General features: G+C 40.8%; 8 protein-coding genes and 1 long non-coding RNA gene across 12 annotated transcripts; 4 read left to right on the top strand and 5 right to left on the bottom strand.

Annotated features, from left to right (window-relative positions):
• Positions 1-6,306: 6,306 nt before the first annotated feature.
• On the bottom strand, positions 6,307-8,196 carry rxfp3 (relaxin family peptide receptor 3). The gene has a single exon (XM_026176909.2). It carries the CDS (start codon positions 7,964-7,966, stop codon positions 6,728-6,730), a length of 1,239 nt encoding a protein of 412 aa, XP_026032694.1. The 5' UTR covers positions 7,967-8,196; the 3' UTR covers positions 6,307-6,727.
• Positions 8,197-21,244: 13,048 nt separating this feature from the next.
• On the bottom strand, positions 21,245-28,724 carry btc (betacellulin, epidermal growth factor family member). Of its 2 annotated transcripts, none has more exons than XM_026173514.2 (5): positions 28,222-28,724; positions 27,489-27,596; positions 23,288-23,442; positions 22,845-22,991; positions 21,245-22,698 (listed from the first exon to the last, which is right to left on the bottom strand). In XM_026173514.2, the coding sequence occupies exons 2-5, from the start codon at positions 27,558-27,560 to the stop codon at positions 22,554-22,556; spliced, it is 519 nt and encodes a 172-aa protein (XP_026029299.2). In that variant the 5' UTR covers positions 27,561-27,596; positions 28,222-28,724; the 3' UTR covers positions 21,245-22,553. The 2 variants fall into 2 exon arrangements, with proteins under 2 accessions (XP_026029299.2, XP_026029298.2); XM_026173513.2 differs by having other exon boundaries at positions 23,288-23,408; positions 28,222-28,668.
• A 2,503-nt stretch (positions 28,725-31,227) lies between these two features.
• On the bottom strand, positions 31,228-32,805 carry gng10 (guanine nucleotide binding protein (G protein), gamma 10). Its single transcript, XM_026176906.2, has 3 exons — positions 32,429-32,805; positions 31,495-31,622; positions 31,228-31,397 (listed from the first exon to the last, which is right to left on the bottom strand). The coding sequence occupies exons 1-2, from the start codon at positions 32,507-32,509 to the stop codon at positions 31,497-31,499; spliced, it is 207 nt and encodes a 68-aa protein (XP_026032691.1). The 5' UTR covers positions 32,510-32,805; the 3' UTR covers positions 31,228-31,397; positions 31,495-31,496.
• Positions 32,806-33,497: 692 nt separating this feature from the next.
• Positions 33,498-35,968, top strand: nxnl2 (nucleoredoxin like 2). Its single transcript, XM_026173512.2, has 2 exons — positions 33,498-34,120; positions 34,959-35,968. The coding sequence occupies exons 1-2, from the start codon at positions 33,819-33,821 to the stop codon at positions 35,125-35,127; spliced, it is 471 nt and encodes a 156-aa protein (XP_026029297.1). The 5' UTR covers positions 33,498-33,818; the 3' UTR covers positions 35,128-35,968.
• A 2,500-nt stretch (positions 35,969-38,468) lies between these two features.
• csgalnact1a (chondroitin sulfate N-acetylgalactosaminyltransferase 1a) lies at positions 38,469-74,343 on the top strand. 2 transcript variants are annotated; one of them, XR_013910357.1, is made up of 9 exons: positions 38,469-38,979; positions 50,524-51,851; positions 56,086-56,302; positions 58,306-58,407; positions 68,326-68,504; positions 68,758-68,852; positions 69,072-69,153; positions 70,224-70,550; positions 71,472-71,611. XR_013910357.1 is itself a non-coding variant. In XM_026173510.2 (8 exons), exons 2-8 carry the CDS (start codon positions 51,041-51,043, stop codon positions 71,765-71,767), a joined length of 1,782 nt encoding a protein of 593 aa, XP_026029295.2. In that variant the 5' UTR covers positions 38,486-38,979; positions 50,524-51,040; the 3' UTR covers positions 71,768-74,343. The 2 variants fall into 2 exon arrangements, 1 of the variants encoding a protein (XP_026029295.2); XM_026173510.2 differs by lacking the exon at positions 70,224-70,550 and having other exon boundaries at positions 38,486-38,979; positions 71,472-74,343.
• Positions 74,344-78,464: 4,121 nt separating this feature from the next.
• plpp1a (phospholipid phosphatase 1a) lies at positions 78,465-90,321 on the top strand. 2 transcript variants are annotated; one of them, XM_026173508.2, is made up of 6 exons: positions 78,465-79,440; positions 83,211-83,362; positions 84,681-84,961; positions 87,504-87,561; positions 88,937-89,113; positions 89,281-90,321. In XM_026173508.2, the coding sequence occupies exons 1-6, from the start codon at positions 79,383-79,385 to the stop codon at positions 89,398-89,400; spliced, it is 846 nt and encodes a 281-aa protein (XP_026029293.1). In that variant the 5' UTR covers positions 78,465-79,382; the 3' UTR covers positions 89,401-90,321. The 2 variants fall into 2 exon arrangements, with proteins under 2 accessions (XP_026029293.1, XP_026029292.1); XM_026173507.2 differs by lacking the exon at positions 83,211-83,362 and adding an exon at positions 81,771-81,925.
• Positions 78,851-80,380, bottom strand: LOC145429988 (uncharacterized). The gene is made up of 2 exons (XR_013910356.1): positions 80,031-80,380; positions 78,851-79,986 (listed from the first exon to the last, which is right to left on the bottom strand). It is a non-coding gene; the product is annotated as an uncharacterized LOC145429988 (long non-coding RNA).
• Positions 90,322-105,232: 14,911 nt separating the features above from the next.
• On the bottom strand, positions 105,233-121,442 carry mtrex (Mtr4 exosome RNA helicase). Its single transcript, XM_026173506.2, has 27 exons — positions 121,286-121,442; positions 120,854-120,994; positions 118,950-119,016; positions 118,772-118,834; positions 118,569-118,681; positions 117,990-118,164; positions 117,771-117,861; positions 116,935-117,059; positions 116,701-116,799; positions 116,359-116,479; positions 116,144-116,275; positions 114,343-114,422; positions 113,883-113,993; positions 112,993-113,094; positions 112,104-112,229; positions 111,780-111,930; positions 111,393-111,565; positions 111,245-111,313; positions 111,050-111,175; positions 110,855-110,965; positions 110,580-110,768; positions 108,993-109,156; positions 108,344-108,449; positions 106,735-106,791; positions 106,485-106,647; positions 106,139-106,243; positions 105,233-105,775 (listed from the first exon to the last, which is right to left on the bottom strand). Exons 1-27 carry the CDS (start codon positions 121,384-121,386, stop codon positions 105,723-105,725), a joined length of 3,114 nt encoding a protein of 1,037 aa, XP_026029291.1. The 5' UTR covers positions 121,387-121,442; the 3' UTR covers positions 105,233-105,722.
• On the top strand, positions 121,421-134,179 carry dhx29 (DEAH (Asp-Glu-Ala-His) box polypeptide 29). Its single transcript, XM_026173505.2, has 28 exons — positions 121,421-121,725; positions 123,771-123,844; positions 123,947-124,060; positions 124,153-124,282; positions 124,389-124,531; positions 124,612-124,743; positions 124,955-125,081; positions 126,079-126,237; positions 126,880-127,048; positions 127,129-127,249; positions 127,371-127,760; positions 127,834-128,100; positions 128,186-128,329; positions 128,414-128,590; positions 129,426-129,566; positions 129,701-129,845; positions 129,968-130,088; positions 130,176-130,260; positions 130,392-130,480; positions 130,995-131,123; positions 131,316-131,391; positions 131,475-131,699; positions 131,969-132,105; positions 132,368-132,458; positions 132,562-132,864; positions 132,963-133,094; positions 133,532-133,628; positions 133,899-134,179. The coding sequence occupies exons 1-28, from the start codon at positions 121,599-121,601 to the stop codon at positions 133,952-133,954; spliced, it is 4,101 nt and encodes a 1,366-aa protein (XP_026029290.1). The 5' UTR covers positions 121,421-121,598; the 3' UTR covers positions 133,955-134,179.
• Positions 134,180-135,069: the final 890 nt, after the last annotated feature.

The raw sequence follows: 135,069 nt of genomic DNA, 5'->3' as shown, positions 1-135,069 counted from the left end.
GTTTTGTGGGTGTACTGATCAACAGTATAAAGCATTGCCAATAAGAGCAGAGGATCCTGCAAACTGATGCACGACATGGTTGTAAATACTATCACTAGGAGTTTTTACGGCAATGACGGATCTTGGAGCCTCTCTCCTGGAAGTTAGCATATGCTAGCAAAGACATGGCAGCAAAAGGTTAAGACATTAGCAAGCAAGGCTTTATATTATCAGCACACATAAATTACAATAATTTGTGCCTGAAAACATGTTAGTTGATCAATCACCAATGACGTACAATAGATCTGGGACTTACAGATGAATTGCAGTTAGCAATACTAAACAATACTACCCAGTAAAACTATCCAATAACATCTATTTAATTTTAATCTACCTACAAATACCTGTAATTCACCATAGTTGATTTTAATTAGAGATCTTGTCTTTATCCCTTTTTTCTAGTGTTCATGTTCAGCTAAGCCGAACAACTGGTGACTTTAGCCCTTTCAGTGTTGTACAATTGAGAAAGAGAGTGTTAACAAGTTTCATGACAAACTATTCATTTATGGACTGCTGTTTTTTTCTTCTATTCGGGTTGCAAGGAGTGTTAAATTTGCAGCTGCATCATTAGAAATCATGTCAAATTTTGACATATTTTCGATTTACTGTCCAAAGCTATGTCCCATTTAGGTAATTGGTAACACAACGACCGAGACTGCCCCGGCTTGGACAGTCTCGGTCGTTGTGTCCTTGGGCAAGACACTTCACCCGTAGCCTACTGGTGGTGGTCAGAGGGCCCGGTGGCGCCAGTGTCCGGCAGCCTCGCCTCTGTCAGTGCGCCCCAGGGTGGCTGTGGCTACAATGTGGCTTGCCATCACCAGTGTGTGAATGTGTGTGTGAATGGGTGGATGACTGGATATGTAAAGCGCTTTGGGGTCCTTAGGTACTAGTAAAGCGCTATATAAATACAGGCCATTTACCATTTAAAATATTTCTCAAAGGCTCTCAGGTTAATTTTTTGAATCTAACAGACAATTTTTTTGACTCAAGGATGAACTGATTACAGTTAGTTAGTTATCAAGGTGACTCCCACACAGAACACAGTGAAAATTTTTAACAACAAATATGGACATTAGGACAAAATATCACACCACTGTCTAAAATGATCAAATAAAGAAGTAACAGCATTTTGAATCAAACCAACTCGTGTTTATGTTATTGTTTTTATTATTTATTTAGTGCACACCCAAGAAGGGTAGAGACAAATGCTCTGTTATATTGTGGTTCACCAATTACATGATAAATAAAACAGAAAATCTAAACTCAAGAGAATGCAATTTGACCCGCGTATGTTTGCCCATTTACAGAAAACATATTTCTAAAGGTGCTGCTGAGATTAAATTTTCACCTGATGTCGGTAACAACTCGATCCAAGCATTCAAAGAAATCAAACTATAAATGTCACTAAAATTGAACTCGTTAGATGCCATAATACACCACGTTTGGAGGTCAAGAGGCACTGCAAATCACCCCCAAAACACCATACCAACAGTCAGGGGCGATTTTAGCCCATTTTTGGGGTGCTTCAGCACCCCAAAAATGAATGAAAGCACCCCAAAGATTTCTTACTTTTTTTGACAATATTTGCTGTTTGTGAAACACACTACTAAAAATATAAAAAGCATACAGTACTTAATTGAGATGGAACACTTTAACAACAAAAGTATAGATAACCCAGTGTATAGATAACAGTGTTTCAATATTTATATCTTTTATTAGATGTGCATGTGGTTTGGTTATTTGCCTTTTGGTTGAAAGTACACTGAGAGAGGACTTTTTTATTAGTGATTTTAAAAATATATTTTTTTAATCTAATTGAATACAATCTATTTGTGTATGATTGTCAGTCCAAAGAGGGAGAGAGGAAAGAGGAGAACATGAGGAGAAAGTACAAGGTCAGGACGAACCAGGTAAGAAAACAGACAGGGAACAGTGACAGGCACAACAGAAACTGTTAAACTGGCAAAGAAAAAAACACACAACTAATTTTACTCGTACAATCTGGAAGTTGTGTTCTCCCTATATTAAAGCTGCTATACAGAGTCTGCAAAACAAACTGGGTTGTCAGCCCTAGCACTGCATTACCATGTTGAACTTCAGTCAGAGGAAGTCACGGTTGCCAAAAACTTTTTGAATCTCAAGAGTGAGGCTGGTGCCATCCCAGATATGTTAACATTGTACAATCTTCTGGATAATCAGATCTTCCCCACACTGAAAACTGTTATTCAGGTTGCCCTAACAAACCCAGTTAGCAGCTGTAGCTGTGAGAGGTCTTTTAGTGTCTTGAGTCAGCTCCATACCTGGCTGAGAAGGACCATGGGTCAAAGCAGACTCCAGCACCTGGCTGTGATGTCAGTTGAGAAAGAGATGCTTGAGAGACTTGACCACCAAAATGTGATAGACAGATTTGCCAACCTCAAGGTGAGGCGACATAGGATAAAAGAAAAGAAAAAAATCTGCAGAGCCATAGTAGCATCTGCACTAAACATCTTTTCATACATTGTATACATTGTACCAAAGGCCAAGGTGTCTCATTTTATTTTAATCTTTTAATAATATTTTGTATATTTCAAGGACTCTTCTATTTTTGGAGTGTATTTTTTATATATCTGTATTATATCATACATACACTTTAAAAGTGAATCTCTGTCCAAAAAATGCACTCAGTTTACTTTTTACTCACTATGAGAATCATTGTCATCATCAGTTTTTGTTTTTTTGTTTTTAAATTCCAATCCATTCTTCTTTAGCAGCATTTAAATAACCTTTATCAGATTTGATGGTTTTGTTACAGACTGGTCAAAAAAGTGTTTAGCTTTTCTTGCACAAATGTGGGATTAAATTGTGTTAAAATGTACAAAACAGTGATGTCATGTTTTGTGACGAGGACCCAGGCACAGAGAGACTTGATGAATTTAAGAATCTTATGATTTAATAAAGAAATTTGCAGACTTGCACAGAGATGGTAAAATTATGATGACTGATAATGGAGATGAAGACAACAGACGATGAGGACAGGGAGGAACGGGGGTTTAAATGCACTAAGGAGACAGTCAGAGGGAACTCAGGAAACTGGAGACATTTAAGGATGCAGGGACTGACAGAGACAGGGAAGAAGGCTCATCATGACGAGTAAAGTTTTTCTTGCCTGGATGGGCAGCTCTCTGGGTGCTCAGCACCCCCAAAAGCTCTGATCCTAGCCAACAGTGTAGTTTGGAGGTGGGAACATCCCCGGTGTGGGGCTGATTTTCAGCATACGTGAATGAACTGGACGAATGAACGGAAAACGCACTGAGACGTTCTTGATAAAAATATGCTGCCATCTAGCAGGATGATGAAGATGAAACGAAGGTGGACGTCTCCCGTTTCAAGACAGTAATCCCAAAAGCACAGCCAAGGAAATTCTCAAATGGTTTCCGAGAAAGAAAATTAAGTTGTCATCTAGAAAGTATTAAATACATTTCATCAAGCTTGCTCAGTACTTTTTCTCTGTGTCATTTCTCATTATCAAACATAATTTATCGACATCTATGGTTTAATTTCATTGCATGTGTGGATTGGATTGTCACCAACATCTGGGGAGAATCTTTAGAAATATATTTACTTGGCAAATTGGTGACATATTAAATACTTATTTTACCCACTTCCTATGTATTTGGAGATTATGTATTGGAATTTCAGGAGCGGGGCCACGCCTCCAAACCCGCATCTTCCGGTTGTCATCTATATAGGTTACCCCCTTCGGGGCCTTCCCCAGACCGCAGCTCAATTCATGTCCAAGCGTTCACCTTTACCTACTAAAACCTAAAAATGAGGACGTGAGCCCAGCTAGTGAAATATAATAACTGGAAAGTTGCTACATCTGAAACCTACACAAACGCAGTATTTCACAGATTTGAGGTAATTCCAAAAAAGTTGGGAAGAATGTAAATAAAAAAGGATCTGCAAATCCCATAAATCCAGATTTTATTCACAATAGAACATAGAAAACATGTCAAGTGTTTGAACTGAGAAAACATTCAAGCGAAACATTAGTTCATCTTGGGATTTGATAACAACAGCATGTCTCAAAAAAGCTGGGCAATAAAAATAAAACGCTTGAAAAACATTTGGTGCTAAAAAGAAACGGTTGGAGAAACATAATAAACTAACTAGGTTCATTTGCAACAGGTCTGTAGCCTGAGTGGGTATAAAATGAGCGTCTTAGGAAAAGTTCCACATGGACAAAAACTGGTGAAATTGCACTTCTTTTTCTTATACTAAAATTTACTGGTTTCACTGGTCTGGCCGTACATGGCCTTGAATGCAAAATGAGTTTGACATTCCTGGTCTATAATATCATCAAAAAGATTCATAAAATCAGAAAAGTTGATTTGAATTAGACTGAGGCAAAGTGGAAAACTGTTCAGTGCTCCCATCAGTGCTCATTTAAAAAGTCTGCATCTCTGATGGAATTAAGGTGCATTAGTACCTATGAAATTGGCGGATCTGAAAAGACACCATCATTGATGAAAGCTTTTAGAGTTCCATCCAGGTGACATCTTTTTCAGCGAGGTTCTCATGTATTTCAGCGAGACAGTGTAAAATCACACCCTGCATGTATTACAACAGAATTGATCATAGTAGAGTCCAGACACTGAACTGAGCTGTCTGCAGTCAGACCTTTCACCGGTTGAGAACATTTAATGCAACATGAAATGGAAAATATGACAAAGAAGAGCCAGGAATGGAGCAGCATCCCTCTCCCAACTACTCTCCTCAGTTCCCAGCTGTTTATAGACTGATGTGAAAAGAAGAGAGGATGCCACACTGTGGCAACTTTTTAGACATGTGTTTGATGCAGACAAGTTTTCCTCAGTTTATTATGTCTTCTGCGTTCTACTGCGAATAAAATATGGCTCTACAAATTACTGCATTCTGCTGTTATTTACATTTTGCACAATGTCCCAACTTTTGAAATTGGTGTTGCACATTTATAGCCAATTGAGTGAATAAGATAAATAGAGTTCACAACAAAAAAGCCTTTGCAGATTATCTAATCATATTTGCATCAATGTCCTTTACATCCAGACCCATGTGAGGAGGAGATATTAGATCGCCTTCTGAGCAATGAATATTACATTAAAATTTCTAATCATGATTTTAATTCAAGTCATTTTTTATTACTTCCATCAAAGGGGATTTTACTTACTTTCCACAGGTCCCATGATATGTGTGCGTGCACTGTGGGTTTCAGATTGAACACCCACATGAATCATTTCTCTGGTGTACTAATTTAAAACCGAGGTCCTGGAGCTGTTTGGCATTCACTTCACTAGATTAGCCTGTTGCCATGTGTATATATATTCTCTTCATTCCATAATGTTGGTTATTTTTGTGGGTTTGCAAGACACCTGTTAGTATTTCGGTGTTTTTGTTTCTTTTTCTGTCACTGTTTTCTGTCATGGGCTCACAGCTTGAACAGACGACGAACTGAAGGCTCTGGAGGCATATTAACCAAATGAGTCTTTAAATGGTCTTAAGCACTTAATTGACTGTATTATTATTTTTTTGGGGGGGGGGGGGGGGGGGGGTTCAATGTGGACACATAAATAGCTTTTCAGGGAGGATTTTATTCTGCTCACACTGCATCATTAACACGTGAGAAAGGGAGGAGAGGGAGGAGACTGAAGCTGTCAGTGAAATGCCATTTTTGACTGCTTTTAAATTCGATTTATATTTACTGAGAACTTTGCTCTCTGTTTATTGAAAGTCATCGCTGCCCTCTCAGCGAATGGATGTGAGTAAATGAGATCTGATTATGTGCTCCCATCTAGCAGTCACAAGTGGTGGGGTTGAGTGGGGTGGTGTTTTTAGAGGAATTATTACTCATTCTGTGATAGGTTGTGGTCACTCTCATTTTGGCATGTAAAGGTATACGTTTGTATTTTGATTTCTAAATAATGGAGCTTGAAATGAAAACACTTTTAAAAGCACGTTTTTCTAAATTCATCAAATTGCAAAAAAGAAAATCAAAACAAAAAGCAGCTAAATAAAAATGAATCTCCCATTTAATTTATTTTTAAAATTCAGTAAATTCTGCAGTCGCAACAAATATATGCAGTGTCCGTCATACTTAATTATAACACCTCTTCTCCATATGCATCAATCAAACTTTGCCTCCCACAGTTCAAAACATCAGTCTATGCAGCCCTCCGTGGACCCCCCCCCCCCCCCCCAACACACACACACACACACACACACACACACACACACAATCAGCACACACACACACACACACACACACACACACACACACACACAATCAGCACAGGTCTGTGAAACATTCTCTGTAACATTATAGTGGCATTTAACAACTAAATGTCATTCAAGATAAGGACGGGGCGAAGATGAGTAAATGTCTCACATTTTGTTGATGCACCTTACCTGCACATTTAATATATGTTTTGACACCTTATTAAAATATGCGTATTTTCTTATAGGTAAGAACGCCAGTAAGTTGGCTTTTTAAAATCTCAACCAGGGTGAAGCCAAAGTAGCATTTCTGTGGACAAACATGAGTCATAAGCGCTTCTGTTTGACGTTTTTCCTCCTCCAACTTGGACAGCTGTGAGGCAAACAAAACTGACCCGATTGATGTAAATGTGTATGAATACAACATCACAGAGGATTTAAAACGTGCCTTAGATTAAGCGCTGTTCTGGGGTAGGTCTCGCCTGTCATTGTAAATCACTTCCCCGGGAGGATAAAACACCACTGCGGGCTCCTCGGGTGCGCACACGGGGACCAGGACCTGCCCTTGCTCGTCCGCCTCCGGCTTTGTGGTGGCTGTGATCGGTCTTAAGGTGGTCAGAGTCGGCGAGGTCATCCGCCAGAAGAGTTTTTTCAGCGCTTTTCTGAACTCCCGCCTCATAAGACAGTACAGGATGGGATTCAGGCAGCTGTTGGAGTGCGCAAGGCACACGGACACGGGGAACACGTACACTTGCATGCTGTAGTACTCGTAACTGAAGTGAACCACGTTGAGTTTCACGAGGATGCCCCAGGCTGTGAGAGCCTGGTTGGGCAGCCAGCACAGAAAGAAGGATAAGACCACTATGGTGACGGACTTTGTGACTTTGGCGCGTCGCTTGGCGCTCGAGGTGTTGATGTTTTTGGAGGTGATGAAGCGCAAAAGGAGCAGGTAGCAGGCTGAGATGATGCCCAGAGGCACCACGAAGCCAAGCAACACTTTTTGAGAGTGATAGAGCGCGAGCCAAAACTGCGCCGATCCGTTGGTTTCCGGGAATTTGACGAGGCACAGGTCCTCGTTGGAAACTGTCACCGTCGTGGAGAAAACCGCGTGCGGCAGAGCGGCGGAGACGGCGAAAACCCAGATGATAACGGTGATGGACCGCGCGGAACAGCAGTGAGCCCGCCTCCGCCTGCCTTTCAGGGCAGACGCGAGTGACCAGTACCTCGCCACGCTCATGGCGGTCAGGAAAAAAACGCTGGCGTACATGTTCATTGCCGTCACATAGGACACTATCTTGCACATCGCTTTGCCGAAAAGCCAAGTGAAGTCCAAAGCGTTTTCCACAGCCCAGAAGGGCAGAGTCAGGACGAACTGGAAGTCAGTCACCGCCAAACTAGTTACGAAAAGGTTGATGGAGGATTTTTTCCACACATGTTTAGACTTCATTAAGTACAAGACCAGCAAGTTTCCAACCAGACCCAGCGCGCAAACCAGAGAGTAAATGATCGAGATGATAATCCTTACAACAGCGGCTCCATCTCCCACAGAGTCAGCTTTCTCAGAGTCTGGCAGGTGGAGGTAGTCCTCGTACGAGCTGTTGGTCGTGTTGAAAACATAGCTCAAGTTAAAGGAAGCAGCATAGACAATCCCTGGCGAGCCTTCATAAGCAGTGTCGCTAAATTCTCCAGACATTTTTTAATTAACTTTTATCCACGAGAGTGTTTAAGTCATGATCAAATCCAAATGACTCGCACCACTGAAATAATCTTTGTATTTGGCTCTATGTGCGAGTTTTCTGCGAAACAAAAACAAATAAAATGTTTCTGTGCGCACAGGCGACACAGTTCTTCACGAGCTTGTTGTGTTGCTTTGAGATTTTGTCAGTGCGCCTCATCTCTCCAAGAAGCTTCCTGACGCAGCTCACGTATAAACGTGGCGCTGTCTTTGGTTCTGGTCCTTGGTGCAGATACCACGAAGAGGGTGGGGGTGGAGGGGTGTTCCACGGACAAGAAAATTCAGAGCATGGAAATAAATTGTTAAAAAAAATTGAAGTGTCTTTATTTTATGCATGAATGTATTTATTTCTTCAGATCATCTGGAACATTTTCTTCCTCACATCGCACTCTCTGTATCATGCACAAACCCTACACACAAACATAAACACCGATTGTCAGACACAATAAAAGACGATTTCTTGAAGGCAGTGTTTTATTATGAATCTTTTTTCTCTTATACTGATTCCACTTCAGAACAACCTTGTGCGCAAGTAACCTGAAAGTCAGAGAGTCACCTGCCTTAATGCCGCATGCATGTGACACGACAATGTCGTTCATCATACAGTCGCACAACCTTCAAAGACACACTATCGTGTGGAGTTTCGAGGACACGCGCTTGGCAACATAAACTTTAAATATCACTGGAACCTGCTATTATTCCTGCACTACATTAAGAGTCACAAGAGTGGTCCTCACAGCTATTCAACATGCAGCTGAACGAGAAAAAGAGTAGTTACGATATAATTGCCAGTTTTTTGGATCAACTTGTGTCAAATTCACCTCTTCTTTTCCCGTTCATCAAAAAGTAGCCACTGAGGGGATAAACAACCAATTCTGTACCCGTTTCTACAAAATAGATTACTCAAAATGTGAGCTATTACTCCAAAAGACAAATGGAAAAAAGGATCTTCTATGAGTTCACCTTGTAGTCTCAATTTTGACTCATTTTTTGCACATTTTTGAAGTTCCCACATCAGCTCATCAAAGCTTCAAAGAAAACAAAAATTAACCTTCAGAAAGTTGCACAAAAATCTTTCGAAATGAATTTTTTCTAGGAATGAACAAGCCAGTGTCACTTGCATGCCACGTTTCCTCAGTTGTGTAATCCACAGTGGTAAAGAATCTTTAGATCTTTTGTCAGAACGCAGCAGACTCTTTCTTACTGCTGACAGTCTCGTCCTACATGTTTCAGTAACTAATTACTGATTACTTCCCCCCAAAAGTAATCCCGTTACTTTACTGATTACTTATTTTCAAAAGTAATTAATTACTTAGTTACTTTTTTAAAACACGATTTACAACCTGAAGAGGTGATAAAGTGATAGATCTTTCAGCCCAATTCTACTTTTTCTATATAATCCATCATACAAAATGTAATCAAATGGAAAAGTCTCTTTTAAAAACTTGTTTTATCAGTTTTAATCTTTTAACTTTATGCATCAAGCAAAAATTTAATTATATGCAACATTCTCTGACTTGAATAAATTAGTTTAAGATTTAAACCTATTTTCTACACATTCCAGCACATAAAATAAAATATTTTTTGTGTTTACACTCACTCTTTCAAATAGATGCAAGTAAAACACAGCAGAAAATAAATAAAGTCAAAGACTAGCAGTCCTGTTGCTCTATTTTCACCAGTAAAGCAGGACTGTGGTAGGCGGAGGTTTACCCTGGTGCAGGTGTGCCGCGGTCAGTTGAAGAATCCGCGAGTTTCTCTGTGAATTTCCCATTACACCATTTTGCACTCCGTGCTTGCTCGGAAGTTTAGGGGTTTTTTCGCTGTAAAAATAAGTTTTCTTCCCACGCACGATGGACGCTAATGTTTTTGTCACATTTTATGGAATCAAACTCAAAGTAAGGTCAGTACTTCCACGCTTTAAACGCTGCACGCTCATACTCTCTCCCACAATCGATATGTGATCCATTGTTGATCTGCACACAGCTGTTGTCACTAAAGGCGTGTCACTAACGGCGCACTCGCTTACGTCACTGTCGTGAGACATTCTCGCAAAAAATCACGGTTTTAGTAACGCAGTGTTCCTACGGGAAAGTAACGGTAATCTAATTACCGTTTTTGCAATAGTAATCCCTTACTTTACTCGTTACTTGAAAAAAGTAATCAGATTACAGTAACGCGTTACAAGTAACGCGTTACTGCCCATCTCTGGTTTTCACTAACAGTAAATTCCTGCTGTATCTGACTATTATGTGTATTATGAGTAGAAGTGACTGCTATTGTGCATCGGAGTGCAGAGCTGAACCAATCACAGCCGCAGCGTCACGTCACGTGACTTGTTACGTACAGCACAAGTGCCAAGCCGCACATGTTTATTTGTTTGGGAAGCAGCCAGCCACCCTACCGCCCGGGTAATGGAGGAAATGAGTGTGCCGACTAGAAAAATCAACCGAGCGTGACCGAAGGTTACCGAAGAGAAAACAGATGATGGTTCCAATGCCGGAGAGATTGTCGAACGGAAGAGCCATAGAAGTTCCGTAGTGTGAAGGTATTTCGGCTATTTCAAGTCTGACAAAAAACAGAGTAGCGTGCACTGTAAATTGTGAAAATGAAAATAAATAAATAAATTACATAGCACTGGACACAATCCAGGCACAGCAGAAAGAGCATTAATAAATGCCTAAGTATGCAAATATTTAGTATATTATTTGGCGAACTTCATCAAACAAAGCAGCTGAGAAAAAATCTATATATACTTGAGAAGTTTCTACCAGCAAGTTTGCGTTTCAATACCAAGACTGTATATAAAAGATGGGCGTAGCTTCAGCGTCTCAAAAGAGAAGCTAATGCAGAAGTGCCTGTAAGCCTGAATTCCTTTTAAAGGCCACCAGGGGGCAATAGCAACAGAATTCTCTCACAAATTCATGGCTTCAGTGACTCATTTTTGGTCATACTGATTAAGAAATTATCCATTTTGTATATTTTGATCACCCTAATTGTCAGTGATATGCTCACTGACTCTTAACTGACAAGTTATTAACCAATGAGCATATGGTTTCTGCAGATCCCTCGCTCCACCATGTCTGTTTTTAAAACATCAAAACGGTAATGAAAAAATGTTCATCTTAAGGTTTAATAATAGGAGTTCACGGACCGACGGCTGTGTTACATTAGTAGTAGTAACTATCTGGTTCATTTAAATCTACCTCTGGTTTGTCTTCCACCTTGGTGTGATTCACGTGGGCAGGTGTGAAGACGGTAATTGGACTTAAGTGTGCACCAAAACCACAGGGCCAAGAAGACCTTTAGAGAAGGTGGCCTCAGTCCAATTCCAAAAGACTAAATGCCTTCCCAATGCCAGGTATGCTTTGCATTCTGGGATGTAGCAGGTTGCCACAGATGTGCAGCGTACACAAACAGTCAGCCATAAAATTAATGTAAATTGTAATCCAGTATGCCAGAACACAGCAACTTCTTCCTGCATTTACTTGTTTGTTCTCGGTGTGAAACACCTGCAGATTGCTAATCTGGTTTAGGATTTATTCCTTTTTTCTTTATTCGTTTAACTTTTGTTTCATAAAGGTAAGATTTGAATTAACCAAACTAAGATTGTTCCATGAATCAAATTCACTGCCAGCATTTTCCATTATGTTGGACACATTCCCATTTAGCTTGATGGGCACCACCTGATAAAATTGGTTTTAATGTGATCTAACAGCAACTTACCCGCTGCTAATGCAGAAAACCCAATGCAACCCAAGTTTAATCTCTTATTCCAAGAAAACAAAATCTGAAGGCAATTCAGCTTTTAGTTCTTAACCTCATGTGGAGTTTAGGAGCACTAGGACTGCTTGACATTAGTGCTCTACATTTTTAAGCTAACTTTATGTCGCGGCTGAGGCAGCAGTCATGTGGTAGAATAAATGAGGACCCAAAATGCAGACGGCGGTGGAGATGCGAGGGGAAGTTTATTTACACTGAAAATAACAGAGGTGAGGGCAGAACTGAACATAAACCTAAACTGGGTGAAACTAACAAACAAACCTGGGACATAAGGTCAGCGGGAGAAACTCAGAGGTGGCAGATGAGGACGGCTAGACAGAGAGCGAGAGAGAGAGCGAGAGAGAGAGCGAGAGAGAGAGAGAGAGCGAGAGAGAGAGCGAGAGAGAGAGAGAGCGAGAGAGAGCGAGAGAGAGAGAGACAGAGAGAGAGCGAGAGAGAGCGAGAGAGAGAGAGACAGAGAGAGAGATGCAGAGGACCATGGAGAATAAACACAGACAATCTGACAACAAGCAGAAGCCAACACACACTATAAATACACACCAGGTAATGAGGAGATGACACACAGGGGTTGACACAGCTGACACTAATGGACATAATGAGAAGCAGACCTACAAAGTAAAACCGGAAACACACAGACTGTTTTACAACACCAAATGCAGGGACCCGAACGGAGCACAGAGGGAAGACACGGGTAGGGATAATAAACACAACAACCAAACCCAAAGAACTAATACAAATTCAGAATAAACACCAAACACAAGATGAAACCAAAATGAAACACAAAATGCTGGGTCAACGACCCAGGACCATGACACTTTAATTACAGTCTTCACACCACTGGGACTGTGAACATAAATAAGACATTAAGTCCAGGCCTTGATAGTGAACATAATCTTCACATTCTTTGGTTTTTACAGAAAGTCCAGTCCAGGTATAAATTGTCCCTTTGGCTGTTACATTTAAGAGAAAGGTCAGGAAAGGTCTCCATTTGCCAAATCACACAACAGTCTGTCGGCTCAAGGCCAGAAAAAAAACCAAACATTTAATACATGGAAACTACATCACATTGTTACACAGTGTTTACTTGAGCCAACACTAATGTGGATATACAAATCAATACAGCTGTATCAAATGATAGCAAGAGGAATAACAAAGACCATTATACAGACTTTCTGTTATACAGATTCTATTGGCCTGTTTTTGAGAACAATACATGCTCAAGGGAAGGCTGTAAACTCTCAAGAGCCTCAGGAGAAAGAAGGCAAGAGAAACTTTGAGCAAGAGCGTAATGGTGTAGAAAATCTCAAAAGAGACAGTCGGTGCATCAGGAATGTGGAGAATATGTGAGGGTCATGCTGTAAGCACTTAATAAAACAATGTAGTTTTCTGAGATTTGGTTCGAAAACATTTTGCTATTTTTTTTTTTTTTTTGTGTGTGTGTGCTTTAATGTTATTGCCAGTGAGTAACTGACTACTTGAGGCACGTAGGCCAAGTCACAGTGTTCTGGCATCAAGTTCTTGATGCCAGGTCTCTCTTGGAAATTAGATTTTTAATCTCAATGATATTTTTTTACCTGGATAAATAAAGGACTAATAAAAAAAAATCTTGATCCTGCAGTACCCACATTTTCTTGTTTTTTTTATTTGTTAGCAGTGTGGGGCCTCAGTGTGGGGCCTCAGATAAAACTGGAATGGCTGATTAGTAATTTACATATGGCTTATCAATTCTAGCAGTAAGTTAACCAGTTCAAGCAGCAGTTTCATTGGATAAGACACACAGGATCAAGGGGGTGAAATGAGCTATCATCAACAACGATGAAGGAATTTTATTCACATTATCCATAAAGCCAGGTGGACAGGGTTCATTTTCTGTTTATGGAACTCTAAATGAAAGATGAGATTGTCTAAACCCCAGAGGTACTCTGCTTTCAGTGAACATTTGCTCTTTGTCTTGATCTGATAAGCCAAAAATCTTCCGAGGAAACCAATGTATAGGACACACCTCCACGGCACTGAGGATAAAATACAAATAAAGGCTGTGTGAGAGGGAAAATCTGGATGACATGTGGAGGGTTGGCGTGACAGAGGAGGAGGCTAGGTACACAGTGAGATGAAAGCAGATGAGCTGCTGTGGCGACCACTAAAGGGAACAGCTGAAAGAAGAAGAATTGAATTTAAAAGGATTCAAAGTTCTGATTTACCTACTGGCTCTATGTTAAGTATCACTGGTGAAAAACAAAAAGTAAAATATTTTCTTCTCAAATATAGCAGATCAAATATGAACCAGCGTTAAACAGGAATAAAGTTAAGGACATACAGGCCTAGTACTGTAAAAATCATGTATTTAATGTAAAGATTTAGAACTGCCTTCCAGATCACATACTTTTCTACTGCAGCCCTTACAAAGTGTGTATGTGTGCACACATTTAGAATAGTCACATCTTTGCACCTTCAATTTTAAGTCTCTTGCTGAGTATGCAGAGGTCTGTGAACATGTGACTTACTGAATTATGTTTATTAATTTAAATGTGGTTGTGCTCTGCTGACCTCCAGTGGCATTATTAGGACCTACAGCAGCTGAACACAAACTGGTTGGAAAAGTGGGAGGATCCAAAGCCCAGCAACTCTTCCTGGACAACTCCCCAAGCTTGCTTCCAATGCTGATTTAAGTGCCATCCGGTGTTTGGGAGTTACAGCACAGCTGTTGGAGCCCCTATAGCTGGCAGAAATACCAGAGAACAGATGGAGCTGATAGCAGTCATGGTGGAGAGTGAATCGAGATAGGCTTGTAGTTACATTTCATCAAAGGTCTAATGTCCACCGGAAATAAACACGCACAGTCATTTAAGGTGTTGTTTATGAAAGAGGTTTTTACTGCCTCTAACAAATTAAACATCTACAACAGTTTGGCAGGTTTCCGTCTCTCTTATCACATTCATTTCTAAGTACAGCAGACACACCCCTCATATAGAAACTCCAGCATACCCTTGCTCTCGCACTTTTGAAGTCAGCTGCGTGCTCTGGCCCAGTGAAATTAGGTCAAAGATACTAAACTTTCACTGTCAACAAAGTCTAGCAGAGATTTACACAGACATTTTTTTTCACAGTGTGATTGGTGTTCAGAGTATTTTTAGTGCTTATTAATCAGTTGGTTTCATTTATGCGGATAAAAATGTGAGAATTAGCCCACTTTAAAGACATCCTAGGCAAAGCATTTCACTGTGGCAGAAGCCAAGAACAAGTCAGTCTTGTCTCCACCTGCAACCAAGACCATTTTTCACATGATCAAATTCAAACTGACTGTGACCAAAACAAATCACTGAAAACAGAGATTCAAGGGGTTTAATCATGGCATTGCATGAAGTCCTGCAAACTACAGCTGCTGAGAGGATTGCACAACCAATCACACCTATACACCAACCAGTCACCTGAGGCTGGCACCACAAAAGTGAGTCAGTCAATAAAAAGTCCCGTGTCAGCTTTACTTTTTACTGCTCTAAAAAGTATGTTTACAGCCTGGTACGAAAAAAACAAAAAATAAAGAATGCCTATGGAGAGCTGGAATGGGGTGGGCTTTTGGATAATGGAGTTTGGTTCATGGCTGCTTTGATTGACAGGTGTCTAGACACTGCAGCTGAAGTCAATAAATGTCTCTAGGCTTCAGCTTTGCTACTTTGAGCCATTAAACTGTACCATACCATCATTTGTTGGTACCTTGGAAAGTTATCAGGCTTTATTTCATTTTCTAAGTCAGACAGATGTTTTTGATAGGATTTAAGGGTTGTTTTCTTTCTTTCCTTCTTTTAGATGATGTAGCAGTTTTACACATTTGCTTAACACGTGAAAGATCCCTGTTTTAAGCCTTGGAGTAGACAGAAATCCCTTGGGGCTAGTGTAAAAATGTGCCAAATCTAATATGTGGAGTTACCTGATGCTTCATCTCCTTGTGAAAATGGCAGCAGCTTTTTTGTTTTTGTTTTTTGAGCAACATTCTGGTCCACACTGCATTCTAACTGGTGGTACTAACATACCATGAGGCACATCAGGGGACCGCACTGGGGTAGGGCAGCCCACTCCTCTAATGTAGGTATACTGTGGACATGCTGCACATTTATAATGGCTCCCTGTCTGCTTAGTGTGAGCAACCGACATTCAGCCCATGCCATGAGCTGCCCCACTGGGGCCAATCTGGACCTAGGCTCTACATTACACAGTGGGTTGCCCACTGTGTAATGTAGGCCTGTTCACAGTAGCTCCACATGGGCCCCAAGGGGGCATCTTTGCTGGGATGGCTGCGTGCAATTTTATGTAATACAGTGTATTACTGCAGTCTACCCTGACTTCACAGTCCAAATCGATACCATGCTATGAGTAGTATGTAAAACATTAGAGCTTGTAATCTGTACTGCCAACGTGGTTTACTTGTGATTTGCTAAAAAAAAAAAAAAAAAGCATCGACCAGGCTCTATCCACGAATGTACTGTTGTGGTGTTTTAAAGTACAAAGCGAAAAAAGGCATTGCATTGTACTCCAGGCAGTGGTAGTGATGAGCTAATAGCCTGTTTTGTTTTTCAACTGCTATTCCTGCAACATGGTTGACTCAGTTGTGACATCCCTCCCATCTCTGATGAAGTGAAAGGAACGTGACATATGCGCACAACACAGAGAAACAAAGCAAGTGCCAGCAGGTATGTTAACAGGAAGTACACAAAAAAGACAAAAAAAGAGCTGGCATTCTAATAGGATTAGTTTTGTAAAAGCTGTTTCATGTCATTGAGATTCTTTGTTTCAATATGACGTGTCAAGTATCGTTAAAGTTTGGTTAGACCAGTTTTTCTTCATACAGAAATGATCTTCCAGAGATGCAGATGTAAAGTAGTAGCGCAACAGTATTTAGCGCGAGTTGTCAGCTGTTCATGGGGTTGGCAATTCCATCTCCCCTTTCTGACCCAAAAACACGACCTGATGCGTCCACCTGGATTTGCATGGATGCATCAGTGTGTGTAAAAATCTGCCTGTGGATGAGGCTGATAGTATAAAAAGTGCTGGATACAGTAAATTACAGTTAATTTACCTTGGAATCAACTATGACAATAGTTACAGCCAATATAACGCATAGCTGTACAATACAGTGGTGTAGACTCCCGATCACGTGAGGACCTTGATAAAGGTATAGTCATTGCATCAACAGGGACCAAGGCCATTTGGCCAAGGTCAGCAGTGGCTTCTCTCTGACTTGTATATCAACAAGACATTAAAAGCCTATTGTTCGGGACTAGAATGAGAGAGCATATTTCTCCCACACTAGCTTGATGATTCAGTAGACAGACACTCACTCTATCTTTAACACCATTAAAAATGACCGTTTTGATAAAGCTAATAATTAGGGCTGGATGAGGCATCCCTGAACCCTCCTGCTGTTATGCTGAAATAGAACTAGCATGCTGGGAGCGTCCCATGATTCACTGAGTGTTTCTTCTTCATCCAACTCTTTTCAATCTGGGTTTATGCATCACTTTGCATTTAATTATTAGTTATTATTATTATTATTAATCTCTGCCTCAGTTCAACTGTGTGTCTTTTGTCCTGTCTCCCTCCCAACCAGTCGCGGTGGATGGTTCGCCCCTCCCTGATCCTGGTTCCACCAGAGGTTTCGTAATGTTTCTTCCCACTGTTGCCAAATGCTTGCTCATAGGTTTTTTCTGACTGTTGGGGTTTTCTTTGTATTATTGTATTTTCTTTATCTTACACTTTAAAGCACCTTGAGGTGAGTGTGGTTGTAATTTGGTACTATATAACTAAAACTGACCTGAACCTGTGCTTGTGTCAGATGCCTCACAGTATGAAGGCTCTACGTTTTAACCTGTCCAAAGACTTGCTTGTCCGGTTAACTGGTGATTATGAAGTGGCTCCTTGATGTGACAATACAGGGAGTGCAGAATTATTAGGCAAGTTGTATTTTTGAGGAATAATGTTATTATTGAACAACAACCATGTTCTCAATGAACCCAAAAAACTCATTAATATCAAAGCTGAATGTTTTTGGAAGTAGTTTTTAGTTTGTTTTTAGTTTTAGCTATTTTAGGGGGATATCTGTGTGTGCAGGTGACTATTACTGTGCATAATTATTAGGCAACTTAACAAAAAACAAATGTATACCCATTTCAATTATTTATTTTTACCAGTGAAACCAATATAACATCTCCACATTCACAAATATACATTTCTGACATTCAAAAACAAAACAAAAACAAATCAGCGACCAATATAGCCACCTTTCTTTGCAAGGACACTCAAAAGCCTGCCATCCATGGATTCTGTCAGTGTTTTGATCTGTTCACCATCAACATTGCGTGCAGCAGCAACCACAGCCTCCCAGACACTGTTCAGAGAGGTGTACTGTTTTCCCTCCTTGTAAATCTCACATTTGATGATGGACCACAGGTTCTCAATGGGGTTCAGATCAGGTGAACAAGGAGGCCATGTCATTAGTTTTTCTTCTTTTATACCCTTTCTTGCCAGCCACGCTGTGGAGTACTTGGACGCGTGTGATGGAGCATTGTCCTGCATGAAAATCATGTTTTTCTTGAAGGATGCAGACTTCTTCCTGTACCACTGCTTGAAGAAGGTGTCTTCCAGAAACTGGCAGTAGGACTGGGAGTTGAGCTTGACTCCATCCTCAACCCGAAAAGGCCCCACAAGCTCATCTTTGATGATACCAGCCCAAACCAGTACTCCACCTCCACCTTGCTGGCGTCTGAGTCGGACTGGAGCTCTCTGCCCTTTACCAATCCAGCCACGGGCCCATCCATCTGGCCCATCAAGACTCACTCTCATTTCATCAGTCCATAAAACCTTAGAAAAACCAGTCTTGAGATATTTCTTGGCCCAGTCTTGACGTTTCAGCTTGTGTGTCTTGTTCAGTGGTGGTCGTCTTTCAGCCTTTCTTACCTTGTCCATGTCTCTGAGTATTGCACACCTTGTGCTTTTGGGCACTCCAGTGATGTTGCAGCTCTGAAATATGGCCAAACTGGTGGCAAGTGGCATATTGGCAGCTGCACGCTTGACTTTTCTCAGTTCATGGGCAGTTATTTTGCGCCTTGGTTTTTCCACACGCTTCTTGCGACCCTGTTGACTATTTTGAATGAAACGCTTGATTGTTCGATGATCACGCTTCAGAAGCTTTGCAATTTTGAGACTGCTGCATCCCTCTGCAAGATATCTCACTGTTTTTGACTTTTCTGAGCCTGTCAAGTCCTTCTTTTGACCCATTTTGCCAAAGGAAAGGACGTTGCCTAATAATTATGCACACCTGATATAGGGTGTTGATGTCATTAGACCACACCCCTTCTCATTACAGAGATGCACATCACCTAATATGCTTAATTGGTAGTAGGCTTTCGAGCCTATACAGCTTGGAGTAAGACAACATACATGAAGAGGATGATGTGGACAAAATACTCATTTGCCTAATAATTCTGCACTCCCTGTACATGTTTGGGGTGACCTCTCATCCAGTGTCTGGTTTAAAGTCTGTAGAACTGGATAGAGTTGAGCGTAAGATAAAGAAGCCTTTATGCATCAAATACATGAAGTCTGTTGAAATAATGTGAATATATTGGCAGCAGATGACTATCTGAACCTAACTGTATGCACCACAGTGCTGTCAGAGGCATAAACAGATCATCAATCTGCACCACACAGTGAAGCCGCAATTATTAGTGGACCACTGGAGCAACACATAACATATGTGTCATCTCAGTTATTTTGTTTTTTGTGAAACAGAGAAGCTCTGAAGAAGTTTTTGCATTATAAATTTTCCATTTCTAGTACATCCACTCCCCTCCTGCAGATAAGGGACCACAGTGAGTTTCTGCACACTTACCTTCCAATCTAGACAATAATCTGCAACATTGCCTTTGAGACCGTCACAGAAGCGAAACAGGAGGCACCACACAAAAGACTGCAGATCATGATTTTCAAAAAGTGCTCCGCTGGGTAGGACAATATCAGACCTCAAAATGGTGAGAACTCACCAATAAGTACACTCTGCTAACACAAAGCTAACCAGACCAGCTGCATTCATTTATATTCATATTCACCAGACGGACATGAGGGTAAATCTTCTTAATATAAAATAAATCTTCTTACTCATCTCTCTGCATTTTCAGACACCCAAATAATTAGTTTGAGTTGACCTCCTTGGTGTAACAGTATGATATCTCTGTCTGCCATATTGTAAACGACGTATAAGAATAGCTTGGACATAATAGCTTAGCATGTCGATACCTAATAGTAATAAAATCTATCTCTCATGTTTCCTTAGCATACTTTTAGGATAATACATGTAATAGATGCTGTGCATGTGCATGACATGTAATACAAAAGTATTTTACTGTGTATTTTACAGTTTTGTACTGTTTTTCTAGAATATCATTCAATTTACATAAATAGACTGTGATTTCACATTTCAAATGCAAATTAATGTAAAATCACTGTAAATGTAATAAAACATAATTTTCTTGTTTGTTAAATGTATTTGTCTGTACACATGCATATTTAGATATATAAAATGATTCTTATAAACTTTTTTTACATCAAATTATTATTATTATTATTGTTATTTGGGGCGATCGTGGCTCAAGAGTTGGCAGTTCACCTTGTAATCAGAAGGTTGCCGGTTCGAGCCCCGGCTCAGACACTCTCGGTCATTGTGTCCTTGGGCATGACGCTTCACCTACTGGTGATGGCCAGACGGGAATTGTAAAGCGCTTTGAAGGTCTCAAAAAGCTCTATATGAATGCAATCCATTATTATTTAAACCAACTGTTAACTGCATATTTCTTTACATTTAAGTATTATTATTCATATTGCCACATTCATTGACCTTGTTTATAGGTAATTTCATTGTTTAATCACATTAAAATGTTCCTAATTTAATGTTGAAGAAGCCAAAATCCCATGTGAAATTAGGGCAACAAACTGTATTGTCATTACTGAAAATAACTGTATTTTCATGGGAAAGTTATTTTTTGGTATTGTTTTGGCATCCCAGCTGCTGGAATATTACTGTTTTTTTAGGATTTTTTTTTTACGGTGTATGCAAAGCTGTGATGGTTTTAAGGATAAAGTCAGTTACAGGATAATTCCCATTTGGGGATGTAATGCTGCAGGTTTGTGCCAGCAGGATTACATCTCTTTATGTCGTAGGATGATGGTGTGTTATGTTCACTGTCAGACTGGTATTTTTTGGCTCACACTGCTGACACAAGTTACAGCACCATAGCAACATAACAACCCCCTGCAATGAAGCATAATTATGATTTAATATGACTGCAGTATGTCTTGCATGTTTGTTTATGTAGTCCAGAGTCTGTGTTGTGGAGGATGAAATAATAGTTTCATATGAAAGGTTACAGAGATACAGTTATCTGCAGGAATTTGCACATCAGCAGCGATCGTGAACATTTATTAGCCTGCAGAGTAAAGGCATGTTCCATTTATTAGAGAGCACCACATAGTGTCAGTTTCATTCGAAAAGACAAATTAGAAAAAAATGGCTGAAGCAAATGCAAATGCACAGTGCACGTAGGAGGCACATTTACTGACAGGTGACATATAAACATGAGAACAAGCTTCTCTGACTTTGTCCTCACTCTCTTCAGACTGCATTTAGAGCTCATACACATACAGATACACATTAAAACCCCAAAGTGAAAGGCTAGCAAGTTTGGAAACTGTCTCATACAGTGGAGCGCTTTTAGTTAAGCCAAGCCTCCACACACAGGCTCAGCTGTTCAGCCTCTGTAGCTCAGAGGCTGCTCGGCTCCAAATATACAGATCAAAACAGCCTTCAGCACAAGTTCTCCTTGTCCTCCTCCAAACCAGGAGAATCCAGAACCTCATTTTATACATACTGTATATATATATGTGTGTGTGTGTGTGTGTGTGTGTGTGTGTGTGTGTGTGTGTGTGTGTGTGTGTGTGTGTGTGTGTGTGTGTGTGTAATTATACATGCTTTTCTTGCATTGCTAATGTTTCTGAGTAACAATATTCGGTGTTAGTTCATTTCTGTGGATTGCTGAATACGTGATAACTGTTGATTTTACTGGTGCCTGTACAATAAACACTCTGATCTTGTGACGTGACACTAAAGCAAAACCAGCCTTAAACAAATAGGAGCAATACAAAAATGACACAAAGCTACTAAAACAGCAGCTGGCAGTACTCTTGAGGATTTCTATACATCTAATGGTTTGTTCACATGACGGGAGTTTATGGAGTGCCGTATCTTCGTGCAGTCCTTTTTCTTCCATGTCTTAGTGTCCATGTGTCGCCCACGAAGGGCACTATCTGGTCAGCCGGATCAACCGTTATCACTGCCTGCCAAATAGTGTCACAGCCTTTTCCAGGATAGCAACAGTTTATTTAGTGCGGTGCAGCCCAGCAGCACTTAGTCAGAGGGTAGATGAGCCTGTTTCTCCACAGAAGTGGAAAAATCACCCGTGCCAGCACACCAGCAGCTAAACACAGCTCTCCGATTGATATTTATCATAAATCCTGGACGGCATCTTCTTTGCTCTCACACTTCTTTGAAGAGTGTTAAAAGGAACTGTATAAACTCCCATAAAGTGCACCGACAGATGCACTTTATCCATAAATGCCTCGGTGCCGTTCACAAACCTCCGACTGCTTAAGCGAAGGTGACAGCTATCATCTTTTATGTATAAAAGATTCCCAGACACGTTCCTCAGCTAGGTTCTCATACAGAATTTGTGAGGGCTTGCTCTGCTGAGTCCGGCTTTAAAGTTGAGCCTGTTGCATTGCTGTCCATCATCATGCCAAGCTTCTCCGTCCCATTCCTTGGTTCCTCCCTTTGTCTGTCCCTTTGCAATCTCCTCCTACGACTGAGAAAGAAACAATCATGGCCAACAATCAAGAGCCAAGAGCTAATCATCAGTATGCAGCAGGCATCCACTCTGATCCTTTACATGCATTCCATACAATGGTGAAAAAACATTTCATTTAGCCCCTCACATGTACACAGACTTACCGTGAACAGATGCAGATGAAAACAACAAGAAGAATTAATAGCACAAGCCCTGCGATGGCACAGGTAATTATGATTCTCTGTTTGGCTTGTATCTGCACCTCCAGATTTAGGTACTCACACCTGGAACCAATGTAACCGATCTGACACCTGTGACAAAGAACATAAAATGTGTTCCTAACTTCATTTTCGTGTGCATTTTTCTTGCAAGGCATCTGTTCGTCTACTTCTTTAACATGCTCGGACGGAACCCTGGAAGCATTGTCGTGCAGGAACATAAATGACAGGGCTTTCTTTTGCACCCTGTTGTTTGTTCAAATAAACATCCTTGTTGTCAGTCTCTTGTCACTGTCTCTGCTCCACAGCTAAATGATTTTGCAGAATGAGTTTTGTTTAAATTACATTTTGCACAACTTGAAAACAGAGTTTGGAAATCTGCGCCTCACCTGCAGGACGGTGCATCCTGGTCCTTTATGTAACGACACTCCCCATGGATGCAGTAATACTCAAGTTCCTCTGGGCATTTTGAGAAGTGCCCATTCGACTGTCCAGTATCTACTGTGTCTTCTGGAGGAGTAAAATGTGTAGAAAGGGGAGGAGTCTAATCATTGTTAGCAAGCACGTATAGAAGCTCATAAATACAGAAATTAAACAGTGAAATTTGTCAGTTGTTCTATATAAAGCATAGTTTTGGTAAAATAGTCTACTCTATGATAATGCCTGTTTCCATCAACAATGACCCTGTCACTATTACTAGGCATAAAATAGTCCCTTATGAAAGCCCTCACAAAACTACAACTTGGGCTGGTAGCTGGAGTTTGTTCCCTTTAACCTGAGATAGATGAACTGTGTTCCCTTGTTACTTGTCTTTTTAAAGCTACTCAAATGCTTATATGTAGCTATGGAGTCCTCCAACTGTACTTATGGGGAAAATGTGTATGTTGCATATCGAAGCTATTTTCTTGATCTTATGCCAAATCAAAAATATACTTTGTTTAGAAAAAGCAAAAAGCCTTTTTTGTTTATGGTTTGAAAAAGTAAAGCACAATTTTTTTTAATTAATATTACTATTTATCAAATTCTAATGTCACTGTCACTGACTGTATACAAAACAGATAGATAGATATATCGAGCATATAGACACTGAGTGAAGTCAGTGTGTTAGTGCCTTAACCCTGCGTTCTTTCTAATGGTCAACAGGGGGAGACTATTGCGACTGCCAAAAGAAATCAGATTGTAGAGAAGTCTTTGAGTAAATTATCCTACGTTTGATTTTGGAAAACATTTTCTTAAAGGACTCAATGTTTTAGAGCCTTCTTCAATACAGCATAATGCTTATTTTGTAAATTATGGTTCCAATAAAATGGTCACCGCTGAGAAGTCCTAGTGCCATGTGCTGTTCTTGATTTCAGGTATCGGTTGCACTAAAACAACTTCTAAGAATAAGCTGTATCATTACCTAATCAGCTCAGTCTCTACTTCAAATAGCAAGACCAAGTTCAAGTTAGAGCCCCCGCTGCTTTTCAGATTTCTGTCTTTCATATCGCCTGCAGTGTATGGCTAACACAAAAAGATTTTCTTTATGTGCCTAGTATATAGGCCTAATGGAGATTCATCAGTCACCTTGTCTAAATGAACAAATGTACCAAAAGCAAATGAGCTCATTTCTCCAAACGTCTATTTCTGTAACTGTGTCATGATCTTCTTTGATGTACTCCCTCACCTTCTGGCATGGCATGATGTGTGTATATATAGACTGTTTGTAACACGATCCACTGAAGAACTGTGCAATGCATGCCAGGAAAGGCCTGGTGTCATCGAGATCTCATTAGACACGTGTCTCTACAACTTGAGCTCCAGAAGAGCTGGGATGCTCTGCAACATCTCAATAATAACTGAATATGATGATTTGCAAATCTCCTTATTCCATATTTTATTCATGATAGGACATAGAAAACATATCAAATATACGAACCGAAAATCCTTTAAGAAAACGTTTGGCTCATGTTGAATTTGATGGCTGCAACATGTCTTTAAAAAGTTGGGACTGGGCCATGTTTAACACCAGTCTGTAAACAATTGCAGGACTTTTGGAAAATTAATGTTTTCCCATTCTTATCTGATATGAAATTATAGCTGCTCAGCAGTCCTGACTCGTCTTATTTTCCATTTCATGATGCATCAAATGTATTCAACTGGTGAAAGATCTGGACTGCAAGCCAGTTTAGCCCCTGAGCTCTTCTACCATGATACTTATTGGCCTTGGGGTTAGGGTTAGGCTTTGCTTTGGAGACTTTTGACCTGAATGCTGATCATAACCAGATTGTCTTTGTCCTCCTTAATCCGGAGCGCACCGTGATCCTGTTTTACAAAAAGAATTTCAAATTTTAGTTTGTCCGATGACAAAACAGTTTTCCACTTGCCCTCATTTTAAATGAACTTTGGCTCAGGCTGCATTTCCGGATCATGTTCATGGCTTTTTCTTTGCACGACAGAGCATTTGTAGTTGGCACGGTGAACTGTGTTCGCAAACATTGATGTCTTGAAGTGCTCCTGAGTCCGTGCCAAAACGTTCCTGCCAGAATCATACCTGCTTTTAATGCAATACTGATTTTTAGCCTTGTCTCTTACCCACAGAGAATTCTCCAGACTCTCTGATTATTTTGATGATATGATAGTATTATTACCGTAGATGATGAGATATTATATTAAAAGTGCTTTGAGAAATATCATTCTAAAATTGTTCCACATTCCACATTTATTTTGCAGATTGGTGAACCTCTGCCCAACTTTACTTCAGAGAAACTCTGCTTCTCTCATAGGCTCTTTTTAAATACGTTATCGTGTTAGTGACCTATTGCCAGTTAACCTAATTAGTTATAAAATGTTCCTCCAGCTGTTTTTTTTACCACTTACTTTTCCGGTCTTGCGTTGCCCTCATGACAACTTTTTTAAAACATGTTGTTGCCATTAAATTCTAAATGAGCTCATATTTTTCACGTAGTAGTAAAATATTCCAGTTAAAAGACCCGACCTATTTTCGAAAATCCTCCTGTTTTTGTTCACATTTTTGAAGCATCTCAGCTGTTTTGGAAATCAAGTCGTTTCATTAAAATTCTTTACAAAATGAAATGGGATTCTGTTTTCATCCTCTCCCTTTTCTCTATCACAGACACACATGATAAAACACACCCTGACAGCTGCTGGTTAGCCATGGAGATGAACTTCTGACCACCGGTTTCATATAACACTTCTTCTGAATACCGCTATCTTTACAAGCGGCTCTCATGACATTATCTTTGAATATTGAGCTTGTAAAACAATAGTGCTGCGACATCAATGAGAGCGCTTCACTTGTTAGCTGAAACACGAGACCCAGTTTGCTGTCATGACCTCAGTGCTGAAAGGAAAAATCTCATGTTACGAAGTTTAAAGAGATAGTCTGGGAAGTAGCTTTATTTGCTGTCTTGCCAAGAATTAGCCGAGATGGGGCAACCGATACCACTGTCACTTCGTGAGCTATAAAGCTAACACTAGCTGCTGGTTTGCTTAGCAAAAACAGTGGAAAACAGGACATAGCTAACCCGAACAAGTCTTTAGACCCTATAAAGCTCACAAACTAAAATACTACATCTTTAAAAAAAAAAAAAAAAAATCACAAATCAAAGTGAAAAGCGGTGCTAAATAGTGTGTTTCAACCTGTTTCTGCGCTTTCTGCACACCTTAGCTAAACAACGGTGATTGTTTTATAGATATACAAACATAAAGTCAGTTTTCGTTTCAAATCTTAAATAGAATCTATTAATTTCAATTCTTTTCAAACTATTAATTTGGACTGATTAGAGCTTTTCTATTATATAGTCAGCTATTATTTTAATTTTATTTTGTGTCTTTGTCTTATATTCATTTTAGTTTCTAGAGTGAAAGTGTAAGTTTTAGTCTTTTTAAATCATTATTGTATAGAGAGCATAATTCAGATGCGAGAATAAGGAAATCAGTAAAGGTATTACAATAAAAACTCTGAACTTTCTGGAAGAAGTTCACATACAGTCTTCTAGATATCCACAGTCTCAGTAAGCATGTCCATCAATGTCTTATCAGCAAAGTCGTAATAAAAACTTTCACCAACAGATACTAAAACTAAGCATAATTCCTCAATATTTTAATTTTATTTTAGTTAGCTTCCTAAGTTCAAAAAATTATCTAAATTAATCTACATTTTTCCAAAAGAATACACACACACACACACACACACACACACACACACACACATATATATATATATATATATATATATATAAATTTGTGCTATTGTACTTAATCCCATATAAAATACAACACCCATGTTATGGGTCTTATCTAGTGGTTTATTTCCCACCAAAATCCATCTAACAATGATGAGATTGTAGTTAAAATTTGCTTAATTACAGAAATTACTCAGCAGAGGTTGTTGACAATACCTCTGTACTAAGGGTTGATACATTTTATATTGTGTATTGTATATTGTGACTCCTCAACAATATACTTTTCCAAGTGCGTCTCATACCAACATCTGTCTTACTACTTCTACTACTGAAAAAGTCAAACCAAAGAAGCAGTTATGACACCGTCACAGAAACGCCCCTTACACCACCTTTCCATATCTACCTGTGCAATTGTCTCTGTTGCCATGGAGATGACAGTCGGACACAGTTCCAGTGGGAGGCGCGTCTGTGGCATTCCACTCTGCCAGGCAGTATTTGCATAAGGTCAGAGCTGCAGCCAGGAGCACAAACAAAAAGCCAATCACACACAACCAACGTACGTACACCTGCACATTTTAACCAGCGTTTAGCCGCATTGTACTTACAGGATCTGGACAAGCGATGACAGGACTTTTACTACTCTATAAACATCCTCTATTACTTTTCCTGGTGACTGTATTGGCAAATAATTGTTTTTTTAATATATAAACCTATAGAAAGGACAACGTCACAAACAGTTTCCAAAACTTATATTAAGGGAAGCCTGATTTGATGATGATTAATGATCACAGAAGATGCACATTCCTTGTGCATGAGCTTTTCATTTAATCATTAACCACAAGTGAAGCTTGTTGTACAAGTACAATTATTCCACAAGTTGCTTAGCAGGGAATTGCCCGTAAACTTGTTTTGGCTCCATTATTTTGATAACACATGGTTTTAATACCAGTCAAAACAACATAGAGCTATTCAAATGACATTTTAAAAACTAGATATGAGAAGAAAACTGGAACCGTACAGGACATGCATTTAAAACAAGAACTATTTACATATCATTTTAATATTATCCTTTTGGGTTTTTAGCCTTCTGCTTATGGACAATGAGAAAGAAAGGTGAACAAGAGAAAAGATCTTACCGATTACTATTCCTACATAGAGTCTGTGCACTTTGGCCATCTCCTCACTTGATAAAAGTTTTCATCCAGTATATTAAAGTTCAGTGTCATTAACAAACAAAAGTCAAACTGGTTCAGTCCTTTTTCAGGGGTCAGCGACCTTTGAAAAAGGTGTGGAAAGGCTGTGGAAGTTCCCCAGTGTCGTGTCGTATTGTGGTTCTTCATTGATGGTGGCTAATTTCATAATCAACCGGGAAAGCTTGAAGCTATAACCAAAGCACGTCAGCTCGCTGACTCTTCTGTGACTGACCTGAGCTGCTGGGTGTGAGAACAGAAAAAGGAGGCGGCACTGAAACTGAACTCCGATCCCCGCCCATACTTTTAAAGCTTTAAAGGAGAAGACAACTCCATTCAAGCTATTCTGTTTATTTTCTCTGTAGAGAACAAGTTTGCCTTTATACCTGAGGTTTGCTTTCTTAAGAATGAAATGACAGGTGGAGCATTCATTGACAATACGTGGCACCGGTTTAGCTTAAAAGGACTTTAGATTCTATTTTTAATTTTCCATTCCACTGTCCTTCCCTCATTCCCTGGAACAGAAAGCAGATAAATGTAGGTGGATGGGTAGGAGATAAAATCTGATAGTAAAATAGATGGCTGGAACAGCTGGATTCCTTGCAGGTCTGCACTGATTCCTGGAGAGTTTAAGGAAAGTGAAATAAAGTTTAATGTGGAAGTTTAAATGGTTGTAGCAACCTTCTTTTACTTACACTTTAAACTTCAGTTACATCATTTCATTTATTCATTTTACTACTTTTAGGTGAAAACTTTCGAAGAAAAACTAGAGTAAAGAGTTTAAAAAGAAAATAGGAGTAGTGGAGAACCACTCGTCATGGGAAGTCCCTCGGCTTATCGAATAGCATAGCTTTAAGGTCACATGATCCAAGCCTAACTATCAGCTTTATGAAAAGGGAAAGTTTTATTTCTAATTTTAAAAAGTGGAAAGGGTGTCTCAAACACAGCTGTTCACAGTAGAGAGGCCCAGTAGCTGAAGGCTCTTCCTTCCATTGTACTTTTGTAAACTCTAAACCTGACCAGAAGATGGTGTAATTTCACACTTTTCCACACAATAAGTGGAGTAGAGCTGGAGAGCCAGAATTCTTGCTGATTGCCAGGTGTTCAAATACTTATGTGCAGCAGTGCTATACAAATAATGTCATAAAAATTATACAATGTGATTTCTTAAATTGTTGTTTAAATGCTGTGTGACACAGTGGGAATGCACCGACAATGTGAATTCCAGACCCCTCCATGATTTCATGATCGCAGAGTGTTCAAATACTTATGTTGCTCACTGTATATGTTTGAGTCTATATGCATAACTATGACCCTGTATGGATGAAAGAAAATCCAAAATCAATTCAAACTTTTGCACCCATTTCTTGTTTTTGTTAAAGTCATTGAAGATGTGTAATGCTGCACAATCATTCGACATTGGAAAAGAAAAAAGAATAGTTCAAAGAAATCATTAAAATCTCAAAGTTATCATGATGCTCGTGCCGTACTTTAACTCCTTTTATCACATACAGTTTAGAATCACCAATTAACCTAACAGGCATGTCTTTGGACATGAGAGGAAGGCGGAGTAGTGCAGGCACAAGGAGAGGATGCTAACTCCATACAGAAAAGCTCCAGCTAAGATTCAAACTAGGAGCCTTCATCCTGTGAAGGCATAGCACTTCACCACCTTGCCACCTTTAAATCAGTTTAAACTGGATGTTTAAGCTGGAGACATGAACTTGCAGTCAGTAGCTACAGTGGCTTGCAAAAGTATCCCCCCCCCCCCCCCCCCCCTTGAACTTTTCCACATTTTGTCACATTACAGCCACAAACATGAATCAATTTTATTGAAATTCCACGTGAAAGACCAACACAAAGTGGTGCACACGTGAGAAGTGGAACGAAAATCATACATGATTCCAAACATTTTTTTACAAATAAATAACTGAAAAGTGGGGTGCGCGTAATTATTCAGCCCCCTGAATCAATACTTTGTAGAACCACCTTTTGCTGCAGTTACAGATGCCAGTCTTTTAGGGTCTGTCTCTACCAGCTTTGCACATCTACAGACTGAAATCCTTGCCCATAAAACAATTACCAGCACTTCTAAAGCTCAGCGCTTAACACCCATTTTATTTTTATTTTCTTTTTTTTATATAAACATATATCTACACACTGACTGTAAATACATGCTTACATATGACAATAGTGTCTTAAATCCTTTTTCTCTGACACTCTGAAATCCAGACTTCTGCCTAAATAAACTGCAAAGATACACGAGAAATGAGAACTAGGAGTTTATTTAAAGCATCTGCAGAAACCGCTAAAGCCTTGTTTGCAGAGCAAAGGTTGCTAGCAAAGGAGGCATCATGACAGGAGAGCTATTGAGACTCGCCCATGCAGCGACAGGAAAAGGAAGTGATAAGGCAGAGCTGTCTCGTGACTGGCTAGACTTGTTTTAGGGAGATTAAACAGTTTCTTGAACAATGTAGACATATAAAAAAATAGAAGTTCTGTTTTAAAATAAAATATACAAATGAACTGACTAAACAGACAACGACTTATGTAAACTGTCGCGCACAAATACAATGAACAACATGGTTTTTATATAGTTTGTAAAGCACCTTCTGCACAGAGTGCATTTATTTTATTTTATCTAAGCATTCTCTTCAGTTGGAACATCCAAAAAGTTTTAAAAGGCTCAAAGGATAAATGAAAAGTGGCATTTTGTCTTTGCAGTTTTGAACAGGAAGACCCAGTTTCCTCTCTCTGGCTGTGTTCCTGACTTAGACTGAACATCAGGAAGCGCAGACGCCACGAGATTCCAAGGCATAATTTAGAGCTCAGCAACAAACATCCGCTTTGAAAGCTTTACAGATAATCACTGTAAGACTGTTTGGTGCAGAAATGGTGTTTTCACAGCACTTTGTAAAAGCAATTTAAAAGAAAAACTGAAAAGACTGTACGTTCACGGGATGTGCTTTAATGTGTTTCACCAAAAAATTGATGATTTACAAAACTGTGTAAAAACATTTTTAGAAAAACATGAAATTAAAATCTATTACACTATTAAAAAAACAAAGCAAAATTAATATCTTCTTTGAGTGGGATGCCACTTGTATCCACTTTGTCTTCCACTGCAAAAGGTGCAAAACCTTTTATTCCACATTTGAAATCGAGACGTAATAACAGGCGTTACAAAGAAACAAAGCTGCACATTTTATGGACCCTGACCTTCACACTATGGCACAAGAGCGTGGTTCTCTGAAAGGGTTGCTGCCTGTGGGGACTCCAACCAGCAAGGCGTCTTTTCCTGCGTTCTGCAGACAATACTGCTGGAGCTCTGCAGCTGCCTGGGACACCTGGAAGCAGAAACATAAAAATACACTCAGATGGTACAACTTTGTAACTCACATAAAAGGATTAAAAAAACACACACACACAAATCAAGTGCAGGCCTTTTGTTTTCTAGGTTGTGCAAAACCAAAAACTGATATGTGTAACTGACACCCAGAGTTTTATTAGCATTTACAAGAGCAGATTTGACAAATTTATAAATTCCTTCATTTAAAAAAACTAAAACATTCATAAGATAATATAATGCTTATAATACAGAATACAGTGATAGTAATACAATACATAATACAAAATTATAAATAGTTAAATACATTTATAGATTATTAGGGTTGTAGTTGAGGTGGCACTATTTTAAATTGAATATACTGATTACCCAGTTTATTTTTTTAAATTAAGTAATACTTAGTAAATAACCCAAATCTTAAAATTATTCACAATAAATTGGAACTTAGTAGTAAAAAAGCTAATGCAGCTTATATTTATAATCAGAAATCTTGAACTTTTTGGAGTTTTTGCATTAAAAATAATTTTTTGACTTAATGATTAATTAATGGTGTGTGTTATATTAATCTAAAGCATGTATGTATTCATTAAACTATACAGAGTGACTTTTCTGTAGTGTAATACCGTACACTGAGTGTTTTAAATAAAATAGATTAAACAATCTTATTCTAAATCTTATTCTAAAATTAATCTAGTTGCACTTTCCCAACATTCATAATGTACATATTAAACAAAATAGTTACATCAATCAACAAAAGCTAGTTTGTAGAAAGCAAGCAGTCGTGTTCTGTAAAGATGCCAGTTTTACCTTGATTCTTTCCACACTGGCCTCAAGCTTCAGTTGTTCTACCAGCCGTCGCATGTTGGATAAATTGGAATTGGAGGTCATGTTGTTTATAATTGTTTTGGGAGAGAAAAAGTCCTTGGGAAGGAAAAAGGGGGAAAAAGATGTCTCTTTAGTCTTTTGCTCTCTGCAGTTGCCTTCACTAATGGGCAGCAAATGCTGGACAGGAACAGAGTGGCCGGGTTTCTTTCCAAATGACCTCAGTGCACTCAGCTGAAGAAATAAGGAGTGATACAAACACACTGACCTCCCTGTGTACTACTAGAGACTTCATAGAAAAGTGTTGTAGAGATGTATTTTAAAAGGGAATTCAAGCTCCATTCACCCAGATTAAAAGTACTAGTATATTCAAAAAAGACTGTAGTCATTTTAATAGTGCGTTTCCTTAGAGATACAATTGAACACCCCCCCCCCAGGAGTAATGATATGGGTTTTATAAAATATAGCTTTTCTCAAATATGGCACAAATACATCTGGAATCTACCATTAAATATCTTTAATGATTTTCCCCCAATGAGGCTTAGTATTAAGTAGCTTTATGTACATAAAGGTTTACATAAAATGTTATCCAGTACATCTCTGTTATAACAGATGATGTCATTAGTGACATTATTAATGAATCCTTTCATTTTTGTTTCGTGTTTTCCTCTGTTGTGTTTTAAATTTCTCTCCCTTCTGTTGTTTTTGATACAGAAGCTCTTTTAATAAATTATTACTATTGTGAAAATGATTTATCCTTTTCTGTCAGCGTTGCTTGTATGCATTAGTACTGAGACTAAAATATACTCTATTTTCGTCGTTTGTTTCGAACATGTAAATAAAAAGTAAAATTAATGAATAGCTTTCAAAACTACACTGAAGACACTGAGAAGTGAGATGAAGTATAAACAAGTTTATAATAATTTACTGATGAGTAATTATACCCCGTTTAATGCTATTTGATCATAATTAACCTCAACACACATACGCACATGTGATTTTTAAACTTCTTTAACGTTGTCTAGTTTATAGCTTTGCGCATGCGTACACCGATACCGGAAAGCGTCACGAGACGTCGTGCTTTACCTATCGCTATGGAGTAGTTACGACAACTATGCTAACTGACTGCTTCTTAATGCAGTGTACGTGCGCGCGCGTGTGTTTTACCCACGTGGCTAATGAATTACGGCGGTTTCTGCGTCCTCATTGGTCCGCAGGTGATTATCGGGATTGGCTGTAAGCTACTTTTGCGGAAAGGTAAACGGAAACTTCCCCGGAGAGTCCACACTTCTGAGCGTTGTGTTCAAAACTCGGCAACAAATATGAGCTAAACGAAACTCTGAACAAAACTCAAAGCAGCCGGACTTCAGCAGACATGGTGGAGGTATTTTCCGGACGCACACTCCTGAACAAGGACGGAGAGTTCGTGGATCCTGAAGAGGCTCTGCGGAACAAGGTGGTGGGGATCTACTTCTCCGCGGGATGGTGCCCGCCGTGTCGGGACTTTACCCCAATCCTGTGTGACTTCTACACGGAGCTGGTGGAGGAGAGGGATCCTCCGGCTCAGTTTGAAATAGTTTTTGTGTCTTCTGACAAGTCAACCGATGACATGGTTGAATATTACCACGACATGCACGGAGACTGGCTCGCTCTGCCTTGGACGGATGATTACAAAAAGTGAGTTTCATAATCTAATATTTCACATTTGAACTTAACGTAACATAATCAGGTGTTTTATTTATCTTATACCTACACAGTGCAGTCTGTACAGTCTACTAGGCAGTGATCCAGCTTATGTAAAACGCTGATGCGCGTCACTGTCGAGGATTAGGTTTAAGCGACATCAAGTCCAGAGTGTTCTCTTCAAAGTGTCCTTTATTTGTTTATTTTGATTTCCAGATCACGTGATTTGAGTTATTGGAGGGTTGCGTGACTAAATCAAAGTCAGATCCGTACACCTGTGAGTGCAAACTTTTCTCTCAAACATTTTTTTCTTAAATAAAAGCAGTTATTTATTTATTACATAGCTACTTTAAAGTCGAGTATCAAGTTGTTCAGTTTCTAATCTTGGATGGAGTTGCAGCTATTCTGTTCATTTCTTTTTCTTCCCAAAGTTAAAACTGGACTCTTTGAATGTTCTGTTTAACCATACCAGTAGTGTGATTTAAATATATTCAGCAAAGCAGATGAGTATTGAAATAAAAACATCAAACATAAAAACATCCATGTGCCATTAAGTTAGCAGCATTTGAATGCTGTATCTAAGCAAAGTGAAGCTGTTTTTCTTACATTGTGTTTAGGTGTGTTGATTAATTGCAGCCAGTAATCATCTTTTATTTGTAACATTTGAATTTGTGAGATATCTGTAGCCACAGTTGCCATCAAACTGCGTTGTTATGTGCAAGAATCTCACATGTATTCATGGAAAACTATCAAGTGTATAATAGATTCTTTACAGTGGAAGAAGTGTCTTTTTCTAATAAAGGCGCTTCTTTGTCTTTTTGTCCTCTCGCAGTGAGTTGAAGCATCGCTACAAGATCACAGCAGTGCCCAAACTGGTGATCGTGAAGGAGAACGGCGACGTGATCACGGACAAGGGCAGGAAACAGATCCGAGACCGGGGCCTGGCCTGCTTCAGGTCCTGGTTGGACGCTGCTGAGATCTTTCAGAACTTCAAGGGTTAGGAAAATAGAGGGTCTAACGAAGCTAATAAAATCTTCCTGCTTTCCATTTCAGTGTAGCCGTCTGACAGGTCGCCAGATCACCGGACAGCTTATGTTTCTGTTAGATGAAGATCTGCTTGTTTTTAATTCATCTTCTGCCCATTTTCCCGTCAGAGGTCGAACACCAGTAGTTAAAAATGCAATTTCAATGAAACATGAGAAAGAATAATCGTATTTAGATTCCAGTAATTCTTAAGAGCTGGTCTAATGATGGTTTTGCAGTTATTACTTGGGCATAAGGAGTCAGTCTTGTAGTGTAGTGGCCATATAGTTGGAATAATGACACCGTCAGTGATTAGACTGGATTCATCCAGTTCTTTTTGCCACTGGATGTGAAATCTGCCTGTAATGTAAAGGCTTGACTGCACAACCAAACCACGACGAGGGCAGCGCTCTTATTTTTACTCCCAATACCTGAAATGGTAAGAAATGGTAGCTGATGAAACACCTCTTTATCTATGGTAAAGAACAATTGTGAAGTAGTGGGAAAGAAACTTCTCAAATCGCAGATCTTCTGTCATCCTATGCATTAACGATAAACCCTCAGGCACGTCCGATAGAGAAATTGACCATTTCATGTGACTAATTCAAGCCAGCTGCTGCCGTTAAAGTACATGTATACAGTTAATGCGCTCTTCAAACATTTAGCCAGACTTTGCCTCTGTTAAATATGTATTTTGTTTCTATATTACTCACCTTTGTACATAAATGTAGTTCTATCTCAAGCTGCCTGTATATTTTTATATTCTGTTTTTAATGAGTTGTTAAGATGGGCTATTATTAAAAATTTAATAGAAGAAAACTATTCTGTTTTAATTATGATTATTATTACTATTTTTTTTCAAGGTTTGATTATGTGTTGTAGTGCTGAAGAGCTGTTTGATGAACAAACAGAGTGATTCCCTTTTGCCTCATTAAACTGTGGAAAGCCCACAGGATCTGTTTCCATCGTGCTGGCACATCTACACGCATGGTCCTAATTACCTGTTTCCCTCGTGTGCGCTGACACAGCTGTTATCACTTTGTGCACGAAGCATCCAACAGACCTGGTGAATAATGATGCGTGTGCGCGGGCCATCTTCTCCAGGTCTTGTCTGCTTCTTAAAAAGAAGACAAGACCAGAATCTCAATTCTGAGATGAATTGAGTCGAGCATCCAGCGTCTCTTCAAGGACCTTCGTCAAATCTCAGAGGACTGTGCAGACCAAAAGATCTGAGTTTATTGATGCAAGTCTTCAAGGTAACATAACTCCAACTGCCACGTTAGATGGATTATTTATTGTTAAAATATACTGCAGTTTGCATCATTATTCCTCTGGGGAAAAGGATGAAGACGGTGCATTTCCACGGTGTGCCATGTGGTGTAGCTGCAACACCATTTATGAGTGTGAAGACTGACGGTTCAGTTTCGTCTTATTAAAGGGTGTTTTCACATTTATCTGCTTATCGCGGTCAATTGATTTTTCATCCGAGTGGGAGAGATCTGAGTAATGTCTGAGTATTTATTGATCGTGTTGAGGAGTTATTAAAAAGAGAGCCACCGGCATGGGACCCTATTTACCGCTGTTCGGTCTATTTATAAGGCAGTGCGGATGAATTTTATTCATTCATATAAAATCCTTATGTCCTTTGCGTGTAAAGGCCACTCATTTCCTGGTCCTCTAATGGCAACGAAAAGTAACTTTTCTTGTAGGCTACCCGTTAAAACATTTTGCAAGTAGCCAAGGATATACATCTAAGTGTGTAATTCCTTCAAGTTCAGAGGCAAACGCTGGACTCTTCTGTTTATTAGATATCTCTAGTTTCTACTTACTTGCTCATCCAAAATTGAATAAATAACTTGTATATTAATGCAGATTATGTTTCTAAAGTGTATCTGAGTACTTCGCCACCGCTGTGTATCGATACTCAACAAGAGAACTACATTTTTACTCCAAAGACAACAGTTTTTGCTCCGTGCCTGTCACATGATTTGGGTCCTCAGAGAGCCCCTCGGGTCACTTGTAGATGAAGATGTGGGCTACACATTTGGACTTCTTGTTGGCCTTACAAATGAAAGGCAGTAGTGTTTCCTGCTGCTGTAACGGTGTCTTGAGTAACAAGGCTGTCTTTATGAGAGGACCTTGAGGGAGGGAGGCGGAGAGCTGGGCGGACCGGCGGACCTGCACGGAGAGAGCGCATCGGGGTCAAGTTGATCACATTAGCTGTCTGACTTCCGCTCATAACCTTCAAAATAAAACTTGTTTAAAAATATATATATAGTCCCCCCCCCCCCCCCCCCTCAAAGGTTGTTGCTAGATTTAACCTGCTGTCATTCAGATTATTCATCAATCAGTAAAGTTGTCGGATTTAAAAACCTGAGGCAAGTCAGTAAGATTAATAATTACATGATAGGGAGAAAGCTTTCTTAAGAGTTATATAATAGGGTGGCCAGAAAGGTATACATGGAAAGATGAATGAAAATGTAGACAAAAAATTTTTTGTATTATCAGAGCTCTTGAGTTTAAAAACAAAAAAACTACAGTAGTGCCAGGAATATACAGATTGTTTTCCTGTTTTGAGCAATATCATAAGAAAAACAAAGCAATACGAACTCTTTTTGGTTTTCCAAACACACAGAACACAGAGAGCAACTAACAATGTCTTTCTCACTGAATGGACGGAATAAAAATAGTAAGGGTAAAGTTAAACAAGTAGACATTGCATGTGGGGGTTAATGTACAGTGAGATTTGATAAATATTTCATAATTTCATCTTTGAAAAAACCTCCAACCTTTCACTGTTAAACTGATTTTTACATGACTTAAGGCACAAAGAAGTAAGTGGACGACTAACAGAGGAGCATGATGAGACTTTTCGCAAACAGAACGCCAGTATTTTGTACTGCAAACAAGACAACTTGAGGGGAAGGAATGGGGAAAGTTACCCTATGTTAAATGCAATTTCCCCAGTTGGCTGGGATACTTTTTTTTTTAAATCACCATTCAATTAAAAAGCAGTAGTTTGGGACACAGTCTTCATTGCTTCATTGCTTTTGTTTGTTTGTTTGTTTTTTGTTAAGTTGTTGCTGGTTTCCAGTTTCCAATCATGATGGCAACAAGCCACATCATCTCTTAATTACTAGCGGATCAGTACTTTGTTTTTAACGCTTAAGTTCAGTATGTAGCCCACTGGACTGTATTAAATAAGTCGTTTTCTTGGAAATGAAAACAACAACAACAACATTACATTGATTTAGTGGTCATTATAATGTGTTCAAAAGTTGCAAAAATAATATCATGATTCATTTCATAAATCATGACACACTGCTCTCCCAGAAGTTTCCTTTATGGGTTAAAAGTATCAGTATCGATCAGCATCGCCAATACTGGCCCTGTATTTACTTGGTATTACTTCTACTCTTAACCACGTTTCATTATCAGAAATTGTTGCTTTTAAGGATTTGTGGTTTAATTGAACAAAAATCGAATAACTAATATGAACTGGGGAGCTTTGAATAAGTGCAGGTAACTATTTTCCATTTTTAGTGCTTTTATTTTTATTTCTCTTTTTAAGCTAATGTAACTGGCTTGGATGAAAAGCTTTAGCAAAGCTTGATACATAATTAGTGCATTTTATTGTGAAGGCAGCAGGCTTCTCGTGTTCCGGTGCTGTTCTCGCTGCTCCGCGGTACAAACGCTCACACCCGCTCCTGGACAACCGAAGAGTCGTCTGTGGACCGGTGGAGGGCTGCAGGACGGTTCCGCAGCACCGGGACTAAACAAACCTCCGCTCCGCTCACAGTGGACCGGACTGACGACTGCTGGGACAAGAGGTAAGTTGTCCGCATGAGAGGACGCTGAAATACAGATGTAGCCTGTCGATAGCCGTACTGTAAAATAACAAAAGCCTAATATTTTAATAGGGAACATGTGCGGAGTTATTCTCACTTATTCTCTATCAGTGCAAATTGTTAGTTTATATTTGGATTGTCTGTAATTACAGGGTTTAGCGATCAACTTTTTGTGCGTAATTACGCCCAACTTATCAGATCATTTCCCCCCATAATGCGCTTTATGGAGATATCAGGAAGAGGCAAAGAAACGTGCAAAAATGTGTCCACAATTTTGAATTTAACTTGTGTTTGTTTTTGCAGCAGCGCCTTTTCTGACATTTAATTCATCCATCCCACACTAATATTTAATACCAATGCAGCACTAATCACTGACGGGGTCCAATCAGTGACTCATGTGTAAGGTCACTCCAGACCAAAACCACATAGAGGATCTGAACAAAACATCACCCACAATGATTTCAGCTGAGCAGACCCAGATAATAAAATTACATGCAATCAGTCAAAGTGTAGGCTTCTTTCTAACAGTATCCCACTGAATCTCACTCACTCTCTCTCTCCTGCTCTCTCTCACTCTCTCTCACACACACACACACACACACATGCATACATCCAGTACACACTGCTGGAGGTTTTTATCACAGAAAAGGCTCTAATCCTGCTTAGTGCGCTTACTAACAAGTACCTAGCACCCTGAAATATTTGGCTTGCATGCTGGCAGAGTAGATTGTTTTTTTCCCTCAGACTTGAAGAGTGAAACTTGAGGGATTACTCAGCGTGTGAGTTTGTTTGGCAGGCAGACCGTGTGTGTGTGTGTGTGTGTGTGTGCTACAGGTCTGTCATGGTGTGCACTTTTTAAAAGCTGATGTGACAATAACATCAGCTTTTATGTGTTAAGTGCACGTCTGTGAATGTTTACAGTTTTGCTCTCCCATGCTGCACCATCGTGTTTCACATTTCAGACAACAGTGTCGTGCGGGATAATTAGCCATTGACATTTCAAATGCTCTGATGTAACATCCCTGCAGCACAGTGACAAATGAGATCTGATGATATTACAGTCACCCTCGCTATGTGTCTTTTGATTCTTTCAGATGGTTCCAGTCTTGAGAAAACTATTGAGTTAAATGCAGATCGCATAAATGGCACTGATTTATCGCCCTGCGTTGGTAGGGCCGGCTGACAGTTAACAGTATAAATTATCAACAGCAGATGGTGGAGCTGGTTTGGTAGCAGTTAAAGAAACCTGTTGTAACCCCTTAAAGCCAAACCACAAGCCTTCACCTTAGCCTTGCTGCGAGGTTAGAGTTGAGAAACGTCTGATGGTAATTTCTGTTCTGCGGTGTGCGGCTTCAGGGAGAACAGGGAAGTCGTGAGTTTGCCTCATAATTGTTTAGTTTTTTTTCCCATTGCACAAGAAAAGCAACGGTGAATGCGCTGCAGGTGTTTCTGGTTGAGATGAGCAGGTGTAAAAAAATGTGGATGCGCCGGATTTCTTCATTTTCTGTCAGCTTCAATTGTTTGCCGTCTTGCCATAATCTGTTGTCATCTATTTATAACTGTCCACCTGCAACCGTCACCGTCAACAGCGGTAAGACCCGTGACACAGGAAGTGTCTCACTGTGTAAACCACGATTTATTATATTACATCGCGATTATGCAGAGGCTTACTGTGCCCTCTATGAATTGGATTGCGGTTTTCATTGTGCTTCTGTGGATGAGTTACTGCTGTCTCAGAAAGGGCAAATTAGCGGGCAATGTATATATGTGTATATAACCATCCATCCCTTTCCTTAACTGCTTATCAGATCCGGTGTTGCACTGGCTGGAGCCTCTCCTGTAATAAGGTGAAAGGCTTGCTGCTGCTGGCCGGCAGGAAGGGGGGGGGGGACAAGTGCGTCAGATATCAGTGTGTTAGTCTGTACCATTAATTCCCCTATTATAAGAGGTCCAATTGCACTAATGGACATTTCACATTCATAAAAAGCAGGAAAAGGTTGAAATTTCTGACATCAGTGAAGCAGAATGTGGGAAGTAATTCGATTTTTTATTTTTATTTTTTTTTAAACTTAAGAAGTGTCTGCTTTATTTTCAGAAGAGTTGCCACTCTTTATTCCCTGCTGCAATGACCCATTTTCCCCATGGGGACCATTAATGTTTAATCTGATCCAATCTAACCTAACCGTGAAGAAATGGAGCACTTGAAGAGAGGGAAAGCAGGGGGCGGGGTTGGACGGTGCATGTTAACACAGACACTTGTAGTGAAGTAGAGGCGTGTAGGCTTTTTCGTTGTTTTCGTTTTTTTTAAAGGGCCTTCCAGATGGCACGCCGACTGGAAGGATCCGGAGAAACCGGCCCCTAATGAATGGGAGGGAGAATCACCTGAGGGGACAAGAAACATCAAAGAAAGCTTTCTCTCACCTTTCTACCCTCAAACAGACTCTTTTAATCCCGACTTTTTCCTCTCTCTGCTTCATTTTCTCCTTGCAGCATGTATCTCATCTACTCGCTTAATAGTTCCCCTCGAGTTATCTGAGGATATAGTTGTCAAACTCACCACCCACTTTCTTTCCCCACTCGTTTTCAAATTTTATCTTAATTAATCTCTCCTCCTCTCCTTTCCTTTCCTCTCCTCTGCTGTCCTTCCCTAGAGGATGTTCCCCAATTTTCCAGTAAGATAGCCAGAGGGCAGGTTCAGACAGCACTGTGTGAAAAGAAGACATTCAGTGAGGCCAACAAGCACACAAACACATTAACATCCCTGCCCTGCACGGTAACAAGTATACCACTCGGCAGAGGCTTCAGAGCTAGGATGAAGGAGAGGCAGACAGTATGGAGCAGAGTTTAAGCATGCATGCTTCTGTGGTTTGTACGGTTGCTTGTAGACATCTCAGGGGTCAGTTACTCACAGACAGTTTATGTGTATGGAAGGAAAGGGCCGAGGTAGGAGGAGAAGGTTGTTTTTAAAGGATTAATATTCTCTCATATGAACGTGCTTTACAGATGAGTATATGAAATGATGGGACTTAGAGGAAGATTTAAAGAACGCAACATTTTTTGCAACCACTCATAATTGTATATGGTCAGTAAAAAGCATAGCAATATACTGAATTTTCTGATTTATTTATTTGCATACAGTAGATAAAGCTATTGCTCCTAGCTGGCCCTGGAAGCCTGCCTGTGTTGTGAGATTCCTGTTTTTTGCCTTCAATATTTAGTTTTGCTCACTGCAGCACCAAATGTGATGGGAGGAGTGGGCACGGCTGCATCTGGGTGGGTTTACTATGAAGGGAGTTGAACACAGCCAGGCTTCCTTTGTATTAGCTGGCTCGAAAAATACCAGTCAGAGATAAAAGTGGCTGCTTTGCAGGTCATGTGGCTCTTCTTCCGCACAAAGTGATTCCTATGAGTGCACCCACTCCAATCGGGGATGACGATGATAATAAAATGGTGATAAAATTCTATAAAGAACAGTAATAACACAAAATTAAAATATGACACGTTTGCAAATAAGGCGAGAAAAAAACTGTTAATTTGGAATTTAAAGCACAGAGCGGTAAACATTTTAATTAATTTATCGCTGAGCGCCCTCTCAGTGCTGCTGTTTATTTCTGAGATGACGACTGCTCATTAGAGCCCTGAAACTTTAAACTGGATCCATTTAAACATTAATGGTTGTGTATCCTGATAACAGAGACGTTAGCTTCCCGGCACAATATAGGGAGATAAATTTTATGACTTGATAGACGTGTTGTGTGTTCCGGTAGCTGCAACTCCAGCAGTGTGAAAGAAGCTTAGAAGCAGATTTTTTAAAAAATATATACATATAAAAACATTTATACATTTTCCCAGTCACCAAATAATACAACACACAGTTTGCACTAGTGTAACTTTCCAGCTTGGTTTAATTTGTGACGTTAGTAAAAGCGGCTTAACAATTTGCACATGTAAATGTACTCGCCCATTAAGGAATCGATATTGGACTCAACAAATGCTGTAAATAAAAGAATGAAATTAATGCAAAGTCTGACCATAGTTTGCTCCCTACCAGCTTATGTGTTCACCATAAGTTACCAGTTGGTGATTTAGGTAAAAAGAGAGCCACATGACACAGGAAACTCTGACTTTAAGCTAAACCATTAATCTTGCTTCTTAGTACACCCCTCTAGGATTCACATGGTATCGTGCTTGTGACTGTTTGTGTAGGTATTTGACTGCACCCACTGAAGGATTCTGGGCATGCAACCTACACAAACTTGCTTGTGTGCAGAGAAAGAAACCAACCGGATGTAGCTCGACATGGATTATATGACGTGAAGAAATGCAATCTATGATATGTTCAAGTTGAACGCTGATTATCTGAAAAGATTTTTTTTTTTTTTATCATTTTATCTTGAAGACGTCAACTTGGATCCACTCTTTGAAGCTTGCCTTTCTTTCTTATTGTGGTTTAGTAACAGTGCAAATAGATAAATGAATCACTTAAAGCACATTTGTTAATGATTAATAGCTGATTAAAAAAAAAAAAAAAGTCCACTAGGTTCACCAGTGTATGAATGTGTGTGGGAATGGGTGGATGACTGGATGTGTAAAGCGCTATACAAATACAGGCCATTTACCATTTTTACAAGAAACAGTCGATCAGTCACAATCCATACAGTTATCTCCAGAGAAGTTGCCGGCTGGGTGGCAAATTTGATTGGCTGACTGGCCAAAAAAACAAAAAAAAAACCAACAAGAGCTCTGCTGGAGGACAGTTTATGCATCAGAAACTGTTCAGTAATCTAAAAAATTGTTTTATAGATTGTTTTGAGAGATATTGCCGTCTGTTAAAATAACAAACCTCGGAAATATTGGAAAGTCTGGCGCTTGACTGTTTTTGTGTACAGCCGGCATTCTCTGTTTTCTCAGATTATACTGTGCTCACCTTTGTTCTAGATTGTATTATTGTTAATTAAAAAAAAAAACCAACAACTTTGCGCACCTTTTCCCGTGCTGCAACACATATTTTGGACACTGCCCTCTAGTGACAATTAATAGCTGAAACATGTAGACAACAGTTGCGTGCAGGCTCTGTGTAGACAATCACATAGGTGTGATTGTAGAGGCAGAGCTGGACTTGACCAGAGGCTCTGTAGCCCCTCCTGATATGTCAAGTCATTACACTCAAGCTGTGACCTCTGAAGTCACGGGAAGTGGCATAATTTGCAGTTCCCTAAAGGTGAGTGGGTTATAATCTTCAGTGTTTAAATGACGGCGTGTTTGGAGCCTGTTACAAAACCAGTTTTGATATGATAAATAGGCATGAAAAAACATGCAAAGACAGAAACCCCCCAGCATTTGATTCAAACCCAGGACCTTTTTACTGTGAGGCAACAGTGGTAACGACTCCACCACTGTGCCTCCCTACGTCTAGCCCGCTTCTTTAAATTGTTTTAAGGTTTAAAATGAATGCATAACTCAGGGCGCGGCCACTTTGAATAATTCACGAGTGCCATTTTTCTTTGTTTGGGGATTTGTTTTTGAGCTGCTTCCTATTTGCCAAAATTAGCATTGCACAGTGAAGGACAGATAAAGGAACTAAGCTAGAAAGCCAGTGCTGTCATGAGCTGAGAGCATGAAAATATGGTCACATCTACTTTCCAAACCCAACATGGCACTAGGCAAAACAGCTGGGCTTAAGATGGGAGTCCACAAACTGTGGGGTGACGTCACTTTGGCGACATCTATCTTTCTCTCATAATCATGCAATCTGTGCTGGCATTCCTTTTATATCTTCAGTCTGGCGCTGCCACCATCCCCACTGATGTCTGTGGGGGAGTATAAACAAGCACATCTTGAAAACAGCTGAATGCGAAGTAGGGTGAGTATTGAAGTCTCTTTTTCAGAGACTAAGATTTATGAACAGTTTGCTTGTTTGTTTGTTTAGTAAAATGTGGTTTTTCAGAGCGTGTTCTGGCATGAGCATGTTAAGATTTCCCCTCATGTGCACTGTAGATCTGAAAACGATCAAAACCCAAAATGCACAAAGTAATGGAAAACAGTGGCTGCCATGAACAGGAGAGAAAAAATCTACAACTTTGAAGTGCAACTATATAATAATTCAATAGGAGATGCAGATATGAGAGATAAAAAGCTTAAATGTGCAAAAGTGCTGATAAAATCCTGAACAGTATAAGTACAGTGTCTTCTGTGTGTTTCTGCTTTACAACCACCCCGCCTGATTTTCCAGGCCATTGCACTCTCTTTCACACAAACACTCACACCCTTTGAAAAGATGCATATACTGTGAATTCCCAGTGCATATGTTTTTATGAAAGAGCGGTCTGATGGAGACAACAAAGACAGTCTGCTCTTTAAAAATGACAGCAGGGATTAAGATGCGTCGTTTGTCGCGATGTTGCGGTCACGAGGTTGCTTCTCAAATGCCTCAGGCACTTAAAGGTTGGCCTGAAGCACAGAGAGGGGCACACAAACAGAGATATGCTGTCACCTGCGTGTGATTTCTGCTTCACAAGTGTGACTGAGACTCACAAAATGGGGCAACGGACAGAGAAGAAATTCATTCTTTCTCTCCCCCCCCCCATTTTTTTTCTAAGTGCAAACTCCTGCAGCTTCGGCTACTCTCTCAATACTCGTTGCTACACTTTGCTCACACGTTATCTCCTCTCTGACTTATTTTCACAAAGATGAGCACAACACTTCTAACAGGTGTCAAGAGGAAGACAATATTTTTGATGCACAGATGCGCCTATTTCAGTAGAAGCACACACAGTGAAACAAACAGGCATAAATCCCCTGGGGACAGGAAACAGCAGCGGGAGGGGAGGAAGTGATTTTAGCGGCTGACCCAGATGCTGCTGCTGGGAATATCTCTGGTCACCAAATACTAAATCATTCTTTTTCTCGGTCCTTACTTTCTTTTCTTTGTGACAGGCAGATTATTTTTCCGCTCTCTACTGGATGTCTCTCTGCATCTGTGTTTCTATTTCCGGCATATCTAATAATGGGGACAGCACATTTATCAGCTGCGACATCTCAAAAAGTGAAGAAATGTAATGTGTTGGTAAACAAACTAGCGTTCGTATTGCCTGTAGATGTATTTGATGCATTCTGCAAAAGAAACGTGGGAAAAAGATTTCTCAAAAGAGTAGCTCAGTGTACTATGAGGACTGAAACAACCATCAGGAAACTGTTATCAGGTGTTGGCCCTGCCAAGCACTGACTTAAAGGTGGAGGTTGAAGAGACACAGTGGCAGAGAGAAAACACAGGAACTATTGTGGTAAACTTCACGGCAGGTTTGTTTTTTGGGCTGTTGAAATTGATTTATACTGAGAATCTGATCAGTTTATATGATTTCCTTTCTGAGAAACAGTATGTTTGGATTTACGGTAGATGCAGACATCTGTGGTTTTCAGGTCTCTGAAGGATCTCCACAACAAAGTTTTCTGCTAGCACAGACGAAAACTTTAAATCAAGTTAGAAATGTTTTTGAATCTATAGCCACACCTGCACTCAAGAGTACTTGAGGCTTTACTTGGCTAAGGGATTTGAAGCTTGAAGTGCTAACACAAGAATCCTAACAGCATCAGTGGTGATATGCTCCTTTTAAACACATGCAGTCATGTCAATTCACTTCAGTTTTATTTACGTAGCGCCAAATCACGGCAACAGTCATCTCAAGGAACTTTATATTGTAAGGTAAAGACCTTACAATAGCACAAAGAATACCCCAGCATTCAGATGACCACCTATTAGCAAGCATTGAGTGACATTGGGAAGGAAAAACTCTCCTTTTAACTGGAAGAAACCTCCAGCAGAACCAGGCTCAAGGAGGGGCAGGCATCTGCCGCACCAGCTGAGGGTGAGGGGAGTAAAACGGGACAAAAGACATACTGTGGAAGAGAGGTGGAGATCATAATGCCTAATGATAACTAATGGCAAAGTGAAGAAGAAAGTTTTTCAGAGGACTCTGTGCAGTCCTGTCAAACTTTCAATTTATCCTTAACTGCTTTCATAGAAATTAAGAGGATGAGTAGCAGCCAAGTGCTGCTACTACTTGATTAAATGAACATCATTAGATAGACTCACAGATACAGTGTGAGTCTATCTCTGCAAAAACATTTGGTGGTTTTTTGCTGGTGTGATATTGTGACATTGTGTTAACACAATGTCACAATATCACAGTGGACCTGACCCTGCAATACTCGGAGAAACTGCAGAAAGTCCAAGAGCTGCATGCCAAACTCTGCATGCCTCAGTTAGCATGTTACATGTTTAAGTTCAGGACAGTACAATTAGAAAAAGACTGAACAAGTATGGCTTGTTTGGACGGATTACCAGAGGACAGCGTCTTTTGTCTAAAAAGAGGATCGCAGCACAGCTTAGCTTTGCAAAGCTGCAAAAGAACAAACCACAAAACCTAAGAGATCTATGCATAAACGGATGTCCACAAACCTCAATGGACTGAAGCAACGCTTTAAAGAAGAGCAGGCTAAATTTCCTCCAGAGCCTTAAGAGAGACTGATAAAGTCGCACAGAAAATGATAAATGATTGCATTAAGTAAGTAAAGGTGCTTCTACTTTCTTTTTCACAGGCCTGAATAATGTCTCTCACTATTTTACCATAGCTTGTTAGCACAGATGTAGCACATGTCAGACACATTGTGAGAATAAACATTTTATGAGCATGCGTTTACTTTAGTGCTAGATGGTAACAGGAAACTATATGCCTGTAATTATTTCTCTGCGGTGTTTTTGAGTTGAGGCCACGGCTATCCCCGTGGGGAGTCAAATAACCAGGGCTGAATCAATTCATTCATTCCGGTGGGACTCGGCGGTTTGACTGCAGGACTCTGCTTATAAATCAAAGTTACACCAGCCTTCTTTGCAGTGATGAATCTTTCTCACATACCTTTATGACTTGGAATGACCACATTGCCATAGACAACATATACTTTTGTTCTGTCAGGGGTACATTTGCAAAGGTTTCAAGAAGCCGAACCAAACTAAAATAGCGCAGGGAGAGAACAATCACCCCAGCCTTAGTCAGCTGATGGCTCAGTTGACGATAATCAATCTGCATGCTAACCTAATCACCTGCTGGCTGTAGCTTCATACTCTCCTCCCACCACGAGCTTGCATTTGACAATGCAAAGCAGCGCATTTGTTCCTCAGTAAAAACGGGAAATTGACCATCACAATGCCAGACCCAGGCACACGCTGTAATTCGTGTGAATGGCTTGTGATCACATTTACTGGCATTAGTTCGAGCGCAACTGTGCTACAGGAAGTCAAAATCATCTGGAAAAACCAATGTAATTATTTAGAGGAGGTTCCCTGCAACTCTCAGCTAATGAGAAGCTTTTGTGAACGAGCCAAAATGAACTGATTAAACTGCCATTAATGTCATGCCACATGTTTTGAAGATCCATGGCTCCATATAATGATATCATGAGGACTTTTTCTGTAATTCAAAGGACGATACTCGATGTGAGGAGCCGCAGCACGCTCTCCAGCACTAACTCAGCCACTTTTCCCCGAGCGTCCTCTCCTCAAACATTTTTTTAAGTCAGCAGCGGAGGTCCTGCTGGAGAGACGCCCTGTCTGTCCTGATTCAGCCAGCTGTTAGAGCACAGTCCAGTATTCACTTCTGCCATATACTAATCCTTTCATTACGCTCAGCTTCAGGCTGTCCTGTCAAAGAGCTGACTGTGTGGGGAGTCAAGAGAGACCGGGACTGATACACAGAGATACATTTACAGATACATACAGGAACACTGAAACACCTTCCCACAAGAACATATATATGCATAGACACGCACACAAAACGTCTATTTATGCTCAAGACTTGCATTCAGACATCCAGATACACCATACTGCTGCTCACCTTTCCCACGCAGAAGACATAAAGTACAGAGTTATCGCTTAAACTTTACAGCTTGTTGTTCACCACTTAGTTTTACTTTGTGACGTTTGACGTTTTTGGATTACCACAAAACACAAAGCACGTCTGGTGCTGATCATGTCAGTGGTTGTATCTGCATTTGGCTGGTAGCGGTGAATGTTTGTCTGTTGTGTAAGATCAATTTTGTGCTGACTAAATGTTCTAACATGGCTAGATCAAGTCTTTTTGGGATGACGGTTCCTTTTTTGGGACAAGTTGTTATTTTACCATCTGTGCCAGACAAAAAGTCATAAGATCATCACTTTTATTACAGTTTTTCTTTCGTAACATAAATCGATGGGATATTCTAACCAAGCCCACAAAATTTGTTCTAAAACGGTGGTCCAAACAACTAACGTTGCTATCCACAAAGCCATCCCAGTAAAAATGCTGCTCAAGAGCTTTTGTGAGGAAAGTTTAAATATAGTCCTCGAAAAAAACAACAATGCATAACCCATCATTCAGAAGCATGTCGAGGCAATAACATGGACTAATGGTTTTCTATATGGCTATCAGTCTCTCACATTGCTATAAAGGAAATTTGAACCACTTTTCTTTACAATGTTGCTTGTTGAGTTTTGCAAGCATTCATTAAATACATTTATTTGTCTTTGAAGGGCCTACTGCGGCACCTCAGTCCAGGTGAGGTCTGGACTTTGACTGTGTCATTGCAACACCTTGATTCTTTTCTTTTTTCAGCCATTCTGTTTTAGATTTGCTGCTGTTCTTTGTCCTATTGCATGACAATTTTGTGCCAGTTGACAAATTGTCACATGGATGGCCTCACATTTGTCTCCAGATCTCCAGATCCACATTTGCCAAATGGTGGACAAACCAGACATCTTGTGGTTAACTTTAACATGAACATGTTAAATGAGGACTGCAGAGTCGGAGATGTAGCTTTTTGATTTTTTGCAGTTTGTCTGAGCATTGCATAATCTGAGCTTTATGCCAATAAGTTCATCAATTGCATCAACAGCACCGGGCTGATAATAACTCTTTTAATTCATATGGAGAAAGTAAGGGTGTATTTACTTTACTGTCTTTATTGCATGACTGTGGAAACATAAAGAGCAATAATATGACACTACAGTCCACTTCATGTGCACATACCAATACACACACTGCAGGTACAAATAGCTGCATAGGTGTATGCATATTTTCCTCTCTATTCCCTGATCTCTCTCTCTCACTCACACACACACACACACACACACACACACACACACACACACACACACACACACACACACACACACACACACACACACACACACCTTAGCACATATGAACTATAACTTCTGGAGTTTCAAGCTCACGCTCCCTTACTTACTGCGTCATATCTTCAGTGACAACATTGTTTTCCAGGAGCTTTAGTCCTGAGGCAATGCTTGGTTTGGCAACTTCTTGCCACCCTAAAACTAATATGTCAGAGTAGCCTGGTCTATTTCTGATTCAGTGCATATTTAAAGACACACCCTCCAGTGTTTAGAGAAAGCTGGTGCACGTCAAAATGTTAAAAAGAATTGTTTCCAATAACTGTCCTTTCTGTCTCTCTCCTTTCTGTTTCCTTTGTCAGGAAAACAGCTTTGGAAAAAAAACAAACAGATGACTACTGAGGATTAGAGTTCTATGAATTTTTTTTCTTCTTTCTTTCTGCATCAGTCGCATTTGTATAGGAGACTATTTGGCTGAGCATTCGGATACTGGAAGGAGGACAGGAAGAGGACAACATGGACTTAGTGGGAGAGTCAGAGCAAACAGATGAGTCACTTATGAGTGACAGATGATGCAACAGTGTCTGGAACAGTTTCTTCTCACAGACCATGGAGCTAATTGGACCAAGAGAAAGGAAGAAAGTGTTTTTTCACAAGTGTCTGCCTTTTTTCTTTTTTTTCCTTTATTTTACCAGTGACACAACAGTCTCAGGCAGTTGGGAACCAATGACCTAATTCAAATTAAATGACCTCACACTGATATGTAGCCCGCCTCCTCACCGGGTGATGGAACATAAACACAAGTCAGACATCATTAAGGCCAGAGTGTGTGAGGTTACATGATACCTCTGTGGGTTTAACCAGGAGGAGTGAGTTTTGATGTTGCGTGCAGTGATGTTACGGCGCGGACTACTGTTGTGGGTGTCCCGTGTCGGGGGGCTTCTGGTGCTCCTCTGCTGCTCACTTTCGCTCCTTTATGTGATGAGATGCAGCCCGCCATACTCTAATGACCCTCCACTGAGTCATATATTACCCCACGCTGGATCTAATCATCCCAGCTTGGGAGGCACGAGGCCAGAGACCGGAGCGGGAGCCGCTGGGGTCGGAGGAGCTGGGCCTGCCCACAGCGGCGGTCCTCCGAGTGCCCACTCTTACCAGGTGCTCCTCCAAGAACGTGAGGAGCAGCACCGCCTCCACATCTCCTCCTTGAAGAAACAGATAGCTCAGTTGAAAGAGGCATTGCAGGAGCGCAGTCAGCAGTTGAAAGGAGTACAGGAAAGCCTGAAAAGAGCCAATGGAGGCCCAGCAGAGGGGCAGGAAGGAGGCGCTGCCTCACAAGGAGGTGGTGTTGGAGAAGCTCAGGTAGCCAAGAGCCAGCCGGCGGACCTACAGGAGTTCCTGAAGGCCCAGCTGTCAAAAGCTGAGGTGACCTTCGGCATCAGGTTGCCCAGCGAGTACGCTGTAGTGCCATTTGAGAGCTTCACCCTGCAAAGAGTATACCAGCTGGAGATGGGGCTGACACGTCATCCGGAGGAGAAGCCTGTGAGAAAGGACAAACGAGAGGAGCTTGCGGAGGTCCTAGAGACGGCTCTGCATAGCCTCAATACGCCTTCATCTGAGCAGGACCGCAGGAGTGCAGTGGAAAAGGCCCAAGCTAGCAAAGTCTACACACCATCTGACTTCATAGAAGGTGAGAGTATGTTAAATCTCAACCCAATCTCCTGAAATATGTGTTTATCTGCAAATATTTTATCAAAGGTAAACGTGTATGGTATCAACAGAAGCATCAAAGTCTCAGCTTAAAGCTTAAAAGTTGCACCTTTTGAAATGTGTTGGTTGCAGCGGTATGGCACAACTTTTACTTGAAGGGTGAATGTTTCTACTTCAAGTTTCACTACAGCTCAGAGTGTTTGCAGACAAGGCGGCGTCTTCCACGCAAGCTACAGAGCAGCCAAAGCAATCATAAGGAGGTTTTTGTTGTAGCACCTTCTTTGCACCCAGCAACCAACCAATACCAGTGACAAATACCCACAGTGCATCGCTGTAAAGGATAGCGCCACACTGGATTTGTAATGCAAGATAATATGAGGGCCAGCAACACAATAATCATCCTATTTTTTTATTGTTATGTAATTGTATTTGAATGTGCTAAATTGCCCTGCTACTGTTGGCTACTGGGATATTGTATAACTAATATATAATTAAGTTTCTTAAGAGCTACTTGGTTGTGTTCTGCCGCTGATTTCACTCTTTGCCTTTGAATTTAACAAATTACACATTAAATAATTAATAATAATAGAATTAAATGCATATTTCTTTTTGACACTGTGTTAAATCTAAACTCCACTAACCACATTTGTTTTACTGTCAACAGCGTTTCTCCTCAGAACACAATTACTCTAATATCTTCTGCTATCTTGCTTTACCTTTCTCTCCTTTTCTTTTGTCAACATGAATCCCTGGAAGGTCAGAAATATGTGTATTTGTGTAAAACCACAGTCATTATATCCTCCTAGTTTGTTCTTCTGCAGCTATGATCATAACCTCAGGAAATGAGCACAGCTGCTGCTCAATCACAGCGCAGGATCTCTTCAGACACGGTGTTTTAGTGTGTGTGCCTACTCTTTGAAGGTCACTATCTTCACTGTGTGAGCGGGTGGAGGTTTTAAAGAGAGTGATGGGGCACCTAGCTCTGTAGAAATGAGCCAAAGGTCACCATGTGGAGCTCCATGCATCTGTGTTAGCTTGTGCGTGGTCCTGTGCAATCTAGGTCTGTGTTTATGTGGTTGTGGCTTTAAAGGATGTGCGTGCATTTGTGCATCTGTTTGTGTTCACGCAAGTGGTCTCCACATTTCTTTAAGTCAGCAGCAGGGAAATGCAGTTTTTTTGAAATGAAATGGAGACACTCGCTCACATCTCTTGGGCTTTTTTCCCTTTAATGGGCTTGGACATCGATTTTAGGTGATTCTCGAACAAACAACGTTTTATCCAACCAGTCAGACAAGTGAAAGCCAGTCTAGATAGCCAGACTAACACAAGCATCTTTGGGGAGTTTGAGGGCTGCATTAGCAATCTAGTGAGCTGAAACTGTACACAAACACTAGAGGTATGCAAAATGAACTTGCCAGCAACTATGTTGTGGCCTTAGAAAGAGAAAAAGAAGTGCAGTTAGACTAAAAAGACAGAGACAGGAAGTGGCGGCACTCAGTCTAAATAGTTTAACGTATTTACTAAATGAAAGATTATGGTGTCCCTTTGGGAAATGAGGCCTTGGCTCACAGGAAGCAGGCCAATTTAACAGGAAGGCCTTAATTCAAGCTGCTATTAGGCAAAATCTATGGCCGCAGAAATCCCTCTGTTCTCTTCTTCTTTTGACATCAGTAGTATTTTGACTCTCTTCCATCTGTCTGTCTGTCTTCTGTCTTTGAACACCAAATGCCTCTTTGCAGGAATGAGTTTTTTCGCATTCCAATTTCCAATTTTTTGTTCCACTAGCCTCATGGGGTATGTTTGCAAGCAGTAATCTGTTAGTAATGTCAGAGTAATTGGAAAACAACCTCTCTATGGGGAAACAAGCTGACATACAGCGTCCATCAAGATAACTGACAGACACCGTGGAGAATGTGTGTGGTTTACGTGGCCTCATTGCCTTATTTTTTCCACACAAATCATATCAGTCCAGTAAAGAAAGTATTGATGACAGAGATGATATTTGTAAAAAAATAGGATTCCATGAAAAAAAATGAAATATTTTACATTTAAAAACTAGAGATGGAAAAATATTTTACTTAGCGCACAGAATTCTTATGGGGAGTCAAAAGAAAGATGCACTGTGGAGAAACCAGGAAAACAAAATTATTACGTGAACTCAAGAACAAAAATTAAAATCTGCCTTTGATTCTGGATTGTATTATATTGTCAGCAGTTACATTAGAAGTGTGATATCACTCTTTTACCTGAGGGATGAACATAGAGCTAGAGCCATTTCCTGTTAGCTAAGCCTAGCTTAAACACACACACAAAAAAAAGGTTTTTAGAAGTGCTCCCAAGACTCCAAATGACCTCAGCAGGTAGAGTCTGCTCTGACCCTTATCCTGTAAAGAGCATCGGTGTGCTCCAGTCTAGTTTATTATTCAGGTGAACACCCAGCTACCTAAAAGAGTCCACTATCTCAGTATCCACTCCCTGGATGTTCACCGGTGTCAGTGTGGTGGGTCTGCGTCTCCGGAAGTCCACCACCAACTCCTTTGTTTTCCTGGCTTTGATCAGCAGGTGGTTATGCTGACACCAGTCTACAAAGTCCAGAGTCCACTGTCTGTACTCTGAGTCGTCCTCACCTGTGATGAGGCCGACTATGGCACACTAGCTTCAAAATGTGGCCTCCTTGTTTGAGGCTTTATAATTTACAACTTACCCTCCTAAGTTTTTTTGTGAACTTCAATCAAACCTGGTAATTTACTTTAATAAGCAGACAGATTCCTATAAATATGACACTTTTTTCAGTACATGCTTACATCAGTAAAATTACCCCAAAAAAACAGACTTTAAATTAATATAAATGTAAAATAACATGAAACTAAATAAACATTTTTTTAAATTGAGAAAAAAAAAAAAAGCTAAGCCTAGCTTAAACACTGCAAGCAGATGATAATGGCAAATCAGCAGAGAAACAAAAACAGCTTTCAAATAATTGAGAAACTGAAATGAAAATTATTTAAATGAGTCCCGCAAATTCTTAATGTACAGGGTGGGCCATTTATATGGATACACCGTAATAAAATGGGAATGGTTGGTGATATTAAAGTCCTGTTTGTGGCACATTAGTATATGTGAGGGGGCAAACTCCTTAAGATGGGTGGCCATTTAGAAGTCGGCCACCTTGGATACAACGTGGATAATTTTATTCTTTCATGAGTTATTTACAAGTTTCTCTTTGTTCACAGCCATTGACATGTTGAAGAGGTTAACACGTGAGGAGCGGATCGAAATTGTGTTGATATCTGGGGAACGCAGTAACCGGTTCAAAAAAGCGCCCCTCTGACAGCTAAACCCATCTGTTCTCTGATTGGATTGTTACATTTGTGATTGACATGACATTGACCAATCAGATTAAAGGAAGAAAAATAGGGTCAAAATTCATACTTGTAACTTGCAGGGTTTTTTTTGGCTAAGTCCACACACAAATCTTTTTTACGCACACACAAATTTTGTTTACACATACAAATCCTGATTTACAAGTACAAAATATTTATGACCACATTTTGAGCCCATAGATTCTGGGAAATGCAGTTTTCTAATGAAAAATACCTGTTAAATGCTCCCTTTTGGCAGAAAATTAAATCTATAATTAACAGCTCTCACTAAACATGTGGCTAACACTTAAATCACTTACAAAATAACCAAAATGCTGTTATCAAACAATACATGTACATGGTCCAGTAAGCTGGGGTGTTTACATGATATTCAACTGGTACTAAGATGCCCAAGGTGTGTCAAGAAACTAGGCCCGAGGACCGTTATCCACCATCTGTCTGAACCTTTGATAGAAGACAAAAACCTTCGAAATTCTTACCCTGCCATCTGAAAGTCTCAGCAGAAATCGAGGCACCACACTGGGTAGTCTTTTTCTAATCTTATTTGTCCACTTTTGGTGAGCCTGTGCCAACTGCAGTCTCAGTTTACTTTTCTTACCTGAAAAAAGTGGTATGGATCATCTTGAACATGTTTACACATTTAAATTAATTGCGTCTATGCCATTTGATTAGCTGATTAGATATTTGTAATAAGAAGCAGTTCAACAGGTGGATGAGTGAGCATATAGTGGAAAACAATTACACCCTTACTGTTTTATAAGAAGAAACAATGATGTTGGCTGTATTTAACTTATCTGCTCCTGATTTCATGCTCCAAATCTCCCCCGCCAGGTATCACGCGTACAGAAAAGGACAAAGGTACGTTGTACGAGCTGACCTTCAGAGGGGAGTCAAGTAATGAATTCAGACGCCTGGTCCTCTTCCGGCCCTTCGGACCACTCCTGAAGGTGAAAAACGAGAGAGTGGACACAACCAATGTGCTCATCAACATCATCGTCCCGCTCTCCCGACGCACGGACAAGTTCAAGCAGTTCATGCACAACTTCAGGTGAGTTAGATGTTTTGACCTGCAAAGTCGACAGACAGTTGCACCCCTATAAATTATTCGTGGCGGCTCTTTCTATCGCATGTTACTAATTCAGAAAAATGCGATACTCAGTGTTATTCAAACCAAGTTTCAAACTTTAATTAAGGATCAACCAGACAGAGACAGGGGCTGAGGAGATTAGAGGGAAGAAAATTAACATCAGAGCGATTTTATTTTTACTTTTTTTGGGCATGTAATTAACATTATTGAAACTGCATGCGTTGTCTTATCAGTTAATTTATTTTGCTGCTGGTAGGCATAATCTGAATATAAACAAATCTGAGAGACTTAAAATGACTCAGACCAGAACATGAATAAAGATGTTCTCGGTGATCACAGCCATTTTTGTCACCTCATTACCATAGGGAATCTATTTTCATACACACTTTTAACGCGTATGACTAACACCTCAAACACACCGCACTGTAGCTTCAACCACACGTAGAGCCAAGCGGGTGCACGCATGAGACAAAATCACAACAGATTTTTTTTTCTTTACGAAAAAGGGTCAGGGTTAATGGAGTTTTCTAAGGTGAAAATAAAATGAGTCATTTCCGTAATTTTCGTAATAATTCACACTCACAGCTATCAAATCTAATCACCTGAGAGCAAAACATGCTTGGTTCAGCCCTGCAGCCCGTCAAAGCTGAGGAAATGTCTTCCTTAATGTCTGTGATTTATTGTGCTGCTGCTGCTGCTGCTGCTGCTGCTTATCACAGCTCTTTTTACATGGTAAATCCTACTTTAGTGGCAGTGTTGCAGCCCATTAAAATGCCCCCCTGGCAGACCAGCGGTACTTGATATACAGCACGGCAAGAAGTGTACTTACTTGAAAGACTTGGGGAGTCGCTGAGCAAACACTTCACCCTCATCTATTATAAAAGTGCACTGAGTAAGAGAATAGTGTGTGTGTGCGTGTGTGTGTGTGTGTGTGTGTGTGTGTGTGTGTGTGTGTGTGTGTGTGTGTGTTCGAGATAACATTGGGTAAATCCAAGCTTATTATGAGTTCTTTGTCCACAGTTGGAATTGAAAATATGCTTAATATATTAAAAGGAAAGACTATTGATAAAAAGTCCTGCTTGTGAGATTTGTTTGTATGCAGGCAGATTTTTAAATTGATTTCTTGCTTTTTACACACTCAAATAATTAAGAGATGGGTTTTTGTCTGCTCTGGCCCCAGCACAGAATTAGACTGCCTCATCAGATCCCAACAAAAAATCAATTTATTTCAATTTACTTCTAGACCAACATTTATAGAGGGCCTTTTATGCGACAGCGTCAATAATTGCAGCAAAAATGTTGGCTCAATATTCCCCGCACATTTTATTTTTTTTCAAGCATTTTTGCCTCATGTTGTGTGCTATGAATGCTATGAATCGCCTGCCCTAACGTCCCTTTGGGGAAGATGTTGACAAACTGCGTGTGCACATCTGCGCATTTGCATGCGTACCTCGTGGGAGAGGTGAATTATCTGCAGCGTGTGCTTGTGATATATTTGACACGTCTCCATCAAAGAGCTTTCAGGCATCTCCACCTGGTGTCTGTTTTACTCACAATAAGAGCTTCCTCTGTGTGTTAATACGGGGTCAAAATGGGGGGAAAGCCTTGAATACAGATACAAACGATAAATTTTATTTCCTTTTTTAGAATAAATCATCAGGAAATAGTGAATGTTTAGGTTCCAAGATCCAGTATTCAGTCTGCTGGCCAAAGCCCAAAGAAATTCAGCTTTATAAAGCAGAAATCAGAAAATACTTGGCTCTTATGATGAACTACTTAAGCAGCTATTCATTTCATTATTACAGTTGTTGTGTTTTGGCACTGCATGGATAGATCCTCCAACCAAAGCTGTATTTTTAAAACCCCTCATGTCCTCTTCCTTCCTGCACACCCCCAAATCCCAGTCTCCTCACACACTTTCATCCTTAATATCGCTTCCTTTGCATGTTTGTGTTTATGTACAGGGAAGTCTGCGTGCGTCAGGACGGCCGGGTCCATCTGACGGTGGTGTATTTTGGGAAAGAGCAGATGAGCGAAGTCCAGAGCACTCTGGAGAACACATCCAGGTGGGTTGGAAGTGGAGCCAAGAAGTGGTCTTTGAATTATAATTCTCAACACAAGAGTATGAAATGCAATTTACGTAATGAAGTGAACGCAGCCCCAGCCGTGTACCCGCTTTTGGAACGCGCTGTAGAAATGTTTCCACTGTTTCAACTCTTACCCTATAAACATTTCCTTGGTGCACAAAGCGCACACACCTCCTGGCTCGCCATTCTGCCACAGCCAGTCATCTGTCTGATAAATAATAGAGCAGTGTGCCACCCATGCCGGGTAGCTGAGAGCTACCAGCCAGCACAGATAAATTACAACAAGCCTGTGATCCTGCTGCCCTCTCGCACGGACACCCACATCTCTCGGAGAGGGATCGCTGTCGCCCAATCGGGAGTCAGATCCGCTGCGCCGCAGATTCCCTGAGGGGGTTGCTATGGTGACACTTGTCGTTTCCCCAGCCTCGAAGGTTTTTGTGTGGCCTTGAATCAGTAGGACTATCACCGGGATCACACAGCGTGTCTTTGTCTCACCGTGCTGAGAGGAAACCGTGGAGATTTAAAAAAAGATAGCATTGCACGGTCTTAAAGCAAAGTGTCAGATCAAGTGTAGAGAAGGCAAATTTAGAACCTGTGAATGTGAAAGGCAGACACAAAAAACATACAGTTAACCCGAGGCCTCATTGATTTTAGTGTGGGAGCCTTCTTAAATAAGTGACAGTGAAAGTTTGTACAAAACAGAAATTGAAAAGAGTTGGAGCTGAAGGTGCAGTCTGGGAAAGAACGGCATTAAATAAACTGGAATTTCCGGTAGTTTTTCTGCTTTGAACTTCCATCTCTTTGTACTCTTCTCATTCTACTGTATTCCTGAGCTGTGTGGAAACATATCTGGGTGTGAATCACTGGGTGTAATCAAGCCTGCACTCCTCTTCCCTTTTATCTAACGTTCAGGCTGAGGCTGAAATGACTGGGAATTATCATGGCTTGTTGTTCTCGTATCTGGGATCTGACACAGACAGACTATGCACAGATACAGTCAAATGTAACCTGCTCTTTAGCTTGCAAGGAGAGGTGCACGTCTGTATGTGTTGCTGCAGGTAATGATTTATTTTTAAGAGTTAAGCATTATTCTTTTTTTTATAAGCGGACTGGAGTCTATAAATGCCAAGTATAGTGACAGAATTACATCCCAGCTCTAATCTGACACTTTAACTGTTGTCACCCATTTATAGCGTACATGAATGGACTGGTGTTGGAAATTAGCTTTAACTATATAATACCCTGCTCACTGCTTTTAAAACTGTCAGGGTTTTTTTGTTTTTGTTTTTGTTGTACAGCTATAAAGATTAGATAAATTTACATAAACTAGTACATGGCCACGCAGCAGTATTGTTTGCTGTGTTTGTGCAGTTGTTAAGCTAATCACTATGAGAAAAGTCAGAAATAGCAGTGGTACTTCCTGTTTATATAAATAAATAGATAAATATAGGAGTCATTGTGTGCAAAATGGATTTACGTCTGTGTAATTAAGGGACCACATCAACCAGTCGTTGTCTGGTTGTCTAAAAAAACAAGTGTATTTGTTGTACAGTCATCATCCAAACACTGCCCACCCCCATTAAGTGTGTAATAAATTATTGGTATAATAACTGTCATCATGATTGCATAGATGTAGTGATATCTATGGGTAAACCATGAATTCTGTATAGCTATATTTTAGACTTTTCATATAGTCTATAAATACAGTGAATATAGTAAAATGATGTTATACATAGGCAGACAACTATTCTCACTCACATACACACCTGTTGCCAATTTAGAAGCACACATTTACCCAACATGCAAATGCAAAGGTGCAGAGAGAACCCAGGCACTGGGAGAACGTGTAAACAGCACACAGAAAGGCCAGCCAAACACAACACATTCTTGTTATGAGACTATAGTGCTAACCGTCATGCCACTTTGTCATGAAATCAAAATGACACAATGCTTAAGTGTTATAGATGCATAATTACTATAAATGCACCATTTTAGCCCTTCGGTAAATGGTTGCCTATATCAGATATAGAAATGAACCTTCAGGGGTTTAACATTTACCTTTTTCCTATTTTGGTTGCTCAAAAATTGGCAATGTAGAAGGATTTACCAGGTAACCAAACAGACAGATTGATACCATGAGGTAAACATTAATGTTAGCATGCTAATGATGCTAGCATGCTTTGATGTTAACCAACATACTTTAACATTTTAGGGTTAACATCTCCTCACTAAACACAAAGCACAGCTAAGCCCTGATACGTGCAGTTATACAGTGATTTAATTAAAGAGCAAGGTGTCGCAAATCTTCTAAGCTTTTTTTTAACTAAATGACATCTCCCAAATGTGAGCTAATGCTTATTTTATTTTTCCGTTTTTTGTTTTTATCAATTTTTTCCTTTATACATACATAGCTCCGACTTACAATAGTACTTTCTAAGTACATTATATTATATACCCTGCAACGTTTTCTTATTTTCTTCAGTTTATCCAGATTCCACCCTAAAAACCAAGTCAAGGAGAGGACTGACCAGAGGGCTGTTTCTGTGAAACGAAACTGGTTCACACAGAGCACATGCCTTAATTGGCCAGCAAGTCAATATCTGTTTGCAGCATGTTGGCATCATTAGCGACTGATAAGATTCTGCACTTCCAGCAAATTCAATTTAACACTATAACTTGGTTTAGTTTGTCACATATCACCTCTAGCTATTTGTCTTGGTGTTTTTTTGTTTTTTCTATTAAATCACATTGCAGTCACACTCCCCACTTTTAAATAGCACAGTGTCCCTGCTCAAATTTGTTTGGGAAGCATTTACATGACTACCCACAGCCAATATAAACTACTTGAGGCCAATTTCCCAAGAGCCTAACAAGATCTAAATTGTCCGGGCTCTCAGACAGCTTTTCAGCCCATATCAACCTCTCTACAGGGTTTAAATTATTACCTTTTTTTTACTGCAGGTGATCATTATTTGAGAGTATACGTATTAAAAGTCAGTATAAAAGTATTTGCTATTAAAAAGCAAGGTTCCAGAAAGCAGGGCCTTACTCTCCAGCGATTCTGTCTTTTTTTAAACATACAGAAAATCAGTTGCAGCTTTCAAATGTGGTTCTTAACACATGCACACTTCAAAGCCTAAACTCAGACTCAAACCCACAGGGCCTTGTATGTTTTCGAGCCTTACATGCTAGAAGATAATGATTCAACACAACATGAGTGGAGCAGAAACCAATGGAGACGGAGAGGGGGGCGGATTGTGTGTAAAGGATGGAGAAGAATGAGTGATCTGTTCTGTGGAGATACCAGTCGATACATATGAATAATTACTGTGTTTCAGATGCAGAGGGGAGCCAAAGGCTGAGGGAAAAACAGAGCGAGAGGAAGTAAGAGAAGAGGTGTAAAGATAAGATATCAGAGCTGAAAGAACTTGAACAAACCACAGATTTTTCCGGGGATGGAAAAAGGGTGTCACCAAGGATTATACATGAAAATCTCACAAAGATAAAAGGCCCAGAAATTTGGAGAGACAAAGCATCAAAGGATGAGATCACTTTGTCATTCCTTTCTCTTTATCTTGTAGCAACTTGCCTTTTGCAATTTGTGCCATTACTTCATTGCACAGAAGGGTTAACGATCTCAGAAAAACCCACTGGGAGCTTTGAGTGAGCACGAAAATAAAGTTGAGAAGTTGGAAGAAGATTATAAGTGTATGAAATAATATCCAAATCTCTCATGAGTTTGAAAGCTGTCCAATATTCATTATGAAGAGATCTGATGCCTTTAATACAGATCTATTTTGAAAAAACCATTATTAACTTTGGTAGGTGTCTTGCCTAAGGGCCTCAGTCAGAGAGTGATCATGAGTCTACATTTTTTATAGTTTGCACTTACCCCTTTATTACATGCGTGGACTGCTGATTCCCCTGCTCGCCATAAAGAACAAGCATCCAGAGAGGTTATGCATGCCACCCCCTGCTCTGTAAACAGAAGACAGCCAAACATGAAGTATGAGTCGTTTAAAATTTATTGCACGTAAAAAAATCATAATTTGAAAAGAAAAAAAAAAGCAGCTACTGGCATTGCTGAATACAGAAAACACTTGAGAGATGTTGAGTAAGTGGAAGTTGACTTTTTTATTTATATTTTTATGTATGTATTAGGTGGAAACTACAGTTGTACCAGTGAGTCTGTGAGGCTGGCCTAAATGCTAAATGCTCACATATTAATATTTAGCAGGTGCAATTCCACATCTTTATTTTTGCTAATATTAGTAAATCAGCACTAAGGACAATTTATAGCTAATCAAATATAGCTTGTTTTGATCAAACAAATATCTGTTATTACAGAAACTGGATTGGAGGGTGGCGAGGTTTTGCAGATGCATATGATGGTAACTTTTGGGACGTACAACAATCGTGACAGTGTAGAGTGACTCGCCTGCAGCCAATTGGCAAACGTTGGAAAAAAATGCATATTACTAAGAATATGTATTTCCTACAAATATGCACATATTCTTTTTTGCCTTTTATTAACTCGTTGACCAAGACTTCCTAGCAACTGCTTTGGTAGCTAGCAGATTGTGTCCCGTAGTTTGCATGAAAGGCGCCAACTTGTCCGGAAACACTTGGCTACTATCCAAGCTGGAGTGAAACTGTGAAAAGTGCGACTCAAACTGGAAACCCACAGGAGACCGTATTCCTTCAAAGTAAAACTTGTGCCTCTTGAAACATGTTAGCACAGCTTTTGCTTTTAAGGATGTTTTCCATGTCCGGTTTGTGTCAAGTTTTGCCACTGCACGGCTAGTAGTTAGAATTAGTTTGCAGACAGGTCAACATCTTCTATGTAAACTACTATCGACTGAGGCTTTTAATGCAGGGGACAGATGTAATCTAGCAGCATCCAACAACCAATATGTCAAACAACTCTTTCATGGTATCACGCTAACAGCGTCACAGCTAACAGATTGACTAGCACTAGCTATTTATTTTGATTAGGCTGTTTATTTGTCAGCCTGATGTGATATTAAATAGGGTGCCAACTTTGGTTAGTCATTAAAAAAATAATATCCTGGATTCTAATCCAGTCTGTGTATTCTCTTTATGGATTCCTTCTGATTACTCTGGCTTCCTCCCATAGTCCAAAGAAATGGGGTTACACTTTGGCAAATCATTCAGACATATACCGCATGACTAAATTGCAAGCTTGCTTCTGTGATATCTTCAAGAAGTGTTGAAAATGAAGAGAAATGTGTATATGGCCTCATATTAGATGCACCATATTTGCAGTCAGTCCTCCCCTCCCTGTCCTGACTGAGCAGAACTAACAGGATAAGACCTGCTGCTTAGACACAACAGGGAAGCTCTTTACAGATTCACTCAATCTGACACAATTTCAACAATTTCACTCCTACTAAGTACCATTAGGTACCATCACGCCTACAGTAAACAAATTGACTATTTTAGATCATAAAAGTGTGTGTGTTGGGAGGAGGAGGCTGATGCCTGTGGGTAGGAAGGGAGAAAAAGAGCAGATATAAAAAGTAATTTAGAAAACAAGGATTTATTTCTGGATTAAGTTGACACACAAATGTGGGGTCTATGCTCATATTTCTGGACTTGCAGTCATGAGACACAAATACACATAAATGTGTGGAAGCATTATTCAGAGAGGAAAATCACTTGAAGCAAAGCTTAGATTCTGTATTAAGAGCGGCGTAGCAGGCAGCGACTGCTTTGCAAGCCTAGAAAACCGCTTTATAGTCAGCGTCATCTTTTCCTATTCGAGCCAGGAAGCATTTTAGCAGTGGTATGTTAAGTAATGGCACTCATTCAATATACAAACTCTTGATGTCTAATATTAAATAAAATATGCATGACAAGATTTTTATAAAACACGCACACACACTTACTTAGCCAGTAAAAGTGTATCCCTGGATGAACTGTTATTAAAATGAACCAAAGAACAAGCCATGAAAATCCCAACTGATTAAAAGAAGATAATGAACAGCAAAATGCCTTGAAAATAAACCGCTTACTCCAGTATCAAATTACAAGACAATAACGTTGATTATATTACAAATAAATTAACTCAAGTTCCCTGTTGAAGGGCCCTCACAGGCTGCCTCATCCAAGCTTTTTGTCAGTCACTCCAGAAAAGGAAATGCAATCAAGTCAGTTATCCCCCCTGCCCACAAACATACCTCTACCATGTGCTTGATTGTGGAAATATTTTCAAAAGCACCACCCACTCGCGGACCAGAAGGAACACTTATACCGCATGCCTATAGGATTGAGCAAGAGACAAACTCCTGGAAACAAGTGGAGACGGTAGCATTTTGTTCCTGAATAATATTAGTAATCAGGATATTCTGACTAAGCTAAATGTCTCTGTAAAAATTAAACACACTAAGCAGCTAGATTAGCATAAAGACTGGAAACAAGGGCGAGGCAGCCTGGCTCTGTCCAAAAGTAAAAGTTTTTTTAGGCGTATTTTAAGCTGCTCCTTAATCTCCCAAGGGATGGATCCGCATGTTTGATTTGGCACAGATTTTCCAGATGCAGCGCTCCCGTTTTCATCTGGGCTTGGGACCAGCAGTAGAAGTGAACTAGCTTGTGGCCCACTAATGCTGGGTTTGTGTCTCCTTTCAGTCAAGGGACCTTTCACATGTACAACCAAAGTGTCAACCACTACACCAATGGACCAATCTGACATCTAAAATCAGTTTTAAAGAAATAGTCGGGCATCTGACATCTTCTTGGTAGCAGGTATGTAGTTAGTGGTACCACTAACTTTACAAGTCCTCACAGTAGTTTAGCTTAGTTTGGCATAAATACTGGAAACTGGGGAAAACGTCTAGCTCCACATCTCTGTCCAAACGTCCTTAAAAATGGTATCTATAATCTTCACGCCTTCTATATTGTTTGTTCATTCTGAAATGATGATCCCAGTTTTTGTTTCATTCTTTTAAAATCTTCAATGCAAAAATGACTTTAGTTGTTCTCAGTGGATTTCCTAGCAAACAGGGATAAACTACAGCTTTAAAACTAAAGACACGAAACAAAGAGCAGAAGGACGTCCGGCAACTTCACATAAATTCTCGACGTTACTGTGCGTTCTGGTTTGTTTGCGAGAAATCATGATGTATTTGCAGACTGAGCCGATGGGAAGCTCGTCTCCCATTAAAGTAAAGCCTGAATCAACATGTGAATAAAGCTCCTGTTGCGTTAACATTGTTTAAGACAAACAGAGCTATTGTTCTCCGTCTCTGCCATCTGTGGACGGTTTAGTGCCAGCGGGTGGGTCCGCGGGGACTCTTGTGTGTAGACGGTGAAACAGACTGACTCGGCTTGAGTTTATAGACTCGAGATGTAGATGTGGAGGCCAGGCTCCGTGCACTGACAGCACAGAGCGGGCAAGTTAGCGCAGACATCCAGATATTTCTACCTGTATATGAACATTTCGCAGATTTTCTAAAGTTAAGACAGTTCAGGGATGTGAAAGCTTTTTTTTTTTTTTTGTCTGTGTCTTTAAATGACAGGCAGAAGTGGTTTTTCAGACTATATAAAATAGTCTCATTACTGGTGTCATGTTTTTGTTTCTTTTGAATTTAGAGCCACTGGGGACCAGAGGGTTTCATGTCTTATTTATGGGGGAGGTTGAACGGAAGGGAGCGAGACAAAAGCTTTACACAGCAATATACATGAATCAATTTCACACACTGAACATTGTTGCAAACGTGACACACTCGCACAGCGGGGATTTAGAAATGTGGGGAGTATGATTCAAACCACCTCAGGCCAAATGTTTCTTCTGGTCATCCAGATTTTCCTTGACAGAGCGTGTTTCCCAGCATCGCATGGATGAAGGAGGGTGATGGATGCAGTTTGTCCTGCTTCACACTGAGATATGCGAACTGTTTTTTTTTTCCCTTTCTTATTCATCCTTTATTCAAAGCCCATGCAGTTGTGTGTGTGTTTTTGTCTGAGTCTGTGAATGCGCATACATGAGGAACGGATTAGTCACAAACAGTGTAAATTGTTATGCTTAAAGAAAAGCCGCAGCTGTGTACATCTGGATCCAGCTGTTTCTCTTCACTCGTGCTTCAGCCTTGAACAACTCAGTGGCCAGTGACAGAACCAGCTGAGTTTCCCATGAAGCGGAGTAAAAAGAGTGGGAATTTGAGCTGATGTGCACTTTTGTGCGTCATCATGTTTAATCTCTGGGTGGAACGTTCAAAAAGCAGAAATCAGAGGATTAGAAATTCTAAAGTTGGTTAAGCTGAATTGTGGCGCAGGGCCCTTCAGCGAGATGAGCTCTCAAGATTTGTGAAAAATGTGGGAGCTGCGCTATATTTCAGTGTTAAAGTGGCTGCATATCAAACAGTCAAATCACCATTACCAAAGTTCATTACCACCAAGTAAGATTTAAACACAATTCAGCTAAGTAGAAATCATAAATTAGAAACACAGTTGCAGCACAGTAATGTTTTGTGAGGGGAAATTAAAGTGTGCTAGAAAAATTACTCAATCAACAGCAGAGCCCTACAGCTAGAATTTATTCAGCAGCATAAATACGGCAATTAATGCTTAATATGTGGTATGTAGATAAAACGGAGTCATATATGGAGCACAGAATCTGCAAACATAGGAAAGATCTGCCATATGTTAAATAATAATGTATAGAAAATGTCTGACACCACTGCAGTGGTAGTAGTGCAGCCTCACCTCATAGCAAGTAGCTCCTGTCTTTGAATCCACTGGCCGGCTGTGGCCTTTCTGTTCTCCTGCACCTTTCACGGGTTTGCATTGGGTACTCCGGCTTCCCCTCATTGTGCAAAGACATGCATGTTGGGATAACTGGTGATTTTAAATTGGCTGCAGGTGTGAAAGATTTTATGTCTCTATATGTTAGCCTGCATTAGACCGGTGACCGGACCTGAACCAGAGAAGCGATTAAGAGAACGGATACAAAAGATGGCCTTCAAATTATGCCGCAAGAACAGTTTCATTTCGATATAAGGGGAAAGCATTTGGAAGAATTGAACATGACTTATTGAGATGTGGGATTTAATTAAGCTGTTTAGTGATTAGACTCCGATGACCCATCGTGGGAGAACGGATTGTCAGAGGTGATAGGAATAATGACAGGACCCACCCGAATTTAGACACTAGTGGTGAAGATGAAGATGGAGGCTTGGATGGAGCTCTGTTACCGGGGTGAGGCAGTGATGGGGAGGAAGCGGGTTGCATGAATGATGCGATGATGTCAGCACTGAGTTTGATGGCGTGGGAAAGTGAAAGTGACTTGAAGAATAGACTTGCAGCCCAACATCCAGGCAAGCAGGCAGATGAGTGATTACAGATGCTCATAAACTACATTTGTTCAGATGAAATTATTAAAAACTGTATTTATTTGAGTGCAATCAATAAGAGAAGCAAGTTCTGCTTCTGTAGTGGGTAAATTGTGGCATGAGGATAACTGGGGACAAAATGTGAAGCAAGCAAAGTTGAGTGAATATGATTTTTGTAGGCTCTTCTTCTTTGTGTCGGTGCCTCCGTCTACAGAACATACATTATAGCAGGTCTCACTACCATCTTGTAAATCTTGCTGCTTTCCTTCTGTTGCAAATCACTCCTGACATTCATGTCTGCCCACTCCACCCTGCCTGCACTTTCTTCTTAACCTCTCTTAATGAGTCTGCTGCTTTAGATTGATATGATTTTTGTAGGCAAAATAAACAACAGTGCTTGCAGATAACACCATGCTGTTTGTTATTTCACTGGAATTCAACTTTCTTTCCTATTAATTCATTCAATTGTGAGGCTTTTTTTCTAGCTTCTAAAGTGCTTCTAAAGTTGGCTAAATTACCCAAACTACTTCTCTTCGCCTTTCTAAAGGGAAGCAAATTTTAAGAACTACACGCTGATGCAGCTGGACGAGGAGTTCTCTCGGGGGCGGGGTCTGGACATCGGCGCCCGAGCTTGGAAGGGAGGCAACGTGTTACTTTTCTTCTGCGACGTGGACATCTACTTCACCGCCGACTTCCTCAACACCTGCCGACTCAACGCACAGCCTGGTGAGATGACTGCTGTAAACTCCCATGAGACATGCGGCATGCAAAACACTTTAATGACAAGACAAAATGCCAACTCTGGGTATTTGTAACAACCCTGGTGACAGATTTTTATAATTGGATTTTCAGTTATCTCAGGCTGAGTTGAGTGGGCCTGTTAAGTTTTCTTCTTATTTTCTATTGTGTAGTAGTAATGCACACATTCCCATCAGATTACAGCTGCTTCATCTAACAGTTCTTTTTTTCTGTATCTCAGGTAAAAAGGTCTTCTACCCGGTGTTATTCAGCCAGTACAACCCCAGTGTGATCTATGGAAGTCCCGATCGTATCCCAGCAGTAGAACAACAGCTGGTAACACACACACACACACACATACACACACCTTCTTTTCATCCCTTTTTCAAACCCTGCCACGCACTTGTGGAAAATACCACACTCAGCGTGGCGCTGCATTGCAGAACAGTTTAAAAACACTTCACCTCTCCAGTTGCTATAAGTGGACAAATCCTGTGTGTTGGACTAGTATTTCTTTCCACACGCTGTTTAACGCTCGCTTATTTCCTCCTGTAGGTGATCAAGAAAGACACGGGCTTCTGGAGGGATTTCGGTTTCGGCATGACCTGCCAGTACAGGTCCGACTTCCTCAACATCGGTAAATATGACGGTTATTTACAATCCTGACACGGGCATCGTGCCCATCGGCGCATCTTTGCAGCGAGGAATTGGTAAACAGTTGCTCCTGGGGGCTGATTATCAGTGTGCAGGTGTTACGTAACGCAGGGCGAAAATGGTCCTCTGAAAATGTGCACTTTGCCACTCTTAACGGCGCCACCGCTTAATGGATGTAAAAAAAACAAACCCTCACGGCCCAAATGGTTCAGTATCGCATTACTTTTCTTAACAGGGAGGAGATTTTATTATATCACTCTGCGTGAAACAGCTCTGAGCTGCAGCAGCATATATTAGCATATCTCATCGCCCCGTGTCCTCTCCATCTGTATATCTGGCAAGGAATATTGGCTCTGTAGACAGATTTACATCAATTTAGTTTGCCTCCAAAGTGAAATCAATTAGAGGCTACTGTGGAACTCTGAGTGCTTTATTGTTTAGGGCCCACACACATGCACACACATTCATGCAAATGTCCTCACTTAACTATGCCAAATTGTAAAACACAGCTCCAAGGCCAGGAGTGTTGTAAAAGGATAGTTTGGCATTATGGGGAAATAGTAATGTTAACTCACTTTATGTTCCAAGTTGTATTCCACTTCATGTATTTATTTATGAGCGCGTATCGATCCCAGAGCTGAAAACTAAATGGGATCTAAAGAAAAAAACACAGAAGACATTAGAAACAGAATGAACAGCTAGCCTGGCTCTGCTGAGAGATGATTAACTAACACAATATAAAGATAAATATGCAGTAAAAAAAAAAAGTTTAAAAGAGTTTAATTGATGCATGGCAAGTTGGCAGATTATTTTACATAAACAGAGGCCAGCTGTTTAATCGTTCAGCGGTGGAGCCAGGCAGTTTTTAGAGGAGGGGCAAGGATGAGACCTTTAGTCACATTATGGTGGTGCAGAAATCGATGTTTGTCGCATCATTATTGTCATTATAAGGATGTAAATACACTCATTAGCCATGTTATTAGGCACTCCTTGTTAGTATCAGGTTGGGCACCCTTTTTTCCATCTGAACTGCCTTTCTTCTTCCTGGCACAGATTCAAGAAGGTGCTGGAAACATTCCTCAGAGATTTTGGTCCGTGTTGACATGATAGCATCACACAAAAGTCTGCACATCCATGATGGGAATCTCCCATTCTGTCACGTCCTGAAAGTTGTTGACTGGATGGAGATCAAGTGACTGTGGAGGCACCGAACTGAATGTCACGTTAATGAAACCAGTCCAACCACACGCATCAAGGCAAAGCGTGTAACAGACACGCTGGTCCGCCGTGTCCATTTCCCCCTTTGGATCTCTAAAACGTAAATGTACATGCATGCAGAAGTTGCAGTGATCTGCAGTAACAGCAGAGGGAGAACTACCGGTAAATCTCTTAGGAAAAGAAGGAATGCATGTAACGTCTTTGTAGACTGATAAAGTTTTATTTCCAATTTCATTCGTTTAAAAAACAGCTTTAATCCAAAGAGCATGAGATGGGTGGAAAGAGGATTTCCATCTGGGTAAACAACAACAACAACAAACTGAGAAAAACAATTACATCCTAATTATTTCCACTCAGCTGTAAAGTGGGTGAGAGAAACAAATAATGTGGTAAGTGGGTCTGCTTCTGTGTTTGTGTCACAGATTTCTAAAGGAATCTTTAAAATGAGACGGGGAACAACGAAACACGTGCGAGAGCTAAACACGATTAGCGTCCACAGTTTCCTTTCTCACCGAACTCTTGATGTGAAATGAAATTATGTGTCTCCCCAAACGTATTTCTTTATAAAAGCATAATTTAGTGGTTCATGTTTGCACTCTTTGTTTCATCATAAGGATGTCCTTTTGTTTTTTTTAGGCCACGAGTGCACATTCAGAAACAAGCACAATGCATCCATTTGTGCAAATGTTGTGTCTTATCTGTGTTTGCCCCTGCAGCTTGAATTTAAAACAAAAAAATGCAAAATAACAAAATAAGGCAGACAGGGAGAGACGGCATAAACAAAATAAAACTGCAGGGAGGTACAAAGTGCAACTGAAAGCAGGCACGAGGAGTTCTGGCGTCTAATGTGACAGGTTTAAGATCGCCTGGTCACAAAGCCCAAATGTCTTTTCTGTCCCCACAAGAAACAACAAAACAAGGCCGTGGTTATGATCACACACCACAAACTCTAATCAGATTTCATAATCAGCATCCAAAAACTCTGGAACTAAAAAAATGTTTAGAAAATTGTAAAAATAAAATAAAAAATTTTTAAAAATGCGGAAAGTTTCCTATCGCACGCTCTCCTTCTGTTCTGCCCAGGAGGTTTTGACATCGACATCAAAGGCTGGGGCGGCGAAGATGTTCACCTCTACAGGAAGTACCTCCACAGCAACCTTCTGGTGGTTCGAGCGCCGTCGCGAGGCTTGTTCCACCTGTGGCACGAGAAGCACTGCGCCGACGAGCTCCCGCCCGACCAGTACCGCATGTGCATGCAGTCCAAGGCCATGAACGAGGCCTCGCACGGCCAGCTGGGGATGCTCTTCTTCAGGCACGAGATTGAAGATCACCTCCGCAAGCAGAAACTGCAGCAAAACTCGAACGCTAAGAGGACTTGAATGCTGGAGTCAGCGGCTGAATTACGGTGGCTCTCTGTGCAATCGGAGCTGGTGAACCCAGCTGATCTGAACTTTATGCTTTAAGCGGATTGCTGTGAAATGCTCCTGTTTGCTGTCTTGCTGAGAACTATTGAGATGGTCTACCCGGGAAAATCCCTCCCTGTCTTGTTGGGTTAAGTTTTTTTTGTTCATCTTTTGGTTGGGTCTGTCTAGTTCTCTTTTACCTGCATTTCCAGTCTTTGCACTAGGCTAATGCAGGCTTAAGTCTGTCTTGTCATCTAACTCACACCTAGAAAACAAACACGTGGTTACCAAAATCTAAAGCTTCTCCTTTTAATGACAAGATGTGAGGACTTTGTTTTTAAGGACTCAACATAACAGAAACTGTTTTGTCTGCGCATCTTCACTGTTGAAGTGGAGAGTCGGACACTTCCTGCAGCATCCATCTGTACTGTAAGGTGCTTTTCAGCGCTCTCCAGAAGAAAACGTGGAGCCTAAAATTTTGAGCTTTAAGTTGACTGTGAACTGCGTGCCTTCTGTGAATAACTCCTGAACACTGTCTGCTCTGGATGGTCAGTAAAACTAAGTGATCCTTCCTGCAGGTTTTATATAGATTGGGGAACACTGCCACCTAGTGGGCGGGGGTTGAATAACGTGCTTGTGAACAATTAAGGACTTTTATAAAGCCTTAAATGGTCTTGTAGGTTGTTTTTAATATATACATATAAATTATTGTTTATTGGTCTTCTTTGTTTTATTAATATTTTTAATTTTTGTAAATGCTACAAGCTTCAGGCAGTGTTTGGTGTAGGCGTTTCACTTTTGTAGTGAAGTGAGAGTATAACATGAATCACTTAATTTCTGGGTGTTTCCCAAAAAGTGTGGCATATACAGATGGGTTAGAAATGACAGGAAAACCCAACACAAAGTTATGAATCTTAGTAAGTTAATTGACTGCCAGTTGTCAGGTGTCTGTCTGTCTCACACATTGGTCCAAAATATGTGTTTGAGCAGGCTGAGATTTGGAGACTTTGAACCCTCGTGTCCTGTAGACGGGGATTGTAATCACATCTGGATAGACATGTTTCATTAAGCGATTGAAGGTGGTGCGCTGGCTTGCAGCAAGATTTCCCTCTAAGTAGGGATGAGTGGACCATTAGGCGTGAGGTTGAAATGCCCGTCACAACATAAAATCACTAAATCCCCTCGCTGTGGGGTTCTAGCATTCAGGCCTGTACCGGTTTTTGATGCCAGACATGAGAATGGGATCAAGGATGACTCATCCGGCCATGGCACTTATTTCCACGTTTCTGACAAATAGTGCTTTAGTGGGTTTGTCCACAAAAAGTTCAGCTGTGCATTCATTTTGATACAAACCACAGCAGCATCTCTGTCTGTGTAGCTGATGATGGATTGTTATGCTGATGTCGTCAGATCGCTGACACTCTGCCACCTGAGGAAGAGTCGCTCCGTTTGTCTTGCACACATCAAATATGCGCCATCAGTTGTTGTTTTTAAACCTACCCACTGATTTGTTTTCCCACTCTGCTAAATGCAGATGTCACTTTAGTCACTGTTCCCTGTGAAACACCAGCGAGTCGAGCAGTCTCGGCGACCAAAGCTTCCTTTCTTCTTCATGCAAAAGCGAAATCAACTGGACCTGCCCACCATCTTTTAATTTGTAACCCATCTTTACATATTTATGCCCACAGTGTGACTAAAGATCACTTCCTTTTTAAATATTTAAATTAAGATAGACGTGAACATGTAGGCTACTTTGTGTTTTCATTTACTTAATTTGCGGCCACATAAATTAATGTGATAAAATGTAAATGTAAATTATTGACGATGACTCAGAAAGTCAGAATGGGACTTTTAATCTTAAGGTTTTTATTCCACGTGACTCAAATGTGACAAAGATATGAAAACTTGCCAGTGCAATACTAAAGAAGAAATGTGACATTACACATGTTTGAGTGTAGTCACAGAGATACACAGAGATACCTGACTTGTCTTTTGTGTTTTATTTTACACAAAATCACATTCTTCTGTGTGAAAGTCATTCAGATGATCCTTTTATATTTGATTCTTTTATGTTCAAGATATTTCTTTCACTCCATGTAAATGAGCTAAATAAACATTTGTTTATACTTTATGACTTTGCTTATGTCATATTCTGTAGTTATCAAATCCAGTATACCTATAAGATGGTTTGCATTACAGAAAATATTCTTTTTTTCTACTTTCAACCGTATTTTGACACGTGTAATAACAGACATGTTCATCTCTGTTTAGTTCTTTCTTATGTGTTAACTCTTGATCCAAAATGTCCAGTACAAATACATTTTTAAAAAGTAAAAACAAAAATGTTAAACAGAGAATATATTATTACAGGATAATACCAAATAATGCTATTTATGTTTTTTTTTTTGTTTAGTTTGCTTATTTTCACAATAAATGTCATCTAAGTTTTTACGTTTTTTCTGTTATTTGATCATTTTTGCAGCGTCTGTTTTTCCTTTCATTACACTGCTTTTTTTCTAAATGTTTTATGTCAATAAAGACATCAAGGCAGAGCCAGTCGTATGTTCTTTAAAGGTTAAATAAAGTCCTCTTCGCCATATTGATTAAAGCAGTGTTTCTCAACCAATGTGCAAGATTATCTGGTTTCATCATGCTAGGCCAACAAACCATTCGGGGGTTTTTTTTGTTTTTTTTTTAAAGGGGGCATTTGCATCACAATAGAGCCAATGATGGTTCTGATATCTGGGAAAAAAATAAAAATAAATTATATATATATATATATATATATATATATATATATATATATATATATATATATATATATATATATATATATTAGGGGTGCAACGATACACACAAAAAAATGTTCATGCCTTTTTAATTTGTCATTTATTAAAATTATAAATATATATTTTAACTCAAAAGTACAGTTTTTAAATTTAACCCTAACCCTTGTGCGTGTTTTTTATTTTGACAGCGAATGCGCACCTGCGGACCACTTATGTGCAGCCCTGGTTATATAGCTCATCATATTGCAGCCACAGAAATTCTTTTGTCCATGAAACCATAAAGCTGCACTTTCTTTTTGCCTTATAGTCTGATTTGTCATAACTTTTCCGTTTTGTGGTAAGCTTTTCTTTGGCTGTCACTTCTTCTCCCTGACCTGTCTTATTTGGCTCAGCAGAACTGAAATATATATCCTGCTGCTTTTACACACGCATTCACATAACGCTCAGCGATTCTCTGGGCGATCAACCTCTTACATGTTTAAGCTGCGGGAGATTTCACTTGTCATGTTTGCGTAGTAAGCTAACAATTAATAAGACGATGTCAGAGGAATTGGTGCACAAATTATCACCACTCACCAATCAGTACTGTCGCTCTCTATACACAGTTCGCGCGATTGCAAAGTGAAAGCAAAAAAACAAGCGCAAATATGTCACATATTGACAGTGGCTCACCGATGCCAATGACATAATTACCCAGCTACATTTCTGAAAGAATGCAAAAGCATTGACATATATTTTTCCTTCCTACAATAGCCCGACGGGCAGGGCAGAGATAGATTTTGGTAGCCCGACTGGAAAAATCGCTAGCCCCAGGACGTGGGGCTAGCGATATTGCGAGCCCTGTATCTGATTGAGGAATCACTCATCTTTGGAAAAGAGAGTTTATTACAGAGAAATGGCTCTTTCCAAAATAAAAGCTATACTATCTGCTTCTTCTGGGCTATATTCTCAGCAGCATATTAAACATATCAGGTCCCCATAAGGAGAATCATTGTAGCATGCGTGCTTGTTGTTTTTGTCTTTGCACTAGGATGATGTCGGCGTAAATGTGCAGTCATATTCGTTGTGTTCCCACTAGCGCTTTCAGGTTAATCTCGTTGAAATGACCTTAACGCCACAACAAGGCAAATCTCCGTTAACGAGCTACCGCCGATCCCCCGTGCATGGGGCTAGACGAGCTAACTGCGCTAACACACTAGTTCCCACCCATGTAATTGAGCATTGCATGGCACATCCAACATACTGTTTTACTTTAGTCCATGACTCGCTTACCTTCAGGGTCATATGTCACATGAAAACCAAAATAATTCCAAACGCCAGATCTGAATGAGGGTGGGGGAGGTCCATCTTGCAAGGAGAGCTTAACTTCTGTCTTGCTAGCTTGCCCTGCGCTCTTCCTTCTGACTATGCTGTCTGTGTTGAGCGCTCAGTGGATCTGCGCTTGACAGTGCAGCCTAGGAGGAGTAGTCGAACGCAGATTCACTGAGCGCCCAACACAGACAGCATCGTCAGAAGGAAAATTGATCAAATAAATTACAAATGTTGTATTGTTCGATACATATGCGTACAGAACCGAAAGCACTGTATCGAACGGTTCAATATCGATACGAATAGGGGTGCAACGATATTCGTATCGATATTGAACCGTTCGGTTTGAACCGCAGATCCACTGAGCGCTCAACACAGACAGCATAGTCAGAAGGAAGAGCGCAGGGCAAGCTAGCGAGACAGAAGTTAAGCTCTCCTTGCAACAAGCAAATTGAACCTCATTCAGATCTGGCGTTTGGAATTATTTTGGTTTTCATGTGACGTATGACCCTCAAGGTAAGCGAGTCATGGACTAAAGTAAAACAGTATGTTGGATGTGCCATGCAATGCTCAATTACATTGGTGTGAACTAGTGTGTTAGCGCAGTTAGCTCGTTAAGGTGTTGGCCGTCTAGCCCCATGCACGGAGCGATCCGCGTTAACGGAGATTTGCCGTGTTGTGGCGTTAAGGTCATTTCAACGAGATTAACCTGAAAGCACTAGTGGGAACACAACGAATATGACTGCACATTTACACCGACATCATCCTAGTGCAAAGACAAAAACAACAAGCATGCTACTAACTTTAGCCGAGTCATTTAGACAGCTGTTAGCACATGATTCTCCTTATGCTGCTGAGAATATAGCCCAGAAGAAGCGATAGTATAGCTTTTATTTTGGAAAGAGCCATTTCTCTGTAATAAACTCTCTTTTCCAAAGATGATGTGATTCCTCAATCAGATACAGGGCTCGCAATATCGCTAGCCCGACGTCCCGGAGCTAGCGATGTTTTTCAGTGGGGCTACCAAAATCTATCTCTGCCCTGCCCGTTGGGCTATTGTAGGAAAAATATATGTCAATGCTTTTGCATTCTTTCGGAAATGTAGCTGGGTAATTATGTCATTGGCATCGGTGAGCCACTGTCAATATGTGACATATTGAAGTCGCGTTTGAATTTGCGCTTGTTTTTTGCTTTCACTTTGCAATCGTGTGAACTGTGTATAGAGAGCGACAGCACTGATCTGTGAGTGATGATAATTTGTGCACCAATTCCTCTGACATCGTCTTATTAATCGTTAGCTTACTATGCAAACATGACAAGTGAAATCTCCCGCAGCAAGCTTAAACATGTAAGAGGTTGATCGCGCAGAGAATCGCTGAGCTTATGTGAGTGCGTGTGTAAAAGCAGCAGTATATAAATTTTAGTTCTGCTGAGCCAAATAAGACAGGTCAGGGTGAAGAAGTGACAGCCAAAGAAAAGCTTACCACAAAACGGAAAAGTTATGACAAATCAGAGTATAAGGCAAAAAGAAAGTGCAGCTTTATGGTTTCATGGACAAAAGAATTTCTGTGGCTGCGATATGACGAGCTAAATAACCAGGGCTGCACATAAGTGGTCCGCAGGTGCGCATTCGCTGTCAAAATAAAAAACACGCACAAGGGTTAGGGTTAAATTTAAAAACTGTACTTTTGAGTTAAAATATATATTTATAATTTTAATAAATGACAAATTAAAAATGCATGAACATTTTTTTGTATCGAAAAAATATCGAACCGTGACACCAAAGTATCGAACCGAACCGTGAATTTTGTGTATCGTTGCACCCCTAATATATATATATGTATATACATATATATATATATATATATATATATATATATAGATATATATATATATATATATATATATATACATATACATACTAGGGGAGGCAAACATGTTAATACAGTGTGTTAACATGTTTAATACAGTGATTTCACTTCTTTACAGTGGGGGAAAAGAAGTGAAATCTAAGTCTTTAAGTTATCGGTCCTTTAAGACTATATATCTATTTATTTCTCGTGCATTAACAAGTAAGCAAAATAGTGATGGCTGTTGAAGTAAACTTTTAAAAATTAGCATATCCTCTTCTTTTTAACTTTCTAACCTCTCTTTAACTTTGTCTCCAAACTGATCAAACTGAGACCTGAAATGTGACTCACTTGGATTTGAGATTTGTTCACTGATGAATATGTGATCGGGGACATCATGAGCGTGTAATACATCAGGTATGCAAACTGAATTTATAAGGTTTTAGGAACTAGAGCTGTTGCAAATGGCTGTGCTGAAGTTAGTGTTTCCTCTTTTAACTTTAACTCCTTCATGGTTTTAACTTTAACTCCTTCATGGACATTGGACATGCAATGTTTTGTTTAGAGGGTTATATAACCAATGTCAGTCAATTTTTTGTGTTTAAATATCTGCAGATAAAGCAGGGTGATCACGGGACTGAAAACATTGGAATGTGAATCCATGCTAAAGAAGTGCGCACGTTCAACCACCGGACCCTAGAGGGCGATATTGATACAGCGGTTCAATGAAAAATGTTTATTTATTTGTGAAATTAAAATGCAAAAGGCAGTTTCTAAAAGGACAGCACGCATTAAACTTTTGTTTTTGTTAGACATTAGCTATAATTATGTACATACAAATTATAAGCCATAGCCTAAAAAAGCCGTTCTCCACATCTTTTAAGATGCAATAAAATATCCAAACAATCAGGCCTAATATTAGTTTAATACATGTATTTAGACATTCAGGGTCCCCAGAGGCACATCTTCATAATTCTACTAATTTTCTCAGCGGAAAAAAAAGTTAATAATTGCCTTGTAATTGTAAAAACCTTTTTTTTTCAACAATCTACCGATATTACTTGAACGCACCATTTTAAAGCTTCATATTTCCCCCAGCTTCACGCGGGTACGTGAAGGCAGCAGCGGGCCTTGCGTAGCTGCGATCTCCTCGGGTCTTCTCGGGTCCGCCACAGGCTCGTGTTTCATTGGATACACACAGCGACACGCGGGACAGCTGCGAGCCGAGACTCGCTGTTTGTTTTTATCACGAAGCTTTTTTTTTTTTTTTATTCCAAATCGGCTGTAAATCCATCATGAAGCATATGCGGAGTCATCGGCTGCGCTGCAGTTCACCACCACCGCCCCCACCCAACTACAACAACATCAACAAACACAGCAGCGGGGCCGGTCTGTGAGCCACACTCGCTTCTTTTGATATGCAGCTGCTCTCCTGTGTCCGGGGTGGTCTTTGTGTTTATTTGGAGGGCGTCGGCTTTTATTGTGCTTTTTAAACAGCTCGCTGCTGCCTTCCTTTGGCTCTCATTCAATCGGAAGGAGCACAGCAGCAGCTACGTCCTGAGGAGGAGCGTCCCCCTGGTGTTTTATTACGGCAGAAGACCCGGCAGCAGACAGGGACTCAGGAAAGCACAGACAAGAGACAACATGTTCGACATGAGAGGGATCCCCTTTGTCCTATTAGATATAGTCTGTCTGGTTCTGGGTATGTATTTAAACGCCTTTTTCCCGTCCTCGCTTTTATGTACTATGCTGTTAGTCTTTTTGATGTAAGCCGATTTAGGAAGCAGGTATAAACCTGCTGAATGGGTATTTAGCAGCTTTCGTTCACGTGAAGGGAGTGGTGCTGGATTCACTGACGTTGTATTTACAGTGGTGCTACAGTACAGCTGTAATATGTGAGCTTATCTTCAGCAGCTTCTATGCAAACTGACTTTTCAGTTTGTGCTGGCAAAGCATGTGCTGATAAATAATTATGACATTAGACGCAGTGTAAAACTAATAATTCATGCGTTGAATATCATATTAATTACACTGTACCAGTAGATTTCTCTCCTGATCTTGTGGTTTGGTACTTGTGGCGCACTGACTTATTCTTTTACTTATGTAAGGGGAAGTTTGGAGTCCATATGCTGCTCTATAATCTGTGACTCATTTAAGCCAAATGTAAATTTCCTGACACTTAGTTTAGAATACAGTGCTACCTCTGCTCAGCAAAGTTTCCTGATACATGTGACCACACTTTCCCTCCCTCAAAAGGTCTGAAAGCACTGCAGAGCAAATCTGAAACTGTACTGTTGACGTGTTGAATAGCCCCACGTGGTGGGACCCGTGGATTGAGTTAGAGACTCATTTCTCAGTCTCTGTTCCTACCAAAGATCTTCTCCAGACACGGCAAACACAAACTGGCCATTAAAGTGAAGCAAAGAGATTCTACCATTATAATGAAGAGCACTTTTTAACCACTCCCAACAGGGCTGGGGCTGCTTGTCCCCGAGCCTGGTTCTGCTGGAGGTCTCTTCCTGTTAAAAGAAAGTTTTTCCTCCCCACTGTCGCCAAGTGCTTACTCACAGAGTGTCGTATGATTCTTGGGAGTTGGTCTGTTGTAGGGTTTGTTGTTGTGGCTTGGCGCTATACAAATAAAATGTGATTAAATTTAATTCATATCATGTTTCAACAGGTCTTATAGTCGTGTTGATATTTCTCATTTGGCCATCGCAGTAATTGCTTTGTCTTAGATTTAAGGTGAGCAAAAAGAAACATATATCAATTAAAGGATGCAGATTTCTTTCTGCTCTACACCTGAACCTGTGTTGCCCTGAGAAGCTGCTTGACTGCCTGCGTGCAGTTCACATTCACCCTTTAATTCAAAGGGGCTATTAAATTACAAGCAGGCATCTTGTGAGAGTCTGTTTCCAGACAGATGGAGGCTGTTAGCAGCAGTCATGCACTGCTGCATGTTGCCAAACATGCACATGCATGTTGTGCTGTTAGAGTCACAGGAATGTCATCTGGTAAATGTGAGATTAAGATTTTTCTTTTTTTTTTCTTCTCTGCCTATTTGTTTGTGTTTGGCCGCTCGCAGCAGTTGTAAAGTTAGCCGTGAGCTGTCTGGTGTGCATTTTAGTCCCAGCTTTCTGGCATCTCCAGCTGCTCCAGGCTGTCAACTTCAGCTGGTGAGGAGCTGTCCCTCATGAGGGTGAGGACAGCTGCAGAGGAGGCGCGCAGAGCGGAAATACCAGGCCGAATGAATGGGCAGTTTATTTGTAGATGATGGCATATCCTGGCGTTGTGCATCTGTGCGCGCCCGTCCATTTGCAGCCTTGCGCATTACCTTTCACTGATGGACTCATGCTTTCTGCTTAAATGAATCTTGTCTTCTCCGCACCGTACAATGAGCTAAACAGGCCAAACAGCCTGCAGGAATGGCAGCAGCATTACATCAAGACTTTGGACTAACTAATCAGCCCGTTCTGGTATCTTTATGGTATTTTATCTTAGCCGAGTCCAAAGCTCCTCTCACATCTGTGTGAGTCAGTCGTCCAGCCACAAACCTCTCAGCGCAGTTTGCTGACAAATTGCCCAAAGAGTGGTTATGTCACTCGTGCCGGAAGATGTTTTCATCTTTAAAATGTAATGTTGCAGAGTATAAACCAGTATTTCTTGTGTAACCTGATGTAGTTCTTACTTACTATTAGGACAGGTACTGCATTTCATTACAAGGTAGTGCAGCTGTTGTAGATGTTCAGTCTTTTTCACCATATAATCACCAGTCTGAAGTAGTCCTGAACTAATGCCACACATTGTTCTTATTGTTCTTGTTCTTCAACATTATTAATAAAAATAAAATAAAGCAAACAGCTTTTTATGATATATTGATTTGTGATTTTGTTCTTTTCATCAAATTTAACGACACAAGTAATACATAATAAGGTTTGTGCCGTTTGACACCTTCGTTCTGTATGATATGTTGTATGTTTTTTTAACGTGTGAATTTTTTGCTGTGGTAATTCCTCCCGGTCTCTCCTTCCACAGGAGGTCTGCCTCTGGCAGCCTATAACCTGGGTAAGATCCGTCCCTACCAAAGGGGCTTTTTCTGTACAGACGACAGCATCAAGTACCCTTTCCACAGCAGTACAATCACCTCCACGGTGCTCTACACTGTGGGCTTCGCCCTGCCCATTAGCTGTGTAAGTAGGAGTCGCTTAAAGCAGGCTCAACATACATACACGACCCGCTTCACAGCCAATATATTGACTTGCCAACAAGCACGTGTTCCGTTCTGAGCCGGTTCCTGTGGTGTGACGCATAAGCGGCTGTTTTAGTGCCCCACCTGCATGGAAAGCAGTCTTTACTGTTGTTATCAGCTTTGGCAAGTCAAAATATCCACTGTGAGGCGGTCTGTGGGGACTGAGAGAGCAGCACATCAAAGAATAAACACCCAGAGTCGAATGGAGGACAGCAGTGACACCGCTGACTGTTACTGAGACTCTGAATATGTGTCGGCTGCTTTTACTGGAGGTGTATTAAAAAGAGTTAAAGGTGAAGGAGGATGTCCACTTTACAACTACTGCAGAACAATTAATAATAGTTTATTTTATTGTCATTGTCAAGCACTACAGATGGATTTGTGGGGGGAAAAACCCTGTAATTCACTTGTTTGGTTTCCTGATGCAGTCAAAGAACTCTAAATCACATTTAGTCCAGCAAAGCACACAATTGACTATTTCCAGATATTTAATTGTGGATAATGACTGAGGCCAGGCCTTTTGGAGGGGTGTGGGGGGTTGGTTTTATGTAAACATCAGAGAGAACTTTATGTCTCTGTTATTAATCTGTGCAACAGACATTCAGGCTGCGTCCTCTGTTCCTTAAAATAGCTGGAATGCTCTTCTGGAACAGAGCGGTTGTTTCTGGAGAATGACGGGAAGAGCAGGAAGAGCGTCTGCTTTCTGCTGCTTTTGTAGCATCAGTGATTCATCCCTCTCTTTTTTTCCCTCAATGTCTAATAACTGCTGTTCAGCGTTATTGCGATTGACTCCATTGTTCCCTGTCTGTTGATGTGAGGTTTGGGAGGATACGTGGGGATATGGAACAGGACCACTGAGGAAGTTTTTTTTTCTTTTTAGGAAAGAGGAAAGTGTGTTGATAACAAAGAGTCCGAATCCGCCTAGAAACACGATCGCCGCTGTTCCCAGCACAGGAGCAACGGAGATGCACCTGCTCAGCTCTAATCTTTTTTAGGATTGACTTTTCTTCATTAACAGAAACACTAACCACAGTTTCACCATCTGTCGCTCTAACACTTTAACTATTAATGATGTTCCTGAAAGCCGGACTTCAGAGGAGCGTGGGCTTTTCCTCAACGCCCTCTCACGTGGCTGCTGGCTCTTGCTTTGCGTGGTGGAGAGATCTCTGTCCCGCTGACATCTTGTAACCTGTATTTGTTTCTCTGTCTCATTGCTTCTCTGGTAGCTGGACTCCCATTTGCAATTCTCACTCTGCGACACAGTCCTTTCCACCGGGGCTTTTTCTGTAACGATGATTCAATCAAGTACCCCTATAAAGACGACACCATTTCCTATCAGTTGTTAGGAGGTGTCATGATTCCCGTCACGGTACTCACTGTAAGTGCACAGTTTTTGTTTTCTGTTCACTTCTGTACATCTTTTTTTTTTTACTCTTCTTCAGTTTGGAGTTTTGCTGACTGCTTTCATCCACTTCTTTTTTCTTCTTATACTCGTGACCCTGCTTAATGGAACTGCATGGTTCTAATCCTCAATGCATGATTTGTTTTGCTTTTTAAAAAACATTTTAACCCCACTCTACTAATGTGCTAGCAGTTTGATTTGTTCAAATCATTTTTGAATGTTCTACATTTAATGAGGAAACAGAAAAGAGGTAGGGGTTTGTTTTTTTTACCTGACCTAATCTGCCGCCTCGGGCTTTAAAATAGAGCAGATGTGTAACCTACAGATGTGAAGGTCTACGCAAACCTTCTAGTGATGACGGAGGTCAGGTTTTATCGTTTTAAGTAATGACACGGCTATTTAGAGTTGTTAAACCTACACTATTTTTAACTGTAAGTCGAGATAAAGCAGCTCTTCTGCTGTAAAGTAATAATGAAGAAGCAGTGTGTTTGTTTAAGCCTTCGAGGCCTGTTGCCTGTTCATAGCGTTGCAGAAACATGATAACGTGCTCATAAGCCTCAGGTTTCATTTAAAGTTTCAGATGAACTGAAAGAGAGAGGCTTACTGTGTTAAGTGGACATCCTCCTGTGACCTCAGCAGCTGTTGCAGAGCCCTTCTGATTACCGTCAAATGAGCATTTATGTATTTCGAAAGCAGCATTATGAGAAGGATTTTCTTCGTTGTAAAGGATTAGATCAGAAGATCAAAAAAAACAAATTTGTCAGACATTTCGTTCATAATGTCATAATCTTAGCATAAAAACTGGAAATGAAGAAATAGCACAGATTCAAAGTTGGCTCCGCTCTGTGTCTGGTTCTGTTGGAGGTTTCTTCCTGTTAAAAGGGAGTTTTTCCTTCCCACTGTCACTTGTTCAAAGGGGTTTGTCTGGTTGTTGGGGTTTTCTCTGCATTATTGTAGAGTCTTTACCTTACAGTATAAAGCAGCTTGAGGTGGCTGTGTTTGTGATTTGGTGCTATATAAATGAGATTTAATTGAATTATTCATAACCACATGTCCAGTCTTTGCTAATTTGTGGGTTTATATTCAGGTCCTGATTTGACAGAAGAGTCAATCTTCTGATCTAATTCTTGTTTAAGAAGCAAATCATCATAGATGAGTCTTCAAAAACAAAATCAAAACAATGCTCCTGGGATTTTGCCTCCGACGTTCATTTATCTGCATCTTCTTTTTAAATGTGTCACTCTGTCATTCTGTATAAAGGTGTAACTCTGTGTCCTCCCGCCCCTCGTTGCAGATGATTGTTGGCGAGTGTCTTTTAGTTCATCTAAACCGCATCAAGTCCAAGTCGTCTTTCGGCAGCTACGTTGCCTGCCTTTACAAAGCCATCGGCACCTTCGTTTTCGGTGCCGCCATGAGCCAGTCTCTGACGGACATCGCCAAGTATTCGATCGGCCGGCTTAGGCCGCACTTCCTGGATTTGTGCAGACCGGACTGGAAACTGATCAACTGCTCTGCAGGGACTTACATTGAAGACTTCACCTGCACTGGAGACGCGAAGCAGGTCAACGAGGCCCGGTATGTATGACCCAGCACCAGGAAAGCAGAGCTCCAAGCACAGAGCAAAAATGATGTCTAGGCTAGCTTCTCAAGTGTGATGATTCAGTGCTTTATGTTGTATAATGTCTAGCTGGCCTTTTATTGGAAAAAAGCAAACCATTTAAACAGATCACCATGGACTCTGATTCATCTTTTTATTCTGATGTTTAGATTTGAAACTAGCGGTTGTAGCCCGAGTTCAAATAAGAATGAATTTGTTTCTTTTTTTGATTTCAGATGTTGAAACGAACACCTCTTTTCCAACTTTATGCACACCAGCTTTGTTTGTTTTGGGGTTTTCTTGTTGTTGAGCTGATTATTGGAAAAATCCTCAGGCCATTGTTTTGTAACATGTTCACAGTGTAAGCACAAAGGGCAGAGGTGAAGCATGTCACTGAACAACCTCTGAATAGCCGTTTTAGAGTTGTGCTTCTGACTTTCAGCTTGTGCTCAGCATCACTTGCATCTATTACTGAAGCGTAAATGAGAACAAGCACATCAAACCTAGCAACGTCACTCCAATGTGAGAAATATGTAGGTTCCAGTTATACGTGTAAGACTGAGTTGAGATGGCCCCTTTTGATATTATAAATAAGCTAGATTCTCAGCACTTACTCAGCACCATATCCTGCAGGAGATAGTGGTTCAGCAGCCGCAACCATGAGCTGTATTTGTAAGTACACAACTGCTGCGATCTGTTGGGGTTGATGGGAGGCAGACAGGACATAAAGACACACTGTGGAAGAAAGCCAGAGATTAATAATAACTAATGATCTATGAGCACACAGTAATTCATTTTTAGATTCACACAGCCTAAATGTATTTGTCCTTCCTGGCTGAGGCTGCAGCAGGATTATACTTCTGAAGTCTTATTTGTTCTTTATAATGTTCTTGTAAGAAATATCCAGCTTTACTCCCATCCATTGTCCATTGTTTACCGCCACCGGCGGCGTTAGCACCACCGCTCATACCGAGACCCAGAAAAGCCGGGTCAGTTAATTCAGTTGAGAACCACATGACCGCTTGATTTGATTTTGGTCGTTAGGGAAGGGAAACAAACCTTGGTTATGTTGCACTCCTTCATAGTACAGTCATCATTAATGATCTTCCGGCATAGATAAAGATCGTTTTTAAAAAAACAGCTGGGAAGTGTTTAGATGTGCTAAATGGGTGACATCTGTAATGTGCGCAGCTGCAGCGCGAGCCGCTTTGAGTAATATCACAGGAATGTAAAGCGTATTTTGATTTAAGGTCTCTGTCTCTTATCGGCTCAGAGCAGGAGGAAGAGTATTGGGAGGAGAGGATTTCCTCTTCTCAGTCTGACGGAGGCCCGGCCACAGAGGAGTGATGCGTGTTTATTATGGGCTGTGAGGAGGTTTACGTTACATTTGCTTCTCCCCTTCTTTATCTGTTTAAAGCGAGACGGGGAAACGTTTTGCTCGAGCTGCGGCCCTTGAGCGTAAAGGGCCCACCTACCCTTTACCGCTCTGGGGTATCTGCTGTACGTTTATCAGGGCGTGGTGCACAATCATTGCTTCCTGGAGCACCATTATTACTCAGCAGTCTGCTTTTTTTTTTAAATAAAAAGCTGCTCCCTGTCTTTGTTGGCATCTGCTGGACTCTAATGCATCTAATAACTGCAACAGGAGAGGAGAGAGGAGGCTGAGATAGACTGCCCAGCATCATCTTACAGTAATATGACACCTCTGTGTCTAAGGTTTACTGCCCAGCAAAGACACAGCTCACTGTCAACGATTGAGTTCGTTTCCATGGACATGAAATCACAAATATTGATTTGTAAGGTGGCAATCATGAATTTTTCATCCTGTGATCCCTCACAGGATGCCACAGTCCTAATCTGATGCCACTGTTGGGGATTTATGGAGGTCGGCATTGTTATCGTTTACTCTGCTGGGTGTAACTAACAGTCGCTGCTGGGGAGTTGATTTATAGATTAGCTTAATTGTTAATGATGATGAAGATTTTCAGCTTTGCCATTTTGAGGGATTTCCTGTAGAGCTTTTAAAGAAAATAAGTGTCATGTTAGCAGCTCTGGGCCTAAAGTGTGCTTTTAGGTCAAAGGATAATTCTGGGTTTTTATTACAACCTAGTATATTTCTCGTTTATTCCAGCTCCTGGGGCTCATGCTAACCTGGCTCTCTAGGGTTAGGGGAAATAAGATGTTGAATTTAAAGCAGAGTATTGCAAGTATTGGTTTATAGAGATCCTTAACGCAGTGGCGGATTTTTTTTTTTTCAAATTCCTCCACATAATCCACTGATTTTCAACAAGCAGCAGGTTGTTCTGCGCTGCAGTCCAGGCCCTAAATCTGATCAGTAAAAGCCTCCTGACTGGGAAAATTGTGCCACAGTATCCACAGTGTGTGCACATGACTGCTGATGTGGTGTTTCAAACGAGAGCTAACTAAAGCCGGGGACTCTCCAGTCAGCTCAGACCGCTGTGTTAATAAAAACATGTCCTTACTCGGGTGTTGAGCTGTGCTTTTGTCTCTCTGTTGCAGGCTCTCGTTCTACTCCGGCCACTCGTCTTTTTCCATGTACTGCATGCTCTTCCTCGCTGTAAGTATCTCAGCCAGCTGCATGTTGATCTGTAATCCCATCCATCAATGTATGACTTGACCAGTGTGGCGGCTGAGGAAGCAAGGTTATTATAGTTAACTGAAAACTAAAATTCGATGTCAAAGAAACATTTTAGCTAATCAAAAAAACAACAACTAAAGATCAGACTCCTTGAAAAAGTAACTAAAATGAATTAAAACAAAGAGAAAGTTTTAGTATTTGTTTGAACTATCCATCCATTCTTATATGCTTATCCAATCCAAGGTCGGGGTGAGTGGGGGATTTTCTTATAGTTTATAATCTATCATTAAAATTATAACTTTAACTAATTATAATTAGATTGAAACTAACAATAAAAACTGAAGTTACTTAAGCAAACCTGCTCTGGAAGCAGAAATAAAAGTGATTAGATGTTACTTGGAGTTTTGTCCCCCACAGAGTGCAGGAACTTTCCCTTTATTTCCCAGCAAAGCTCCACTTTCTACATCTTCCACCTGTTAATGTACAGCTACGCCCGTCAGTCGTTGAAAACAAGGAAACTCTCCTTCAGATGGTCTAATGGACACAAAGGCACAACTTTTCACCTCTCCGCTACGCTGACGAGTCCATAACTGTAGCCACGTTCCTGGTTGTTTAGACGAAATTATGCAAATGCTTCACCAAGGCTGTTTATGATAAGCTGAGTGTCTGCTGGCTGTTGTTTCATGGCGTCACGAAGCAGACATCATTATGTTCCAAATGATTACTTACAGTTCTTTAAGGTTACATCTGTGCACCTTCAACCTCGCGCCCGTTATCAGCAGCACTTCCGTGTGTTGTTCTGAGGAGATTTTACTGCCCAGCACCGATGAACTTTGCGGTCTGCTGACTCATTCAACAGCAGCAGATATAAATACACACAGGGACAAAGTCTTGGCAAACCTCTCACACACACCCTCCGGCAAAGAGGAAGTTTGAAGTATGGAAAAGCGCTGCCATTTAAATGACATTTGCGTCAGAATTGAAGTGCAGCAGGAAGACACGAAGCATGAATCTTTGCAAAGCCATGGAGCTTGTCTGTCCTTGGGGCCACACCCTGTTTTAAACATAAACAAATGAACTCACTGGACACTGTTCCTGAGGCAAACAGAGATATAGAGACATTTATCAGCTTAGATCATCGATCAATTGCAGATAAACGGCCTGCATTGAACAAATTCCTTCTATCAGTAAAATTCTGAGACCAGCAGGGGTTTTTTCACATCCTTTCCCTTCGTGAACGTCCAGCCGCTCATTGCGGAAGCGGGAACAGAAGCGTGTACTAGGCTTTGACAGTGACACATGTGCTTGTTTGTGACCGTCTGTACTTTAAAAGCATGGCCCTTGTGTTTCTCAGCTCTACCTGCAGGCTCGGCTCCAGGCCGACTGGGCGCGGCTGCTGAGACCGACCATCCAGTTTTTCCTGATTGCCGCCTCTGTGTACACCGGACTGTCGAGAGTGTCTGATTACAAGCATCACTGGAGCGACGTTCTCACCGGGCTCATACAGGGCGCGCTCATGGCTCTGCTCGTGGTAAGTCTTGCACTGATCTTTAAGTTCAGCCCGCAGGGGGTTTTATATATCACCCCCTTCTGGCAGTCAAGGTAAGTACTCAAACGCTGTGTGTAGATGTAACTATTCAAACCTCAGTAGCACTTATTTTTAATTATTTTATTCATTTATTTTTTTGTCTATTACAGGTCTTCTTCGTGTCAGACTTTTTCAAGCCACAAATGGAGTCCCGTAAAGAGGCAGACATCCCACACACAACTCTGCAGGAGACGCCGACAAATGGAAACCACTTTGAAAGCCCTAACTAAGCTAAGTGAGCAGTGGAGGCGACCTCTGCTCTGTCCAAACGCACGCCCGGGATCCCAGCTCTCTACCTACCATCTCACGCCAATTATCTCTGATACCCTGCATGGATTTACAACGTGAAGTTACTTGATTGTGCATTAAGTGCGCCGGTGGACAAAACACATCCTAGAAAAACCCACACTGGCCTGTTCAATTTCAAGACAGTTTGCTGTCTCGTCCACCACTTCTCCTCGTGGCTGGAGAGAGCTGAGACAACCTGTACAATCCCTGTAGTTAAGCTGACTGAAGCAGATGTAGGTTAGGGGCTAGAGGTTCTGAGAGGATGGAACTCTTTTTTTTTTTTTAGCATGTATGAATCTACTGAACCAATGGAAAGACTTGTCTGCATGCACCCACTAAAGGGTCTGACCACTGCTGGGAGGGGTGGGGAGGTTGGAAACCTGTGAATGTATCTCTGCTTAGTGCTTTTCCTGACCTGGAGTCAGTGTGCTGGATGATCTGCTTTAGGGTCAGCTTGGTCTCCATCCTTCTGACCATGCTGCCTCAGGTTCATTGTTAATTAAAGGGCTGACGGCAAAGCCGATCCCAGACCAGAGGCTGTCGACACAGCTGCCGACTCCAGGTCAGCGCCGTCTTCCTCTCCAGCTATCTAACCTGATGTTCAAATCAGGAAGTTTGATTTGTATCACGACTGGTTAGAGTGCTGCAGAGTTCAAGTCATGTGTTGCCTTTGCTGGACTGCTGCTGCTATTACAGCTTCCTGTGTAACTAATGTAAACATAAATAAATGGACAGCGTGCTTTTTATATAATCTGTAAGTAAACAAATCACCCCACAGTCATTTATTGAAATATGTCAAATATGTACATCACGCTCCCTCATCTAAAAAAACAAGAAAAAATAAAGCTGTTTATTATATCGTTTTTCCTGCATACACAGTTTTTGTCTTTAGTACTCGATGAGGTGCTGTGGGTGGAGCCCGGCAGGAGGCTTTTGATCTTTGTTATTCCGGCAGGAAAAGAAGTTAAAGAATGACTTTTTGAACATGTTTTACAATATTGACATAACTTTTCCTGAACAGATGCGTAATCTGAAAGCTTAGTTTATTGGTCAATCAACATGCATCCCCCCCCCCAAAAAAAAACAATTACAAAAGGAAAATAATTACAAATACAGAAAATAATGTAACAATCAAATATCTTTATTTATAAGTGCCTAAAATTTATTGAGCAGCAGTACATCTAACAAACTGTCTGACAATTGTGAAAAGGCTCTGCTGTTTAGGGATTTAACACAGACTACGTTTTAAGAGAAACTAATAAATATCTGGTGATAAATGAACCATGGCTGTTCCTTACCTTCAGCAAACATCTCTGTGTTGCCAGTAGCTTTAGATCCAGTATGAAGTTTCTGCACTCTGATGATTTCAGGTGTCATCTGCTGCCGATGTTTTAACAAGTCTGAAGTCAACACGATGTCTACCATTAGGGTTTTACAGCACTTCATGTTTCCATTTGCTGACAGGCTTTATGGACATGCAGATTTCCCTTTCTAGTTAGGAGCATAGCACTTGCCTGCATGGCTTAAACTACTACCAATCAGATCTCATCTGGTATTACTGCCTCTGATTGGCCAGCCGGCTTGCCTGACCCTGTACAGAATCTGTGAGATATTGTCAACAACTACCTAACAGCCCCAAACTGCAGACGAGCTGAAGTCTGCATTCAAAACAACATCAGTACTTGAGTAAAACAACTGCAGTGCCACAAGCTGACTGCCTGCATGCAACAGTAACACTGTAGTTATTCATGGTAAACAAGCACCAAGCAAGTACTTCTTAGCTGAGCATTTTTCTATTGAACGCTGAAAAACGTCTTCCATTAATAGTCTAACATATTTACTTTCTGATTTTCCTCAAAATTAAGACTTGAAATATTTTTATGTGTAAAATCAACATCATAGAAATGTTAAGTTGATTCAACACAGTCACTGTGATAAAAACAAACAAGTAAATTAAATCCTCCCTCAGCTATTTCAGCTCAGTTTTACTTTCTTGTTATGATGCCATTCATTATTTCGCAGCTGAGGTCAGTGCTGGCACTCTGATGTCGGTGGACTCAAACCGCACACAATAAATGTCAGTTACAAGTGCGGCTCCAGGGTGGTAGAAAAAGCTTTCATATCCTTATTTAAGGATGTTCAGGAGAAGCTTCTGTTAAAGGTGGTTTTAACTACTATATACACTTTTGGGTTTAAGTCATGTGGTCTCATCGTTGGGTTGGACCCCTTTCAGATGTTCACAAAATAAGCTTATGGGGCTGTAAGAAGATTTAACGTGGAGAGCGGAGTATAAAATACATTTTTAAATTTTCTTTTCTCATCTCTTCTTCAAGAAAACAACATTCAGAGCAGCTGTTTCAGCTGGATTTTCTCCAAATACCAAATGATGTAGAAACACACAGCCAATCGGGCTGGGAAGCTATCATCTCCAGCTGAACTAGCAGCAGGTGGTCTTTAGTGACAGATGACAGCCCTGTATACACCACACACACACACACACACACACACACACACACACACACACACACACACACACACACACACATCTTTATGTCCACAAATAAAGGACTAAGAAGTGAGAGGAGTAACAAAAGTCCTGCTGAAAGAAAAAAAAAAAGGTCAAAACACTAACAGAAGACACTTAATCCTCACCAGTAGCTCCAAAACACACCACTGAACTCAACACAATAGTGGATCAAGACCATCATCAGAGCCTTCCATCAGCCATCAGATAAATATGGCAAAGTCCAAAGACCATTTGTTAGGCTGAACCCACATAAAAAAAATCCACCCACCTGAAGATGCCAAGAATGCAAAAGGAGCTCTAATGTGCGGGAACAGGAATAAAGTTGTTTATGTCAATGTTCGGGGAAGGATGAATATTTGTACGCTGAGTCAAAGGAATGACTTGTTTGTGTTCGTTTGCCCCCACGTTTTCCTGGAAGACAAAGCAGGACAGCGAGGCGGTGGCTTGATCAGCTGTCAGATCATTCAATTGTCAGAAACTGTTGGACATCATCTCAGTCAGCAGGAACTCATCAGGACTGGAAACATTTACTTTTATCTTCTTTTTTTTATCAAACATGAGCATTTAAAAAACAGGATCTCAGAGGAGGTGTGACGTGAGCTGCAGCAGACGTCTCCTTAATCTAAATTACAACTCTCTGACGGCATCGTGACTCAGGCGATGCTCAGCATTTCACCATGTGAGGGTCCAGTTTCCTTGTCTCATCAGTAATAAATGAAAACAGGGATGTGAACCCTCTCTTGTAAAGCCTCTTGTGACAGTTTGATTATAGCACTACTGCTACTACTCAAACTACAGATTTGTACCATGAAAATAAAGGCCAAAAGCATCTTTTAACAGATTGTAAGATGCTTTAAAAAACCAGGCATTGAACCACCAACCTTCTGCTCTACCTCCTGAGCCCAACCCGATTTCTGTTTAGAAGCTGCTCCACCCAGCAGTTTGCCATCCACACTGTGGGGTGTGAGATTATTGTTTATGCCAAGCAACCTTTCTCATTTTTAACTTGTTAGACTTCTTTCGGGGTTCCTTACAAAGCTGTGCGATAAGTACCAGCTGTCTTGCACATGAGATCATTTCAAACACCACTTTAGCTGTCAGAGTGATGGAGAGGAATGTGAATGAAAACTGCGTGCTTATCTAGCACCAACAGTTTCATTTATCTGCTAAAAACCTCTAACCCTCATCGTTACGACACAAAGATTTCACCAGCGCAGCTGAAATCAAAGCTCTTAAATCTCAAGCTCAGCTTCTCTGTGCTGGTGGCCATGTCTGTGTTGGTAAAGAAAAGAGATCACACATGCACACTTAAAAAAAAAAGCATCTCAACTGCTCCGATACTCCTGACACGTACGGGATCACTACAGGTTTTCACTTGGGCAGCAGTTGTCCTTCTCTCCTGGAGCTTTCTTTAGGCGCCTTCCCAGCTTTGACAGAAGTCCAGCTGGGATAACCACATTTACTCAGGGTCTTCTTGATGTGATGTTCTGCTGTGTCTGTGGGGATGGTGTTCGCTCTGTGTTGTAGCGTCCTGATGACAGTGGATGATGAGAGTCAAACCTTAAATACTGATCCGTATGTGTAGGTTTACGGTACACAACAGCTTTTAAATGTCCCCCATTCCTGATGGAAATCTCACAGTCTAAGAAGGCTAACCTGCCACTTTTCATATCCTCCCTGGTGAATATGATGTGTCGGTCCACCGAGTTAATGTGATCTGTGAATTGCGGTAGGTCCTGAGATTTGATTTTCACACGTGTGTCATCCACATATCTGAACCAATGACTTGGTGGTGTTCCAGGGTAGGATAACAAAGCCCTCTTTTCCACTTCTTCCATGTACAAATTGGCCACGATGGGTGAAACTGGGAAAACCTGCAGTCAGCTGAGACTGAAGAAGTCACTTGGATGAGTGACAAAACGTTTCTCCCACTGATGAACAGTCAACTTTTGGATATTTACGTTATACTTTCCCACATTACTTCTGAATGGGAACCCATTTAAAATAACAAAGATACAAAAAGCAACATTTCCCATACCGGGAGTTGAACCCTGGCCACCTGGGTGAAAACCAGGAATCCTGACCACTAGACCCAGCTAGACCATATGGGACCTCTTGGAGTGTTGGAGTATACCATGGTTGTTTTGCTTCTGATGTGACACAGAGTAAGTACAATGCAAACTTGTGACCATTTGGATGAGCCATTCTCATGATTTACATAGAAAGTTGCTTCCTGTTTGGTGCTTTCCCTGTGTGTGGGCAAAATAAGAGCCCACCAAAAAACAACAACAAACAAAAAAAAAAAAAAAAAAGATCAATGCAAGACTCATGCTACACAGCATGAAACAAAAGTCCCTTTCACTGAGCGTAATATTTCTGTGAGATGTGCAGTTCAGCCAGTGCTACCTGCTTTCCTAAACAAACGTGTAAAAAAATGTAAATCACCAACGGTGGCGTCTGTAAGGACTGGAGTGTAGAGAGACGAAAGAAGGACGATAAAGGATCGCAGCAGGAGTTTGAAGCTGTTAGGAAAAGTGGGTTAATCACCAGCCTACAAAGGAATCAGTTTAGTAATCCAGTTTGTGCTGGACTAGTTAGCTTAGCATTTCATTCAAACTTAACCTGGCTAATCCTCAGCACACTACAAACTTACTTTGGTTCCTTAAGTGTTGCTCATGCATTTCTTATTGAAGTACCTTCGACTGTATAAGTAATTTTAGACCGTATTGTTCTGAACATGTGTAAAGACCTAGAGATACACAAACTGAAAGGACTCATGCAAATTACTTACAGTTTATATGTCAGCCTTTAAAGGCCATACAGGAGGAATTGTCCTTTTCTTTACAAATGCAGGGGGGATGGTGCGGTTGGGCTTGCAATAAATTGCTGGAACACAGCCTGATTTTTTTCTTTGTTTGTTTTTTTTTAACACAATGCAGTTAGACTTTTTGAACATAATGTACAGGATAAAATAAGATCTACTTACGATCATATTAGGAATTTTTCCCACCATGCCACCTATAGGAGTAGGAATAACGAATAACGCCCTTGCTTTCTTCCTGTGTTTGTCAGTATGAGCATATTGGACCGTAACTGAAAAGCAAAATACAATAAAAGGTCACTGATTCTTATCTGACAAAAGGTAGGACTGTAGATAAACAGAGAAGGTTAAAAATGTATAATAATCTGGTGTTTAATGTCATCATAAGGCCTGACATTTACTCCTTGACTCCTGGATTTCTTTGCCTATATTGGCCAGCTGCTGCCTGATTTTAAAGCACGTGACGGTGTGGTGATTCATCCAGATAGATCTTACCCGACAACTTAATACTTAATATACTACAATATATACTTATAGATGCTATTAAAATCAGTGATTTACATACAAATTCTTATCTAATCTGCAGTGTGCACATATGAAAATGCTTACTCTCCACTACATCAGGCAAAGCCCTGTAGTGTTGGAACTGGTAGAAAGACTTGCATGCACTCTGAGTTGATCTCCTCCACATGCAGCAGGTTGAGCACCATGTTGTAGGTTCGTTAGAAGCTGCTGTTCAAAGGATCTGCAGAGCCCTGCACAGCAGGATGAAATCACAAAAACATCAACTGGACAAAAGTACAGCTGTGATAAATCATGTATTCTGATTAAAATGTCAGCTTTTTCCTAAAACGGGCCAAGAAATCTAAATAACTGCAGGCTGAAGTCATTTTCTCCACTTAAAATAGTGATTTTGTAATCACAACCTCTGAACCACAGACATCTTTCTCCAAGACTCAGTGCAAGTTCAGAGCTGTCACAGCGCCAACGAACAGTTTCAAATTAACACTACTTCTTTGAAAAGCTGGCCCGCTGCGTATTTATAGCAGCGCAGCTATAAATGTGTCAAATCAAAGGCAGGGGACAAAGACTCTCTGGCTTCTTTGTGACTCTGTGTTAAGGTTTGACAGCACATCAAGCGGCCTCATGACACACAGAACAACTTCAGAGTCACTGCTGACAACCTCTACTCAGTGGTTCACACAGATTCTTAGTAGGATTGTAATTTGTATGAATGACTAGAAATGCATCAAAGAGGAGTGTGTAGACAGCTGTGAGGTGGTCTGCAAGGACACGATTAGGAAGAAGACTAGAAGTTGAAAACTTCATGACTTGATGGTTAATAAGAAGGATACCAGATTATTCACAGCTGGGCACACCTTCTTATTCACCATGAAAAAACAGTCGCTCTGTCATCCGCTCCTCTCCTCCCAGCACACAAAGACATGTGGATATACTCTATTTCTGCATTGCTATAAATCTGCATCACTCATCTATGTTGTGATGTGGAGAGTGAAGCACTTTTCCAAAGGCCTCTGAGGACTGTGCATTGAATCACACATGGCACTGACTGAACTCCACATTTTTACCTCTTACCAAACTAAAAAAGTGTTCAAATGATCCAACTTTCAATCCAGGCATGCGATCAGCTTTTGACTTGGAAGAGAGATTTTTTAAAGAATGAAGGTGAAGTGCGAGTGCCTGCGTGGAGCTTTGGCACTATCGGAGGCAACAGATGTTCCTGATGAACCTCTTGGAGGGCAGTTTCACTCTCCCTCTCTCAATTTCTCCAGTCCTTAGAGCGCATAAGAGCCCCCAGCTTATAAACAATACGTGGCTGTTTATGTGGCAATGCAAGCTGCAGCGCTTGAAGACCTTATAAAGGCTTCAGAGCAACACGCTGCATAGTAACTGCATACTTCACAATTTATGAGGAGCTCTGCATTTTACTGGCCTCTAACAGAAGCCATAGAAAGACAGATTTCTTTCTGGAGAAATCTTTAAATTTTCCAAACATGCATATCTAAAGTAATACTGCTGCAGAGAAAATGATCTATTTACAGGACTTGACATTGCTAACCATGGCATGACTTTGCTGCCTACAGATGATTTATTATGCAAAACAAAGAAAGAAATAAAATAAAATAAAAGATCAATGTATGTGTCTGACTGTGTGCTCTTCCAACGCTGTGATTTTTGCCATCAATCTTGAATCAATTTTTGGCACCTTTCCCTCATTTCACAGTGTTACTGTCACTGACTGTTCATTACGCAGAAGTTAGCAGCAGCACAGTGCGACACTATGGCTAAAGTCAATCTGAAAACAGTAACATCTGGACCATTTGCAGAGCAGATGCTGCAACACTGTGCTTCCACTCTAATCAATGAATCTGGCTACACCACACCCAAGTTGTGGACACGAACCAGTTGTGGACACTGTTCTTTTTCCTAGGCAGGAGGACTGTGCAGCATAATTTTTAACAATTTTAAAAAAGCAAGATATGAGTGCATGATTTTATTTTGGATTTTCTCTATTCCATGCAGAGTCTGAAGTATACATATAGCCTCAAATATATACAAAGACTCATTTAAATCTTTTAATACGTTGTCCTGAAGGTTCCACAAAGTGTTTCAATTTGACAGGGTCTTTTGAGTTCGAATTAGTGAGAAAGGTTGATTACAGCAGGTAGTTTCTCTTCACAAAGATAAAAACGATTTGTTTGAAAGCACTCACTGGATTGACCAAAACTCGGCATAATAAGAAAGTCCATGGACCTCAGTGAAGATCTAAGGAGGAGAACTGCAGATTTATGATGGGAAAGTCTCTTGGAGCCATTTCTAAATAACTCCAGATTCCAAGATCATCAGTTTAAACAACAGTACACAAGTTATTAAAATGTGTTACCACACTCAATGGTCTGGAAGACAGACCCAACTCACCCTCAGATGAGAGGAAATTGTTCAGGAACAAACCAGAAGCCACCAAGGCTTTCTGGCCTGCCGTGAACTGGAAACTGCTGGAAAACCTGTGTCACTATCCAAAGTGAAGCTTGACTGAAATTTGAGGCTTATGGGCAAACCAAATGTCTTCTGGAGAAAGGTTTTATTCAGACAAGATAAAGACTGAGCTATTCGGTTACAATGACAACAGGTATGTCTAAAGGAGTGGAGATGAGGTTTTCAAGCCTAAAAACACTGCACCAACTGTCAAGCATGGTGGAGGCAGCGTTATGCTGGTATTTGTAGTAATCTTTTATTTTGAGTCCTACTGGTTTTTGCTCCATTCTTGCTGATAGTAGTTTGCATTGTATTCCTGTTTCACTTTATCCTGCCTTCCCTGTGTTTCCCATGTTTAGTTAATGTTTTGCCACTCTCTGTGTTCCCTTAGTATGTTGCCCTCCTCTGTCAAGTTGCTTGTATTAATTTCATTAAGGTGATTGTGTTTTCTCTGTTTAATTATTACTTCCTGTTTTACTTTGAAATAATTTGTGCTCCTTGTGCTTTGCTTTTAGTTTTGCTTCCTTTGTCTAGTCTGCTCTGATTTGGTTCACCTGTGTCTTGTTCTCCACAGCGGTCTCCACTTCCCCTAATCACCCACCTGTGTGTGTATTAGCTGTGTCCCAAAAAGTCGGCTGCATCCTTTGGAGGACGCGGCCTTCGCAGTCTACGTGGGCCGGGTCCTTCGAAGACTAAGAAGGCCGGAAGTGCGAGGCTGTAAAATGGGACAGTCTAGCCTTCAGATTTGCGTCACCGCTGTCTTGGTGGAGTTTAATAAACTCGGCCGTCTGCTCCTTGCTATCTAAAATATAACAGGAAACTGGCATAAATTCTTGACCGTCTCATACTTCTGTTTAAGCAGTTTTCTGTTTGACGTTTATTCAGCTGTGTAAAAATCCTGGAGGAACCCGATGGATTAATAAAGTTTTATTTAACTTATTCACTGCCATTGACGTCTATAGCCGTCAATGGCAGTGAATGAGTCAATGGGTTTAACTCATTCACTGCCAATGGCTGGCAGTGAATGAGTTAATCTAATAATCTAATAACTTTGATCTCAGCCAAACCGATTTACTCCGGAACAAATAAAACACCGATAAAAGCCAAACAATTACATTTTTAAGTTATCTGAGTGACTTATATATCATGTTTAACCTGAGAAGCGAAAGACAGTGGAGGTCTGAAAACGATGAAGCTGGAAGTCCGCTGCTCTCGTCAGGTCGAGTGACCTTTGAACCCCCCGGCTAGCTATCGAGCTGGTGGGTAACAGACGTCTCCGAAAACATCGGAGCACTTTTGCAAATATGCGATGTCTTGATAAACCAAGCAGATATTTGTAATTTACACAGCTACTTTCTCGTCTGAAAATATGTTAAAAGTTTATTTTGTGACCCAGAAAGATTAATAAGAGTAATTTTAAAACTTAGTAGCGGCCGCCATTGTTGGAAACTAAAATAGGCTGGGCCTCGCTATGAATTCTGGGATATGGTAGGCCACGAAGGACACACCCGACCCATCCTTCAAATTCGGGGAAATGAAGGACGCATTTGTCGTCGCATTTGAAGGAGTCGATGAATTGGGACAGCCTTCGTCGGCCTGGCTGTGACGTAAGCGGCCTTCAAATGCGGCCTCCGGAGGATGCAGCCGACGTTTTGGGAGACAGCTTATTTTCTTACGCAAGGTGTTGTCCTAGAAACAAATTGGTCACAAATGGTTTTTCGTTCATTTTATTTGTCAAAAACACAGATAAAGTTTCATAGCACTGTAAAGTCGCTGAAGATAAAATATAATCCAAAACAAAAGCTCAACTTTTTGTTTTGCCTGTGACTCAAAAAGGCTTATACTGAAGGTGTGCTCCAGGTGTAACAAGTCATTCGCTTTGTGTATGATGTGTTCAGGGAATTCAATGCCTAGAAGTCACTGCAAGTATTTGTTCATGCATCATTACCCATAGTGTTTACTTTATGGGTCACCTTTATTAGTCATATTCATGTGAGCACAGACTCCCTCGATCAATGAAGCTCACTGACTTTTGGCAAATTAACTCTTAGTGCCGACTATTTATTAAATTTTTGTGAAAAATATTTTAATTCAAGCCTTTAAAAAAACTTTAAACTCTCTAAAAGATGAACATTTCCTAAATCTCAGTTACAAATAGTGCAGCAGTCCTGCAGAGATTGACCAATTTTCTTATTAAAGTTAGCATCACATAGGGTGCCTTCGGAGGAAAGCACCCTATGGTCTGTTTGGGGTTAGCAGTAGGCCTCCGTGATGAATCCCCCTCTATATCTCCCTCCTTAACAGTAGCTGTTAATCTCCTCACTCAGCAACAGTTCTGCTCACATGATCACAGCTGTCGAAACCAAGGAAACAGAGGATTGGAAAAGCATCCCCATCCCTCGTAGTGGAAAAGTGTGTTGTAGGATCAGGCTATAGTGGTCTACCCACAAACAGCTATGACCGCAACAGAGCTGGTTTTTATAACGTGACTCATCACAGCAGAGCAAAATAACAGGAGCACAGTGTTTGAGCCCGTGTTGACATTTTGTGTGCAGCTATTTAAATTAAGGCTGTCTTTTCTGAGCAGGAAAGGGACTCTGTGGACACGGAGAAGAGTTTCGATGAGGTTTTACAAGGTGTCAACGCCAGGTTCAGAAAACTGCTTCCTCTGGCGTGTAGAAACAACATCTCTGCTTAACTGACACAGTTTGTTGTCCTCGTCCGAACGACAGCCCGCTTTCTCAAGACATTTCTCGTCATCTGGAACAAACAAGCACTGCATTTTTTAAGATCCTACGCAGCTACTCGGTTCGTTTCTTACAGATTTGAGTCATTTTAAAATGCTACAAACGCAATTAATCTTGGCATATGTGTGTTTAATGCTGGACAACGCAGAGAGGGGTTATTGTGGAACTGGCTCCAAGGAAACATCAAGCACTCAGGGACTGAGCAAGGCTCTCATGACTCTTTTGAGTTTTTGTGCTAAACACATTATAGTATTTGCTGTTGCCGCTGAGCTGTCTCTGTGTCCATCTCAGTCTATGTGGAAACTTAGTCACAGGTCTTTATTCATGAAACCATTCTGGGAAATGTTCCTTCTTATGAGGCTGTATTAATCATAACCTTGGGGCACCACAAAGTCTGACAGCTCAGTATTTACTTTTAAAATGTCAGGCGTCAGTGCCGGGGAGACTTATTTTACTTGTTTAATCATTAACATATTTACTTTTAAAAAAGTCTAAAGCATGGGGGGAAAGTTCAAGTTAAGGCCTTTGCTTAACAGTTGTTGCACTGAGCGAAGTGCAGGAGGTGCCTGATGAGCTCAAAGGCACAACGTTGGCAAAGTTCAGCTCATTTGAACCTTGACCACTCCACACCATGATGAATGCTCACACAATTAGAAGACAAAAACAGAGCAATGCTGACTGCCAAACTCCCGCATCGAGCCATCAGGAGTAAAACGCTTTTTAATGGAAGCAGATTGCCATCCAATTAGTCATGTGGCTTGTTGATAGGTTAGATTTGTTAGCTGCCCTCCCATTGGCTCCACTGATGTGTTAAACTCTCATTTTAATTCAGGTAATGAGTAAAAGAGGAGCAGCTTTCGTTACTCCTTACTGCATGAAAGCATACCACAACCAAGATGGAGAAGAAATATAAGCTTTGTCATGGACTTAAAAAGGCCTTGAAGTTAGTAAAGGTTGAGATGCATCATGGATAAAATATAAGATTTGTTCTTGGAGTTTGCCCCACACCAGGGATTAATACTGTGTACATCTCAGCCTCGGTTGTTTCTATCTCGACTGATCTTTCAGTGTGATGCTACATTTCATGTCCGTAAATCAGAGGAATGCCCAAGGGTGAACAAAAGATCAGCGAGGTCAGCAGAATCATTAGGAACCATCCCCTGCAGACACAAAGATCCAAACAAAATTCACAGCTATGTAACCAGTCCATGCTGAAGCACTTGGCTGTGCAAACTTCATCAACCTCAGGCTCTGCCAACAGCAGGAAAAACATCTGCCATACTGCTCTGTGGCCAAAAACAATGGCCTTAACGCTGCGGGTCAGCCTCCCGAGCTAGATCAGTATCGAACTTATCTGTTTTTTGCTGCAATTGTGCTGTTTCCTTGACTCCAACATGGCCCTGTCACTCCACAAAAGCTGCCCAGAAAATGCGCAGTCACAAGTCACAGCAGGGTGGGAGAGGGGGGAACCCTGTCGTCAGGGTACAAGATTTTTTTTTTTTTTTTTAAAGGGGGGAATTAAAAGCAAAAAAGACAGAAGAAGGGGAAGGAGGGGGCTGGGTGGAAAAGAGAAAAACCAGAAGAGCTACGTGGCTCCGTGTCCTCATCACAACCCACCTACACACAAAAACAGAGGAACCTGTGTATACACACACACTGGTTAGACAATATAGTTTTCATCTGTGTGCTAGTCAGAACCGGCCCCTATGAGCTTGTAAATGACAGACAGCAACAGAAAACTTTAATGATATATTTAAAAAACTGCAAATTTACATTTACCTCATATGTTATTTGATCTACATAGGGGTTTTTTTTCTGTAAAACATATTTGATATGTTAACCTGTAACTTTTTCTCCTTACTGCCGATGCTCGATCATTATCTTCCCATTTTTCAGGGAAAATCAGCTTTACCGAGAGAACTCTCAGAACACGAGCAACTTGTGAAAACGAGGAACTGTCTTTGGCACAGTGTCTCCATTTGTTTTGTGCAATACTGATAAATCATTGGCGATCTGCACGGGATTTCAGTGCTGGAAGAGCTCAGTGTGAAAACAAACCTTCTCATTTATAACAATGTCACCGGGCAGAAAAAACAAACTGAAATGGGGAAGGAAAAGATCTCCCACTTAAGATTTGATGAGCATGTTTGACTTGGAGCAGGTGGATGTGAGCCAAGCTCAGTCTGCTGCTGGACTGTCTCCAATCATGTGAGGATTTATTCTTATGAAGCAACTCCTCCACTTATCCACTGGACCAAACAGCAGCGCCAACGGTGAAGGCACAATAAGCCACACTGATGGTAATCGCTGGGTGAGGAGGATTAAATTACATTCCCTGCCAACGATTTAGCAATGTTGATTTATTTGCCTGATTTCATCTCCTTCCCCGACCTCCTCCCAGTCACTAAAACACATGATTTATGATGTTTCAGTGGGTAAAGACAATCTGTTTGTCATCTCCAGATTTAATCAACAATGAGCTCACTGACTGATCATTTGACCTTTATAGCTTTATACCTGACAGTTTCATTTGAGCTATTGCTCAAATGAAAGTACATAATCAATAACAAGAACTAAGATAAGCTCCTATTAAATGAATCACCAGTAATTATTACTTTGGGCAGTAATTATGACCCAGAATGAATTCAGTATCGTTAGTTATGATTAAGCCTGTAGTTGTCTGTGAAACAGCTACAGGCACCAGCTGCTGATCACATCACAATTCTTAATGTCTAAGAAGATGAAATCGTGCCTGAGGCATCAATCCAGCGAGACCCATTCTGTGGAATCTAAAGGGCAAAGATTCAGCTGCTATTATAGTAGCTAGGCTCAGACGTGCACTCAATTGCCAGTTTACCAATCTAAAATTATCCACACTGATGAAAGTTAAAACAACAACAAATGTACGCCTGGCTGGGTGTAACACAACAATATATGAGACCACCAACACCCCCATAAAGTTGATTTATTACTGTTTTTAAACAGTTTTAAAAAAACATTTTATAGCCTTCGTGAGTATTAACAGAGGAACCTAACTCATTTAATAGCTGATAATAATGCAGATAAACCAAGAAATAAATGAATCATTCAGTCAACGTTAATATTGATTATTAACAGTATGTCATAAGGCAACTAGTAACTAGGCAGAGATGATATAAGCAGTTTTTAGAGGAAGAGCTCGCAGAAAATGCGTGGATAGATGTTTACGTGTGAAAAGAAACAACTGATGCGAAGTTTTCACTAGTTTTTATAAAAAGCTGAGTGATTTAACCCGAACAACCAAAAACTAAAGCTCTCAAAAAAAGACTATTACCATTTTAAGCTGAAAGACGGTGCTTTTTCGCTCATTTTCAGTTTAGTCCTTGAAGCTGACCATTTTCAAAGAAATGTTTTTTGTTTGTATGTTAAGGCTCTTAACACTGGCCTATGAATAATTCAAGCAAAAGTAAGATACAAACATCAAGGGAGGAACCAGTGTTGTGTTTACACATAAATGTATTACACAGGAACTCAACTGAAAACCAGAAGCAGCAAGTTTTATGGAGTGATGACTTCAAATTTGAAAATTCTGGTCAATCCGGAGAAGGTCAGGAGAGACAACATGAGTGCTTACTGCAGTCTGTAAAACACAGTGGAGGCTCTGCCAGTTTGGTTAGATTTTGATTCATCGTGCAATACTATCAGGAGAGCATCAGGCTGGAAACAACTGGCCTCATTAGATCTCAGGACTCAACATTAGCAGTGTGGGATCATCTTGACAGAGAGCAGAACAAAAGGCAGCCAAAATCCAAAGAAGAGCTTTGAATGTCCTCCAAGAAGCCGCGAAAAATATTCCTGAAAACTTCTTAAAGAAATTACAGGAAAACTTACCTAAGAGAGTTCAGGATGGGTTGAAGAATGGAGATGATCATACCAAATATTGACTTTCACGTTCATAAAAATTGTGCAAACACTATTTTGCATTATATTTCCATTTGTGTTCGCATGTTTCAATAAATTGCTGCACCCATTTCCTATAAACTCTGAGATCAGCAGGTCTCAGTTCGCTTTTCAATCAACTCAGTAAGTGACTGTGTAAAAGACATGTTTACTGTTGTACAAAATGTTTACTTTGACACGCAAAGCACAGCATACTGATGTTTATCAATGTTAAAGCTTCAGTTGCTTATTATTTTGCAGCTTCACTTCGTTTGTGTGGTAGTGGATTTGGAAGCGGGTTTTGAGCGCGTGAGCTGGGGTGTATCTGAATATCAAGAAACACCGCAACCTGCTGTTCAAACCAATGAACTTCCAGATGAATATTATAATGAAACATGTGATCCAATTCCAGCATATACACTTTATTAAAAACATCAGAAGCAGAGCCCCCCCCCCCCTAAATTTAAGAGCCCGATGGTGGTTGAGTTAGATTGCTGGCTCAGTGCTCACACAAATGAACTGGTGGGGTGTTTGAATCTCATGTACGTTTTATGTAGCACCGCCACCTGCTGTTCAAACCAATAAACTACCAGATGAGGTTGAATACATATATAAATAAAAACATTCAAGTGAAGAAGTTTCTACCATGTTTGGTGAGAGCACTGCAGAGTAGGCTGTCAGTTCAGGTCCTGTGTTGCTTGGCTGGACAGCTACTGTTATTACAACCTTCTGTTTAATATCAGCATCAAGTGAATGGACAACAGTTTGCTTTTTATATATAATCTGTATGTAAACAAATACAGACGTTTATTGAAAACTGTCAAATATGTACACACATGTAAAAATACGGAAAAATAAAGTGGGTTATTAACATCGACACAGGTATTTGATGTATTATGTCATGAGCTCTCCTCAGATCAAAGCACAAAATAATTATCAGTCTAATTATGCACATTTTTGCCATTTAAGCAAAAACAAAACATGCATATTCAATGAACTGTGAAAACAGACCATATATGATGCGCACAGTGAGGACAATGATTGGGAAACCTCAGCAGGATGAAAGTGTTTATGGAAGTTGCTGTGATTGCACAGTTAGCATTCCCAAAGAGCTTTCAGCTGGAGCCAATGGAATAATCACCAATTTAAGTTCACTAAGGCATTACACATTTTTAAAAAAAGGGTAAATAACAAAGCACATGACTTCTATAGTGAAACAAACAACCACCAAAGAGCAGGGTTCACTAAAAGACACTATAAGTAGAGACTGGCAGCAAAGACGATGTCTCTCTTGATCTTTGTTATTCCTGCAGGGAGAGAAACACAATTCAAACTCTGTCACAACTTTTACATGAACAATTACAGAATCTAGTTTTGGCTTCTTCATAAAACGTAAATGGTTTGTTAAAAACATGCACTAAATGCATGCACTAAATACATGTACTAAATGCATGCACTAAATACATGTACTAAATGCATGCACTAAATAAAGTTTATGATGCACAGGTGTACTATCAATGTAGTTTTAACAATACAAAAATAAATCTAACAAAAACCAACAAAAAACAGTGAAAAATGTCCAACTTTTTAAGGATTTGTCATGTTAGACTACATTTAGAAAGGGAGCTAATATTCATTCAAATGAAAAATTGGTGCAATGTGTTTCCTACCTTCAGCAAACTTATTCTCCAGCTCTGTGTTGCCGATGGCTTTAGATGCAGAGCACATTTGTCTCAGGACCTCCTCCAGACGACGCATGCAACGGATGATGCTCCCTAAACAGAAATCCAGAGTGTAGATACATGTGTTAGAAATCTTTGATTATATATCTATCTATCTATCTATCTATCTATCTATCTTTTTTTGAGAGTAAATGTGTTCACTTTGTATCAAATAACTCATCTGACCCACAAAATCTGCCTCAAATAGAAAATATTTCCTAATACTGGAGAAAGGAACCAATAAATTGTGATCTTAATAATTAAACACCTGCAGATTGTAAGAGAAGTAACAAACCTTCAAAGACGTCGGTCATTTTGCAGATTTGAGCAAACGTGGCCCCGTTGGCCCAGGCATAAACCACGTCCATTAGGTGGGGTTTAAATTGGTTCAGATAGCTCTCTTCGTCCACCTCCAGCTTGGCGTCTGCTGACACTTTGGCGATGCGCTTTGCACATTCCTGAACACAACAGAAACAGTGATGCTTTCATTTCTACTAAAGTTCACGCATTTAACAAGATACAGCTCCACTCTAATGCAGTCTCACCTGCATCTGTCTCAGCGGTGCAGCGAGCTGCTCAGTTAGTTTTGGCATCTCGCTGGCCTGGAGGAAAAAAAACACAACATCTAAATAATTAGTACAAGTACCATATAAATGTTAATGTTATTAAATCATAATACAGCATAACTCCTGCACGCATGTCTAAGTTTTTCAGAAAATACAGGAGGAATACAAGGAGGAAAGACATCAGTAATTATCTTAGCGAAGCATCAAATAAATTTGTGGAGGTTTATGAGGAAATTCCCAAACAATCTGAAGTCCATCCTTCTACAGTGAGGAAGATTATTCATTATCAAATGGAAAGACAGTTGCCAGGTGGGCATCCAAGCTAAATTCATAGCAAGGTCAGAATATGCAATGATCAGGGAAACTGCAAAAAATCCAAGAGCTGCATCTCACTCTATGGGAGTGTTGGCATGTTAAAGGCCCAAATTTCATGATAATTAAATTAGAAAAAGAATGAACAAGTATGCTTGTATGGAAGGACTACAAGGAGAAAGTGACTTCCCTTAGGAAGAACATGGCAGCATGGATAAGGTTTGCAAAGTTGCACAAAACAAAATGACTCATCAAGGAACCAAAGCATATCAGCAGCTCATATCACCTCTCACTAACTGGCAGGAGCGTAATGGAGGGGTCATGACTTTGCCTAATTTTACAGCCACTGTACCTGGGCACTTTGTAGTCATTGAATCAAGCACGATCTCCACTGTATATCGAAGTATCCTAGAATCAAATGTAAGTCTCCGTCTCACAACAATTTGAGATACTAATGTTATTTTCATCAGAAAGCTTAGGGCCTCCTAGGCTGCCGGTATCACTTTTATAAGCAGCCACATCTGCTCTTTAAATATTTATTGTGGTCTGGATTTTTATTTTTCAATACAGCAGTATTGAAGTCAGGTGGTATTTATACATATTCTAGTGTGCTATTTTGCATTCGAGCAGCTGTTTGGTCTGCAGATGCAAACTAATATTAACATGCACTTGATCTCAGTGAATATCTGTTTGGTGGCTCCTCTGAGAAGCTAATGTGCAGGATTAGAGGTATGTTCACGTCTGCAAGTTATCGAGAAGGTGATGAACTTGGCTCAATAAGTAACAAATGTACAATTTATTTTCAGGTGTTCTTCCGACCAACGCTGAAGTCCTTTAAAAACATGCTAATTGGCTAAAGTCCCCATCATCAACAGCTAAAATAGCAGCAGGTCGTCTTTAAAGACAACAGCTGTGCACTCACATGCGCACCGGATTTATTGGAAACATGACAGCTGCTTGTCATTATTCGCTGTGTAAACATTTGAAGCTGGCTAATAAGAGACAGTCCGATATGGGATTGAGGTCAGAATTTTCCCGTTCACAGGACTGAGCTAATGAGAAACCAATGAAAGTCTGTTTAAACATGTGCTGATGCTGGATCAACCTATTTTGAGAGTTTGGTGTTTGCTTTGACTGTAAAGCAGGAGAAGAAGCCAAGAATGTGAAAGCAGCTCGAACTTACAGGAATGGGAATAAGGTGTTTATTTTAGTGTTCGGGAAAAGATGAATCTTTGTACATCGAGTGAGTGATGCATTTGTGTTCGTTTGTCCCTACGTTTTCCTGGAAGACAAAGCAGGACAGCAGGGCGGTGGCTTGCTCAACTGTCAGATCATTGAAGAGACCGTTGAACATCATCTCAGTCAGCAGGAGCTCGTCGGCACTGGAGATATTTATACAGAAACTTAATTATATAATGACTTTGCTTCAATATCTTGATCTTTTCAAAACAGCAGCTATAAAAGAAATGTGAGGTGGAACACGGAGTAAGAATCTGCTTTTTTATGCTAAATATCTAATTGTAAGACATCAAAACAACAGCTAGGAATAGGAACTTTAGGTAACTCACGTAACCCCAGTTCTCAGGGTAGCATGAGTGAGATGCCCTTTTTGCTGGGGTGAAGTGAGAAAAACTGCTTATCTTTAAAAAAAAAAAAAAAAAAAAAAAAAAAATGGCCACATAGTAGTGCAAGCTTCATAAGGTTGGGTGGCTGTCCAACGTGGTCGTTTCAATCATCAGCCAATCAGGATTGTTGTAATGGAATAAGGCTTTTAAGGAATACGCAAGCAGGTGCATCCCATGCTGAGGCATCTCACTCATGCTGCTGTGAGAGCCGGGGTTACACAAGTAACCTGAAGTTTCCAGGTTCATTTACATTTTCTTCACTGTCCCAGCTTTGTGTGTGTGTGCCCCGCCCTCCCCTACCTGCTAATTTCACAGGCGACCCGCCCTTTCATCTCAATGACGTCAGAGGGACTGGCAAAACCAAGTCTTCGAAGAACTCTCTTTCTGCACTTCAGCTGGTCCATCTGCAAGATGGTTCGCGCTTTTTTGAGGTCTCGCTTGGCTGTTCGAACATCTGCTGCGATCTGAAACACACACACACAGTTATGTTATGCAAATTTCTTCATTTTTAACTTGTTGAACTTTGATTTCAGGGTTTCTTAAAGTCTCAAAAAGCTGTGTGATAGGTTCCAGTTTAGCACATCAGAAAACTTCAAGCAACTTTAGCTGTCAGAGTGATGAAGAGGAATGTGAAAGACAATTGCATCAGATGTTCATGTGCATGCTTATCTCATACCAACTATTTAATTTATCCACTTCAACCTCTTCTACTGTGTTTAACACACACACACAAAGACTCCACCAGCACTGCTCATCGATCAAAGACAGAAGCAAAGACTTCTCTGTAATGGTGACTGGATGTGTTGGTAAAGATAAGTGACATCACAGGAACACTTAAAGCTAAAGCTAAGACTTTTTAGTGCTTGTGCATCTGTAAGATGTGCTGAGTTCAGCCAGTGCTACCTGTTTGGCTAAACAAATAATATAAATGAGACATCAGAAATGGTAGCATCTGTAAAAACCAATAAAAAGATGAACCTGAGGATTAGCAGCAGTTTTGTTTCATTTTGGTGTTCAAAGAAAGCAAAATTAAATTTACTGGACCTCTGAATGTAGGAATAACATTCACAAGCGGTCATTTTTCCTGTTTGCCTGTATGTACATATTTGACCACAACTGAACAGAAAAATCCAATAAAAAGAAATCAAGTCTCATCTAACAAAAGGTACTTTTTGTAGATAAACAGGAAAGTTCAAACATTGAGAAATTAGAGTGTTTAGCTGTTATTTGTTATAGTAACCTGTTGTGGTATAGACAATACACCCCAATATCAATCAAAGCTACCAATAAATAACCCTAACCAAAAGTGATGTTTTGTTCCAACACAAAGGTGATAGACAACTAAATACTTTGTTAGTACCTTGTTGCGATATACGGCCCCACAGGGTAGTAACAAAGTGTTCAACAGTGTAAGAACCTTTGAATTCACTGAAACAGTGCTCAGAGTCGCTTCCAGAGAAGCCATGATCAAAACCATTACCAAGTCAGAGAAAAAGCAAAGAACAACAGGTTATAAATAAAAATGGCAAACTGGAGACCAATACCCACACTCATTAACTCAGTCCTAGCCTTCAGGCAGCTAATTCTCACACTCTTTATTTTCACACTCTTGATCAGCGGTGTGATGAGGCAACTGGTTAAAACCAGCCACATAGTTGTTCCCGACCGCATAGCATTACTCACGCTTACTAGTTTACAGCTGACACAGTGGATACCCCAGTGACAGTGATGTTTACTTACGCAAACATCACTTACCAGGCAAACACAAATGCAAATCATGCCACTACAAGCTAGGTTAGCCCAGTTTGCCACCATTTAGTTATGCTCTCATAAGGCCTGACAATTAGCAGGACATCCCATTGCTTGAAATTTGACAAAGTTTCTCACCAGAGCTTTCTTCTCACAGAGAGAATAGACAGATTCCAAGTTGGGGTCACTGTGCAGGGGATGGGTGTACATGCGGTGCTCAAAGGCCTCAATCTTCTGAATAACTTTCTTTAATGCAGGGTCTTTGATGCCCATGTCATCTATGGGGTCAAGCAGAGGAACACCATCTGGAAAACGTTTCTGCACCTCCTGTGGACAAAATGATTGGAGGGAAAAAAATGTAAATGATTCACACTAATATCTTCAACACCTTGAGAAATGGCTCTACTTTGTACCTGTATGGACTTGAGCATGAGCTGTCTGTTGTCGTAGGGCCTCAGGTCTTTGGGGATGTAAAGACGAACTGAGCTGACAGAAGTGAGGAGATGGAGCATCACTGGAACCACCTGGGCAGAAAAAGGTGATTTTAATTATGGCGCTCCCATTTGTGTATATGAAGTTATGTGTGTTCTTGCGATTGCTCCACCCACCTGCATCTCTCCAGTCTCCCCTGGAGCGGCAGGTTTAGCAGCTTCAGTTGCAGCATCTTTCACACTGTCCTTACTACAGTGGACCAAAACCTCCACGACATACAGCGGCTCTGAGTCTGTAGTCGTCTAAATGGGAAATGTGTGTTAGTCATAGCCACGGGACCTTGGATTCATCTACAGGTGCCACTAACTTACCTTAACATTAGTCTTCTTGCAAAAGTTTACAACCACTCCCCAGCCAAAGTCAGCATCCTCATTTTTTACCTGACAGATGAAAATACAGACTTGTTAAATGATGTGAAAATCTTCCATTATTACTGCTGGTCTAAGCGTAAAGCAGTACCTTGACAAGTCGCCCAGGCTGTAAGAAGGGCAAGCAGTATTTGGGTTTGTGGATGAACTCCTGGATTTCTTTACTCAGTTTGGCCAGCTGCTGTCTGATTTTAAAGTAAGTGACCACACTCTCTTCATTGGGAATCTCAATGGTGTGGTACTGCTCCTCCAACTTCTTAATTTCTGCACAAAAACAGTCATTTTAGATTCATCTTAGAACTAGATCACACGTAATTCATACCAGACAACTGAAGATGACACTGTAAACAGTCATCATACTACAAATATACATATACATGCTATTGAAGTCCGTGATTGCTATTTGTGTTCATATTTGTATGTCTGTCAGTTACTACCCAAGTGTGTAGTGTGAACAAGTGCATACAGAAATGCTTACTCTCCACTACACCAGGCAAAGCCCTGTAGTGTTGGAACTGGTAGAAAGACTTCTCCAGCATGTATTCTGGGTTGATCTCCTCCACACGCAGCAGGTTGAGCACCATGTTGTAGGTTAAGTGGAAGGCACTGTTCAAAGGATCTGCAGAGCCCTGCACAGCAGGATTAAAATGGTTAAAATGATTAAAATGTCAGCGATTCCTGACAAAGAACAACTTAAGAATCACTTTTAAAACTTTGGATTCAGTGGTTAAAATAATGCTAGGGACTAAAAAAACCTGAAAGTGATGGTAAAAAGCATTTGCAGCAGCCTGGTTAACAGTACCTTGAGTAGCTGTTTACCCACAGCTGGGCTCATCTTCTCATCCACCATGAAAATAACAATCCCTCTGTCGTCCATTCCTCTCCTCCCAGCACGCCCAGACATCTGGATATACTCACCTGATGTTATCTAGACAAGGTGGGAAGATAAATTATATTATAGAACGTCTATGTACATGTGAAATATATGTACGACTGAGAAACTGGTTAAAACAGCATAAATGAAGGTGGTAAAAACAAAACACTGAACATCTGCACATTTATTCAATTACTGCCTAGGCAATTATCTGCATTGCTATGAATCTACATCACTCATCTACTGTTCATTGAATCACACATGGCACTGACTAAGCTCCACATTTTTACCTCTCTTTGCAAAAAAAAAACCAAACAAGAGTTTAAATGATCAGATCTTCATTTCACACATTCTTGAGAGCAGCTCTTGAGTTGGAAGAGAGTTTTTTGAAGAATGAAGGTGAAGTGTGAGTGCCTGTGTGGAGTTTTGGCACCATCAGAGGCAACAGATGTTTCTGATGAACCTCTTGGAGGGCAGTTTCACTCTCTCTCGCTCATTCTCTTTAATCCCTAGAGCACCCCCTTGTAAACAATATGTGGCTATTTATGTGCCAATACAAGCTGCAACGCTTGAAGACCTTATAAAGGCTTCAGAGCAACATGCTACATAACAACTGCACACTTGACAGAGCAGCTTTAAAGCACAATTTATGGCGAGCTCTGCATTTTACTGGCCTCAAACAGAAGCCATAGACAGACAGATATCTTTCTGGAAGTGCAACTTTTCCAAACATCCATACTAATACTGCTGCTGAGAAAATTCTGTATTAAAGACATAAAAGAGGGGGAGACCATTGTGTTTGACTGCGTGAACTTACAAAGCGGTGATTCTTGCCATCAAACTTGCGTGCACTGGTGAAGAGCACAGTGCGAGCTGGCATGTTGATGCCCATGGCGAATGTCTCTGTGGCAAACAAGGCCTGCAATGGAAATAAGGAGCATTAAGCTCATCTCAATATTTACATTTTATCACTTACAAATAGACACTGATCCTCGAGGACTAATAAACATGTTCAAAGTGTTCCTCATAAAACATTTGGAAAGCCATTTTCTTTCAAGTGCAAAAAGATTGGAGCCGCCAAGAACAGCCGATCAGGCATAAATCTTAAAAAACAATCAAACAAAAAGAAAAACCAACACAAAAGCAGGATTTCCCGTAAAGTTTGGAAACTTGTCACAAACCATTTCTATTGGTTTGTGACAAGTTTCCAGTCTGCATTGACTAAATCTTAAAGTTGTGATAAAAAGCCTTTAATAATTACCTGAGTTGTGTCTAAGTCTGGATTACAACACGCTGAAACATCTGCTTCTCCAGATGTAAGAGTATTTCTAATTATGTTCTTTTATTTGCCTCCATTTTAGCACATTTTCTTCATTTCACAGTGTTACTGCCATAACAACCAGAAATGACCAACAGCTAAAGTGTAACTCTGTAGTTAAAGTAAAAAGACTGAAGACAAGACTGAAGATAGGCACACATTATCATGAACTGGACGACTGGTTACTTTAAAGATTAGTTTTAATTACACTTGAACAGACTCTCTCAAGGATTCCATGTCAACATATTCATCAAATCCATTAATATGACTATGTACTAAACTTTTGCGCAAATTAAGTATTTCCCCTAAACGTCTGTTACAAACACACTTTTGAAATTTTCAGTCCTGCAGAGACAGACAAATCTCATTAAAGTTAGAATCACCAGTACCTTGAGGAGGCCTTCAGAAAAGAGGATCTCTATGGTCTCTTTCAGGATGGGCAGTAGGCCTCCATGATGGATCCCTATCCCCCTCTTTAACAGTGGCAGCACATGCTCGACCTGAAGAACACAAACAAGCTCATTACTGTTGAACTTCTCTCTCAGTGACCGTTTTGATCACAGCTGACGAAACCAAAACCAACATAACCCTTGTAATGGAAAAGTGTGTGGTAGGGTTGTGCTTTGCCGTTGCTCGTGTTGTACCCAATAACAGCTACTAACGCTGTTACTGGGTACAGGATACTGGGTACTGATTTTAACAGGACTCATCACAGCAGGAAACAGTGAAGCTTTTTGCTAAGATTTTACAAGGTGTTAAGATCAGGTTCAAAAACCATGTTTAAATAAATAAATAAACCCTTGACAAGCTCAGAGAAAGCTGAGTGTGAGAGCATGTAGAAACACTTACCTGAGGCAGTTTCTTGTCCTCATCTGATAGACAGTCCACTGCATTGTTGAAAACCTCCTCCACCAGACGTTTCTCATCATCTGTAACAAAGAAAGGAGTCAAGTTTGAGTGATTTTAAAATATTATTCAACACATAATTAATCCTGGGAAATGTGGGGTTAACGTGGACCAATGGAGATAGGGGGTTTTGGGGAATTGCCTACAGAGAAACATCAACCACTCAGGAATTGTGCAAGTCTCTGTTGACTTTGGAGTTTTTGTGCCAAACACATTATAGTATTTGCTGTTGCTGGTGGGCGGTCTCTGTCCATCTCAGTCCATGTGGACTGGCCCTTATTCATGGAACCACTTCAAGTCCAATAATTACATTTGTAAGGGGATTTTGCTGTAGCTAAAAGCATAAACAAATAAAATACTGAAAACTTCTTTCTTGCAAGTCTTGCAACATCAAAGGTGTTGACAACTTTATCTCCTTTTTCTGACGTCAGACTGTGTGCTGTGTTACTGTTTGTAGGCCTCTGGTTGGCCAGCATTTCTAGATGATCAGAGTTATATCACCACCTGTTGCTTCGGCATCAACAGCATGCCAAAAATGTTTTGCATTTTCATGTGGAGAGATATTTTTCAAAACAAACATGGAAAAAAACTCATTTTAAATAAGACCTGTATATATGTGGATATACCCTTTTTCTCCGATCTACTGAAATTATCTCAGTATCTACAATTTTTCTTAAGAAAAACAAAAAACAAAAGCTTTACTGAAACCACAAGAACACAAGAAACTTGTGAAAATGAGGAACTGTCTTTGGCACAGTGTCTCCATTTGTTTTGTGCAATACTGATAAATGTTTGGCGATCTGCACTGGATTTCAGTGCTGGAACAGCTCAGTGTGAAAACAAACCTTCTCATTTACAATAATGTCACTGGGCAGAAAAAACAAACTGAAATGGGGAAGGAAAAGATCTCCCACTTAAGATTTGACGAGCATGTTTGACTTGGAGCAGGTGGATGTGAGCCAAGCTCAGTCTGCTGCTGGACTGTCTCCAATCATGCGGAGATTTATTCTTATGAACCAACTCCTCCACTTATCCACTGGACCAAACAGCAGCACCAACGGTGAAGGCACAATAAGCTACACTGATGGCACTCACTGGGTGAGGAGGATAAAATTACATTCCCTGCCAACAATTTAGCAATGTTGATTTATTTGCCAAATCTCATCTTCTTCCCCCGCTCTCTGAACAGTTTGTCACAAAAACAGGTGGTGTTGATGTTTCAGTTGGCAAAGAAAATCCATTTGCCATCTCAAAAATCTGCTCACTGACTGGTCTTGTGACCTGACACCTCATAAGTGACAAATGCAGTGAAGCTATTGGTCAAAAAAAGCAACATCACTGTATAATAATATTCTCATGATCAAATTATAAAAAGTCAATCATTTCTATTCTTATTAGAGGAAAAAATAAGCTTTTAATCTGTAATATTCAGAACTTGACTGACAAAGAGTCTGACCTCACCTCATTCAGCACACAGAGCTACAAGCCAAATGCCAGAAACACATCCTTTGATATTAATCTATCAGCTTAGGTGTCAGCAGTAAACTTTCAATTATTCACACATTGCACTTATCAAACAGCACGTTTGCAAAGACCTTCTCAAAGTCTATCGGTGCTTTCATGACTGCAAACAACTTAACTTGACTGACTATACTGCTACTCTCACCAGAGACATGGCCGCACGCTTTCGTGGGGAAAATACTGACACACACACACAGATTAGAGTTTCCAGGAATGCACATACCTCTGTTAAAGTCCAGTTTAGCCACCTGCAGAGCGTAGGCCTCACACTCTTTCTTACTGAAGCTGAAAATAATCACTGGCTGGAAGTTCCTCTCCATGATCATCTTCACTATCTTGAACACGCTTGATGGGCCTGATTAAAGTACAAAGACATGCAATCTTATATGAATTACTGAATCAAAGATTTTTACATTAAAATCCAGCAAACCCACACACCTTTAGTGCCTCCTTTCCTTCCTTTTGGATCCCACTTGGCACCTCCGCTGCTGCCCCCAGAATCCCCAGCATCTCTCAGCACCTGCATAGCTGTGTTGAAATTGTCCTCTCTGAATTCTCCCTGGAGAAAAATACAAACACAAAAAAACGTCCTGAATTATACATTACCTTATAGCAGCTGTTTCTAATTGGTGCATCCAGATTTAGAATACACAAATTGTTATTTTAGCCCCACTTGTGTAAAGCAGAATTATCAGTGAAGGAGATGAAGCCGAGTCCAAAGAGTTATTCATTCATTTCTTCTGAAAAGCCCTAATGAGTGTTGTTTCCACGTGTCCTTACATTTTCATCAACAACCAGGTGGAGTCCATCACCCCCTGCTGGAAAGATATAGTGTTGCAGTGGAGTGGGGCGGTAGTCTGTGTAGACCACATGGCATGGCTACAGGAGACATTAGAAAAGCATAAATCAATAAACAAGAAAAACTACCCTAAGTCACTCATTTAAACTGTCACCTTCTCACTTAGGGACATTATAAGAACTTTAATTATACTATGAGGCAGTACAACATCCCACCTGCTTGTGTAAGTGACAAATCCACTCAGCAAACTGTTTGGCATTGGGGATGGTGGCTGACAGGAAAACATAATGCACATTATCGGGAAGAAGAATGATGGTCTCCTCCCAAACCACGCCACGCTCTGAAATACACAGACCAGTGAGACGTGTTACCAACCAAAAGCCATCATGTGACATTTTTTTAACCACAGGGTTAAAATAAACTTTAATTCAACTGAGCCTTAAGTGCTGCTGTTGAGAAATCAGTAAATGAAAAGTCGACAAAGAAGGTATAAACACTGATTTTTCATGCAATTGTTTTACTTTGCTTCCATTTTCATTCACGGCCTCAACTGCACCAGACTGCAGGAAATAAATCGCTAGAAAACATGTTAACGTGTTTACTTTCCTGCGTTTTCTCTATTTCAAATATATATATTTAATTTGACAACATGCCATGTGCAATTTTTTTTCAACAGCGTATTAGTAATCTTAGAACATATATTGTATGGACAATTGAAAGCTGCGGGTCCACACCTAATCTTTGAATTCAGACATTTCTGGTGTTACTGCAGGTGTGTAAAATCATTCCTAAAGCCATGCAGTCTGCCTTTGTAGAAATAAAATGAAAGGGTTGTTCTAAAGGGCTCACTGAATTTGAATGTGATGCTGTAATAGAATGCTAATGTTGCAGCGAGTCACTGTGTGAGGGATCCAAGTCAAGTATCCATCCATAACTTACTCATGAATTCTGTTTGTACCCAGGAGAAAATCTATTTGATTCTTGGATGTTCAAAACACACTGATCTGTAATTTTACAGATCGTCTGCATCACTTTTCTATTTTATACCCACCCGTGTCTCTCATGTAATGGATCTCATCGAAGATGACCCACGCCACTTCCCTCATGATCTCAGAGCCTCGGTACAGCATGCTCCTCAGAATCTGGGAGAGAAGAAGTTTATCATTGACCGACCTCTGGATTGAGCAGCATCAAAAAACACTCTTCAATAAGGATATAACTAGCAAATGTAATAATGTCTCAACTCCACACAAAATTGTTTTTTTTTTACCTCTGTTGTCATGACGAGGCAAGAGGCAGTGGGGTTGATGGTGACGTCACCTGTCATCAGTCCTACATCTTGAAACTCTTCGTACATCTCTCTGTACTTCTGGTTGGAGAGAGCCTTGATGGGGCTGGTGAAGATCACTCTCTGCTTCTCCCTGAGAGCCAGCGCAATGGCATATCTGCAGAAAGATATCAGAGAAAGCCATTAAAAAATGTTTTTAAAGAACTATGAACACCTACTGAGCACAATTGCTGACCAGTCTTCATGTTTTAGTTCATATTAAATGAAAAATGTTTAGAATACCTGTTTTGTTTTGGTTCAGTGTTATGACCAATCAGTGGGCTATAAGGGTTCATAATATCTCTCAGTGCTGCTTTCCAGCGTGTCAGTACATTTACCAAGAAGGCACTGATACAGCACAACAGTGAGTATCATCTCTAGTCTCTATAAACTGTTAATGGTCAGCATCACATTTTCTGTAGTTTGAGTTTAAATTCTAAGCTGTATTTTAGCCAAATATAATCAACTGGAATGAGGAAAAATGTGATCGCTCAGTATAAATTGTTTACTGATGACACTTACTCAGCACAAACAGTCTTCCCTGCAGAGGTGTGTGCAGACACAAGCACAGACTGGTTGTTGTCAATACATAATATGGCCTCCCGCTGGAAGGGATCGAGAACGAAAGGGTACTCCTGCAAGACGAGTAAGATGTATCAGAACAAAAGGAAAGCAATCCCACGGTAATGTCAGTTCGTGAAAACTCAGACTAAGGCCCCTTATACCTTGGCTGCTTTTCCCACTCGTGGTTTCAGAGGTTTATATTCCTCACTGGCAGGAAGAGCAACCTGTCAGGGAAGTACAGAAATGGCAACAGTTATCATCACTATTTTTTCTGCTTGTTTATTTAAAAATGAATAAAATTCTTAAAAAACCAAACAAAAAACAACAGATTTTCTTTACCTCATGTGAACATCCTTCCACTGTTTCCACTTGCTCCACCTTCACCTGAGGCATAAATTCTGCAAGACTGAAAAAAGAAAGAAGAAATAGAACAAACTCTGATGTGAATGAACTCACATAATCAAAATGTTTATCAGAGGGAAAGTGTGATTCGTGTGGAAAACGACACTCAAGCCTGACATTAACTGGCATAATGTGAGCTTATAACCAGCTCTTGTTGTTTAGCTGGGTCCTGTCAGCTGTCCGGAGACAGGAAGGTTCTATGTCTAATATGCTGACAATAACTGTGATGATATCAGGAATAATAAGCATAATTATGCACATTTTCATGTGTTAGAGCGCGCTCTTCGGAGGATGACATTTTATCCAGTTGCAGGTTGCATTCTCTTTCCTTCACATTTTCACTTCATTGGTGTAGAGGAGACCTTCTCAGAGAACATCTGAAATAACATTTTGATGATGACACCTCCTATATTTCTAATTAGAATATGACAATCATATGTAAGCCCTGTGATAGACTGGTGATATGTGCAAGGGGTAACCCACATCTCTTCACCCTGTACACCTCTGACTTCTGCTACAACTCTGAATTATGCCACATTCAGAAGTTTGCAGACGACACAGCCATCATGGGGTGTATCTGGGATGATCAGGAAGAGGAGTACAGAAGTCTGGTGAGGAACTTTGTCGCATGGAGTCACACAAACCACCTGCAACTCAACACCTCAAAGACTAAGGAACTGGTTGTGGACTTCGGGAGGTCTAGAGCAGGTCCACTGCCGGTTCAGATAGAGGGGGTGGAGGTGGTCAACAAGTACAAGTACAAGTACCTCGGGCTGTGGGTGGACAATAAACTGGACTGGTCATGCAACACAGAGCACCTGTATAAAAAAGCCCAAAGCCGACTGTACTTCCTCAGGAGGCTGAGGTCTTTTAACATCTGCAGGAAGCTCCTGAGGATGTTTTACCAGTCGGTGGTTGCTGGAGTACTTTTCTATGCTGTGGTGTGCTGGGGGAGCAGCACAGCAAAGAAGGACTCATCCAGGCTGGAGAAACTGATCAGGAGGGCTAGCTCTGTGGTCGGCATGAAGCTGGACACTCTGGTGACAGTGGCAGAGAAAAGGACACTAAAGAAACTGATGGACATTATGGACAATGCCAGGCATCCTCTGCACACGGCCATTAACAACCAGAAGAGTCTGTTCAGTGACAGGTTGCTTCTCCCAAAGACAAGAACTAACAGACTTAAAAACTCCTTTGTCCCACACGCCATCAGACTGTTTAACTCCTCTCTGGAGGGGAGAGGGAGGGGAAACAGGAGGACAAAGGAGGGGGGAACAACTAAGCTGTAGTGCCTCTTCACCTCACTGTACAATACCTTTTGTGCAATACTTTTGTAAATAGTCAACAGTGCAATAGACCTCAATACTTGAAATGTGCAATTCACTTGTATTTTTATTTTTTATTCCTATTTATCCCCTTCGTATATTTTATTTATATTGTCTCTGTATTTATATATATATATATATATATATATATATATATATATATATATATATATATATATATGTGTGTGTGTGTGTGTGTGTGTATATATATATATATAATATTCTGTAACTCTGTAACTTCTGTCGGTGCTGTGCTTTTTTGGAAATTGAATTTCCCAGAGGAACCCACCCGAGGGATTAATAAAGTTCTATCTAATCTAATCTAATCTCATGCTATGAGACCTGGGATAAGCTGCTCGATGATAAATGCGTGGATAAACATTCACAAGCAGGGATAATTTAAATATTTCTAATAATATGAAGCTGGTTTTACATCACTTTTTTTATGCTGCTGAGCATTTTAATAACTGTGTCCACTAACACCCTGCATGAACACAACAAAGCTTCCCTTCTTACTTCAGTTCATTCGCCGAAACTGCCTCATGTCGAGGTTTCTTCACAAACACCACTTCCTCTCCACCATCACTGTCTGCCTCTCTCTTGACTCGGGCAGACGGACCGACATCTCTGTCTGTTTCATTTTTGGCTGCAGCTTTCCTATAGAGAGCAGAAACACACGAGCTGTTAGCCAACATGCACGATTCACCAATGAAGGGCACACAAACACTTAGCTACAAACTCGTGTTCAAGAGAAATGGGCTCAGAGTTATATATGCCATAATATTGTTAACTTTAAGCCCAATAAGCCTTTTTTTTGTCCGGTGTTTCTTTAACGAACCAATGGCTGTTACTATGACTGGCACGAGCACCCATGGCACTACCGTCCTCGCGGAGAAAAAAACTTTCCAAAACAAACACAAAATTTTTCTCCAGAAAATACATATTTACCCCGGTTCTGCCGCCACACTCGACGGTACTTTTTTATTTGTGGTATTTTGTTGTTCATCGTCAAACACGCTGAACAAACCGTCTCCAAAGGTGTCAGCCATGTTTGTTAGGGGCACACTTCCCACAATACAGCACGAGGTTGTTTTCGGGTAATACTTCCGCTACGGCAACTGTGCGGGGCAAAAGGGGAGAAAACGTTTTCTCAGGTTCGCTCTTGATTTGATATCTTTACATCTGTCCGGCAATTCGCCGATGTCTTCCCATCACTCAGGCACATAAAGGACTCAAAAGCGGGCAGCGTTTGGATGACCTAATGGGGGGGAAGAAGAAGAAATCGCCACCGCAAGCAAGTGCTCCAGCCGCACCGGGGAATGGAGTGGTCGAGGAGCCGAGGAAACAGGCAGCCACCAGCAAGCCGGCTAAAGACAGCAAATCTAAAGGTGAAAATCACTCACAGCGTGAACATTTCACTCCACGGTTAAGGCGTTTGCACTGTATTTTCACTCCAATTAATAAGATTTTAGTATGAATTTAGCAGGCAGAAATATGGAGCATGACATGGGTTAATCACACATATTTTCCTGTACTATTACTGGATTTACTTTTCTTAACATCAACAGGGGCGATTCTAGGTTCAAACTTTTAGGGGGGCTCAGCTCCCAATCATAATGTCATGCATGTAGTGCCTTGTAATTAACATTCATGGAATATGCTGTTTCCAAATGAAGTTAAAGAACCATTTGTGGCAAAACACATAAGATTAGAATCATGCACAGCATTATTTCAGTCTCTTAATCACATAGAGGCGGTCCACTAAATCATCAAGCACTTTACCTTCCTCTTGGGTTGGGATCGACACTGATCCATTTTTAGATTTTAAAAGCATAAAAGTGCCTTTTAAATTGGCTTATTACATGAAGCCTTTTGACTTTGTCGGAATCTCTGTTTAAACAAAACAAAAGAAAATTTAATTTCACTAAATTACAAAAAGCTCTGGCGAAAATTATGACCTTTGTGTTGTTGGGGTCTGTTTCAACCCAGTTATAATATAAGACAATAAAACAATAATTAGTGCCAAAACGGAAATCATAAACACACTGTGAGCTCACTAACACAGTCAGAGAGAAGTTAGGGGCTTCTCTCTTTAACTGTTTGTCTCCTTCCCTGAACAAACAGCCCCCTTTATCCCCACTGCTTCCCGGACACAGTCACCCGGATGGAAATGGACAGATGTGTACAGAACAACTCAGTTTAGTCGGTTCCTGGCAGAATACACATCTCCGGTTTGCAGCACAGCAATATGGATGACCCTCATAGAAGGAGGACAGTATAGATTATCAACAGGAGGACAAAGATGCATCTGATCTTGAATGAAAAAGAAGTCCATGGTGACATTTAGAATGGCAGTGATGAGGAATAACTGGATGCCTGCACTGGTGTTCTTGTTGAAGTGTTGAGATCCTGCAATGAGACTGCTGATAGTCTTTAGGATGCTGACAAGCTTGCTCCCATCAGGGATGTCTGGGTGAGATGGGTGCAGCTCCTTTGTCTGATGCTCAGACCAGGGCCAGAGGTGACGTAAGATGAACGTTTTCCAACTTATACTCCTTCTGGCAATACATCCAGCAAGTCAGGTAAATACGACTTAATGTGAGGGATGCAAAAACCAGCTGTGCATGGAATCAAAGATGACTGGAGGATTTCGAAAGGCAAACCGGCGAGTGGTTAAAAAAACAAAGGAAAACATCTAGTCCTTGATTTGACTACTGAACTGCGGGGACACAGTATCACCTATGACAGTTTCTTTACCATCTCTGATCTTGAACAAGAACTTCTCAGGATGAAATGTACCATGGTGGGCACAATAAAACAAAACTTAACAAAACAAAAGAAACCTGACCTGCCCCATCAGCTTCGCAGGTAAAGGGCCGAGCTCCACTTTCTTCAAAATGTGCTTTTACAGACACTCCTGCAGCTGCTCCAAATTGTCCAAAAAAGAAAGAAAAAAACTTTTGAAAAAAGTTTTTTTTTTGCCCTTTTCTTGAGGTAAATATGTAAAATAAATAAATAAATAAATAAATAAATAAAAATAAAAAACTTGACCTGTAAGACCACAAGTTTTACTGTAATTAATAATATAAAAATATAGTTTTTTTTAATTCTCTTGAGGTTCAAGTTACCGTTTTTGTTTTTGTGGTTTTTTTGGGGTTTTTTTAGATAACGTGAGGTATGCTGTAAAACGATAGGGTCTGGGGGCTATGCCAAAAAATTAAATCAATATTATCTTGGATAAGGTAACAAACATATTGGAGGATGAAACAGTGTTTTCAGGGTATTTTGGGGGATATTTTCCAACCTGTAAAACAATAAACCTGTTAGTAAATCAATGACATGATTTATTTATTTATTTTAAACGTGAATAGTGGATTAACTTGAAGTCTGACGCAGTGGTGTCTGTTTGTTGCTCTGTCTGTCCTCACTCCAGCTCCGAAGACCTACAGTCTTACCAACACCGCCCAGGTGGACACTGGTGGGGTCTCCGATAAGTCCATTCTTAAAGTAAGTCAAAAAGCTTATTATATTGTGTCAAGTAGCTTTCACGTTTAAAAAAACAACTTGTATTATTATAACACTGGGTGTGATTTTTACCTTTCAATAAAGGTTGCTATCCAAGCTGACCTGGAGAAGAAGATTATCAAATTGATCAATGAGTTCAGACAGGAGAATGGCGACAAGGGGCCCATATCAGGAAGACTTACAAGCAAGAAGTTGCTGGTAAATACAAAACACTTTGGTTCCTTCCAGCTGACTCACACTGAGTTTTAGTGTTTTGCATCCCTGCTGTTTTTCTCCTGATGTGCTTTCAGGACCTGTACACAGCTCTACAGAAGTTTAACTTTAAAAGGGAGCACATTGAAGAGGCGATGAAGAGTAGCATCCTGTACGGAGGAGATCTCCATTCTGCTCTCGACTGGCTCTGCCTCAACCTTAAAGATGGTAATACGGCATCAGCAGGCATCCAAACATCATTATCGTCATCATCATCGTGGGAGTCCTTAAAGGTAGAAGAGTAACTTTCTGGATTTATGATCTGTTTTGCTAGAGGAGCTGCCAGATGGTTTTAGCCAGCAGATGCAGGAGGAGAGTCAGAAGAACCGGCCTCGATTTCAGCCTCCAGTCCAGCAGAAACCTGCAGCTCAGGACCCTAAAGTGTCAAACAACACCACCCGCAGAGAGATCACCAAGGTTTGTACAGAGAGGGTGTGTTCGACGAAAAGGAGGTGTTCTGTCAAATAGTTTCTAAGTGTGTGTGTGGTGCTTGGCAGGCCACAGAGAAGGATGAAGCTGCCAGCATGAAGGATTGGATCTTAAGGTATGCAGAACAAAGCAGTGAAGAGGAGGAAGAGGAAGGTGGGAAGAAGACATGCAATCCTGAACTGGAAGAGAAGTTTGATCCAGTAAGTACAATCAGAGCCACTGAATTCTGAGATTCTCTTCATTTACAATTATAAGAGAAAACAGACACATATTCCAAAATGTTAAACTAAGGCTATGAGATTTTCTTACCAGCCTTTGTATGATGTTAAAAATGTGATCGTCTTTTGAAGTAAATGTCATTTAGGAAGTTGATTTTTCATTAATATGTCTGTATTCTTTTTTGTTGTGTAGAATGACAGGTATTTGATACTGACTGCTCAGCTGTTTGACGCTAAAGAAATGGCAGCTGCTGCCAAGACCAAAGCAGACAAGGCGGGGCAGAGGATGGCACAGGACAGGATACGCATCATACAGCAAGGTGTGTGTGCGTGTACATAAAACTAAGACAACGCTGTAAACTCATTTTGCAAAAGAAAGCGTTTACATACACTCACAGGCCACTTCATTAGGTACAGTTTGCTTGTATCAGGTTGGACCCCTTTTGCATCCAGAGCTGCCTTCTTCGTGGCATATATTCAGCCAGGTGCTGGAAACATTCCCCAGACATTTTATCCATATTGATATGACAGCATCACACAGTTGCTGCAGGAAGCTTCCATCACAAGATGGGCACACTGTGGTCATAAAGGGATGGACAACATGTGGTGTTTAAATGATGCTTAAATGGTACCACAGGGCTCAAAGTGTGGCAAGGAATTATCCCCAGGCTATTACCATCACCAGCCTGAATCACTGACACAAGGCAGGATGGATCCATGCTTTTATGCTGTTTACTCCAACTTCTGAGCCTACCATCCGAATGTAGCAGAAGAAGTCAAGACTTATTAGGCTGGGTGATAATTAGGTGACAGGAGTGGAATCTGGTGTGGTCTTCCACTGCTGTAGTCCATCTGCTTCAAAGTATGACATTTCGTGCTTTCCCAGATGATCTTCTGCATACCTTGGTTGTAACAAGTGTCTGTTTGAGGTACTCTTGTCTTTCTATCAGCACAGAGCAGTTTCTGGCCATTCTACACTGACCTCTGACCTTTGGCATCAACATGGCATTTTCACCCAGAGGCCTGCTTCTCACTGGATCCTTTCAGTTTTTCAGATCATTCTCTGTAAGCCCTGAAGATGGTTGTGCACATGAGCAATCTGAATGATCAGATGGTACCAACATGCTCGCTTTGAACTCCAGGAAGGTGTTTTGACCATGTTTGAATTACTGCCATGTGATTGGCTGATGACATGTTTGTGTTAAGAAAGCAGTTGAACAGGTGTCCCTAATGAAGTGGCCTGTGAGTGTATACTATTTCCTGTGGGGATATTTAAGTTGTTTTTTTAAAATTGAACACGGTGTTTTTATTTTCTAGAAATGAAGCAGCTGGAGTCCCACCCTATGTTCAATCCAGCCATAAAAGTGGTGGACGCCCCTCAAAAAGAAAAGAAAATACTTCCTGCGAAGGAGGACAAAGAAGAGCTCGGCTTTAGTTTATTTGAACAAGCTGAGAAGGACCCGCCGGCTGAGAAAGGTACACGGGTACACTTTGTGAGCCAAACTGACACATAATAGAGGCTGTGCGTGTTTTATGCATCGTATATTAGCTTTAGGGAATGTCACAGTTCAGGAAATTGTGTGCAACTGCAAAAGCATGCTTTATGGATTTAAAAAAATCCATTCACAAAACTGAATACCGTAACATGTAAATGTGAGTTTGTCCTCAATGATGATCTCTGCTCATGGTTTGGGTGAATCGTAATAATCTGCAACGGTGGTCAAAGACGTTGAGGGAAAATGTCCTTCATTTGTGTAAGGTAGAAACGTGTAGGATGTTTATGTTGTTCACAAAGGTGCACAGAAGAGGAAACATTTTTTACACGTTATTCAAAGGGGACCTATTATGCTCAGTTTACTTTTTTTCACTTATGTGCTAATAGTGTGGCTTTGCAAGATTGATGGTTCATAATAATCCTTCTTTATCTTATACTGGACCTTAGTGCAACTGATCATTTCATCTGCAGTCTGAAAGAAGTCATTGTTGCCACGTTTAATCAGCATCCAGCGCGTTTAATGAACGCATCAGCTGATTTACTGTAAATAAGGACAAGCATTAAAATGTGCACTGTAAGATCCCTTTGAGAATCTGACCTTTTCTTACTTTTCTTTCTTGCAGTTGTGAAGAAGAATGAGCCCAAGGACATCCGCAACTTTGACTACACGGCTCGCAGCTGGACCGGAAAGTCTCCCAAACAGTTCCTTATTGACTGGGTCCGAAAGAACCTGCCAAAAAGCCCGCCGCCTGCTTTTCATAAGGTTGCTTGCGGCAGATACTGGAGATGCAAGTGAGTGTGTCTCCGTGCTTCTGGTTTTTGGTTCACGTACTTGGCTGTTTCACGTATTCCAAGTGATGTCTTTGCCCCAGAGTGCGTGTTCAGAGGCCAGATGATGTTCTGGAAGTTTGTCCCACCATCCTGACAGAGGACAGCATGCAAGCTCAACATCTGGGAGCCACTCTGGCACTCTACAACCTGGTTAAAGGACAGGTAGCAGTCACAGCGTACATGATGCAGTAGTTTTAGGGGTTTGGCCTGCTACATTTTGGCTTTGTTTTATTCGTCTTATGTGCGCGCAGTGAATTCTCTCCCCTGTTATTCTCTCACAAAGTCGGTGCACCAGCTGCTTCCTCCAACCTACAGAGATGTGTGGCTGGAGTGGAGAGACAGCGAGCAGCAGCAAGAGGAGGAGAGCCGCACTGCTGCCAACAAACCTCGAGACCAGTTCATCTCCCGCCTGCTGACCAGACTCAAACAGCAGCAGAACCAGAGCCAACGGCAGGAGTCTCAGTCCCAAGGTAAGCATGCATCGAGCGCAGATGGTGATGAAGAGCCAGAAGAATCATGGGAGAATTTGGCCGGTCTCGATATCGGGGAGAAAAGACAAGAGCAGGAGGACAAGAGTGAGAAAAGAGGTGGGAGGAGGGAGGTAGCTGATCTGGAGGCAGCCAGAGAGCTCTTATTAAAGCTGAAGAAGTCACCGCTCGCCCGCAAACTGCAGGTAAATACGCTTTAACTTCTCCACGTTTGCACTGAATGAAGCCGTGTTATTAAACGTGCGTCCCACCTTCAAGGCAGAGCGAGAGCAGCTTCCCGTCTTTCAGCACCGACATCGAGTCCTTGAGGCTTTGCAGCGCCACCCTGTGGTGGTGGTGGCCGGCGAGACTGGTAGTGGGAAGAGCACTCAGATTCCTCAGTTCCTCCTGGAGGACCTGTTGACCGGGGGAACAGCGGCACAGCCCTGCAACATCGTGGTGACTCAGCCACGCAGAATATCTGCCATGAGTCTGGCGTGCAGAGTCAGCCAGGAGCTAGGCTGTGAGGATGGACCAGGGTCAAAGGTGAAAATGCTTATTTTTTTCTTTTTTTCTACATGTTTATCACACCGTAGCCTGCCGTACTGACCCCGTTTCATCTTGAATTTAGTCGTCATTGTGCGGGTACCAGATCCGGATGGAGAATCAGTCCGGAGACTGGACGCGCCTGCTGTACTGTACCACTGGAGTTCTGCTGAGGAAGCTACAGCACGACCGGCACCTCACCTCTCTCACTCACATCATCGTAGACGAGGTACTTACTTACAGCTATGGATGCATTTCTTCTCATCCTCCTTCTTCTTCTTCTAATTCAGCATATTAAACTCCATCCTCTCAGGTCCATGAGCGCAGTGTCCAGTCAGACTTCCTGCTAACCATCCTAAAGGATGTTGTGATGAAGAGATCTGATCTGCAGCTGATCCTCATGAGTGCCACGGTGGATTGTGACAAGTTCTCCAACTACTTCAACCGCTGCCCAGTGATCAGCATTCCTGGCAGGACCTTCCCAGTGGAGGTAAGACAAGCTTTACCAGTTTGTTTTCATTCAGCATCCAACCGTGGACTCCAGGGGTATAAGCACTGGAGGACTTTTCTTTTTTAAGTCCGTAAGTTATGAAGTTGTCTTGTTAGCCTATCCTTCCTGTTATTCTGCTCTCTGTCATTTCTGACCTTAGGCATGACCAGAGTATCTCTAAACTTTTAGTTGCTGTAAATCTTGAGGCTTTCAAAGATTTTTTTCTACTCTTGTCTCCGTTTAATGTCAGCGAGAGTGGATATCCTTACCATTTCAGTCCCACTCACCCGCTGCTCTAAAACGTTTGTTTACAAGGGGGAGCCAATTGGAAAAAAGATAACTTAAGGGAGGAGGAGCTAAATTGGCTTGCTACTGACGATTAATTGAGGCGCTGCTCCAAATCCAGGGTTACTGGGAATGAGGCGACTCTAAATAAAATTATCCATCCATTTTCTTCCACTTATCTGTGTCCGGGTCCCCAGATAAACACCGAATTAATTAACGTGTCCTGGGTCTACCCCCGGAGCATCCTCCTGCTAGAACATTCCCGGAACATCTCATCCTAATCAGATGCCTGAACTACCTCAACTTGCTCCTTTCAATGTTAACGAGTAGCGGTTTTACTCTTGAATGAGTGAACTCCTCACCCTAAATCTAAGGGAGAGGCTAGCCATCCTTCGTAGAAAGCCCAAAATGATAGAACTGCAAATGACGCTGAATATCAGGGATGACCTGTATGTGTTTCTGGCCACCATGAATGAAAGTAGGGAGCAAGGATAAGGCCAAGAAGCTTAAACGTTTTCAACAATGTGTGTGTCTTTGTTTATTCCTTCAGGTGTTTCATTTGGAGGACATAGTGGAGCAGACGGGATACGTCTTAGAAAAGGACTCAGAGTACAGCCAGAAAATTCTTGAAGAAGAAGAGGAAGTGACAATCTCTGTCACACAAAAAGGTGGCAAGACTTTGCAGCACCAGGTAATGTCGGCTATCCTTACCATTTTGTCTTGTCCTTTTATGCCTCACCAGGACTCTGAAACAAGAGTGGACTGTCACTGTCCTGTAAATTATTCCTAAGTATGAGCTCATCAATGTGCGCCCCGTTGTTCCAGGAAGTGATAGTGAGGGACTCGTCCTCGGGCTGGGACCTGGGTCCTGACCTCGACCACTTCAGCAGCAGGACCCGACATGTGCTGCAGTATATGAACCCTAATAAGATCAACATGGACTTGCTTGTTGACCTCATAGACTACCTAGGTACACAAACTGGCAGCATTTGTCACAGATTCATTCATGTTCTCTATATTAAATATGAAATATCCGGGGTTTGGTTTGTTTTTTAAAACTTTGTCCTGTTTTGCTGTTGGTGCCGCTGCCAGACAAAGCTCCACAGTTTGTGGATGTGGATGGAGCCATTCTCGTGTTCCTGCCAGGTTTGGCTCATATCCAGCAGCTGTTCGACCTGCTGTCCTCAGACAAGAGGTTTCGGGATAAAACCAGGTGGCGTGCACGCACTGATCAGTAATCTAAAAGAAGTGGTGACACAAACTTCCCCCTGCCTCACTGTCACGTTTGTCTGTCTTGAAGGTACCGGATTGTTGCTCTACACTCAACCCTCTCATCGAAGGATCAGGCCGCTGCCTTTACAGTGCCCCCTAGTGGGGTTAGAAAGGTACTTCAAAATGTTCTACAATCATAGAAACAGTCAAGGAAATATTATGTGAATTGTATTTCGCATCATAACTGATCCTTCCATGTGTTAAACAGAACAAAAATCCTGTCTCTGCTTTGTGTCACTTTTAGATAGTGTTGTCGACTAACATTGCCGAGACAGGTGTGACGATTCCTGATGTTGTGTTCGTCATCGACACTGGGAAGACCAAAGAAAATAAGTAAGACCTCAAGAACAGCAACAGAAATGGATCTTGTCCAGTATGTTCAAGTCCACAAAAGTTGGAAAGTTGTGCAAAATGTAAAAAAATCACAAAAAAGAATGCAATGATTTACAAATCTCATAAAGCCGCAATTTTATTCACAATAGAACAGAGAAAACAAATGTTTAAATTGGAGAAATGTACCAACATTTGAAATCTTTTATACGGTCAAATATGAGATTTGCAGATCCTTGAATTCTGTTTTTTATTTAAATTTTACACAGAGTCCCAACGTTGTTGGAGTTTGGTTGTCTTTTTATTAGTGGGAAGACAATAAAGATATTGGACAGTTTTTGACCACGTGGCACTAGATAATAAACAAAAAAATTACCCCAAATCTCTCAACCAGATTTTATTGTATCATGTCATTTAGGAATTTTTAGGAAAAGATGACCCAAACATGAATAATAAGTACCTGCTTGTGTGTTACATGCATAGACATAACTAACTCCACTCTGTCGTCGTCTTTCAGGTATCACGAGAGCAGCCAGATGAGTTCCCTGGTGGAAACGTTTATTTCCAAAGCCAGCGCCCTCCAGAGGCAGGGAAGAGCAGGACGTGTCAGAAATGGCTTCTGCTTCAGGCTCTATCCAAAATACAGGTATGAAGCTCATCGTCCACTAATGCAGAGAGCTGGATGGAACCAAGTCCAGAAAGCAAGAAATACTTCCTTATATCATCTTATCAAGAATGCAGTCAGCAGAAAAGACAGTAAGCAAAACCTTTCCAGTTTTAGGTCATGTGCTAATTTGTTGTGCTCTTTTTTTTTTTTTAAACACCCTCCTAAATTTAGGTTTGATATCTTCATGGATTACTCCATTCCAGAGATTCTGCGGGTCCCACTTGAGGAGCTTTGTCTCCATATCATGGTATCTACACCGTTCTGATTCACACAGAAACAAAAATTCCCACACAGGGAAATCACTTGACTCCTCTTCCTCCTGTCCGGTAGAAATGTCAGTACGGCTCCCCGGAGGACTTTCTGAGCCGCGCCCTGGATGCTCCTCAGCCCCAGTCGGTCAGCAATGCTGTAAACCTGCTGAGGAAGATCGGAGCGTGTCACCCTGATGATCACATCCTCACCCCTCTTGGACACCATTTGGCGAGCCTGCCGGTTAACGTGAAGATCGGCAAGATGCTCATCTACGGAGCCATCCTGGGCTGCCTGGAGCCCATAGTAAGTCTAACTGTGCTGTGTGGTTGGTTCCAAGCGTGTGAGGATAACATCTTGTTTTGTTGAACTGTTTTAAAACGTCTTAATGCATTTTCAATCATCCAGGTAAATAAATCTCCAAAAGGTGATTCTGTTCATCTGGACGTAGCATTTTCAAGTGACTTATACGGGATATGACACATACGGGATCACCTGTAGTGATCCCGTATGTGTCAGGCTGAACTGTTTTGTTTCATATCTTCCAACTAATATTAACTAGAGACTTGTTTCAGGCAATCATCGCGGCAGCCATCACAGAGAAGTCTCCTTTCTTCACACCAATGAATAGAAAAGAAGAAGCGAACCTGGCCAAAGCTGCACTGGCAATAGCCAACTCCGATCACCTGACCATCTACAACGCATACCTGGGGTACGAACCAGTCTGAAGATTTTAAAAAGGCGTGGGTTTAATAATTTTATTAGAGGAAATGTTCGGGAATCATTTCCTTTCTTTGACAGTAACATTAGATATGCATTATTTTAGATTTCTTTGTGGTTGTGAGTCATCAGGAGACATTCTACATCTATTAAAAGAGCAGCCTGAAAAGAAGCCAGGAGGCCCATTACGATAAAAGTCAGGACATTCAGGAAGGCTATTTGTTACTTACTTGTGTCCATCATCATACTTTCAGGTGGAAGAACTCACAGACTGACGGCTCGAGAGGAGAAATGTCCTACTGTAGGAAACATTTTCTTAATCGAACGGCTCTCATTACAATAGAGGTAAAGATTCGAGTCCACTGCACGTTCATTACTTCATTTTTTATTAGGATTAGTTTTTCTTCTTCCATCGAATTCCATGTCGCTGACTCCATCTTCCCTGCAGGATGTGAAGCGCGAGCTGATGAAGATGATGGAGCAGGTGGGTTTCTGGTCGTCTCGCTCCTCGTCCTCCTCCAGCTTAAAGCCGCAGGCGGCCTCTATGTCCAAGCAGCAGATCTCTGTCCTGAATGCTGTGCTGACTGCTGGACTCTATGACAACGTGGCCCGGGTTTTATGTACCCCTTCTGTGGACGTGCTTGAGCGCGTGGCCTGCACAGTGGAGACGCCTCAGGGCAAGGCTCAGGTCCACTTTTCCTCTGTTAACCGCAACCTGCAGACGCACGGCTGGCTGCTGTACCAGGAGAAGGTATGGATGAAGAGTGTGTGTGTGTGCACGCGTGTGCGAAGGCCTTATCAGTGATTCACACTTGTGTTTAAAAACATGTTCGTATTTTTTATCCGCAGGTGAAATACACCAAGATCTACCTTCGAGACACCACTCTGATTTCTCCTTTCCCCATGCTGCTGTTTGGAGGCGACATTGATGTTCAGCACAGAGAGAGGCTCATCACCTTGGATGGATGGATTCATTTCCAGGTCAGAGGTCACGGGGATTACTTTAGGATTAGTTTAATATAGCTTCCATTTGAGGCAATTTGAGTAGAGTGAACTCATTGTCATGTTCAAGAAACCAGTTTGATGATTTGAGTTTTGTGACATGGTATGTTCAACAGAAGATGGTACACTGATGGTACAAAATATCCTCCACACCATCACATCACCACCATGCTTTGGTGTTGTTCGCACCAAATTTTGACCCTACCATCTGCAAAAGTAGAAATAGAAAAATGCTGCCCGTCTGTTCTCAATTTCTGCTGTTGCAAGCTTTTGTCTAATTTTGGTGAGATTGTGTGAACTGTTGCCTCAGTTTGTTGTTTCCCAGCAGTTTTCAGCAGTTTAGATCAGCAGATCTAAACTGTGTTACTGAAAAGTGCTGCAGAATTAAGTTCTCTTTGTGTCGCTCTCGTTAAAAGGCTCCTGTGCGGATCGGTGTGATCTTCAAACACTTGAGAAGGTTGATGGACTCTTTGCTTGAAAGGAAGCTGGAGAACCCGAGGATGAATTTGGAGGGTAAACCGACACATTCTATCACCAAAAAATGTCTTTGTCACCACATAATGTACATAGTACATAGGAAATGAGTCGTTATACTGAGATACAGACAAGTGTATTGTTGAATTTTGTCTTTTCATTTGAGTTTTCTTCACATATTGCTGTGTGGAAATGGAATTAAACTAGCAGTGACTAAAATTGTGCCCAAGCTGCTCTGGAAACATTTAATTGTTTAATCGCTTAGCTAAGCTACATACAGACAGATCTAACTCAGTGTTCTTGATGTAGGTGAGGCGACAATCCGGATAATTCTGGATCTGATCAAGTCAGAGTATGCTGCGTAACAACAAAGCAACTGAGGATCTGAACCCCACTCCACCATGCAGAATAAACACCGTTATGATGCGTAGCAGCCAGTGGACAGAGGAAGTGACCTTTCCCAGGAACTCTTTACTCACATTGAGGAGGACTGTACAATTTGAGATGCATAAAGTCATGTTGAAATGTACGGGAAAAAAAAGCAAACAAGACCACAAATAAAATAAAGCTGATTTGTTTTATATTTGAAATGGTTATTTTGTCATGGATGATGATCATGGGAAAATATTATAGCTAACATACAACCTGTATAAACACAGGGATCAGAAAGAGCCTCAATTTACAGTGCTGTGGAAAAGCCTTGAGCCACCTCTCATTTCTGTAGTCGAATCTACAAAAAATGCCAAAGAAAACACAGATTACCGGTAACAGGCATAAAATAGTGTTTTTGAACCCAAAGAGCTATTTGCTGAAAACTTGGCATATATAGAAAACTGTACAGAGGAGGACAAAAGCAGTTGCAGGTATAAAAACTATCTACAGCAGATTAACAGTATCTGAGAGTCATGTCCTTAGAATACGACAAGATCCAAAGAGCTGACACAGGAGACGAGAGGGATCTTCAGATGATTTATCTACTGTTTGCCAAAGCCCCATCAGGAATGGTCTTGGTGGCTGTCAAGAAGTCCTTCTTAAGGAAGGGAATGGGGAGAAAAGGCTGAGGTGTGCCAAACTGCACAAAAACTGGAATCAAGATGAGAGAGGTGGCTACAACCACCTGTATATCACAGTTGAGGGTCTGTCATCGTTGGAGCTGCATCTTTTAACCATTGTTAAAAAAAAAAAATGCAAAAATTGACAGGATTAAAAATGTAGAAAAGTACAGTCAGATTTCAATAAATAACGCAATACTACATAAAGAGTGTGACAGCAATAGCTTCATCTCTTAGCATGACAAACACAACCACGTGATCCTAAACACACTGCCACTGAAGTGAAAGCATGCCTGGACATAAAAATGCCCACTAACAGTCATAGATTGGCCTCCCCAGAGCCTGTATCTCAACATTACTGAAGCAGTGTGGGATCATCCTGAGAGAGAACAGAAGAAAAGGCAGTGAACATTTGAAGAAGAGCTTTG

Source organism: Astatotilapia calliptera, chromosome 7 (assembly GCF_964374335.1).
Source record: "Astatotilapia calliptera chromosome 7, fAstCal68.1, whole genome shotgun sequence".
In the NCBI taxonomy this organism is placed as follows: Eukaryota; Metazoa; Chordata; class Actinopteri; order Cichliformes; family Cichlidae; genus Astatotilapia; species Astatotilapia calliptera.
Note: the sequence above shows the minus strand (reverse complement) of the source record. Positions and strands in the feature narration are given on the sequence as shown.

What these genes read in the sequence shown, in the direction of transcription:
- rxfp3 (XM_026176909.2), bottom strand. Translation starts at nt 7,966, where the DNA reads ATGTCTGGAGAATTTAGCGACACTGCTTATGAAGGCTCGCCAGGGATT.
- btc (XM_026173513.2), bottom strand. Translation starts at nt 28,261, where the DNA reads ATGGCCAAAGTGCACAGACTCTATGTAGGAATAGTAATCG. An exon ending in CAACAGAGACAATTGCACAG is followed by an intron (nt 23,409 to 27,488) that starts GTAGATATGGAA and finishes TTACTCCTCCAG; the next exon opens with AAGACACAGTAGATACTGGA. An exon ending in CAGGATGCACCGTCCTGCAG is followed by an intron (nt 22,992 to 23,287) that starts GTGAGGCGCAGA and finishes TCTTTGTCACAG; the next exon opens with GTGTCAGATCGGTTACATTG.
- gng10 (XM_026176906.2), bottom strand. Translation starts at nt 32,509, where the DNA reads ATGACCTCCAATTCCAATTTATCCAACATGCGACGGCTGGTAGAACAA. An exon ending in CCAGTGTGGAAAGAATCAAG is followed by an intron (nt 31,623 to 32,428) that starts GTAAAACTGGCA and finishes TTCTGCTTCCAG; the next exon opens with GTGTCCCAGGCAGCTGCAGA.
- nxnl2 (XM_026173512.2), top strand. Translation starts at nt 33,819, where the DNA reads ATGGTGGAGGTATTTTCCGGACGCACACTCCTGAACAAGGACGGAGAG. An exon ending in TGGACGGATGATTACAAAAA is followed by an intron (nt 34,121 to 34,958) that starts GTGAGTTTCATA and finishes GTCCTCTCGCAG; the next exon opens with TGAGTTGAAGCATCGCTACA.
- csgalnact1a (XM_026173510.2), top strand. Translation starts at nt 51,041, where the DNA reads ATGTTGCGTGCAGTGATGTTACGGCGCGGACTACTGTTGTGGGTGTCC. An exon ending in CAGTTCATGCACAACTTCAG is followed by an intron (nt 56,303 to 58,305) that starts GTGAGTTAGATG and finishes GTTTATGTACAG; the next exon opens with GGAAGTCTGCGTGCGTCAGG. An exon ending in CAGCAGTAGAACAACAGCTG is followed by an intron (nt 68,853 to 69,071) that starts GTAACACACACA and finishes TTCCTCCTGTAG; the next exon opens with GTGATCAAGAAAGACACGGG.
- plpp1a (XM_026173507.2), top strand. Translation starts at nt 79,383, where the DNA reads ATGTTCGACATGAGAGGGATCCCCTTTGTCCTATTAGATATAGTCTGT. An exon ending in TATAGTCTGTCTGGTTCTGG is followed by an intron (nt 79,441 to 81,770) that starts GTATGTATTTAA and finishes CTCCTTCCACAG; the next exon opens with GAGGTCTGCCTCTGGCAGCC. An exon ending in ACTGCATGCTCTTCCTCGCT is followed by an intron (nt 87,562 to 88,936) that starts GTAAGTATCTCA and finishes TGTGTTTCTCAG; the next exon opens with CTCTACCTGCAGGCTCGGCT.
- mtrex (XM_026173506.2), bottom strand. Translation starts at nt 121,386, where the DNA reads ATGGCTGACACCTTTGGAGACGGTTTGTTCAGCGTGTTTGACGATGAA. An exon ending in TCTGTGAGAAGAAAGCTCTG is followed by an intron (nt 109,157 to 110,579) that starts GTGAGAAACTTT and finishes TGTGTGTTTCAG; the next exon opens with ATCGCAGCAGATGTTCGAAC. An exon ending in CACCGCTGAGACAGATGCAG is followed by an intron (nt 106,648 to 106,734) that starts GTGAGACTGCAT and finishes TGTTGTGTTCAG; the next exon opens with GAATGTGCAAAGCGCATCGC.
- dhx29 (XM_026173505.2), top strand. Translation starts at nt 121,599, where the DNA reads ATGGGGGGGAAGAAGAAGAAATCGCCACCGCAAGCAAGTGCTCCAGCC. An exon ending in TGGAAGAGAAGTTTGATCCA is followed by an intron (nt 124,744 to 124,954) that starts GTAAGTACAATC and finishes TTTGTTGTGTAG; the next exon opens with AATGACAGGTATTTGATACT. An exon ending in ATCTACAACGCATACCTGGG is followed by an intron (nt 132,106 to 132,367) that starts GTACGAACCAGT and finishes TCATACTTTCAG; the next exon opens with GTGGAAGAACTCACAGACTG.